Raw genomic sequence first — 101,507 nt, forward strand, 5'->3', positions numbered from 1 at the left:
CATTCATTCCTCTTCCTCCGTCCGGATGGTTTCCTTGGGCAATTACCTGCTATCACTGTGTAACCGAGGAAGGAGAGAGTGGGGTATGTCATGGTTTGACTGATGGAGACGAAGAGAGGGCTAATGGAAAGTAATGGAAAGCTGCAGTAAATACGAGAACTGAGAAGAATAAAGGCTTAGTGTTTTTTTTTTATTCATGGCATGAACTAATCAACCAATCTCAAATTGTTCAATAAGTAAAAGCTTGTAATATTTTACTCTCCCAAATCTCGAAGCATTTGGTGTAAACAGGGTGATTTCCACTGCCCCTCCTGCCTGAGATATTTTGGTGTTAATGGGCTGAGACATCAGTGAGGAATGGGACAGCTCAAACCTATGCAGCTGCTGCTCGCGGCTCTGCTTCTGGGACATCAGCTAGCATTATCACACATTGGTCAAGTTGAAACATGAAGTGCTGCAAGTATACACGTACTATTCTTACATTAGAATTAAAGCTGAGATGCCTGATTTTAAAACAGTGAAAGGAGGAGGGACATTAGCACAGCTTTTCAGATGGAAAAGTGGGGCAGAGGGGACCAACCTTGCATCCCTCCTAAATGGGTTTCTTGTTAGTTTGCAATAGATGAAATTGTGTCTGATTAAAGTAACTCAGATAACAGATATGTTCTGCTTTTACAATATCTTTTTAGTGTCTAATTTATAAAGAGAAAATAGAAAAACAAAATACAGTAGGTTTATAGGTGGTCAAGAATGCCTATAGTTTAAAATTGTTCATGTTGTTGTTGTTGTTGTTGTTGTTGTTGTTGCAAACTGAAAAGGTGCATTTACCACCACTTACTGTAGTTGTATGTTTCCAAAGTATGTGTCTTAAGCAATAAATAAGATAAAAAATTAAAACAAAAAAACTACATCAGTGTGTTCATGTGACATCCATCAGCCAATTATATTTAGTACAGATGGTGGGCAGCCAAAATGCCCAAAAAAATTTAATAAAAATGTGTTATACAACGAGTTCTTAGGTATTGTCACAAAGCAAATCATCAGGTTCAATATGTGTGAATTTATTTTGCGACGTTTCAAGTCCATTGAAATCAAAAGGGAAAAGTGGCTCTTGCCTCTATCTGACGTTGACATGATCCATTTATAGACCACGATTGCAAACTATTCATCTGGAGCAAGTCTGAATTCTATGGAGGAATATACTGTCGGATTACAGATTTGTTGAGCTGATTTTTGGTTAATATATCTGTAGTTACTGGGCCTATCAACATAAAAACAAACCTCTCTGTCACCACATATAAACATATTTTTTAATAGCCTCACCCTCAGCTGGTTCCATTATTCAACTCCAAACACATGATTGTTGTCATTTGAAAGGACTTAAAGACACAAGATTAAAATTGCAGGTTTGTCAAGACCAGGCATGTCCAAACTAGGGCCCGGGGGCCAACTGCGGCCCTCAGACCAATTTTTGTTGGCCCTCCAGCTTCCTGCTATGTTGGCCCAAACAACAAAAACTAGTACTTTTACTGTGAAATTGGGAAAATTCAGACATATCGATGTTATACCAACCTAATATTAATGTTCTAGGTCTAATTAAAGGTGTGGAAGCTCATTGCAATTACGTCAAATGCAAAAATTTCGAATGATTCACTTTGTCATTCAACAAATTCGACATTGTCAAGTTGTTTGTGGCCCTCTGCCACGTTTGAGTTTCAAAATGCGGCCCTTGGTGAAAAAAGTTTGGACACCCCTGGTCTAGACAATCTCAAACAAATAATGATGATGGTCCTGTCTGTCTAAAAATAAACAGCTGCTTAACAACCAATGATACAGGTCAATGGTGGATGTGGATTCTTCCGTATGGTTACATAGTTCTGTGCCCATCATCTGAGATTAGGACATCATCAAATTAAACATGAACACAACCAATTGGAGTAAATTAAACAAATATAGAAATTAGTATTTTTTTCCGTACCAATGCCTATTATAAAGTCTAAATTTCAATTAAGTGAAAGTTTAACCACTGTTGAACCAAATGTTCTTCTAATATCACAAACAGCAATGTCTCCTCCTCCTCCTCCTCCTCCTCCTCCTCCTCCTCCTCCTCCTCCTCCTCCTCCTCCTCCTACTACTGAAACTTCCTATAATCCTTTCCTCCTGCTCTACTGCGTTGTAACAACGAAATTTCCCCTTGTGTGGATATTAAAGGATTTTCTTATCTTATCTACTCCTACTACTCCTACTACTATTCCTACTACTACTATTCCTACTACTACTACTACTACTACTACTACTACTACTACTACTACTACTACTACTACTACTACTACTACTACTACTACTACTACTACGTCCAGAGATAACAACAGATAACAAGAGACAAACACCAACACCAATAGATCTTGGTGCCAATTTTGCTTCCTTACATTATGTAGATGAATTACTGCCAGGCGATTACTTCCAAAGCATGTAGATGTAAAGCACCACTTGGAGAAAAACCCTGCTGTATTGAGACCTCGGTGCCCTGACAAAGTGGCAGTCTGCTCTGGTATAATGACATTTTAAGAACTCGATCTGCATTTCCCATTGAGCCTAATGAGCATTACATCGTCTCCCCTGCAGCCTCAGAGTAGTATCAATGGGAGCGCTGATAGCAGGTAGACTTTGCCCTTCGGATACACAACAGGAAGTCTGGCCAAATCCTGTCACCACCACCACCGCTGCTGTAGAGGTAAGACACATTTCTATTAACAAGGCTCATTCATTGATATCATTTCTTACCAAAGAGACTGTTGAAATTAGAGGGGAATAATTTACACTTTCTACCTTTGTAATGTGAAGTCTAATTACAACTATTATGCAAACGACATCTATCTATCTATCTATCTATCTATCTATAGTTTGGTATGTGTAGATTCTACTTTAAAGGCTGAGCTTTATGTCTCTTATGTGAGAGAAATGGAAAGAAAAAACTGCCTTTGAAGTTACAATGTTCCATACGAATCTCTGGATGCAAGTGGATTCAATGAAACAATAAAACACCTTAATGTGCAGATATTATAATAAAATGTTCCACGAGAAGAAACACATTCAAATATCTATTGATCTGATATCTATTTTTTCTTTCTATTATGACTCGTTATGACTATTATGAATCTTGACTCGTCCTGTTCCATCTACCTTTCCATACACTTCATATTTCTATTACTTGGACCTTTTCTAAATAATATTCATAGTAGTAATCAGATCTAATTTTAGCATACAATCCTACCTTTTCAACGCGACTTCAGGCCACACCGTACAGGAGGGCTGATGGGGTGATACAACCTCCATGCAAATGCACATTCAAACTGAGCATTTGTTTGAACATCTAATGGACTCCTGGAGCCGGCGGTGGATCTATCACACCAGAATCTAATCTATTATGCATTACTGACATTAGAACCAATGTATGGCGTTGAATACCCGTACATATACATTTTATTATTGATGCTTTACTGAACTGTATACACACATAGTAAACACCTTTGACATTAAATGCAGCACCTTATCAAACAAAATCAGCTTTCATTTGAGTAATTAGACCATTACTTTGGTACTTTTAATTATTCATGTTTGGATGGTGATGCCCTAGCCAATATATGACTCCCTTGTCTGCACTAGATTTAAACTAAACGCCACACTATATTGTCTTTGTGTCCTAATAGCCAGTGACTGCTTTTCCTTTGAGATCAATTTTCCACAACCAATTTGGCTATTAAATATACATACAGCTCTGTTAAAGGGGGGCTTAAGTTACGGCAATAATTATGGATGTGTGTCCAGGCCTTGGATTTCAGTGTTCGCGCGATGAATCATTTTGTAATTACGCATTTATTTGTTCCATTGCAGATTTAGCACCGTTGACATAAATGTTGTTGGTAGTCGCCCTGTGCCATGTGACCTTTACATGTCGGCGTGTTTGTATTCTTTCTTGAATACAGGGTTGATGAAAAACGTGCCTAATTTATGAAAATGGAGCAAGCTAATGGAGCCAACCCCCCGCCATACAACTTCCAGGACTATGGGCAGAATAATTACGCTGGCATGAGCTATCAGGTTGGTATAGTTAGCAGAACATTTTAATTTGACGCATAGGAAGGGGGAAGAAGTATACTGGCTGACTAATCGTTCATGTATTCAGTTCCGACGGTGCACAGTGCATGAGTCACGGTGGCTTTGATCAGTAGTGGGAAGTAACAAAAGTAACAATGAACAAAGGTAAAAGCACTGTACCTAAGTAACAGTTTTTTGAATCTGAAATGAACTTACCGCTAAGTTGTTTTTACGGTTCAGTCATTTTACATTTGAAAGTGTCTGTACTTTCTTCTCTTACTACATTTATTAAACTGGACTGAAAAGTATAAAAGGTATACAGACAATACATCCTGCACAGGTTTTTAGTCCCAGCTTTGAGCAAGCAATAATACTTAAAATATAAAATATAATATAAATACAGAAAATTCAATAGGAAAAACATAGAAATTGGTGGATCTGCACAATTCTTTACCCAAATTTTTACATTTAACATGTAAAAGCTTGTCAACATTTGTATGAAATACTTTTGCTTTTCAATACATTTTTAAACAGGTTCTTCAAAACTTTTACTTTAAGTAGATTGTAATTGTAAGTTGTGTGACTTTTACTTTCTTGCACATATATCTACCTATACTTACGTAATAAAGTACATTTTCCACCACTTTGTTGATTATGAGCCTATTATTATAGCTGTGGTTGCTTGTGAGTTATTAGAACTGCAGGATTATAACCCATTGTCCCGCAGTGTGACAGTAACAGTAAAAAAAAGAAAAAAAAAGATGAAGGTTGCAGTTTTGTGCAGAGGAAGTGTTCAGTGCTCCTGCTGCTGGGATAGTCTCACGTTCTGTGGGGCATCCTTGTGTTACTGTGGTTTCCCTCTAGAGACATTGGCTTCTTCCCACATTCCACAAAAGGCATGACATGTGCACAAGCATGTACTGCCGCTTTAGGATGAAGTAGCATATGTAAGTATTAAAAATAATATTTAAACAATTGTTAAAATAAGGCTAAAACAAGGACATGCATTTACTATTATTCCCCACTCTCAATCTTTTAAACTTTTGGCTGAATACGGCTGTCAGTGTCACACCACAGGACATACTAGTCGAGGCAAAATGTAGATAGGGTTGGCTGGTGCTTGTCTCCATGGAGATGCGTTTGCTTTGCTTTCCACAGCATCACATCAAACTTGCCTATCTCCACTGTACAAACACCTGTAATTGAATAAATGCAAGTTTAATGCAATGCTGTGGAACATTCCAGGCCAAGCTATGACAACCTGGCGGCGGAGCGTCCACTAAACAAGTTACACGGTGCCTTTTTAAGCATAGTGCAATTTTCTAAAAAAAATGTCCAACCTTTTTCTACATTGTTATATATCACCCTACATTCTAGTGACTTTCATTTGCAAATGCCTAATATATTTTACAATAAAGACATTATAATTCTATCATGAACCGTGTGAAATTTTGAGATGACAAACAAAATGATTGTTTGACCTTACTGCCTGTTGTTGGAGCAGGTAGGAAAAGGAAACATCTCAGTGGTGTCTGCTCCTGGCTCTTATGACAACACAGTCCATCCAGAGGTCCAAACATCTACTGCAGTGGACTTCACTCCTCCTCCTGACTACTCCTCTGGACAGGAGGACATTGGCTTCAGCGACGGCAACATTCGGAGAGGTAATTCTTAGTCAAATCTCAAACAGAGAGAGAAAATTGTTTTGTTTGCATGGGTTAGAGAGCAGTTACCTCCTCGTTTGCTCTGTTGCCAGGACTGAAAATTGTTCTGAAAATGAAATAGTTCCCTTTGCCTGAGCTGTGCACCTTATCAAACAAAATAAATGATTTGAAGGGAATGCCAGTTGGCTGTGTTTTGAATGGTGAGCTGTCTTCATTCCACTGTTGGCAGCCTGTTTGTTTCAGTTTCACATTTTGTTTCAGGTTTTCTACTGTCATGGTTCTCCTAGTCAAGGTTCACCTTGTGGTAAACCATAACCATCTTTGTTTCTATTCTCAATAGGATTCATTAAGAAAGTGTACTTGATCTTAATGCTACAGCTGCTGGTGACTGTGGGCATCATCTGTAGTTTTCTTTACTGGTAAGTCACAGCAGCAGGACTAATTAGGAACAAATAACATCCAAACTAAACTAAATACTTTGCACTTGTAATGCACTTTTACAGGCTTTAAAAGCCTCTCACAGCCTAAGGACACTATGGCAGAATTTGATCCAAGCAGGAATCAATCCTCTGACCTTTGAGTTTGTGGGCCACTGTGGCCCCTATTGCTTTCTGGACACTCTAAAACGCTTTGACTTTTTTGAACACATTATTCATTTACTCCTCACACATCTGCCTTCTGGCTGGCCAACCAATATGTGCTGCACAATGTGCATGTCACAATTATTTGGTGAGTGGTTGAAGTATTTTTTTAATGACACAACAACAACAACAACAACAACAACAACAACAACAACAACAACAACAACAACAAACCCAGAATTACCACAAGTACCAAGGATGTGGTCTGTATCAAAAAGAACAAGCTGATCTCACAGCAGAACACTTTCGGGCCCCTGCAGCCCCTTTTAACAGTAAACACGTCAGATGGGAAAAGCTACTTGCAAAAATAAAACAGTCTTTTCTTTCCTTGTTATATTTTTCTGGTTGAACGCTTTGATAGCTTTATATGTTTTGTATAATGGATGTGTTCCTGCACCACTACAGTAATTTCCTTTCATAAATTATATTGGTCTCTCCAGTGTACTATGCTTTTCTCTGTTAATATTTAATACAATCATTTCATAAATGTTCTCAGATAAATGGCACCTCTATTGTTTCTTCTCACACCAGGTCAGAGCTGACGATGTGGACAAGGGACAACAGCTGGTTTACTTACACAATGATGTAAGTGTCCATGACTCGAATACAGCCCAAAGGATCTTTCATACTTGAGTATAAGTTGTTTAGCTTTTTTGTGGAATATTTTTTTAACCTGAGGCCAGTTCACTCTACAATTCAGTGTATTATTTTTACCAAAGACAAGACTTTTCATACTTTGTAGTTAACATAAAATCAGGGCATTCTTGAGAGACATATTGATTGATTGAATCTATTTTCAGAAAAATGTGTGAATTTGTTCTAGATTGCCTTCATTTACATGCTCAAGTTTATTGAAATGGAAACAAACAGATATTTTTGAACCTGTTCTACTCTTGTGACCACACCACGCAACAGAAAATCTGCCTAGATCAAGTATTGACACATGTCTATAGATATCAGTGACAGGTGAGTCAAAGCAGGTTTATCAGTAACTCATCAGAGAAACACAATGTGGGCTTTCAATTTCAAGTGAGAGGATTTTAACTTCAGAGTTTTAAGTTGGCGAACCAAAAAATAAATAAAAAGTAGATCGCAAACTCAAATTTATCACCAGACTGAGGCCATTTATTACAAAAATGGTCCGTTACAAATGGGAAACAGGTGCATCAATATTACACTGGTTGAATTCCCAAACGAGCTGTGTGCCTCTTGTTGATGTTTACAGCCTGTTTATTTGCTTATTTACGACTTGCTTTATATTCCGTGTGAAATAGGGCGGCGGTGATGGTGCTTGTTTTGGCCTTGTCCTGCTGCGACAACCTCCGCCGTCAAGTCCCTCTCAATTTCATCGCCCTGAGCTTGTTTGTGAGTGTACAGGCCATAGCAACAGCAGCAGCAGCAGCAGCAGCAGCAGCAGCAGCAGCAGCAGCAGCAGCAGCAGCAGCAGCAGCAGCAGCAGCAGCAGCAGCAGCAGCAGCAGCAGCCAGGCAGCAGCCAGGCAGCAGCCAGGCAGCAGCCAGGCAGCAGCCAGGCAGCAGCCAGGCAGCAGCCAGGCAGCAGCCAGGCAGCAGCCAGGCAGCAGCCAGGCAGCAAATTAAGACCCTCCTCTCTCATCTCCTCTTGTGCATTTCTGTATTTACTGTGAATTTGTCTGTCCGTGTTTCAGACGGTGGCGGAGGGCCTGATGCTGGGATCCGTGGCGGCGTGAGTGTTTGTTTCCATCCCCACCTGACGCATTCTCATTTGCACAATAATAACCACATTTGAGCCATATCAGATCAAATTTTGGAAGCCGGGAATGACGCCGTAGATAAGATGCTATCGTTGTGCGTTGTACCAAATTAAAAAAACAAATGGAGACATGATAATAGGTCGATGGCTACTATTCTACAGCGTGGCAATTAGGTAGACACCGTGCAGAATATAAATGGCTTTTGCGGTGTAAATTGTATCTGCTTGTTTCTTGAATCTATCAGTGTATGCACGGGCCATAAATCCCTTGGCTGTAATGCTGCTGGCTTCAGAAAGTATTAGCCTTTTTCAAAAGTACGGCAGTCTGGCTTTTGATGTAGATTAGAAATATATGCAGCAGCAGCAGCAGCAGCAGCAGGAGCTCACAAGTCAGTAATCTCCTTCCATTGGCAAATAAATGTAAGTTGAGTCTGGAGGGGAATCCACATTAAACTGCTTTCATACAGCTCTTTCCCACCTCTTCTGGGCACTCAAAGTGATTTACAACAAACAAACAGTCGCACAACTCTTCATAAATATGTAGACAGTGAAGGCAAGATGGGTTTAGTGTCTTGCCAAAGGAAACAATGGCTTTATCCACAGTTTGGAGCAGGGATCGATCCAAAGACCTTTGGATAAGTGGATGAACTCTCTCTTCTAGGATTAACAGTGTTCTAAGCTGTGTCATATCCACCACGCTGTATTCTGTCTCTCTCTGATGTGCTGCAGGTGCTTTGAGGCTCAGGCCGTCTTGTGGGCCATGCTGGCGACGGTGCTGGTGTCCTTGGCCTTAAGTCTGTTTGCCTTCCAGTCAAAGGTGAGATCTGTCGCAGCTCTGAGCACCGTTTGCAGGACAGCCACAAGTGAGATTTCATAAAGCGCCTCGACTTTGAGGTGCAGCGAGCGGTAAATGCCCATATACTAAGCTGTGTTTCCTGTGCACTCAGAGGATCTGAGTTAAGCTGGTGGCTGCTGTTTGCTTGGCAGGTATTGGTAAATCTTTAAAAGGCTGTAAATGGAAAGCTGATAACTGCATCACAGGATTTGCGCATTAGGTTTTTGTTTTAAGCTGAGGTAAAGTTTTCACCAGTGATATAAATTAAGTACTTCACACCTATCCAAGTTCATTTTGGGAAGATAATGTTAGAGGGGACAGATGAAAAGGGTTCAATATGTCGGACTGAAGGAAAGTCAATTTTTGCTAAAGATGATAAACATAGAAAATTCCTATAAAATGTTCCATTGATTTTCTAACCAAAAAAAAAGTATAAATAAAAGTGTAATAGTTTGTGACTTATCAGTTTCTGAAACCTTCTAAACTAAGTTATTATAATGAATTTTAAATGTGTTTTTTTGGGGGCCAAAAACCACATTTGGCCGAGTGGAGGGCTCACATGACACGTGGGCAGGCCGCAGTGTCACAAGTTTGTCTGGCTCCCGACAGTTTGCTGCATGTCCTTCCTTAGTCTAATCCCCATTTCATGCTGCACTGTCCTGTCAAATAAAGCCTACAAGCCATATATATATATATATATATATATATATATATATATATATATATATATATATATATATATATATATATATTAATAGTGTTATGTTGGACTGGAAAAAAGTGCTTCATGTACATTAGTCAGGGCCGTAGCCAAGGGGGGTTCGGGGGTTAGAACGAACCGCCCATTTGGGCCGAAAAGGTCCGTCTTGAGGGACCACAGATATTAGCCCCATAGAAATCCTGGCTACGGCCCTGATTAGTTACCACATAGCTGATTAGCCTTTGTTGTGCCTCTTAATATTTGAATTTTTAGTCTCAAATGTATGAGAAATGTACTTCTGGAACCACGGCAGATTGAAAAAATCTATAAGTAAGGTTATGTATCTACTGTCCAAGTACAAGGGCTTGCAAAAGTGTTCGTACCCCTGGATTTTGAGCCACTATATACCACGACAAAGTTACTAGGGTGAAACTGGCCAAAAGGTTAGAGTGTAGCTTTGTGGTTTAGCATCAGAGAAGGACTTGAATGTTTTTGAGGATGAATAGATTTAGTTTACTCCAAATGGATAAAATGGCATGCCGTAATATATGCTGGTGAATGCATAATGGTTAGGATTTTGGCATAACACATAGGCCTTCTTGCCCATACTGTATCTTTTATGATGACATTCCACATTGCTGAGAGAGTCTGAGCTCTCTGATTTAAATGTCACCTAGACACATGACTTGAATGTTAAGCTCATCAGTCCTCCAGTGATTCTCCGATCGTGGCTGCCATACGTTTGGTGTTCATGTGAAAAGGGCAAAGGGGCCACGGGGCCAGCCTCCCAGTCTGTGTGTCAGCGTCTATTTATTATATAAGCCTTTATACTCACTCTCCTTAGTTTGCTCTTATAAGTGGGATGTTAAATTGCAATTACTTAATTAATGCAACATGAAATATTTTCAAATATTTTCTGTCTTTGTCCTTCTCTTTACCAGTGGGACTTCACCATGTTGAATGGAAGCCTGTGGGTGTTATTGTGGACGCTCTTTTCATTTGGTTTGCTTTGTGCAGTCCTCCGATCACAGGTAAATGAAGCAGAGCTAGTGTACGCCTGTGTCTACATGGGAACATTCTAAATGAATGGCAGCATAGAGAAGAAAAGGAGAGAATGTTTACAGCATTTAGTGGTATGTATGATGTCATGACCCATGTGCTAAGCAGACTATAAAGAATGCTCTCAGAATGGGCCCAGGTGTATGTAAAGTGTTCAGCCCTCAGTAGAAAACATACTCTCTGTACTATAGTGAAAAACACCACACACAGAACTGATGGAAGCTCAGAAAAAACCTTTTTAATATACCTCATATGTGCTCTGTTCTCCCAGTACCTCCACATTGTCTATGCTTGCCTGGGGACCTTGGTGTTTTCTTTGGTAAGTACACCATATGCTTTACCTCATTTTGGGCTTAACATGACCTTCTTAAGTGGCCAAGTATTCATCAGGGTGTGAGGGTGAGACATGTGATGAGCCACAGTGGCTGTCAGAGCAGTTAGTGTAAAGAGAGTCACTGATGTGCCGGTGCCCTTTAATTTCTATTATGCCGTGTTTAACAGCAGTGGGCTTCATTTTCACAGCCACCTCGCTGCATGCCGTTGGCATTAGCAGCAATGTTGTGACCCAGCTAGTCAGCTGGTGGAACAAAGTGCCCCAGCACACGGGGCCCAACACACTGTCAGCACAAAGACATCGCTCTCAACAACACAGTTTTAAGCCGAGGGTGTTATCTACAGAGTTGTAGCCAGAAATGAAGGACAGTAGGTCTGCTATTGTGTGTATAGCACTGAGGATATGCTGAGCAGGTTTCACAAGGATGGTTTGGAAAAGATCAAATAGAAGGAACAGTTGATGATTTGGTTTGGATTTACTTTAGTGGAGTGGTAATGAATACATTGGGGGTGGGATGGTGTGTTACACAAGGCCTAGAGCTGGGATTCCCACATATTGACATGGCATGTTATTGCTTATATTATTATATTGTAATATAAGATAAGATATTCCTTTATTGTCCACACATGGGGAAATTCCATTGTTGCAACGCAGGTAGATACAGAGGAAAAGGGCAGATAACTTATAGGAAGTTTAAAAAACACTCTCAATAGAAGAACTATTATAAACAAAAACTCCTATAGACAAAACCTCTCATTTCTTAATAAGGAATGGAGGGGAAAAATAAAGATAAAATAAAATAAAAACAGCTAGCGTAAGACAAGATAATACTACTAATAATGGTCAACACTCTATTTACATCAGTTATATGCGCATGCATGTGACATTATTGCATGTGAGTACAACAGTATTTTAGTATTAGTATATAATATAGATATACTAATATAATTGGACAGTAATAATATTTCTTTTTTTTTTAATGAACCATAAAAAAAACTTTAAGGCAGCAGATTAAGTGGCAAAATAGGGGAGCGACAGGGGGGGTGTCAAGTCCTATGGGGGTCGTATAAGAGTGCGGAGCAAACTATTAAACTTTGCCTTTACTTGCTCCATATCGCCCCTACAATTAATACTATTTTTATATGAAATAGTGGTAGTGTGACTTTGTGACTTCACAGACAGAAGTCACAAAGTGCTTCACAAAAACACAAAACTTATAGTTTGCAATACACAATATACAGTAAAATCAGTCCCTAAAGCTACTGTCATTAAAAGGCCTGACTGAATAAAAAGGTTTTGAGCTGATGCTTAAAAGCAACAACAGAGTCCAGTGACCGTGGGGAGAGTGAAAGATCATTCCAGAGTCTGGGCGCAACGGCCTGGAAGGATCCGTCTCCTCTGGTTCTCAAGCGAGTACGAGGAACCAACAACAGTTTCTGATCTCCCCTGAGCGAGAGGGAGTGTACGGTGTGATCAGATCGCAAGGCTGTGAAAGTCAGCACTAATATTTTAAACTGTATCCAGTAGGAGACCGTTTTGAGAATGGGTGAAATGTGGGCCCTTCTACTCGCTCCAGATTTCTGGGCCAGTTGCAGACGAGAGAGCTGCTTTTTGTTTGGACAGAAAAAGCATCTGTTACTTAAAAAGTTTTCTCTTTTGTCCAGTTGACAGAATTTAAATGTATTTTGCTACAATATCAGAGTAATAATATTGTAACAGCAGACATTTAAGGCTTTATTCTTCCAAGAAAAAAAAAATAAGATCAAAATTGTGAATTCCAAAAACATTTTTAAGAAGTCCTTAAGTACAAATTTGTGAGTGTCATAAATGAGGCCCGTTGTCGATAAAAGTCAGATATCATTGTACACATGAAGCTTGTGTCTGTCTGCAGTACCTGGTGTTTGACACTCAGCTGATCGTGGGTGGGAAACACACAAAGTACGAAGTGTCCCCAGAGGAGTATGTGTTTGCAGCTCTGAACCTGTATCTGGACATCGTGTCCCTGTTTCTGTTGCTGCTGCAGCTCATCGGCCTGTGTCGCTGACACATGTCCCACAGAGACCAGACAGTACAGTCCACAGGAGCACTATACAAGCTTCACTGCTACAGCCAGGCTTTAATGTTTTAAACCACTGTATCTTAGCACACTTTTCAAATAAAATGTATTTCTTTGGTGAAACCTTGTCTTTTTTTAATCCAGATAAATTGTTTGATGTGTTTTGTGTTTCATTCTGAGGCTGAAAGAAAAGTCATTCTTAAAACTCAACACAGTTTATTGGCATCACACATTAACCATTGTTCATATAAAGAGGGAATGTATCAAGTATAGACTATGAAAGTGCAAATCGTATTTCAAGGATTAGTTGTTTTACAATAGAAAATCTGGATGAGTTAGAAAATATATTCTCAAAATAAGTTACCTGGACATTAGAGGTGAAATACAAAATACAGATTGAGAGGTGTATCCACTTCATGCACAGCATACTGTCACACACAAGGCTCAATAACTTACCTGATCACACTTTGGCTAAGTTAGCTCCACTAACATGATTATGGCACACAACTCCAAGACACATGATCACTGCCAATGTTGTCCTAGGTTTGTTGATTTGAATAGAAATAACTTCATTCAGACAGTTGTCTGTAAAACATGGTTAAGTTCTAATTATTCACAATCTTCATTGATAGAATATTTATATTGCAACTATCCTCTGTTTAGTGTCTTCAGGTATAACAAAATACTTCAAAGTCAGTTAAGTGAGTTAATTTCTAAAACAGGATTCTTTGTAGCACTCAAACTAAAATATATATCAAAACGTAGTCTAAAATTGAAGGAGAAGTCATTCACTGTCATTGCACCACTCCTCTGTTCCTTCAATGTTCCTCTACTGAAACAAACAAAAGGTAATGGGTATATATTTGGTTTAAACCATAAATACTGTGTAATTAACACTCTAAAAATGTTCAAATCAAAGGTGATTAAAACAAAGGCACTGTATTTAACTGCAGGTAAATGTCTAACACACATTCAGTTTGCTAACAGAGCTAAACGACGGTGCCTTACTAAGTATAAACACAGGATATTGTTATCTTTACTAGCTACCTATTGTGTCTTTTCCTGCAGAAAATGAAGGCTCCTCAGATGTGTATTTCTCAAGCACTATGTTTTATTGCACACAATATGTGCATTTAGAAAAAGCCCTTGGGCTGGTCCAGGTTCGTGGTCAATTTATTTTTAATTTATCCATTGTGAATCTCAAATCTCAATGTGCATATCTCATATTTACAATAAATGTTTTGCAGTTCTGTTAGACAATGAAGTGAAATATCAAAAGCTGAAATATTGAAGGAAATATGGCTTGAGAGTTTCACATTAACTTTTTACTGAGTGGTTCAGATTTAATTCAATAGGCAGAATTATCTTTTAAAAATCCACTTAGTGACTGCAAATTGTGCTTTTGCTTGTCAATTTTTGGCACCTAGAAAATAGGTAGACCTAAACAGGAAAGGCAATCTGTTCTAACCTGTTCCCAGAAATGCTTTAACTCACAGCTAAACACTAGTGGGGCCTCTATACAGATCCACCCGGTCCTAAAACAAACTATGGGCAATAGCTCCAGTGAAGAGACACAGCGCATTAGGCTACAGTTTCTAGCTAAAAGGTCCTCTGACGCCAACTAACGCAGGAGCCATTTACAACATCTAACCCAATATCTATTGTATGCCACAAAACGCTTTACAAAAGTCTGCTCCTGTTTCCCCAGTGATTGGGCTGAAATCAGTATTGGAAACAAGTGGAGCTGATTCTGAAACTTTTTCATTAGCACAATCAGAGACATCCTCCACGCTGTCAGCATTGGGCACTCTTTGTGGTGTTTGGCTTCTCGAGATCCTCCATCATACCAAGTGCACTTGGTCTTCCCACTCAGAGGAGCTGGTGCTGGGCAGCTGGTCGGACACAGAGTCGCACTGTGGTGTGTCCACGTGGCAGTGCCTCCAGGCCTCAGAGTCTGTGCGCTCTGCGCTGGGCGGCAGTGGGCCGGGGTAAGGCAGGGGCTCCAGCTGCACCAGCTCCAGCTGGTTGGGCCTCTCTGCTACAGCAACAGCACTTTCCTTCTGCTCTGCACCACTCACAGAGACCTCGACCTCTATTTCCTTTTTATTTTCTGGTATGACTAGAACAGGTTTGTCCTGCTCATCCCGAAGGCTTTCTTCTTCATCTTCAGTGTGCAGCGCACACAGGTTTGTATCAGTGTCGGAAGAGGTGGGGGGAACCAGGGTGATACCTTGTGGGTTCATGTCATGGAACCAGGCCATAATGTTTCCCAACAGATTTGTGTTTGCAGCTAAAGCAGAGGATGAGGACGGCTCCTGGCTGCTGCATGTGGTTGAGCCTAAGGTGTCGCTGGAGGAGAACAGGCCTGTGGAGGAGTTATTGCCTCCTGGAGTCATTGGAATGGGGAGGGACGTCCTGTACGTCATGTGGCCTGTGGTAGAGTAGTGACCACTGATGGACAGTCTGGACAGACTGTCTCCCAGCTCCAGCAGCTCAGAGCTACTCAGAGAGGCCCGGGTCATTGCCTCCATACCTGCCGGGCTCTGCTCCAAATGAGGGGGCAGTGAGGTGCCGATGGCCCCCAATGACGCATCATGAGGGTCATCTGAAGCCACGCCCCCTGCCATCCCTGAATCCTGGAGTGACAGCTGAATGGCCAATAGAATGTTTGGGTCATCATCATCCAAAGAGCCGAGACCCTGGAATAATGGATTCAAAACACACACATTAGATAATGATATTGAGTTTACTTAACGCAGTCCTAATCTTTTAAATCAAAACTATGAGCTCACCATTAAATGTCTGTGTACACCAAAGTCATGTCCATCTTTATAAAAGAACAAACACAAATCATCACAGGTAATAGACAGTAAACACACGTCTTCCTATCACTTTTATAATTATAAACTCAACTAATAATGGTCATTTTCTACGAATCCAAAAATGAACAAACATGAACGAAGGTAGTATTGGAAGATAAACTAATGCTGTAGTGTTATTCTAAAAGGGTTTGATGCTTCATATCAAATGTTTTTACATATTGATCCATCTGTTTGAATAAGAGAAATAGTCTACCTAAAGTGCCATCAGTGGTGTCATCTGGGTCTGCGGTGTCACTGCGCAGACTGGACATGTCGCCTCTCCTCCGCTGCCTGTGTCTCCGTCTGTACTGGAACTCTGCATATTCCTGAGAGGAGAAAGTTACTTTGCATTTTAGTGTTGACGAGCTGATTCCCATTTGAGATTTTTGACATATTGTCAGTGAGTGGAGTGTGAATGATAAAGAAGTAATAAAAGAGACTTTCAAAGCAGGCCTAAATTAGTTTCAAAAGTGGACATTTGCATGAAGCATATTAAAATACTATTCATTACACTTTATCATGAAAATCTCCCTATTGTAAATTGGTATTTAGATGATGATGATGATGATTGACAGCCAGGAAAGTATCATAACACAAATATCCAATTATTTAGAGATGAGTTAGTGATAGCCACAGTGACACTGTGATCTAGTTTCAAACTGATTAAGTAATACATCATCAAGCTATAATTTATTCACCCCGGCCTGCAGCCTAACAACCCAAACTGTACTTTCTCCTGTTTCCCCAAGTCCAAAAATGACTTAATATAAATAACGAACAACCAATGGGCACCACAGACTAAAATTGTGGCCCACTCATCTGTAGCTGCACCTATAGGCTAAGATGAAACCCATTAACAAGTGCCACCCAGACAAACAATCATATTTCTCTTTCTCTGTGTCACCAGTCAATTCAAATCCAACATATTGTAACATCACGGAATAAAAAACTCAACACAAAATATAAGTCCCAATGAAAGACCTCAGTACCTCTGGAGATGCAAATCCTAAATATTCCCAGTCCCATGTGCCGCCAGCAAAACTGAAAATTGACAAAATGAGACCGGTTTAAGAGACAATTGAGACAATTGTTGAGAACACAAATCTTCATATATGACTTAACATTTTACCTGCGCCTGGGAGCCTCAGGTGAGTCACTGGGTGCCACTCCTCTGGCCACAGAGGCCAAGAACTCCTGCCTCTTCTGCTGAATCAGACAGGCTGCACGGATGATCTTATGGCGGGGGGTCCTCAGATACGGCCGATTTACTTTCTGTGCAAGGTCCTCTGTTACCATCTCTAAATCGGTCTACAAACAAAGAAGCATTTAGCAGCTAGTAACAGATTTAAGATAGCAAACTGAATGATAGCAAAGCATAAGAAAGCCTGAACCTGCATAAGCTCGTAGATCTCCTTCTTTGTGCTTTTGGGCTCAAGGAAGAACCCGTAAGGATAAGAGCACTTCAGGATGCGCCGAGTCTTTAGTAGTTCTAAAACAGCGTCTTCAATGAAAGTAGTGTCTGGTGGGCTTCCTCCTCCTGCAAGAAGTAAAGCAAAGAGAAATGTAATAATTATAGACATGGGTTAATTTTTTTTTTTTTTTTTTTATTTGTTGTTTCACAGATTTTCCTTGGCAATTTTAAAAGGGGAGGACGTAATAAAAAAAATATTTTATTTTCCCATTATCAAATCACATTTCTACCATCCAAAAGTCAGAGTTGAATTTAAAAACATTTTTTATTCTAAATCATTTCTAAATCTAAATTCTAAATCTAAAATTTCTTGGATTCTTAGAATATAGGCCCTACTTCCACCTCTCTACATTATCTACATAATTATAGTTATCAATGCAAGACATTGAAAATAACTCTTATTATACCGCGGTGTACAAAAATACCTTCAATGTCATAAACTAACTGTTTAATGGAAGGTGGAACTCACTGAGATCAGACAGAAAGTAGTCCCAGACTAACAGCTTCTCAGAAAATGAATCATCCTGTGACCAGTCGCTTTGATATACATTATTGAGTCTTGACAGGAACAAAAAGTGTGCAATGAATGAAAATGTCTTATTGAGCTTAAATTTGGCCACAGTGATTTGATCCAACGGCGTAGTAATCTTGACACGCCCGAGTCGTGGACACGCAGCTCAGATCAACTCATCGGGACAAGTACCGGCCTTACAATGCGATCAGAAGAGAACGTGTGACTCCAGTGCTACTTAAATGGCAGCGACAAAATGATTCTGATATAATCAGTCAAGACGCGTATTCTTCATTTCCTCTTTAGAACACAACAAGTTCAATGAATGGGAGCGCCAGCCAAAGCCACGCCCACCCCGCGATCTACCGGTTGATCTCATGTATCTATGGTCGATCTAGGAAGGCGTGAATTGCAAGAGTTTTAAAGCTCTGACGTTCGGACAAACTCGGGGTCGTGCAGAAATGGTAGGAGGTCGGAGATGTTGGTGCAGAATACAATTTTTATTTTTAGGTTTTGGCCAAAAACACGAAAAAATTTATTATTTAATTTTTTTTAGAATCTGTTTTTGACGTCGGCGGGCTCGCGAAACAACTTATTAAAAAACTCTCGCCTTAACTGAAACATAACTTAACAACTTGTCATTGTAATGAAAATTCCCTAGTGTATTGTAGTACATACAGTGACTGCTGTGATATAACTGGATATTACTCTCTTTATATGACCAGACATGAGAACATTGCTTTCTATGGCACGTTTTTGGGGCTTTTGTATTGAACCTTAACCAAAATAAACTTGCATGTCTTAACCCACTAGAAGGTGTTCAATCAGGTCAAAACTAAAAACAGATCTAAAAGCATATTAACTATCTGGCATTTTGGTTATGCCATTTGAACACCTTCATGGAATCCCTTGTGCAGCATTTTCTCAAAGCCTAACATCAAAGTAGAGTGAGATGTGTTGAAAAGTGTAATAGAGACTGACAGTGTTACGCTGGGCTCATACTCACTTCCACTCAGAGCTCTGCTGAGCTGCTCCATCTTCTCTTTGGCGGTTTTCAACAGGCGTTGCTCCAGCTAATGTAAGAAGACAGAAGCTTTTAGGACTTCTTGTTAAGTAAAAACGTCTGAACAAATACTTTGGAGAATATAAAGCTTAAGATAAATTATTCTTTACTGAGAAGAAAGAAGATACCGTATTTTTCGGACTAAAAGTAGTACCTTTTTTCATAGTTTTGGCCGGGGTGCGACTTATACTTATATTTTTACTTGTATGCTTCTACTTATACTCGGGTGCGACTTCTATGTGATATTATTTGTTATTTTCACACTTTCACGCAACCGCATTTCATACTCCAGTGTAAATTATACGCGTTTTTTTCTTCTCTATTATGCATTTTTTGGCTGGTGCAACTCATACTCCGGTGCGACTTATAATACAGAAAATACGGTGTATCCACAATGACATTCATCAAACAAACTGTTCTTACACAACCTGTAAATCTGAACTGGATAAATGTGACCGAGGCAGATACAAATGTAGAATGATAAACAGGCAGTACCCGATAGCTGTGCTCATGGTTCTTGAAACGTGTATAGTAGTGCATAAAGCGATCAAGTTCCTGAAAATTCTCATGTTTTTTCTCCGCCTGCAAAATAATGTTTAAAAATGAGCAAACTGCGAATATAGAGGATTGTTGTTTATATAATTTTGGATTACTGTATTGTTAAAATAATGCAGTATTTTGTAGTTTAAATGTTACCTCTTCGGTCATCTCCTTCGACTGCTCCTCCACCTGCTGGATGACTTCGTAACGAGTGCATCGATAGTAACCTCCAGTGGATGAGCTGTGTTTTTTCCACTCTTCCAGGCAGATCCAACAGAAATCATACTTGCACTACAGGGAAAGATGTTACATAGCAAATATCTATACGAATTCTAAAAGGATATACAAAGGCGAAACATTTACAGTTACAGTGATAATACTCTAGCTTTACAAGTTTATTTGCAGGGCCAAAAGTTGCAGTTGTATTTAAATTGACTTATAATGTCAGTATAATCACAAATCTGTGCTAACCTAATAAAAAACATTGAAACGCTACATTATAAGCATTAGCAATCTACGGTTGACACAAGCCCACAATATATTATTACAAGATCCCCCTTGGTTGTCTTGGAAACTCTGCCATGACTTTTGTTACATGACACTTCAACAAATCAATACAAAGGAAACAAGTGCGGATGGGAGACAAGTGGCTGACAGATAAACAAAAAGAAAGTGTTTGTATTGGACAGATGTAATAGAAGTGAGGAGACTACGGAGAGGGGAGAAAAGTGGAAGCACATAGACAAAGAAATGTTTCTAGGCAACACACAATCTTGAGTTTCTAAACAAGAGCAGTAATGCCACATCTTTCCAGGTAATGACAAGTCAAGAGATTCAGTGGCCTTTGTGAACTAATCTTCATCTCCTCTCAGCCTCCTCGGCTCAGACATCTGCAGACAGACAGCAGCCGCAGGGCCAGCACACAGCACACTGCTCATTTTGCCACTCCAACCAAAGCCATTTTGGAGCACACTATTACTATGAAATGACATAGGTTGAAGTAAGCAGCAGTAAGCCAAATAAGTAAAAAAGTATTTGTTGAACATACTAAGTACTTAGTAACAGTTAGGCCATAACATCTGATTTATGATTAAGAGTTTATGTAAACGGACAAACACAACAGTAAAATATAGCCGCAAGCGGCAATGATCGGCCCTCGCCACGCCGCCGCCACACCGCCGCCACGCCGCAAGAGGAGGGGGCGCTAACGCGCCCCAATTGTCCTTTTATTACGCCTACTGCTGAATCTGTGACGCTGTCACATCTTCTCCCCTTTGTTTTACCATCATTTTGATGGGGATGCTAAAATTGAGTTTTGTGTCAAATTTCAGATATTTTCGCAAAACTAAACATTTAACCTCCATATAAAATCTGTAGGGGGCGCTGTGGCGCCAAATTAATTCATTTCACTTCAAGTAGGTTTAGGGCAAAGAGTTTAACAACTGATTCTAATTTGATGCAATTCGGACTTTATCTGTGCAAACGGCAGAAATGTTAAATTTGGGAGATTTCTGAAATTCTAGCTAAAGTTTGAGGCTTCGCCGCACAGAGACCGTGACAGGTATCAATGTAATTTGAATAACTTTTGATGTCCCACTCCTCAGTAGCATTTTCACCAAATTTCAGCTTTTTAGAGCCAACGCCCTGGGAGGAGTTCGTAAAAGTACGACGTTTGAAAAAACTCCCGAGTCATGCTTAGTCATTTTTGAAGCAATATGGCCGACATTTGGTTGGGCGGACGGCGTTGCCGTAATAATATTTTTTACTTCTCTTGTCACCATCTACCTCTGCTCCAAATTTCATGATTCTACGATCAGATTTTTTTTGGGTCATTTCCTATCTCTCAATGCATTTTTGGTACATTTGGGGGCGCTGACGCGCCAATTTTTTTATTTTAGAAAAGGGAAATAGCCATAATGTAGAGAGGCACGATTTTTAGAGGTGTGCAAATTTTTGCGACTTTTCGTCAATGTTCACTGGGTGAAAAATAGGGGGGTTGGTCCCGAGAATAAGAAGAAGAAGAAGAAGAAGAAGAAGAAGAAGATTAAAGCCGCAAGCGGCATCCAACGGCCCTCACGGGCCGCCGGCCTTCCGACTCTGCGCTTTCGACTTGATAAAGATGGCGCCCTTATTGTGTGTTGAATTAGAAAAGAACTTGACAGACGGCGACACAATTGACATGGCCAATCCAGTGCAAATCAACACAAGTGTCAGTCAAATTTGCTGCGCCGCCGCACAGAGACCGTAGCACTTGGAGTAAAAATATGGATAACTTTTGATGCCGCGCTTGTGTAGATGATATTTCCCAAAGTAAAGCTTGATCGAGCTATTGCCCACGGAGGAGTTTGTTAAAGTGTGAAGCGTAAATGTGAACATTTCAAGGATTTGGCGTTTTTCCCATTTGTGACAGTATATTTGCAGCTCCACGGCACAGAGACCGTACCACTTAAAATCAAAATATGAATAACTTTTGATGCCCCGTTTGTGTAGATGATTTCCCCAAATATGAACTTGATCGAGCTATCGCCCTGGGAGGAGTTCGTTAAAGTGTGAAGCGTAAAAATGTGGTCATTTTAGAGATTTCGCTGTTTTCCCATTTCTGACATATATTTGCGGGTCCGCCACAAAGAGACCGTAGCACTTAGAATCAAAATATGGATACGTTTTGATGCCCCGCTTGTGTAGATGATATTCTCCAAATATGAACTTGATCGGACAATCGCCCTAGGAGGAGTTCATTAAAGTGTGAAGCGTAAAAATGTGGTGATTTGAGCGATTTTGCGATTTTCCCATAAGGATAACATGGGATGTTTCTGTCATCGCTACGGTTACGCCGTACAAAATATGGCTTTGGCTCTCATACTTGTATGATCAGGATGGCAAATTAGAATTTTGTTCAAAATATCATGTCATTTGGAAAAACTCTATTGTTTATAGGCCACTCTGAAGGCCAAATAGTCAGAATTCTGGGAAACGTTTGCGGCTCCGTCGCACAGAGACCGTAAAAGTAATCCTTCAAATTTGGATAACTTTAGATGCCCCACTTGTCTAGAGGACGTACACCGATTTTGAGGTTGGTGGGCAAAACGCACTAGGAGGAGTTCGTTAAAGTGTGAAACATAAAAATGTGGTAATTTGAGAGATTTTGCGGTTTTCCCATAGGGATAACATGGGAGGTTTCTGTCATCGCTACGACTACGCCGTAAAAATTAAGGCATTTGTCTCATTGGGTTTTTTGATCGGTATGGCCAAATAGAATTTTGGGTAAAGTTTAGAACATTTTGGTAAAACTAATTTTTGACCTTCAATGTTAATTCAAAGGTCACTCTGTAGGGGGCGCTATCAGGCCCATTTCAATTTTGTCATCATAAACTGGTCCAAACTGGATAGTTTAACAACTGATTCAAATTTGGTCCAAATCGGACTCGTTTTGATCAAATTGGAGCAATTTTTAGATTAGCATCCCAAAATAAGTTGTCCAATTTTGTGGCTGCGCCGCACGTAGACCGTAAAAGGTATCCCAAAAATTTGGATAACTTTAGATGCCCCACTTGTCCAGAGGACGTACGCCGATTTTGAAGTTGTTGGGCAAAACGCCCTAGGAGGAGTTCGTCAAAGTTTGACGTGAACAAAATGGCTAACTCAGCTTTTTTTCATTTTCAAAGGAAGATGGCGGGCATAGGGTAAGTCTGGGGGCGTGGCCACAATAATATTTTGTTTTTGTCCTGACGAGAGGAATGTGTGTTCCGAATTTCGTAGCTCTACGACAAAGTTGACCTCGGGGCGTCTCCCATAGGCGCAATGTATTTTGACTTTTGTCGGTGGCGCTGTCGCGCCATTTTTTAACGAAAAAAAAAATGGCCCAGAAAAAACAAAATTTTTCGCCGATTCTGAATTTTGGGCAAAGTTTGGTGAGTTTTTGAGCATGTTCAGGGGGGCAAATTAGAGTTCAAAGCGATGAAGAAGAAGAAAAATAATAATAAATATAGCCGCAAGCGGCAATGATCGGCCCTCGCCACGCCGCCGCCACACCGCCGCCACGCCGCAAGAGGAGGGGGCGCTAACGCGCCCCAATTGTCCTTTTATCACGCCTACTGCTGAATCTGTGACGCTGTCACATGTTCTCCCCTTTGTTTTACCATCAAAAAGCAATTTTATTTTGATTTCTTGAATGAAAATGTGGATAACTTTTGATGGTCCTGAAGATGAGTCTCACCAAATTTCAGGTTAATAGGGCTGACGCCCTGGGAGGAGTTTGTGAAAGTCTAAAGTGTAAACATGTTCTGGCCCCATTGGAATAACATGGGAGGTTTCGGTCATCGTTACGGCAACGCCATAACAATTATGACATGGGTCTCATTGACTTTTTTGATGGGGATGCTAAAATTGAGTTGTGTGTCAAATTTCATATAATTTCGCAAAACTAAACATTTAACCTCCATATAAAATCTGTAGGGGGCGCTGTGGCGCCAAATGAATTTATTTCACTTCAAGTAGGTTTAGGGCAAAGAGTTTAACAACTGATTCTAATTTGACGCAATTCGGACTTTATCTGCGCAAACGGCAGAAATTTTAAATATGGGAGATTTCTGAAATTTTAGTTACAGTTTGCGGCTTCGCCGCACAGAGACCGTGAGAGGTATCAATGTAATTTGGATAACTTTTGATGTCCCACTCCTCAGTAGCATTTTCACCAAATTTCAGCTTTTTAGGGCCAACGCCCTGGGAGGAGTTCGTAAAAGTACGACGTTTGGAAAGACTCCGAAGTCATGATTAGCCATTTTTGAAGCAATATGGCCGACATTTGGTTCGGGGGACGGCGTTGCCGTAATAATATTTTTTACTTCTCTTGTCACCATCTACCTCTGCGCCAAATTTCATGATTCTACGATCAGATTTTTTTTGGGTCATTTCCCATCTCTCAATGCATTTTTGGTACATTTGGTGGCGCTGACGCGCCAATTTTTTTTATTTTAGAAAAGGGAAATAGCCAGAATGTAGAGAGGCACGATTTTTAGAGGTGTGCAAATTTTTGTGACTTTTCGTCAATGTTCACTGGGTGAAAAATAGGGGGGTTGGTCCGGAGAAGAAGAAGAAGAAGAAGAAGAAGAAGAAGAAGAAAGAAAGAAAGAAAGAATAATATTCCGATGCGAAAACAATGTTTCCCATTTTTCAAATATCATAAACTATACATTTTCGGAAAGCGCTCGCGCTTTCCTACCTCATGGTGTGGGTCCCTGGTCACTGACGGGTACTTTCGATAATTTTGAGTGGGCTCCGCCCACTTTGTGTTTTTGGCCCTCTATACAGTAATAATGTTCAATTTTTGCATTACATGCTTATATGCACGGAACATGCAAGAGATGGGGAACGTATTCGTGAGCTACTTAGCGCAAATGAGTGCTTTATATGGGGATGACGACCGCTTCGCGGTCGTCATCCCAATGTAAAGTGCTCGTTTAGTGCGAACTTTTGCACGGGCTTCGCCCGTTTACAACGGTAATGTTCCATTTTCCTACAACTAATTAGTATGCACGGGGCGTGCATGAGTGGAGGAGTGCGTTAGTGAGTGTTTGGAAGTGGGCGAGCGCTTCGCGCTCGATTTCGTGCGCACTACGTGCGCACTTTCGCAGCCGTGCTTCGCACGGCCTTACGAGATTAATAGGCCTCTCGCCAGCTTGTGGCGCTCGGGCCTAAATATAGCCGCAAGCGGCAATGATCGGCCCTCGCCACACCGCCGCCACGCCGCAAGAGGAGGGGGCGCTAACGCGCCCCAATTGTCCTTTCATTACGCCTACTGCTGAATCTGTGACGCTGTCACATCTTCTCCCCTTTGTTTTACCATCAAAAAGCTATTTTATTTTGAATTCTTGGCAAAATGTGCGGCTTTGCCGCACAGACACCGTAACTCTTTGAATGAAAATGTGGATAACTTTTGATGGTCCTGAAGATGAGTCTCACCAAATTTCAGGTTAATATGTCTAACGCCCTGGGAGGAGTTTGTGAAAGTCTAAAGTGTAAACATGTTCTGGCGATTTCCCCATTGGAATAACATGAAAGGTTTCGGTCATCGTTACGGCAACGCCATAACAATTATGACATGGGTCTCATTGACTTTTTTGATGCGGTTGCCAAAATTGAGTTGTGTGTCAAATTTCATATAATTTCGCAAAACTAAACATTTAACCTCCATATAAAATCTGTAGGGGGCGCTGTGGCGCCAAATGAATTTATTTCACTTCAAGTAGGTTTAGGGCAAAGAGTTTAACAACTGATTCTAATTTGACGCAATTCGGACTTTATCTGCGCAAACGGCAGAAATTTTAAATAAGGGAGATTTCTGAAATTCTAGCTACAGTTTGCGGCTTTGCCGCACAGAGACCGTGACAGGTATCAATGTAATTTGGATAACTTTTGATGTCCCACTCCTCAGTAAAATTTTCACCAAATTTCAGCTTTTTAGAGCCAACGCCCTGGGAGGAGTTCGTAAAAGTACGACGTTTGGAAAAACTCCGAAGTCATGTTTAGCCATTTTTGAACCAATATGGCCGACATTTGGTTGGGTGGACGGCGTTGCCGTAATAATATTTTTTACTTCTCTTGTCACCATCTACCTCGGCGCCAAATTTCATGATTCTACGATCAGATTTTTTTTGGGTCATTTCCCATCTCTCAATGCATTTTTGGTACATTTGGGGGCGCTGACGCGCCAGTTTTTTTTGTTTTAGAAAAGGGAAATAGCCAGAATGTAGAGAGGCACGATTTTTAGAGGTGTGAACATTTTTGTGACTTTTCGTCAATGTTCACTGGGTGAAAAATAGGGGGGTTGGTCCCGAGAAGAAGAAAGAATAATATTCCGATGCGAAAACAATGTTTCCCATTTTTCAAATATCATAAACTATACATTTTCGGAAAGCGCTCGCGCTTTCCTACCTCATGGTGTGGGTCCCTGGTCACTGACGGGTACTTTCGTTAATTTTGAGTGGGCTCCGCCCACTTTGTGTTTTTGGCCCTCTATACAGTAATAATGTTCAATTTTTGCATTACATGTTTATATGCACGGAACATGCAAGAGATGGGGAACGTATTCGTGAGCTACTTAGCGCAAATGAGTGCTTTATATGGGGATGACGACCGCTTCGCGGTCGTCATCTCAATGTAAAGTGCTCGTTTAGTGCGCACTTTTGCACGGGCTTCGCCCGTTTACAACGGTAATGTTCCATTTTCCTACTACTAATTAGTATGCACGGGGCGTGCATGAGTGGAGGAGTGCGTTAGTGAGTGTTTGGAAGTGGGCGAGCGCTTCGCGCTCGATTTCGTGCGCACTACGTGCGCACTTTCGCAGCCGTGCTTCGCACGGCCTTACGAGATTAATAGGCCTCTCGCCAGCTTGTGGCGCTCGGGCCTAATTAAAGCCGCAAGCGGCATCCAACGGCCCTCGCGGGCCGCCGGCCTTCCGACTCTGCGCTTTCGACTTGATAAAGATGGCGCCCTTATTGTGTGTTGAATTAAAAAAGAACTTGACAGACGGCGACACATTGGACATGGCCAATCCAGTGCAAATCAACACAAGTGTCAGTCAAATTTGCTGCGCCGCCGCACAGAGACCGTACCACTTAAAATCAAAATATGGATAACTTTTGATGCCCCGCTTGTGTAGATGATTTTCCCCAAATATGAGTTTGATCTGACAATCGCCCTAGGAGGAGTTTGTTAAAGTGTGAAGCGTAAAAATGTGGTGATTTGAGCGATTTTCCCGTAAGGATAACATGGGATGTTTCTGTCATCGCTACGGTTACGCCGTACATAATATGACTTTGGCTCTCATACTTTTATGATCAGGATGGCAAATTAGAATTTTGTGCAAAATATCATGTCATTTGGAAAAACTCTATTGTTTATAGGCCACTCTGAAGGCCAAATAGTCAGAATTCTGGGAAACGTTTGCGGCTCCGTCGCACAGAGACCGTAAAAGTTATCCTTAAAATTTGGATAACTTTAGATGCCCCACTTGTCTAGAGGACGTACACCGATTTTGAGGTTGGTGGGCAAAACGCACTAGGAGGAGTTCGTTGAAGTGTAAAACATAAAAATGTGGTAATTTGAGAGATTTTGCGGTTTTCCCATAGGGATAACATGGGAGGTTTCTGTCATCGCTACGACTACGCCGTAAAAATTTAGGCATTTTTGTGATTGGCTTTTGTGATCGGGACGGCAAAATAGAATTTTGGGTAAAGTTTAGACAATTTTGGTAAAACTAATTTTTGACCTTCAATGTTAATTTAAAGGTCACTCTGTAGGGGGCGCTATCGCGGCCATTTCAATTTTGTCATCCTAAACTGGTCCAAACTAGAAAGTTTAACAACTGATTCAAATTTGGTCCTAATCGGACTGGTTTTGATCAAATGGGAGCAATTTTTAGACCTGCAATATTCCAAAATAAGTTGTCCAACTTTGTGGCTGCGCCGCACACAGACCGTAAAAGGTATCTCAAAAAATTGGATAACTTTAGATGCCCCACTTGTCCAGAGGACGTCCGCCGATTTTGAAGTTGGTGGGCAAAACGCCCTAGGAGGAGTTCGTCAAAGTTTGACGTGAACAAAATGGCTAACACAGCGTGTTTTCATTTTCCAAGGAAGATGGCGGCCATAGGGTAAATCTGGGGGCGTGGCCACAATAATATTTTTTTTTTGTCCTCACGAGAGGAATGTGTGTTCCGAATTTCGTAGCTCTACGACAAAGTTGACCTCGGGGCGTCTCCCATAGGCGCAATGTATTTTGACTTTTGTCGGTGGCGCTGTCGCGCCATTTTTAACGGAAAAAAAAATGGCCCAGAAAAAACTAAATTTTTCGCCGATTCTGAATTTTGGGCAAAGTTTGGTGAGTTTTTGAGCATGTTCAGGGGGTCAAATTAGAGTTCAAAGCGATGAAGAACAAGAAAAATTAAAGCCGCAAGCGGCATCCAACGGCCCTCGCGGGCCGCCGGCCTTCCGACTCTGCGCTTTCGACTTGATAAAGATGGCGCCCTTATTGTGTTGAATTAAAAAAGAACTTGACAGACGGAGACACATTGGACATGGCCAATCCAGTGCAAATGAACACAAGTGTCAGTCAAATGTGCTGCTCCGCCGCACAGAGACCGTAGCACTTAGAATATAAATATGGATAACTTTTGATGCCCCGCTTGTGTAGATGATATTTCCCAAAGTAAAGCTTGATCGAGCTATTGCCCACGGAGGAGTTTGTTAAAGTGTGAAGCATAAATTTGAACATTTCATAGATTTAGCGTTTTTCCCATTTGTGACAGTATATTTGCAGCTCCACGGCACAGAGACCGTAGCACTTAGAATCCAAATATGACTAACTTTTGATGCTTCCCTTGTGTAGATGATTTCCCCCAAATATGAACTTGATCGAGCTATCGCCCTAGGAGGAGTTTGTTAAAGTGTGAAGCGTAAAAATGTGGTCATTTTAGAGATTTCGCTGTTTTCCCATTTCTGACATATATTTGCGGGTCCGCCACACAGAGACCGTAGCACTTAGAATAAAAATATGGATAGCTTTTGATGCCCCGCTTGTATAGATGATTTTCCCTAAATATGAGTTTGATCGGACAATCGCCCTAGGAGGAGTTTGTTAAAGTGTGAAGCGTAAAAATGTGGTGATTTGAGGGATTTCGCGATTTTCCCATAAGGATAACATGGGATATTTCTGTCATGGCTACGGTTACGCTGTACAAAATATGACTTTGTCCCTCATACTTTTATGATCAGGATGGCAAATTAGAATTTTGTGCAAAATATCATGTCATTTGGAAAAACTCTATTGTTTATAGGCCACTCTGAAGGCCAAATAGTCAGAATTCTGGGAAACGTTTGAGGCTCCGTCGCACAGAGACCTTAAAAGCTATCCTTAAAATTTGGATAACTTTAGATGCCCCACTTGTCTAGAGGACGTACACCGATTTTGAGGTCGGTGGGCAAAACGCACTAGGAGGAGTTCGTCAAAGTTTGAAACAGAAAAATGTGGATATTCGAGAGATTTAGCGGTTTTCCCATAGGGATAACATGGGAGATTTATGTCATCGCTACGACTACGCCGTAAAAATTAAGGCATTTGTCTGATTGGCTTTTTTGATCGGGACGCCAAAATAGAATTTTGGGTAAAGTTTAGAAAATTTTGGTAAAACAAATTTTTGACCTTCAATGTTAATTTAAAGGTCACTCTGTAGGGGGCGCTATCGCGCCCATTTCAATTTTGTCAGCCTAAACTGGTCCAAACTAGAAAGTTTAACAACTGATTCAAATTTGGTCCTAATCGGACTGGTTTTGATCAAATGGGAGCAATTTTTAGATCTGCAATATTCCAAAATAAGTTGTCCAACTTTGCGGCTGCGCCGCACACAGACCGTAAAAGGTATCTCAAAAAATTGGATAACTTTAGATGCCCCACTTGTCCAGAGAACGTACGCCGATTTTGAAGTTGGTGGGCAAAACGCCCTAGGAGGAGTTCGTCAAAGTTTGACGTGAACAAAATGGCTAACACAGCGTGTTTTCATTTTCAAAGGAAGATGGCGGCCATAGGGTAAGTCTGGGGGCGTGGCCACAATGATTTTTTTTGTTTGTCCTCACGAGAGGAATGCGTGTCCCGAATTTCGTAGCTTTACGTCAAAGTTGACCTCGGGGCGTCTCCCATAGGCGCAATGTATTTTGACTTTTGTCAGTGGCGCTGTCGCGCCATTTTTTAACGAAAAAAAAAATGGCCCAGAAAAAATTAAATTTTTCGCCGATTCTGAATTTTGGGCAAAGTTTGGTGAGTTTTTGAGCATGTTCAGGGGGTCAAATTAGAGTTCAAAGCGATGAAGAACAAGAAAAATTAAAGCCGCAAGCGGCATCCAACGGCCCTCGCGGGCCGCCGGCCTTCCGACTCTGCTCTCTGCATTTTACAGAGATGGCGCTAACGCAATTATCTAAGAACTAAGACAGCGACACATTGGACATGTGGACAACCAGTGCAAATGAACACAAATGTCGGTCAAATATGCAGCTCCAGCGCACAGAGACCGTGACACTTGGAATAAAAATATGGATAACTTTTGATGCTCCGCTTGTGTAGATTATTTTTCCCAAATATGAGCTTGATCGAGCTATTGCCCACAGAGGAGTTCATTAAAGTGTGAAGCATAAATGTGAACATTTCAAGGATTTGGCGTTTTTCCCATTTGTGACAGTATATTTGCAGCTCCACGGCACAGAGACCGTAGCACTTAAAATCAAAATATGGATAACTTTTGATGCCCCATTTGTGTAGATGATTTCCCCAAATATGAGCTTGATCGGGCAATCGGCCTAGGAGGAGTTGGTGAAAGTGTGAAGCGTGAAAATGTGGTCATTTTAGAGATTTCGCTGTTTTCCCATTTCTGACATATATTTGCGGGACCGCCACACAGAGACCGTAGCACTTAGAATCAAAATATGGGTAAGTTTTGATGGCCCGCTTGTGTAGATGATTTTCCCCAAATATGAGCTTGATCGGACAATCGCCCTAGGAGGAGTTTGTTAAAGTGTGAAGTGTAAAAATGTGGTGATTTGAGCGATTCTACGATTTTCCCATAAGGATAACATGGGATGTTTCTGTCAACGCTACGGTTACGCCGTACAAAATATGACTTTGGCTCTCATACTTGTATGATCAGGATGGCAAATTAGAATTTAGTGCAAAATGTCATGTCATTTGGAAAAACTCTATTGTTTATAGGCCACTCTGAAGGCCAAATAGTCAGAATTCTGGGAAACGTTTGCGGCTCCGTCGCACAGAGACCGTAAAAGTTATCCTTAAAATTTGGATAACTTTAGATGCCCCACTTGTCTAGAGGACGTACACCGATTTTGAGGTTGGTGGGCAAAACGCACTAGGAGGAGTTCGTTGAAGTGTAAAACATAAAAATGTGGTAATTTGAGAGATTTGGTGGTTTTCCCATAGGGATAACATGGGAGGTTTCTGTCATCGCTACGACTACGCCGTAAAAATTTAGGCATTTTTGTGATTGGCTTTTGTGATCGGGACGGCAAAATAGAATTTTGGGTAAAGTTTAGACAATTTTGGTAAAACTAATTTTTGACCTTCAATGTTAATTTAAAGGTCACTCTGTAGGGGGCGCTATCGCGGCCATTTCAATTTTGTCAGCCTAAACTGGTCCAAACTAGAAAGTTTAACAACTGATTCAAATTTGGTCCTAATCGGACTGGTTTTGATCAAATGGGAGCAATTTTTAGATCTGCAATATTCCAAAATAAGTTGTCCAACTTTGCGGCTGCGCCGCACACAGACCGTTAAAGGTATCTCAAAAAATTGAATAACTTTAGATGCCCCACTTGTCCAGAGGACGTCCGCCGATTTTGAAGTCGGTGGGCAAAACGCCCTAGGAGGAGTTTGTCAAAGTTTGACGTGAACAAAATGACTAACACAGCGTATTTTCATTTTCAAAGGAAGATGGCGGCCATAGGGTAAGTCTGGGGGCGTGGCCACAATGATTTTTTTTGTTTGTCCTCACGAGAGGAATGCGTGTCCCGAATTTCGTAGCTTTACGTCAAAGTTGACCTCGGGGCGTCTCCCATAGGCGCAATGTATTTTGACTTTTGTCAGTGGCGCTGTCGCGCCATTTTTTAACGAAAAAAAAAATGGCCCAGAAAAAATTAAATTTTTCGCCGATTCTGAATTTTGGGCAAAGTTTGGTGAGTTTTTGAGCATGTTCAGGGGGTCAAATTAGAGTTCAAAGCGATGAAGAACAAGAAAAATTAAAGCCGCAAGCGGCATCCAACGGCCCTCGCGGGCCGCCGGCCTTCCGACTCTGCTCTCTGCATTTTACAGAGATGGCGCTAACGCAATTATCTAAGAACTAAGACAGCGACACATTGGACATGTGGACAACCAGTGCAAATGAACACAAATGTCGGTCAAATATGCAGCTCCAGCGCACAGAGACCGTGACACTTGGAATAAAAATATGGATAACTTTTGATGCTCCGCTTGTGTAGATTATTTTTCCCAAATATGAGCTTGATCGAGCTATTGCCCACAGAGGAGTTCATTAAAGTGTGAAGCATAAATGTGAACATTTCAAGGATTTGGCGTTTTTCCCATTTGTGACAGTATATTTGCAGCTCCACGGCACAGAGACCGTAGCACTTAAAATCAAAATATGGATAACTTTTGATGCCCCATTTGTGTAGATGATTTCCCCAAATATGAGCTTGATCGGGCAATCGGCCTAGGAGGAGTTGGTGAAAGTGTGAAGCGTGAAAATGTGGTCATTTTAGAGATTTCGCTGTTTTCCCATTTCTGACATATATTTGCGGGACCGCCACACAGAGACCGTAGCACTTAGAATCAAAATATGGGTAAGTTTTGATGGCCCGCTTGTGTAGATGATTTTCCCCAAATATGAGCTTGATCGGACAATCGCCCTAGGAGGAGTTTGTTAAAGTGTGAAGTGTAAAAATGTGGTGATTTGAGCGATTCTACGATTTTCCCATAAGGATAACATGGGATGTTTCTGTCAACGCTACGGTTACGCCGTACAAAATATGACTTTGGCTCTCATACTTGTATGATCAGGATGGCAAATTAGAATTTAGTGCAAAATGTCATGTCATTTGGAAAAACTCTATTGTTTATAGGCCACTCTGAAGGCCAAATAGTCAGAATTCTGGGAAACGTTTGCGGCTCCGTCGCACAGAGACCGTAAAAGTTATCCTTAAAATTTGGATAACTTTAGATGCCCCACTTGTCTAGAGGACGTACACCGATTTTGAGGTTGGTGGGCAAAACGCACTAGGAGGAGTTCGTTGAAGTGTAAAACATAAAAATGTGGTAATTTGAGAGATTTGGTGGTTTTCCCATAGGGATAACATGGGAGGTTTCTGTCATCGCTACGACTACGCCGTAAAAATTTAGGCATTTTTGTGATTGGCTTTTGTGATCGGGACGGCAAAATAGAATTTTGGGTAAAGTTTAGACAATTTTGGTAAAACTAATTTTTGACCTTCAATGTTAATTTAAAGGTCACTCTGTAGGGGGCGCTATCGCGGCCATTTCAATTTTGTCAGCCTAAACTGGTCCAAACTAGAAAGTTTAACAACTGATTCAAATTTGGTCCTAATCGGACTGGTTTTGATCAAATGGGAGCAATTTTTAGATCTGCAATATTCCAAAATAAGTTGTCCAACTTTGCGGCTGCGCCGCACACAGACCGTTAAAGGTATCTCAAAAAATTGAATAACTTTAGATGCCCCACTTGTCCAGAGGACGTCCGCCGATTTTGAAGTCGGTGGGCAAAACGCCCTAGGAGGAGTTTGTCAAAGTTTGACGTGAACAAAATGACTAACACAGCGTATTTTCATTTTCAAAGGAAGATGGCGGCCATAGGGTAAGTCTGGGGGCGTGGCCACAATGATTTTTTTTGTTCGTCCTCACGAGAGGAATGCGTGTCCCGAATTTCGTAGCTTTACGCCAAAGTTGACCTCGGGGCGTCTCCCATAGGCGCAATGTATTTTGACTTTTGTCGGTGGCGCTGTCGCGCCATTTTTTTACGAAAAAAAAAATGGCCCAGAAAAAATAAAATTTTTCGCCGATTCTGAATTTTGGGCAAAGTTTGGTGAGTTTTTGAGCATGTTCAGGGGGTCAAATTAGAGATCAAAGCGATGAAGAACAAGAAAAATAATAATAATATTTTTAGCAAAAACAATATAGCCGTTTTCACTATAACAACAAATTATACATCGTTTGAAAGCTCTAAGCCTTCCCGATGCCGCCATGGGGTGGAATCATCATTACGAGCGCTTACGCGCTCGTCACTCCCTATTCCGTCGGGATGCCCCGCCCACTCCCCATAGACTTCCATTGATTTGAGCAGAAACAAGCATGGCCCATGCCTGCGGCATGGATTCTCGCGTACGGGACGATGTCAGGAGGGTTTTTGGAGGAATGCAGCGCTTCGCGCTGCTGTTGTCAACAATTAGTGAATGGGCTACGCCCATTCACTAATTGTTGACTATTTCTGTCATAGCAGGAGTAAGTATGCATGATCCATGCCTTCGGCATGGGCTAGTTCACTGTACTTGCCAGGGGCGACGGGGTACCAAACATGCGGGCTGCGCCCGCATGTTTGGTCAGACAGTTGCAACGCTGCCTTCGGCAGCGTTGCGGGAGCAATAGGCCCTCCGCCCTGCTGGGGCTCGGGCCTAATAATAATAATATTTTTAGCAAAAACAATATAGCCGTTTCCACTATAACAACAAATTATACATCGTTTGAAAGCTCTAAGCCTTCCCCATGCCGTCATGGGGTGGAATCATCATTACGAGCGCTTACGCGCTCGTCACTCCCTATTCCGTCGGGATGCCCCGCCCACTCCCCATAGACTTCCATTGATTTGAGCAAATACAAGCATGGCCCATGCCTGCGGCATGGACTCTCGCGTACAGGACGATGCCAGGAGGGTTTTTGGAGGAATGCAGCGCTTCGCGCTGCTGTTGTCAACAAATTGTTGACTATTTCTGTCATAGCAGGAGTAAGTATGCATGATCCATGCCTTCGGCATGGGCTAGTTCACTGTACTTGCCAGGGGCGACGGGGTACCAAACAGACAGTTGCAACTCTGCCTTCGGCAGCGTTGCGGGAGCAATAGGCCCTCCGCCCTGCTGGGGCTCGGGCCTAATAATAAAAAAAATAATATTTTTAGCAAAAACAATATAGCCGTTTCCACTATAACAACAAATTATACATCGTTTGAAAGCTCTAAGCCTTCCCGATGCCGCCATGGGGTGGAATCATCATTACGAGCGCTTACGAGCTCGTCACTCCCTATTCCGTCGGGATGCCCCGCCCACTCCCCATAGACTTCCATTGATTTGAGCAGATACAAGCATGGCCCATGCCTGCGGCATGGATTCTTGCGTACAGGACGATGCCAGGAGGGTTTTTGGAGGAATGCAGCGCTTCGCGCTGCTGTTGTCAGCAATGAGTGAATGGGCTACGCCCATTCACTCATTGTTTCTGTCATAGCAGGAGTAAGTATGCATGATCCATGCCTTCGGCATGGGCTAGTTCACTGTACTTGCCAGGGCCGACGGGGTACCAAACATGCGGGCTGCGCCCGCATGTTTGGTCAGACAGTTGCGGGAGCAATAGGCCCTCCGCCCTGCTGGGGCTCGGGCCTGATAATAATATTTTTAGCAAAAACAATATAGCCGTTTTCACTATAACAACAAATTATACATCGTTTGAAAGCTCTAAGCCTTCCCCATGCCGCCATGGGGTGGAATCATCATTACGAGCGCTTACACGCTCGTCACTCCCTATTTCGTCGGGATGCCCCGCCCACTCCCCATAGACTTCCATTGATTTGAGCAGAAACAAGCGGCATGGACTCTCGCGTACAGGACGATGCCAGGCGTGATTTTGGAGGAATGCAGCGCTTCGCGCTGCTGTTGTCAACAATGAGTGAATGGGCGTATTTCTGTCATAGCAGGAGTAAGTATGCATGATCCATGCCTTCGGCATGGGCTAGTTCACTGTACTTGCCCACTGTAATGTCTCCACGGCTGCAACCCAGGTTGATGTAAAATATAACCCTGTTCACTGTACTTGCCAGGGGCGACGGGGTCAGACAGTTGCGGGAGCAATAGGCCCTCCGCCCTGCTGGGGCTCGGGCCTAAATATTCCGATGCGAAAACAATGTTTCCCATTTTTCAAATATCATAAACTATACATTTCTCCTCATGGTGTGGGTCCCTGGTCACTGACGGGGTACTTTCGTTAATTTTGAGTGGGCTCCGCCCACTTTGTGTTTTTGGCCCTCTATACAGTAATGTTGTTCAATTTTTGCATTACATGCTTATATGCACGGAACATGCAAGAGATGGGGAACGTATTTGTGAGCTACTTAGGGCAAATGAGTGCTTTATATGGGGATGACGACCGCGAATGTAAAGTGCTCGTTTGGTGCGCACTTTTGCACGGCTTCGCCCGTTTACAACGGTAATGTTCCATTTTCCTACTACTAATTAGTATGCACGGGGCGTGCGTGAGTGAAGGAGTGCGTTAGTGAGTGTTTGGAAGTGGGCGAGCGCTTCGCGCTCGATTTCGTGCGCACTATGTGCGCACTTTCGCAGCCGTGCTTTGCACGGCCTTGCGAGATTAATAGGCCTCTCGCCAGCTTGTGGTGCTCGGGCCTAATAATGCACATTTTGTAATTACATTATTACATGCACACACCTGCTGATAGAATTTCCACATTACCCTTCAGATTTCAATAAAATTCAGTCCCACTTTTTATGAAATATGATTATGATTCAAATGTGCCAACGTTTCAAGTATGGTTATAAATGAATGAACTTTTACCACTTGTGCGTCACTGGATACAAACTCACAAGTCTCATTATAGAGGTCAATCACTTAAATGTCTCCACGGCTGCAACCCAGGTTGATGTAAAATATAACCCTGCTTTGACAGAGTAGATACGGGCTCATCTCGGACGGGGATGAGTCTGTCTACGGGAGAGAAGTGGACCAGCTTGTGTCCTGATGCAGAGGTAACAAACTGGAGCTCAATGCCCAGAAGACAGTGGAGATGATCGTGGACATCTCAGAGGACAAATGTTGCTATGGGAACATTAAAGGCTAACCTAATCTAATCTTTTCTTGGTGCATTTAAAGACTTTTAATGCCAAGGCCAATGCTAATGTCAACAGCCACTATCACATCTTATGTTATACCTCATTTGAAAGCCATAATTACAGAACCACTTCAACAGCAGCTAGCAACAGTACCCGTCAGTGTGAACGGCTACATGCAACTTTGCTCTCAATTATGCTCTCATTCATATATATTACTCATACTACATAATAAAATATATATACAGTACAGACCAAACGTTTGGACACACCTTATCATTCAAAGAGTTTTTTATTTTCATGACTATTAAAATTGTAGATTCGCACTGAGGGCATCAAAACTATGAATTAACACATGTGGAATCATATACTTAAAAAAAGTGTGAAACAACTGAAAATATGTCTTATATTCTAGGTTCTTCAAAGTAGCCACCTTTAGCTTTGATTACTACAGCTTTGCACACTCTTGGCATTCTCTTGATGAGCTTCAAGAGGTAGTCACCTGAAATGGTCTTCCATCAGTCTTGAAGGAGTTCCCAGAGAGCGGTGTGTGTCCAAACTTGTGGTCTATACTCTGTACTTGTATAATTATTATTATAATTTTTAGAGTTACAGACACATTTTAGTTTTAATGTTAAAGTCGCATCAGAACACTAAAACATACCTTGGCACACTGCATGTGGTTGCAGCCCTCGTTCTTCTGAATAGGAGACTTGCAGTTGGCACAGGGTTTGGAGTTACTGAGTAACCAGAGGCAGTTGGCGGCATCCTCGTAAGCTTCACTCACACCAGCCACTTCAGCATAAGGAGAGGAGCACAAATAGAACCTTAATCAGGAACAAATGCAATGTTGGGCTTCAATAGGGTTCATTGCTTATACATTGTTAGTTGTGTCTCCGGTTTTCCATAGAGCACTAAATCAAGTACGTTATTCTCATAGAGCTTGAGACGTGATGTTTGTAGTGCCAGATAACAAGAGTATCAAGTGGAACTCAAATAGAACAAAATATGAATACTACAGTGCGGTTGCTTTTATCACTCAGCTTCTACTCCTAAAAATAAACATGTGTTTTGAGCCAAAGCAATCTAAACCATACAAGGTCTGTTTCTAAAAATGTACAACTTTAAAATGGTTGATTCTGAAAAAGAATAAATCATTAGTACGGATACTTTTAATAACTGTATGTACACATTCAGCTCCTAATCAAAATTTACTAGCATAAAAAAAATAGGAAACCCGGTACATTATCAAACATTAGCATGGCACCGAGTCAGGCTGGCATGTCACAATACAATACAATACAATACAATACAATACAAACTGCAATACATAATTGCAATAAATAGTCAATAGTAGTTCAATATTATAAAACTACTTTTCTCTGTCTATAAATCAATCTGGTATTTGCACAAAATTAATGCACATAAAAATATGGCATAAAAATATGGCTGGGGCTGAAATACAAGCTAACGCTCTTTTGTTTAAACTAATCAGCACCACGTTGGTATTAACAATACTGATACAAACAACAGCTTTCACAGTCCGCAACACATATGTACATATAACACAAAATACCACCAAAGTCCATTTTACTAATATTGCATGTCATAGTGTTAGACAGATCAAGAACTTGGATGAACAGCGCTGCCCTCTTCTGTTCTGGTGGAATTTACATTCACTATTGACAGCAAATATGTGCATCACAATAAACAACACCACAACAAACCGTATTGCCAAATATTGCAAAACTGTATATTGTCCCATAGGGCTAGCTGTTGCAAAGTGCCTCACGATACAATACGTATCTCAATGCAGGCATTTCCCTAAAACAGGGATAGGCATTTGTTTAGATGTATGTTTTATTGTGCTGAATAATAAAATGCATTGGAATTTAATGCCCTTAATATCAGAACACATTGATTTATGAATAACTTGCCCCGCTCACACTGCACCCGGCCCGGCTCCAGCTGATGTGTTGGTGTGGTGTTCTTGCGGTGGATGGCTCACATTAGGACCGGAGCTCTGTGGTACTGTTGCGGTCACAGGCTTTGATAGACGACTTGCAAGACCACGTGCTCAAGTGATAACTAATCATTAATATAGGAAGAAGGCTTTCGGAGGGCACAGCACACTTCCACCAGCACCACTGCACTGCACAAGGTGAAGTTTGAGCTCCTCTCGTACGTATAATTCTACAGAAAGGCTGAGGCTGCACCGAAGCTGCACTGTGTGTAATTTGAGCCTGGTATATTTATTTTTTTTAAAAAGGTAAAAGGGGGAACAATGCATTGTAAATTAAAATTTAAACAAACATAACTATGCTAGATTATAGCTTTAGAGTTATTTCCATCATGAGACCCCCTGGCATGTTGACACAAAGATAAAATACAGCATTTTCTGGACTATAAGTCTTTTTCATAGTTTTGGCCGGGGTGCGACTTATACTCCAGAGCGACATATATGTGATATTATCTGTTATCTTCACACTGGCCACCGCATTTCACATGTTGATTATTTTCACACTGACAACCGCAAGAGGGCCCTTTAGGCTCTAAGCGACGCAGAAGAAGAACAGGCATTTCCTCTACCTCCAGAGTTTGCGGAATTGTTTAGAAGTGACACAGAGGAAGAAGAATTTAGTGGATTTAGTGATTTGGGGTAATACTGATGCTTTGGTAAACTTGTTAGCATGTTCTTTATGCTATAGTTATCTGAATAACTGTTAATATGTTACATTGACATATTTGTTGAGACACTTATGACAGTTTGTTACAGTTCGTTGTCTGTGGGTCATGTATCTAATGGTGTTAAGTTAGCATATTTACACCTATTCATCATGTTCTTTAATCTTAGTTATTATTTTAAATTGCATTTCGAGATTAATGTCCGTTCTTGTTCTTGGATTTTAGCTAGTACATTTCCCCCAAAAATGTGACTTATATATGTTTATTTCTTCTCTATTATGCATTTTCTGGCTGGTGCGACTTATACTTCAGAGCAACTTTTGGTCCAGAAAATACGGTACACACAATATTTACACAATCCATTTACAGCTGAACAGAAACAGGCAAAAAGGATTGATCATGTTAGTACAAACATTCAACAATACATAACTCAGAGTGACGGACAAAGATTAGAACACAATTGATCTGTATTGCACATGGCCCCATATTGCACTGATACCTATTGCACACCCCTACATTGCACTGTTACCCATTCAGGAGATTTGTTTGATAATATTAACATGACATGCGTCTCCCTCAACCATAATTAAATGTTTTTCTTAAAGATAGGAAATCCATTCAATCCCTCACTCAGAGTGGAATATTATTATTATTATTATTATTATTATAATGTGGAGGTGCCAAACGGTGAAAGACCTTGTAGATCAAACAGGCCACTTGAAATCGTTGTTCATACAATTTAAAACAAATTATCTTAAGATGTAGACTTACACTCCTGGGGTTTCATCTCGGAGACTTTCTGCAGCCAGGATGTCCAGATTTCACAGTCGCAGGGCTCATGGGCCTCGCCTTGACACGCCCTAGATTCACAATTGTTGGGGAAAAAACATGACTTATATGGTAGGACAAACATACAAAAGCCTTATTAGTTACTTATTATTACTTACTTATTAGTTCACATCACAACAAATGGGGTTGTATAAAATATTGCGTTGCAAGAACCTAAACTACATTTTCATATCTAGACTATAATCTTAACAGCGTTTGTGTTAAGAAAGTCAAGTTTAGAAATTCTGTTTGTAAGAAATAATTATGTATTTTAATTTCCATGTATTTATTTCTGATATAATACCACTTGTTGCATCTTTAATGATGATTGTGTAAACACACAGGCATTTATCTTTATTGTGCTTCTCAGTAGTTTAAAAACACACATCTGATGCACTGAGGACAATTTGGGAACAAGACTTTGGAGGACTATTGGCGCTAATAAATATTTGTGAATTTGCAAATATCCGACCAATACCGAAACATGAACAAATTCACAGATATCACCAATGTCCTCTGATTTCGCATCAATATGAGTGATGCAGTTATTGTCTTCTTCCAGGATTTTTGACTTGTGCGCGCCCCCCTGGTAGGCAAAAAATATATACAGCAAGGTCTGTTTTAGATGTTATGTTCCAAGATAAAAAGAAAAAGATAAAAGAAAAATGAGAGCACTTATGACCCAAATGTTAAACGCAGCTCCACATTATCCTTTCTTTCACCAGAGCCACAGAAATGATTGGAAGCAAACAAACAATAGGTTTTAACATGTGGACAGTGGAACTCTGAGGACATTGTCTATCTAAAAACAGTGAAGTGGAGCAGAGACGCAGCTTCTTCAGTGTTTTAATAGTTCAGTTTTAGGGGTGTTGTTGACTGTACAATACGATAGAGAGAGAGAGGCTAATGTGAGGCTGTGGCTTCTATTATTCTACCAACACTGAAGTGAATTTGACTGTTAAAACTTTCCGGAAACGTTCTAAAACTTTTACCCAAGCCCCTGATGTGTTTGTCCACAATTGCAATCAGCAATGTAGGGATTGACACTGACCAGCAGAAGAGGTGCCCTTTGCCACAGTCCACGGCGGGGGCCCTGAGGAGGGGGAAGCTGAGCGAGTCTGAGGTAGAACTTCCAGGACCCTGTGTATTCAGCCTCACTGCCCTCTCACAGCCCGCCATCGGACACCATCGAATCGCAGGGTTATTCTCCACAAAGGCCTGATAACAAAGAACAATGTCGAACTGGAACATACTGATGGGAAATTATATGTAAACCAGAAGTAGAAACTAAAGTATTTCAAATAAAAATGAAAGACAATAATAAATGTCAGTACCAATGTATAACAACAACAAAAAATACATGTATTCTAATTGACCAAAGTTTAAACATGCATTTGTGTTGCTCAGTGCTGTCAAATGCAACATTATTTTTCCATTTATATCTGTGTATGCTTTTAAACAATATTGAATACAACCTATTTATTTATTCATTACCTTTATGTCAAACTGGAGATAGCGCCTGTCCATCTCTCTTGACACAACACTCTCGATGACTTCCACAGGCACAAGTTGGTAGCAGGCAAACGCAGGGCAGAAGATATTGTGAGCCTCACCCTCCTGAATCTTCAAATTCAGAAATCTGCAGAGGCATAGTTTTTAAAAATCACAATTGAAATTATCAGAAAGGGTTAAACCTTTAAAACCTACCCTTCCCAGCATGCTCTGCAAAACTCGTGACCACAGGGCATGTCAACGGACTCTTCAAAAACGGAGAAGGAAGACATGCAGATACCGCACTGAAATACAAATGAAAAGGCATTCAATTGTACAAAGGCTAAACTGATCAAAATGTTTGAAAAAAGAGCCAGCACTGAAATTTTTGCATTGGAAAGGGAATTAATGAGCGGAATCATGCAAAATGTGCCCACCCCAATACACGGAGCTCTTGTTATAAAGAAGCCTGGGCCTGACAAAAGAAATAAAGGAGCAAGTGTGCCTCAACAATGTAAGTATTGATTTGAAAAAGAGCAGAATGAGATATATCAAGTGTAACCTTTAAACGGGCCCTTGAGTAGAACACAGTCGACTGGCACAAGACACATCTTTTTAGAGGCTCAATAAGGGCTGCCAGATTCTCGATTTCAAGACAAATGTATTCTATCAGGGGCTAATATCCATTAATAACAGGTCACTAAATAAAATGAAAAAAGTTTTACTGATTAAAATGCTTGCTTTGTAAACTTTTATATTTTCTAAAAACAAGCTAAACAATCCCAGATTGGGATCAACGGTTATTGAAGATCCTGAAAGCAAATATGAATTGTCAAGTCATTTAGCTTTAATAAAAGTTAAGAACCCTGCGACCCCGAAAGGGAACAAGCGGTAAAAAATGGATGGATGGAAAAGTTAAGAAGGAGATGCATCTAATTTACGAGGTATTGTGAACACTGGAACTTAGTTAGTTGAGAAATATGGCCGCAAACCATTGTATTCAATTATTTTTCTGTAGCGTCTTCATTCTTCATTCCATTTAAAATATACAGTATATATGTTCAAGTGTAGTTTGAACAAAGGCATTTGTTCAAACATTTGTAGCTTAGAAAATGACATCTGTAGATACTGTGGCGTTCAGCTGCTTCAGACATATAATGTGAAGTGTGTATTCATACCAGGGCTGCCTCTTCATCTGCAGGCATGAGGCTTATTTGGTCTGGAGAAGTAATAGAAGAGCGAGCGGTCCGTGGCGTGCGGGGAGAGGGCAGCGTGTCCCATGCATTGCAGCCACTAGGGGGCGGGTTGGGCATTTGCACCCCTGAACGTTGACAGCATTCCTCTGCATCTTTCATCCAGGCTTCCAACAGCTTCTCTCTGTCCCAGTCTGTGTATAGAAAGATGACAGGACTATATCAATGGCACAATACAACAATGAATACAATAGTTATGTCTCACTATAGGGTCTGAAACTCTGTACAGAAAAATACACTTTGCTGACTCATCCATCTGCAAAGACCAGGAGCCATCAGGGTTTCTACTTTAGTCCAATCCGACAATGTGCCTTCTTGCGGGCAAACTGCAGGACGTGCAAACTGTGGGTAGTCTATATTGTCTGTTCTTAAAAAAAGAAACATGTAACCCAGTCAACAGAGCAAATAGGCCATTATCAGCCTGCGAAAACTCCTTTGCAGCAATGAAATGCCCTGGTCTCTAAATGGTCTCGTTTAGATAATGAATATTACAATTCTCCTCATTTTCTTTCAATTAAAACTCATCGATACGTTAAATGTGTCTAGAATCTAATAGTTATGACATTTAGATTGTGAGTTTCTGAATATGGTGCATATAACTTCTAGTTTGTGTGTTTGACTGTACCATGAGCTCGCAGTAGAGCCTCTGCGGTGAAGAGAGGGGCCTGGAGCATGTCAGCCGTCTCCACTATCAACATGTCCTTCAGCCTCCGGAGGTCTTGAGGCCGCAAGCCCTCATACAGCTACAGAGCAGAACATATAGACAATTTTATTTAGAGCGCAACTAAAGGATGAGCTAGCAGGTGGCAGTATGAAATGCTTTACAGTATTTTATCTTTTATTATTTATTTGTTTGTTTGTTTATTTGTTTGATATGGACCTAGCAATTCCACCGGATGCATTGTTTTAAGTGTTATAGCACACACTAATCTCCAACACCTGTAGGGGGCTTTAAAGGGTTTAGCCCAGAATGAAAGGTTCTAGAGTAGAGTTACATAAAACAAAAACAGAAACAAGGAACATTTAAAACATTATGTGAGCAGCTCTGGCCCAGGCTTTTTCCCGTATTTTGGATGGGGTATTTTAAAATGTGGACGGGCAGGGATGGACGAGTGCAGGGACAGCCATTTTATTAATAAATCTTAGAAAAAAAGGGAATATTATTATTAAATCGGGCCGGGAAGCATTTGACAATAGTCCGCCATTGTAGTTTACTGTTTACAAGTGAAAATTTGCATGCTGCGCGCTGATTGATCGACGAAATTTGTGTGCTTGGCTCTGATTGGCTGCCAAGCCTTGGTCTGGAGAATACCGAAGCTACTCGTTTTTTCACCTAGTCGGTCCCCGTACCCCCGGACAAAATTATTTGGATTATCGGGGTGTTTTCAAATCCTATCTAAAAGCCAGCTCTGGCCTGACTTTAATTACAGTTTCAGAGTCCTGCTGAAAATGTCAGTCAGCTGTTTTAGTAACGAGGGACGAGAATTCCAGTCTAGTCAAAGTTGTATTCTGGTGACCCAGCCCATGTCCACACCGCTGCGCTCTGCATCAAGAGCTCGCCCTGTATGAGAAACTCTGCGGAGAACCCTCAGCAGAAAGCATTATTGTTTTTATTTCATTCATTTTGCCACTAACTTCTCCATTAATGACCCACACCCCCAAAAACACGCCGTGCACATGCCATATTTAAGCACAAAGCATGGAAGGGAAGCAATGTTAATACATAAGCAACATTATACTAGATTAGTCAGATAATGCTATTTTATCTACAGAAGGGAACCATCACCGGAGTAAGTTTTGGCCTCGGAAAGGGAGGGAAGAAACAAGCAAAATGGGTGCAGCAGGAAACTCATCTAAAAAGCAAACGAGTATCAGGCGAGACAGAGGCAAGTTTCCCGTATCTGCACGGCTCTCGCTTCAAATAGGACACACAGGTTAATATACTGATAGAACAGGTTAAAAAACTGATAGAAAATTCATAAACATCCCCAATCTTTAAGAAAAACCTCAAGTCAATCTCGCACCAACATGTGCAAAAGAGAAGAGCGAGCATGCGTGCGTGGAGCTGTGGCTCGTCTCATCACTCAAAAAACACTTTGAGCATTAACAGTTTTGAGATTTTAGGTGTTTTATGTGTATGTGGAGGAACAGGAGCTCTTCACTGCGCTGCACTGAGGAGCAGCGTCAACACGAACCAATGGTCTAGACCCGTTAAAAGACAAATTGGCTTGTGCAAATGAGGTTTTAAACTTTGGAACTACACAACTCCCACTGAGGCTCTGGTGTTAGCCCTGACGTCTGACTGCTGGACCAGAAAACAGCTGTGAAACACTGTTATTTAAACATTTCAAAAACTGTTGCAAAATGAGGGGTCCTCAGTATACACATTTTGGTTCATATTTGAGCAAGCACATTTGAATCTTCACCAATGGAGTGCCACATTTTCAGATTTAAAGCAGTAACTTGTATGAGTTCAGCATTTCACAGAGTTTGGATAACCTATACAGAACATTTGCCACAGCAAGAGTAGGTCTGTGGAAAATGGGAGGTTTATCCGATTCCGTTTATAGTTTCCGCCCAACTAAACCTCCTAAAATATTTCAGGCATTTTACAAGCTTCAAGTGACACCAATTGAGTGTGTGTGCTCCGATGTCCGTTGGTATTTTGTACCTCTCTTCTGTCGAGGGCTGCGTACTCGGCTTCTATACCCTCCGCCTCGGGGGCCAGAGAGAAGACCATCTGCGACTCCAGGCACAGGGCCAGCTCTGTGTGGCACTGCTTCTCTGCACAGTCACACGGAGTCTCGCGGTTCTCATTCTCAGCAAACAGGTCTGCCTCTTGCTGCACCAGGAACTGAAAAATTCAACACAAAACAGCCATATATGAGGAGATAACACTTTATTGTTTGGTTTTAGATTTATTGCATATTAAGAATAAATATTGTGTACTTATATCTGCGGTAAATAGAGGTGAGCATTGCCCATAATCTGGCGATATGATACATGTCACAATACGATATTTTACGATATATCCTGATACTGCAGCTAAAATATGGAACGGTCTTCCTGAAGATGCGAGACAGGCCTCTCTCTCACTCTGGCAATGTTCAAATCTAAGTTAAAAACCGTTTTGTTTAGCTGTGCATATGACTAAAATGATTGTCTTTGCAAAGACTTAAACTGTTTTGTGATTTCTGTCATGTCTTTGTGATTTTAATGCATTTCACTTCCTGTTGTGTGAAGCATTTTGAATTGCCTTGTGTACGGATTGTGCTCTACAAATAAACTTGCCTTGCCTACTGATGGCAATGATTTTTTTATAAATCTTATTCTATTATTTTTCTTTGACTTTGATATTTAAAAATATTAAAACAAATTATTGGTCTGTATTGATGAGCCATAAAACAAGACACACTATGGATACTATCCAGTATCTATACTGAATGATTGTCTGTGAAAGTATTGATACTGAACGATTGTCTGTGAAAGTATTGATACTGAACAATTGTCTGTGAAACTATTGATACTGAACAATTGTCTGTGAAAGTATTGATACTGAACAATTGTCTGTGAAAGTATTGATACTGAACAATTGTCTGTGAAAGTATTGATACTGAACGATTGTCTGTGAAAGTATTGATACTGAACGATTGTCTGTGAAAGTATTGATACTGAACGATTGTCTGTGAAAGTACTGAGACTGAACGATAGTCTGTGGAAGTACTGAGACTGAACGATAGTCTGTGGAAGTATTGATACTGAACAATTGTCAGTGAAAGTATTGATACTTAAGCCTGTGGTTTGAAGCCTCATGTACTTTATTTATTTAAGGAAAAGTACGGTACGATATAAATAAGACAGATCATATCCTTAATTTCCATCTGCAGAGAAGCAGCTTGACAGAAAGATAAAAACAAACACATACAATTGACACAAATAATGCATATGCATGACATCCTCAAAATATCCTAGTATTGATAGATCCTAGTATTGATAATTGATAGATCCTAGTATTGATACCAGTATCGCGATATTTTTATCTGAATAGTTTTTTTTTACTAACACTCCAAGTGTTGAAAAAGGTTTAATTGTTTTTAGTATATTATTTTTATGTTTGATTTAAACATGCTGCAATATTCCAAATTAGAAGACATATGGAGTACTTAAGGATTTCAATGAGGTTGTCCATTTTTGTCATTCAATTACCATAAAGTTGGACGATTGAGCACTCCTGAATATAAGACCAATCAACTAAATTTACAAAGAATTATAAACAAATTAAAAATGGTTCAATTGCGGGCCGCACCCGTCTCTACGCTGCAGTTGTCCCCGTTGTAACATGAGATATAATACACAGAATGGTTCACGGCAGTGATGCGTGGGTTGTCTTTTGACTCAGGGGTGCCACGGTGCCAGGTTGGGTTGGGGCAGGCCAAGAAATTCTCAATTCATAGCAGGGCGGGTGGCGAGTTATAAAATGTAGCCCACGTATATTGCATGTCCACGCTCCATTTGTATATTTGCATTTAGAGGCATCTAAATTCAGTTCCTCTTTAAACTAATTACTCAGTAAATATAAGCCGGATTGTAATAAAACAGCAGCTTTTTGAAGCTTAACATACAGAGAACACGTCTGAGCCCTACTGTCCCCTCTGTCCTTGATTTGTCTGTGTGAGCTGATTTACATGTGTCTGTCTGTGTCTCCACGTCTGGCTCTGCATCTGCGCTTGTACTTAGTGAGCAAGAGAGGGGGCGCTAGAGCCTGCTAGAGCGCCCCTGGAGGCCGTTAGCCAGTAATAATCTATAAATTAGCCTCATCATCGCATAGGCTGCAGGGTTCAAATTGTTTGAAAAAAGTAGCGGCTTATAGCCTAAATTTTATGGTAAATGAGCAGTGTATCTTACCTCAACGCAAGTCTTCATACCCGAGGCAGCAGCATAGTGCAAACCAGTGTTTTTCTTGTTGTCAGTGGCGTTAACATCAGCCCTTTCGTACTCTCCATGGTCAAGCTTTGCTCCGGACCATGAGAGGATGATCCTCAGACACTCTGCCCGCCGGTACTCATCTTCATGGGGTCGTGTGATGCGCGGCTGTAGGGCCCCTTCTGAAGTCAGGATCTGTGGGCCCATGCACAGAAGGTGCAGAGACGTCTCATTGTGCACATTACGCTTATTGGGATTTCCATCTTTGTTTAGAAGAAAGGACCTAACAAAAATAACAGAAATATTATCTTTTAATATAACAAGCGTGGTCGTTTTCACTGTTTGCATAGCAAAACCAAGATTTGAACATTCATATAATATTCATATTTTTTTTAGAGATTTAGCCAGTGCATATGGCTGATTGAGGTATTGGAGCAGTATTGAAAGATCTGGAATTGATACCCGATCTGTTATATTTCAGGTATTAGCTGGTATTGGTGCATCCCTAGAACAAAATGGGACTTTTAACTTCATTAAGGTGATGAAAGGGCAGCATGTTTCCAGCTGTGGTACAAACCACTTTGTCACTGAAGAAGAACTGAGTGAAGCGAGTTTGGCAATAGAGGTCTTGTGTACTAGTGGAGCACTAGTTACTTGCTCTACACAGAGCAGGTGCTTAGAAGTGTGTCCCTGACTTGCTGTACTCTGCCGGAACAGCCTCATTAGTGTGTCTGCCAGGGCTTACACGCAATACATTTCAGTAATAGCTTTTGTCAGTCTTTTGAATTGAATTCATTTTTACATTACAATTCGACACATTTACTTAGACTTATTAATTTAGCTTATATATTTCTGTGCTGTTTTGACAATAATGATGGTGCTTTATTCTTTTACTGTGGTGACAGTTAAAACATCAGATGCTTAGTCATTACTTTCCAGAAAACCATAGCTCACAGTTGCAGCTGTGCATACAGGGGAGCCTGCTGCAATCCATCCTCTAAGGTGTGGTGAGGTGAAAGCCAGACCCACACATTCTGCAGAGTGTAATCTGTATTCATGGCATTGATTCTGGATGGAGGTGTCTGCATCACGGAAATTTACACTGATCACTTGTGTCTGGGTTCAATTGCTTAGAATTCAGTGCTCATTTATTTAAACACCCCCATTATTTCTGTTGTAACTATTTTTTCCCCATTTGGGCCTCTAAGTAGTAGTAGTAAAAAAAAATATGGTAATAAGCCATACATTTTAACATGCATGGCCAACATAGTGTTAAAAGCTAGCAAGGTTTAGTCAGTGTTTAGAATTCAAGCACTAATTCTGCTTTAAATGACTTCATGGTGAACAGCACCATCTTCAGCCATAACTGCAATATCCATCAACATTGGAATAAGACAACTAATACATTTCAAACAAAATAATAATAATATTAATTATTATTATTAAATAATAATAATAATAAATGACATCAAATATAAGAAAAATCTGCTTATAAATGTAAAAAAGACATATTATGCTGTTTAGCAGCAGATAAAAAGGTCCTGGAGGCAAATTCTTAGAGGCTCAAAGAGGCACGATGCGCTCTGTAGATAAGCTTACAGATGGCTTGTTGAGGGACAGATGGGACTTGCACAGATATAGCCAAAACATGGACAAGTCTACATTGTAGTAATATGTTGATATGTAGTGAGATGTAAATTCATTATTCTTTCAATATAAGACTAACCTTAGTAGTCGCAACATTGCGTGCCGAGCAGCATAGTGCAGTGGAGTGTTGTGCTGGTAGGACTCCCCGTATGTTGAGTTGGGGTCCAGTGCTTCCTTAAACTGTGGGTTGTTCTCATAGTGCTGGCACGCCAACAGCTCGTCCCCGTTGATGAGTGCTTTCCGAAACTTGGTGGCTGTGTTCCCCATGTTTCCTCTGACCGCCGAGTGTAGGCACAGAGCAGGGAAAGAGCCTCTCAAGTGGTCCTCAGCAGCTTGGGTTCAGCAGGGCAGCATGGTGAGTGTCCTAAAAAAAGACAAAAAAACAACATTAAACTGAAAAGACACAGGAATAAAGCACTGAACAGTAGACACATAACAATATCAGAAATGTACCAAGAGAATATACACCACTCCTCGGAAAAAGAGATGCTTTTTTTTTTCAGGATAACAAGGAAAAATGGTGCAACTCTCATTGCTCCAAATAAAGTCTGCATAGACGTCAGTATTGTACCAGGAGATGAGCATCTCTATTCACGTTACAGCAACAATATGGGGCCAACTAGTTTCCCATTGAGAGAAGGACACAACTTCCTCTGTCATCACCAGGAGTTTCCGCTCAGCTCTGCCAACACTGCTCATCCCACTGAGGCCAGGAGGAGATATTCAAGAACATCACACAGCGTGGCACCAACCCACCTCCACCAGAGCCATATGGTCCTGACTGTTGGGAATGTTTCTATGGTCTGTACGTTGCTGCTTGATCAACCTTCTTTTTCAAATATATTGATTCATACAGTAACAGTTAATATGGTCAGAAACATCTGAATTGAAGATAAAGAAAAAACAAAATGTCAGTTCTTACATGTATTTTTAGAAGGTGGTGTAAGGACATCCAAGTAGAATTAACGCTACAACTAAAGACATCAGATAATTCTATATTATCTTTACAGTAACTAGCTGTACTTGACATTTCCCTAATCTGAATACTTTAGAAATTGCATATCTAATTTATGATCAGATTTTTTGCTCTGCATGTAACGTTAAACATAACGGTTAAAAGAATAGGGCCAACTTTGAAATAAAAATGAAACACACAAACTAAACCTTCCTGTAATTTTGTAGACATGCAATCTTTGTCCTCTACAGCAGAACCGCACACATGTTTATATTTTAGTAGTGTTATAACTTAACACACTGTGACAGCCACAACAGACCTCGCCTGTTGACAGATCAGACAAATCAGAACAGAAGTGGAGCGCCTGCCACTGTTTGTCAAACACATATGGGACATGTTTGTCTGTTTATTTGTTTGTTTGTTTGTTTGTTTGTTCATTAAAACATCGTGCAAAGCGGTAACATCACAGTATTAAATCCTTAAAATGTTTTGTGACACATTTACAGGAGCTACAATGACCTCAGACCTTGGTCACGGTGATATCTCGCTAACTGTCAGCTGATTATGTTTTGTTTTCTCGATGTTACTGGGTGAACTACTGTGTGCAGTTAGCTTGTTAGCTTTATGTTACTCATAAACAAACCAAACACGACGCTGTGCATTGGCTAACATAAACATGCACGCTAGCAGAGCTAGCTTGCTAACTGCGTTGTAGCCAACTTGGCTAACCTGGTACACTTGGCAAAGCCAAACTAAACAAATCACTAGACCAATGACTGTCAAATAAACTTACGTGAACAGTGCAGACTATTGATGATTGTCCCGTCCCTGTGAAAAGTCACTGTCACTCAAGGATTCGTATGTTTTTATAAGCAAGTTCTCGCCATATGTGGCCCCAGTGATGTTTTCACGTCTGTGTCCACTCGACTGGCGCACGGGTTGCCAGGTTGACAACATCCTACAAAACACGAGTTTGATCCATGGATCTATAATGTTAGTTTGATTCAACGGAAACAGAGTCAAGAGTATTGTCAGTCATACAGATCCATACGAGGCAAAAAAGAGGCAACATATCACGTATATAACTTTATTGTTGGTGGTAGTTTTTATTAAAGGCCAAACGTAAACTGTTGTTGTAGTAGTTATTGTTGTTGTTGTTGCTGTTGTTGTAGTTGTTGTTGTTGTAGTTGTTGTTGTTGTAGTTGTTTGTTTGTCTAAATTAGTCTTTCACAGTCACTTGTTTCTTCGAGTTTCCTACTACATTGTAATTATGCCTTTTGACCACTTGAGGACGACAAAGTCCACTGAAAGAACAGCTTTTCTGGCCCATTTCGCTTGTTTTAATCGTTTTTAGACACGGGCAAATTATCAAGGTGAGTAATCAAATTTAAAGCCAAAGTAACAAAATTAGGCTTGATTTGAAAATGTATCTTTTGATTGGATAAAACATTTTAACTATTCTTAAGTCTACTGTTCATGTACAGGCACTCTTGTTTGAATGAATTGGAAAGTGAATGTGTGAGGGCTATTTGTGTCAAACAAGCAAACTTCTGATTTAGTTTAATATCAAATGTCTGAACACATTACAATTTAGAACAATATATGATAACATTTAATAAAGAGTGCACAAATGTCTTTTTACAGACTCAATAAATAATTTGTGAGCACAAATGCCTTAACGCTAGACCTTTCAACAAAACAAACAAAAAACACATAGACATAGGCCTATTGCACAGCAAACATATTGAGCACTTAAAAAAGCAGAAACAGATGCACCAGGCCTAAGACATTAAACTATACTGTTAGTGATTACAGCTGCCTTAATTGAAATATTTATGATTAAGAGTTATTTGACAGCAAAATGTATCATATTTTGTCAGTTGAGCACCTTGAAGGGAAGAAATGTGTCACAACAACAAAACACCTGCTGAGCATGTATGTCCAAAAGGCAACAGAGAGTTCAATGTTGCCACAGATTTGAATAATTAAACTTTCTCGAATTGTAGGCATATACCAATTCTATTGAATTGAATTTTTAAACAGTCTCTTGAAGTATAATCAATTATATTTTGTGACTTCAAGAAGCAAAAAGTTAAACCATTCTTATTGTTTTGAGTCTATGGGAAAAATTGACCATGGTGAGCCACCTTATTTTCTTCACATAAGGTGGGAAATGATGGAGCTTATTTGGTTTTGGTAATCAAATCTATTGGTTTGTGTAAAATGAATAGTAGGCAGCCATGTTTTTGGACGTTTCTTTGCCATAGGAACTGTTGTTGATCATAGAGGCCAAATCCTCACACTTAATGTCAGCAGGTGAGTCCTCTGCACGGCCGCTGAGGGACAGCCGTCTCCTCTTGCACACTGTGTATGAATCTGTTTTATCTAAAGAAGAGGTCACTGGTGTGTCGGTCCAGGGCATCACAGCGCTCCCATTTACCTCCTCATCCAGTGGCTTTATTTTGTCTGAGTCTTCAGGAAATGTGGCTGTTGGGCAGGGCCGAGGGGACCAGGGCAGACTGGGGGACACCTTCCTCTGATAAGCCACTCTGGACCCCCAGCCCTGGGCCATGGTGGAGAAGGGTGAGTCACTGTAATAGCTGAGGGCGTGGGATGTTTGCATGGACAAAGACTTGATGCCATAGGGCAACAGAGGGCTGTACTCTCCTTCATATGGGCTCAGGTCTAGCTTGTTGTTGCTGCTGCTGCTGCTGTTGCTTCCTCCTTGCTGCATTGAAGTGACAAACCACCTCTGTGACGCTCCATCATCAGTCTGGGGAGACAGGAGGCTGTTGGTCTGTGGTACAGCTCTTTCACTGTTGTAAAAGCGGTTCTGAGGAAGGTTGTGTACCAACTGGTCTTGGAACAGAGGCTGCATGGCATAGCGTGCCCCCGGTACAATCTGGTGAGCACGAGAAGATTCAGTGGGAGACGGGGTGAGCCGGTCGCTCTCCGCAGCAGTGTACATTCTGGAAAATACACGAGTCAAGTAAAATGTCATGTCCAGGGCTTTTAGATCAGTGGATAAATAATGAATGCATACTCACGAATCATAATTATCTCTGAATCCTTTGGCAAATGGGTTATGATCTATCTTCAATTGTGTGATCTAGAAGAAAATAAGCAGCAAATTAGTAAGATTTCTGGACATGGATTTCAAGGTGTGTGTGTGTGTGTGTGTGTGTGTGTGTGTGTTTTTAAAAACAAATCTATTGTAATAATTAAAGTGGAGTGGACACTCACATCAGTGTTTTGATAGGCAGTAACTGCTATAAACTGTGTCTCTGGGAAAGTAAATGTCTGGGTCTTGTGTTCATTGCTGATATCCTCCACTCCATCCTCAGAGACCTCCACAATGTGCAGCCGCGGCTGGTATTTGTGCAGTGACTGCAACACAATCATCTGGAAATAAAAAAGTAAGAAATGTATAAAACGTATTATTTGTTTTTTTATTTATTATTATTTTGTTTCCCAATTTTAGCAATCTCTCACTAGCCTATGTGTATTAAGTTTAATAGTCTGAACTTTAAAATATTGACATACTTGAGTCGTGCTGTGATTGGTGCCTTTATTGTTGGTCAGTTTGAGTTTACTGAAGGAGATCTCTTGTCTCATCCAGTGGGCTCCTGTGTTTGGTGATTCCGGATGAATATATATTTTATTTCCTTAGAAAAGAAACAATAATAATTTAGCACATATTTGTCTTTTATCAATAAACAGGTAATATTTCATAAGAATAATGTAATTTTTCTAAATGTTGTCCTATAGACATAACCCTTATGATTTAGTTGGGCCAGGACTCTTATACCTTGACTGCTGTTGTCCGCCTTCCCGCACGTGACCCACTTGCCCCCTTGGAATCGCCAGTGGTTGGGGTCCGCGAGAATCACCTCCACAAACACGTTGTAATGTGCAGTTAGGTTCAGTCCAGCCATGTTAAAACTCAAGAACGGAAACATGCGCCTGGGAACACAAAACACAGGCTTAATTGGCACGCATACTCCACGCGCACCGGGCAGAGTTCAGCTGGCGCGGTTTGTACCTGCCCTGTTTGGTGATGATCATCTCCGTGTGGTGCCGGTGGAACTTGAGCCACAGCGGCCGGTTGCACAGGTACACTTGAGCCCGCGTGTGCGCAGTGGACGCGGGTAGGGCCATGTTGCTGGCATAGGACGGGTAGAGGCAGCCAGGACTCTGGCCCAGTTGGTAGGCCGGACTGAAGTGGCCTCGGCCAGTGGAGGAGGGAGAGAATCCCGCAGGAGGCAGCACGGAGCTCAGGTGCAGCGATGACGGGTATCGGGCTGCACTTGAGGCGCTGTAGACGGTGCTGCTCGGGGTATAAGGGAGGAACGAGCACGGGTTGCCCGGCTCGGTGCTCTGTTTGGTGGCTGAAGGTGGGATGTAGTAGCGGTCCACGCCGTGCTCCACAAACCTGTTAATGGTGGCGGCTGACGGCTCTTCTCGCTCCAAGGCCGGAGACTTGCGTTTCTCCTCAGGCGCGTCTTTGGCAGACGAGAAAGGACTGTCTCCGTCACTGCCAAGCATTTTTCTATGTAATAACAATGATAGTATTAACAATTCATATTATTATTAACATTTATTTTACTTTAATTTAACCGGGATAAAAACACAGTGAAATTAAAAATCTATTTTGCAAGTGCGTCCTGGCCAAAGCAGCAGCACAAATCACAACACTAACACACAACATTTTAACATTTTCATAGTGTATCAGTGTAAAATGTTTCCTTGTACCTTGTTGACTTTGTTTCGTGTTCATTTTTAAGTATTTTAAAAAGCGCGAGACCAGCTCTGATATGCATTAACAAAAATGATTCTTTACAATCGCATAAATGTTTCTCATTGTCATAACCACGATTTATGCTCTATAGAATACAGTTTTTACATTTTCAAGAAGGGACCAAATAAAAGAACCTTGACAAAAACAGTATGTGTTAATGAACGGTTTGTTTTTGTCGTTTTGTTGTTTTGGGGGGGTCTGGCACGACAAACCCTGGCCTATAGTCTATATTCTACGTAACATACATTAACAAAAAAATAATAGTAATAATGATACAACTTTACGCACACATTTAGCCCAATTTACGCACGGCAAGAATTTAATCAATTAATTCTGCGTGAATTTAATTAAAAGTGTTCTTGTGCTAATGAGAATGATTATGTTTCAGCTTTTTCAGAAACTTTAAGTATTTAATTTAGCCTTTTGGTTTGTCAAATATGAATTGATAAAAACTCATAATTCGAAAAAAATATTTCAAATCAACCCGAACATTTAATAAGCTATCAGGTTATAGATTGATTGATAAATTCAATCTGTTGTAATAATATAATAATTAATCTGTATTAGCGTATTTCTATTTATTTTTATGCACGTAATACCTTCGGGAAAAAAGCACACATCAAAACCTATTTTCTTCGGTTTGAATAGGTATGACACATAATAATACAAATAAAATAAATAAAATAATAATAATAATGTCACAATATAATTGTTTGTGCCTGAATACAATTATCTATTAAAACCAATTAAACCAATTAATATCAAATCAAACAATATTGGCTACACGTGGCAAATTTAAAAAGTAAAATTACATTGGTTTGTAATTTATTTTGTTTCTTACAAAGCTGAAAAGGAGTAGCCTAACTTACTTGCTTGTTTGTTTTGTTGATGAACTTCCAAAGAGGTTGGCTCTTCTAAATGCTGACGTTCTCGTCCATCTAACTTCATGGATCTTGTGTTTGATCAAGATGATTGAGGCGTGAGTCGTGCGCAAAAAATGATGAACGGCAAGACGCGCACCGCCGCTTTCTGCGCGCTGCTGCCATGACGCACAAGTAACAACCTATTATCAGGTCCTCCTCTGGTCCCCAGGGGAGGGGCCGGGGATCCTCAGCATCACTGGCACAAGGTGCGAGAGCTTAAAGACCACACTGCGTCCTTCAATTCAGGATTGTAACTAATTAACTTACAATTAACGTATGCAATGGTTCATTTAACGTAATCATTATTCATTGTTATTTTAATTGTTTTCTTGTTTATTAAAGTAGGCTACTTTATACTTAAAATTAATCTTCTTGATATGTAGCCTATGGAAATATGGGTGACAGAATGATAAGGTTACAGAGCTTGCAGATGTTTAATTTAATTTTAAAAATATTGGCTATTTGATGTAAGACCGAGTGCTGATCTGATGATTTGTCTCATTCCTTTTACTGATGGTGGTGTGGTGGTAGTCTGTAGTCCTGGATTTTTTTATTACTCAGGCTAAGTACCAGAATCAAAAATGTAATGACATCGGATCACCTTTCCAGGATAGACCCATTGAAAGCCATCCCGTAAACACATCTAACGACTCGCTTCAAAGTTCAACCTTCAAAGACACATGCTGACAGACAAAGTGCCCAATCATCTCCACTCTCTGACACCCATCTTTGCTCTGTCATGTGTTCGGTGTGATCCCTCAATTGTCCAGTGTGTTCCATTGTAGAAAAATTCAGCTGTATCATCTGGAATCTGTTTTTAGAAAAAAATATGTTGCGACTCAGGTTTTATATCCTACTCTGTGTAATCCCTGCCAATCGGGTGAGACCTCCTGATAAAGGGAGTTTTTGGTTTCATGTATTGGTGAAGGGCAATGGTTGAATTAGTGAAATGGCCGACACCCACTCAACATGAAAGAAGACAAATACACAATAAGCTATAAGCTGTCTGAATGCATGGGTCAAGCAAGCCAATACGCTTCCATGGCAAACGTGCCAAACAGCATAGGCTTAGTGAATGTGAATTCCCTCTGCTTTGACTGAGGTGCTCATGTACATAGGCTTTTATCTCACACATTCAGCTTCAACTTTTATCTGTTGTCTTACTCTGGTGTTCTTTCTGCCACTTTGTCCCCTCACTGTGCCTGCTTTTTGACACATCTAAAGGGCTGTTTCTGAATGTACGCCATGCCCCAGGCCACCTCTCCCACTGTGCTCCGGACTGACACACACACACACACACACACACACACACACACACACACACACACACACACACACACATTTAGAGACAAACGAGGGTCAGCAGAAGGGCCTGTTGGTCCCAAGCCACGGCAGGAACTGAGCCCGACGCTGCTGGTGATGTCACGACTGCCACAAGGACTAACTGAGCATTTGATTCGTTGAGTGAGTTCTCAGTATTCTTGGAAAGCCCTATAGAGTACTTGATTTGGACCCATTACAGTTGGATGATGATATAAAGTATATTCTAAGTGTTTTCCCACAATTTATAGAAATTGTTTTCTGCAGTTGCATTGTGTCAACCTTCAATCCATCACATTTAGATCTCAGGTTAAATCCTTTATGACCTAGCATCTCATCCCCCTTTGCTTACAGTCTTGGTCCGATCCTGGGTTAGGGTTATTGTGCAAAGAGAAACAGCAGGAGAGTGGACCATCACATTTGGTGCTCAGTGTGGGGGCAGTCAGGGAGCTGTCATGTTCCAGCTATCCCACCGTGATACACTTCTGCCTCTCTGTAAAGATTTGGTGTTTCCTCATTTACATTTGCAAATGAGATGCTGTTTGGGTGGATTTGTACTCTGTGGCTATCAGGTCTCCTTATCAATGCAGGTAGTGGATAAGCTCTTTAATGTACTTGTTTAAACATTATTGGCCAGTTAGTCTAGATGAGATAAGTTGAAAAGTACACCCTCGTGAATGGGAATGAGACAATTTGCCAAATGGGAGTATAGTGATACAGCCACTTTTTCATAAGATATTGAGATTGAACTTTGAATCAGCGAAGCTCTGATTCAAAATTCACAGAGAAATTCATCTTCTCAAAGTATTTGTCGGCCAAGAACCATGCCTCACCCAAATCACTTTGGTGAGAACTTATTGAAGACCGCCAAAACCAATTAGTCTATGGTGTCAGGATCTGCTGCCCACCAATCTGCTGTGCCCCACTAACACGTCAATCAAATACATTCTCAAAAGATTTTGATTTAATTGCAAGGCATTTAATTACAGAATTACATTTAAAAAAGAAAAAGAAATGAACATGTTTTATAGCATGTAATTGATGATTAAAAGAAAAAAGGAGTTATAAATACTTTCTATTATCTTTAAAAAATCCTCCTTGATTTACTTGACTCAACAGCAAAAATAAACAACTGTTCAAAATAGAAAAATTATAACTATATTGTTTGTAAAATATGGTTTTAACTTTCTATTTCTATGGAATTATGCAGGTGACTTTCACCTCCAAAAGTACATATCACACTTTGTTCAAGGAATTTTATACCATAATTTCCTTGAATTTTTGATGCATAAGATGATCCAACATGGCTGGGATTATACTGGACCAAAATATCAGAACAGTATCGTGGCAGGGCTGTTCTCTTCTCCAGTCAGCTCCAGTGATGTGGAAGGAAATCACACCTGCATTTGTCCGTCTCGAGGCAGCCTGGACTAAATCTGCTGACTGCTGCATCACTTTATGATTAACAATTTAACCACCATCCCCTTTGTTGCTCATTGTTATTCTACAGATGACTCGGATAAGGATAGGACATAGCCATGGCACGTGCGCTTCATTAGATGCATTGATTGATTTATTGTTTTGTATGCCCGTAGTCAGTTTCCCCAAAGGTAATTTACAAGCTCTTTATGGTTCAGAGGTATAAGCCAGAAAGCTAATTAATCAGCTTAGTTTGCATGTTTGGAAGTATAAATAGCCAAGCCGCAACGCAATTTGTCACTCTGAAATTCGTACTTAACGCAGATTAAAAATGAGCCGATAAGAGATAAGGTTATTTCTGAAAATTACATACACATACTTATTTTTGTCATTTCAGTTTGGGTTCTAAAAATTTCCCAACAACAAACTTCTTCATATAGCAGCAACCTTGGAAATGTACCATGAATCCTTTATTTCATTTTATTTTTTCATGTTTTGTTGAAATTATCACACTTTTTTTTAATGTTTTATTTGAGATTTGTATTTTTTGTTTTATGCCAGATGCCCTTTCTTCCTGCACACCTGCTCTTTTACCAAGATTGGCTTGTGGCTCTGTGTCCTTTCACATGTTACAGTGTTAATAAATATATCTCCTATCTAAAAATACCAGTCAAATCTAATTCTGCTGATGCTGTTTTCTATTGAGTGACCCAAATACAGTCCTTTTCTCACTACTTCATATTGCCCACTTGTCCCTGTCTCTCATAATATGACTTAACTTGGTCGTCAGTCTTGCAGCGGCGACGATAGGGCTTCACTTTAATTGGCTTTTTTGGGCTGATATATGAAGGCGAACTGCTGTTTATGGGTTAAGTGCATCTTAATCAGGGCTCTAATCCACTCATTAACACAGAAACATGAGGTGTGGAGAGTGGCGCCGAGAGCTTGATAATTGAGAGGGTGCTGTACACTCCTCCTCCCTCTGCACTGTGAGGATGTGTGCACAGATCCATGAGAACAAACAGAAGGAACCATGTCAAGATCATGTTGTGGAAGTCATTGTCAGAAAGTCAAAAAAATATTTATAAATAGATGAATTTTGTTCACTTTGTTCTAAGGGTTAGTGGGTGTATAGAGCCAGATATACTGTACTAGAGAACTTTGAGCAGAACCTAGTGCAAATATATCAGCTATTTTATTTGATTAATTCAGCTATGGCTCATTACTTGTTTGCCCATCAATGCTAAAATAACACGACAGCTTGAGGTGACTTTCACTGGTTCTTGAGCTTTCTCTTTCGGGTATGAAAAAAAAAGTTATGAAAATTGTGATGCGAGGAAAATCAATCAATAAAATCATAGTCACAATTTTGGGTATTTGAAACCATATATTTAACACGGGAGTGCTGATTGTACAACAGATTGTTATTGTTTCCAGAACACAAGTCTTCCATAGCAGCCGTGCTCCTTCCTGTTGCTCAGCTGCCACTGTCTCACTGAGTTTTTCGCGCTGTATATTTTAGCACCTATCGCAGTGTGAGGCATGTGCTTTCCGAGCCCCCAACCCTCCACCCCTCACGCACACACTTCTAATGCACAGAGCGTCGAATCAATAAGCCTATATTGAATAAACACTGCATTTTTTAGATGGAAGTTCTGATTTGCATCATCCTTTTGTGGTGCATTTTTCACCAATTTTAGTGTCATTTATTTGACATAAACAAACACCTGCTAATCCTCTAACAGCACTGCCAATAGCTCGCAAAGACTTCCATCTGTATTGCAAATAAAACTGGAATAAAAATATTAATATTGGTTAATGGAACCTATCAAAGCAAATAAATCAATAAACATTTAAATGGTGCTTTAGTTTGTGTGAATTCATAGACTAAACCTGCAATGTTTAGCCTGATATAGAGAAGACTAAATATTTCACAAAGAATAATAAGCAAAATACAATGAAAATCTTGGTAAAGTGCATCACGTTGGGGATGATGCCAATGTTGTACAGTGACCATGATACCGGCTCTAGTAGTTTACTGCATTAAGGTGTAAACGATGGTTTTTCAAAAAGAGTGAAGTCTTCAAAACACTGAGGATGGAGGTGTGAAACTTTTACACCCAGATATCACACTTACTACCTCCAGAGGTCAGAGGTCAGAGAGTGCACATCAGGACAAACAATAAAGTTATGGATAAAGATCTGCTCTAAATGAGATTTATTCCGATTTCAGATGAGGAAATTAGAAAGGAATTGTCAATGCATATAAAGTCTATAATGCACTTCATACTGTCAGACTGGACACTACTTTTACATTTCGCTCCAAATGTGAACAGACAAAGCAGTTGCTACATAAGGTTTACTCAAAGATATGAAACTTCTCTTTTATCCATTAAAAAATATCGATCTTTGCCTTTTACGCTTGATGGGTTTTTCCGTCATAATGGAAAATCTCTTCTGCCATTTCTTCCTTAGCCCATTCTTTATTTGTAGTAATTATAGGAGCGGTAAAAGATGTTTTTCTCCTTTCTCTTCTTGTCCTCCTCCCTGCCTATCTTCCCTAGCATGCATTCAGCCGCTCTCACCACTGCATTCTTATTAGGGACATCTCTGAAAGGCACTCCGCAGCATGTGGCGTCCTCCCTGACCATTCGTACGCATCTCGCTTTTTGTTGGCATTAACGAGGCCGAGCAAGCTAGAAGGGTAGCTTTTTCAACAGGTACAAACTTTTCCCTTTTTAGATAATTAAGTGCATTCAGACACTCGATGTAGGCTGAAGGAGGAAGAAAAAAAAACTTGATCAAAAGACAAGATGTTCTTTTCGGTGTTGTTTAGTACAGGGGTCTATACCAAACTCCTATTCAAATGGTACAGACTTCATTTCAGCTGAGGGTTGTCCTACTCGTCTTTTTTGATCAAGATGGACCTAGTAATGAGCTTGGTTATTGTGGAATGGTCAAAGGTTTTGATGGATTAATGAACAGAGAAAAACTACAGAAGTTCTCAATGCTACTCCTTGGCTTATGCTGCCAGAAGCCCCGGGACGCCAGCTTGAAGAAGGCCTCCTCCATACATTGCCATCTCTTCTCTTGTAAGAAGGGGCATAAAGCAGAGCCAAAGGGGAAAAGTAATTTCCTTCTCCTCCCGTCTGCCCATTCTTGTGCTGGGTTCCTTCCCTCTTCTTCCACACTACTTTCATAAAGCTTATAATTATCTTGGTGAGAAGTCCTTGTGTGTGAGCGAATGGGATTTTGTGTCCTCGACTCTCTTCTGCCTCTGCTGTTTCAGAAAAGAGAAAAGTTGCATTAACATTTGAACTTGCCTTAATAAATGCACGCGTTTCCTCTGTGAAAAATAATCTCTATGTCCTTATCAAGTTTTAGTTTCACTAGACAAGATGAGTAGCACATGATATGATAAAAAGCACTCTTTTGTCAAAAAATAAATAAATAGTGTTTAGCTTTACTGGCAAAGTATTATAGCAATATTGAAAGTCAGTGCATCATTGAGCAAAGGCAATAAAATACCCAATTTCCACCAAAATGCTGGTTCGGAGCTGTTTCTGGGCTGGTGCAGGTTCCATGTCATGCCAGCTCAGTTTTCCCATGACATGCAAAGGGTCAACACACTGTGTGTAGATGAAGATTGGGTTTTGACATGAGCAACATTAATATCAGTCTATAGATCATTGAAATTTAACCAACAGTATTATTGGCTGTTGTGGGAATTGAGCAAGTCAATTAAAATGTTGCTGAAAAAAAGAATAAATAGATCTTAATTCATTCTCATATTTAAAGTAATTTTACATAGATGCAGATTTTGGCATGCCTTATACAGACATAAACATGTTACTTACATATATATCTTTGTAAGTAATATCAATGAACCGGCTGATCCACCCTTCAGCCCATGTATGAGAGCCCTGGCAGTGGACAGTGACCCCCTCCTTAGTCCCTCTGACCTCCATCCCCTGCTCTCGGCTGATTAGTCCTAATGTAATTTTAATTAAAAACTGGTGTCAAAGGCTTTAGCCTGCCTGAGAAGTGACTACAGATTGTGGCTCAGTGGCACAGCTCTTCACTTGCTTCAGAGGAAACACATTCTGACATTTCTCAGATTGTGCCAAATCAACCAGGGCCAGTGTCAGGAAAAAAGATCCAAAATGCATATTTCAATAGTTGAGATAATTTAATTAAATAAAAGTAGAAAATGAATTATGAACTCACAAATAGGACTACTTTTTTAAAATGAAGTGTAGGCCTATATGCTAAGGTTACTTGCATCCAACCAAAAATAAAATAAGCCATCATTACTATTGTATAGAAATAGTGTGTTAAACACAATCACCATCATTAGCCAAAATTGTGTTGCCCTTTGTTGCCAGCTTCTTGACTTCTTAACATTGACAGTCACTTCTCAGTGGAGAGCCGCGTTAGGAGCCCCGCGACAGGCCGGAGCAGCAGAGGTCTGCCTGCGTCTGCCTGTAATCCCCTAACCCAGACCATCGGATCGTCTGCTCCCCACCGACCCTGAAGAAGAGTCCTGCCGCTGGGGTTTAAACACTCAAAATCTCATCTCCACACTCCATCTGCCAACTGACAAGGAGCAACCAGAAGCATCGTACTGCTGACTGACTGTGCTGAGAAAGATTGGAGATTTGAGCTTCAATTCTTCAATATAAATAACATCCAACCCTGTACTTTTTAAATATAAATTGAAAATGTTAATACACATTTTAGGACATTTTCAGAGCTTTGACTGTAAATGGGGCTGAGCAAAAGACAGATATGCGCCGAAGCTCTACCATTGAGCAACACAAAATGAGCCATTCTTTTTAACCAATAACCAATAAGATATATATAATCAATAGTGAAGTTGAATATTGAGAAGTCCATTTGTCTTCATTTTGCAAAGAGCCTTAACTGTTCACATATCACATAGCATGAAATAATTCATAATTTTGTTTAATACATTTAGTGTTAAAATGAAGTAGGGAAAACATTTGTACAATTTTGATTGTCAATTTTATTTTATGCCGGCAATTAAAATATCTGGGACTGTTGTATAAAAAATATCTTAAAGTAAAAATAAAATAGTATCTGTCTATTTGGTTGATAATGTTTATTTTATTGAGTTAAGATTTTTTATTATCGTCATTGTTCAGCCTTTTAACTATTGTTGTATTTGTGTTGCCTCTTTACTAAAGGTGGCATGAATGTTGTTTGTTCCTAAGAAGCTGAATAAAAAGTAAAATAAATCGTATTAGTAGGCTATAGCTAATCTGAATTAATTATCGATGGTTACATTAGTTGTACAAAGGTGTCAATGACCCTTTGACATTCTCGGACAGGGGCCTTGTGCGTGGACAGTTGGAGGAGCTGGTGGTGTCCCGGGTCACTGAGGCATGCTCTGAAAGGGTTTAACTCTGCTAACCTCCTTCTGCCAGGTTCAGGCGCCTGCTGCTTGGGTTAGATTGGATCAGAGCTGGAGCCCCGGACTCTGCCATAACTAACAGCACGCGTTCACCTCAGGCAGCAAGAGGGCTCCAGAGAGGGCCAAATGGGCATTCACATAGTAGAGCCTCGGTCTACTTCACCCTGGGACAAAGAGAGAGCATAGATCATATGGTAGATATATTGTTTAGCAAGATATTCAAACTGGTAAAAATGTTCTCAGGGAGAACGTCTTAATAAAAACTAGAGGCACATTATTCTGGTATTATTATGTACTTGTTACTCATTATATACTTTTGTTCAAATCTTAAATATATGCTCTATCTTATTTTGTAAAATAAGGGCCTATGCTGTGGAATATATTTACAACTTTTAAGAAAGGTTTCCCCTGTGTGATTATGTTGTAGTATTTATCTGAGCCAAAGACAGGTGTTGGCCTGTGGTCTGTTTGTGCTCATCTACAAAGGAAGCTGGCAGCCTGAAGGTGACTTGAGAGAGCTGTGAGAACCTGGGGCAGACAGACAGGGGAGCACGGCATCCTCGCACTGACTTCCACTGAGTGGGTGAGTGTGAATTGTGATGGCTGCACATTGTGTGTGTGGTTTGGATGTGAAGGAGGTGTTTGGTGTGGGAGTCTAACAGCAGACCCACTGTATGTCTAGCCTGTGTGGACCTGTCGTCTGACTGAACCGGTGGGCTCTTTTTACCTGGAATCAGACATACTGTACATACTTTAACAGAACACGTAAAAATGGTCAAGGACACCAACTCACCTTACATCTGAAAGGTTTAAAGGTATTTATGAGCCTAGTCTGTATGTGTTTTCATTAGGTTGGTCTAATTCTTCATTAAATAGCTTACATTGCAAATGACAAATAAAACAAACAGGACTTTATTTCTAAATAGACAAAATAATAGACATATTTAACTAACCTAGTTAGGTTGTAATGTTGGAAGATGTAATATCATATTTTCGCACGATATCAGATGCAGGTCCAGAGCAATAACATTCGCGGGCGTTTCTGGGAAATGTAGTCTTTACCGCGTCAAACTGCGTCAGCGGAAGTGTTTTGTTCTGTTATCGAAGAGCTCAGTAGCATGTCTGTAGGTCACAACGAATAAGTAAAACATTTAACGCCGCAATGGAAGCTACTAACCAAGGTAATGTATGTTTATTCTGATGAATAGCTCTTTTGAACGTAGCCGAGCTGTTTGAGTCGCGTGTGATGTACATGTATGATTATAACATGGACGTGTTTTTATATGGTTCATTTGTGTGTTTGCCATGTTTACATCATTAACGGACCAAGCTACGACACCTTTGTGTTTATTTGGTTGAATACATCGTGGACATCTGTTGGTGCTGACTGCGGGTAAACACGGGAAAACACGGGTAATGTGTCTTAAGTGTTCGTGTCGTCTTTTCTCTGCAGCAGAAGAAGTTCAACTTCGGCATGTGGAGGTGGATGTCCTCATCCCGAAAATGATGAGAGAGAAAGCAAGAGAGCTCTGTGATGAGCAGGTGCAAGGTGAGCACACATAAGATAAGATAAGATATTCCTTTATTGTCCCACATGGGGAAATTTCATTGGTGCAACGCAGGTAGATACAGAGGTAGATACAGAAGAACAGATCACTTATAGGAAGTCTGAAAAACACTTTCAGTAGAAGATCTCCTATAAATAAATAAAAACTCCCATAGACAAATAAATAAATAAATAAATACCATTGCATGCATGATGTACACACGGACACATGATGGACACATGATGTACACACGGACACATGATGGACACATGAAGGACACACGGACACATGATGGACACATGATGGACACACGGACACATGATGGACACATGAAGGACACACGGACACATGATGTACACACGGACACATGATGTACACATGATGTACACACGGACACATGATGTACACATGATGGACACACGGACACATGATGTACACATGATGGACACAAGGACACATGATGTACACACGGACACATGAAGGACACATGAAGGACACATGAAGGACACACGATGGTCACACGATGGTCACACGATGGTCACACGATGGACACACGATGGACACACGATGGACACACAGAGACATAATGGACACACTAACACGATGGACACATGATGGACACATGGACACATGATGGTCACACAATGGACACGCGATGGTCACACGATGGACACGCGGAGACATAATGGACACACGGACACATGATGGTCACACAATGGACACACGATGGACACACGGAGACATAATGGACACACGGACACATGATGGGAACATGATGGACACACGGACACATGATGTACACATGATGGACACACGGACACATGATGTACACATGATGGACACACGGACATATGATGGACACATGATGAAGGACAAACGGACACATGATGTACACACGGACACATGATGTACACATGAAGGACACACGGACACATGATGTACACACGGACACATGATGTACACATGATGTACACACAGACACATGATGTACACACGGACACATGAAGGACACATGAAGGACACACGAAGGACACACGATGGACACACGATGGACACACGATGGACACATCATTATGGACACATGATGGACACATGGACACATGATGGTCACACAATGGACACGCGATGGACACACGGAGACATAATGGACACACGGACACATGGTCACACAATGGACACGCGATGGACACGCGATGGACACACAATGGACACACGGAGACATAATGGACACACGGACACATGATGGGAACATGATGGACACACGGACACATGATGGACACATGATGAAGGACAAACGGACACATGATGTACACACGGACACATGATGTACACATGAAGGACACATGAAGGACACACGATGGACACACGATGGTCACACGATGGTCACACGATGGTCACACGATGGTCACACGATGGACACACGATGGACACACGATGGTCACACGCTGGACACATGATGGACACACGATGGACACACAGGCACATGATGGGAACATGATGGACACACGATGGACACACGATGGACACATCATGATGGACACTCGATGGACACGCGATGGACACATGATGGACACACGATGGACACACTGACACATGATGGGAACATGATGGGAACATGATGGGAACATGATGGGAACATGATGGGAACATGATGGACACACGATGGACACATGATGGATACGCGATGGACACATGATGGACACACGGAGACATGATGGGAACATGATGGGAACATGATGGGAACATGATGGACACATGATGGACACATGATGGGAACATGATGGACACATGATAGACACACGATGGACACATGATGGACACACGGACACATGATGGTCACGTGATTGACACACGATGGACACACGATGGTCACGTGATGGACACACGATGGTCACATGATGGTCACATGTTGGACACATGATGGTCACATGTTGGACACATGATGGTTACATGTTGGACACATGATGGTCACATGTTGGACACATGATGGTCACATGTTGGACACATGATGGTCACATGATGGACACATGTTGGACACATGATGGTCACATGTTGGACACATGTTGGACACATGATGGTCACATGTTGGACACACGGATACATGGTCACATGATGGTCACATGATGGTCACATGATGGTCACATGATGGTCACATGATGGTCACATGATGGACACATGATGGTCACATGATGGACACAAGTGATGATTGTTCTATGAGAAGCCTTTCTGTGTCTTTCCCTGCGTTAGTTACACTGCCCTGGACCTTCCAAACAAAGATAAATCATCAACATCGAATTAAGATATTGGTTTGAACTAAATTAAAAATATTCAAATGTATTAGACCTACACGCTCATTTTGTTTATATTTTTTATATGTATTTATTCAATTAGTCTTTTTTGTGAGAACCCTGATCCACCCTCCCTGTGTGAAGGAGAGGTTTCGCAGGTCTTTCCTTCCTGCTGCTGTCAGACTTTATAACAAACACTGTTAGCCCTGAACACGTGTAATACTGATTTAACCATGTGCAATACCGTCATATTCATGTGCAATTACTGTCGTACTCACATGCAATAATGTCACATTCATGTGCATATAACTGATGTAAATAGAGTGTTTGACCATTATTATTAGTATTATATTGTCTTACGCTAGCTGTTTTTATTTTATTTTATCTTTATTTTTCCCCTCCATTCCTTATTAGGAAATGAGAGGTTTTGTCTATAGGAGTTTTTGTTTATAAGAGTTTTGTTTATAAGAGTTCTTCTATTAAGAGTGTTTTTTAAACTTCCTATAAGTTATCTGTCCTTTTCCTCTGTATCTACCTGCGTTGCAACAATGTGTGGACAATAAAGGAATATCTTATCTTCAATACAAAACACATGAACACAAAATATCTAACTGAAATCTCAATAAAACATTCTGTAAATTAACAAATAGATAAACACACACTTGGACTGGGACTTGGATATGGAATAAAATAATGCAAAGCACGAGCACTGGCATTGTGGGTAATCTTTTACAAGTGCTTTAAAGTCATTAAAATCCTTGAGTGTATCTAATTCAAATAGCCTCTGTGTTAATACTTGAATCATAATAAACACAGCACATGTACAGTTAGGTGCAGAAATATTTAAGCAACCCATAAATGACAACTTGATAATAATAATAATTAAAGCCGCAAGCGGCAATGATCGGCCCTCGCCACGCCGCCGCCGCCACGCCGCACGAGGAGGGGGCGCTAACGCGCCCCAATTGTCCTTTTATTACATCTACTGCTGAATCTGTGACGCTGTCACATCTCCCCTTTGTTTTACCATCAAAAAGCAATTTTATTTTGAATTCTTGGCAAAATGTGCGGCTTTGCCGCACAGAGACCGTGACTTTTTGAATAAAAATGTGGATACCTTTTGATGGTTCACCCCTGAAGATGAGTCTCACCAAATTTCAGGTTAATAGGGCTAACGCCCTGGGAGGAGTTTGTGAAAGTATAAAGTGTATACGTGTTCTGGCGGTTTCCCCATTGGAAAAACGTGGGAGGTTTTGGTCATCGCTACGGCAAAACCATAACAATTATGACATGGGTCTCATTGACTTTTTTGATGGGGATGCCAAAATTGAGTTTTGTGTCAAATTTCATATAATTTCGCAAAACTAAACATTTAACCTCCATATAAAATCTGTAGGGGGCGCTGTGGCGCCAAATTAATTTATTTCACTTCAAGTAGGTTTAAGGCAAAGAGTTTAACAACTGATTCTAATTTGACGCAATTTGGACTTTATCTGCGCAAACGGCAGAAATGTTAAATTTGGGAGATTTCTGAAATTCTAGCTAAAGTTTGCGGCTTCGCCGCTCAGAGACCGTGACAGGTATCAATGTAATTTGAATAACTTTTGATGTCCCACTCCTCAGTATCATTTTCACCAAATTTCAGCTTTTTAGAGCCAACGCCCTGGGAGGAGTTCGTAAAAGTACGACGTTTGGAAAAACTCCCGAGTCATGCTTAGCCATTTTTGAACCAATATGGCCGACATTTGGTTGGGCGGACGGCGTTGCCGTAATAATATTTTTTACTTCTCTTGTCACCATCTACCTCTGCGCCAAATTTCATGATTCTACGATCAGATTTTTTTTGGGTCATTTCCTATCTCTCAATGCATTTTTGGTACATTTGGGGGCGCTGACGCGCCAATTTTTTTTATTTTAGAAAAGGGAAATAGCCAGAATGTAGAGAGGCACGATTTTTAGAGGTGTGCAAATTTTTGTGACTTTTCGTCAATGTTCACTGGGTGAAAAATAGGGGGGTTGGTCCCGAGAAGAAAGAAAGAAGAAAGAAAGAAGAAAGAAATATAGCCGCAAGCGGCAATGATCGGCCCTCGCCACGCCGCCGCCACGCCGCCGCCACACCGCCGCCACGCCGCAAGAGGAGGGGGCGCTAACGCGCCCCAATTGTCCTTTTATTACGCCTACTGCTGAATCTGTGACGCTGTCACATCTTCTCCCCTTTGTTTTACCATCAAAAAGCAATTTTATTTTGAATTCTTGGCAAAATGTGCGGCTTTGCCGCACAGACACCGTGACTCTTTGAATGAAAATGTGGATAACTTTTGATGGTCTTGAAGATGAGTCTCACCAAATTTCAGGTTAATAGGGCTGACGCCCTGGGAGGAGTTTGTGAAAGTCTAAAGTGTAAACATGTTCTGGCGATTTCCCCATTGGAATAACATGAAAGGTTTCGGTCATCGTTACGGCAACGCCATAACAATTATGACATGAGTCATTGACTTTTTTGATGGGGATGCTAAAATTGAGTTGTGTGTCAAATTTCATATAATTTCGCAAAACTAAACATTTAACCTCCATATAAAATCTGTAGGGGGCGCTGTGGCGCCAAATGAATTTATTTCACTTCAAGTAGGTTTAAGGCAAAGAGTTTAACAACTGATTCTAATTTGACGCAATTCGGACTTTATCTGCGCAAACGGCAGAAATTTTAAATATGGGAGATTTCTGAAATTCTAGCTACAGTTTGCGGCTTCGCCGCACAGAGACCGTGAGAGGTATCAATGTAATTTGGATAACTTTTGATGTCCCACTCCTCAGTAGCATTTTCACCAAATTTCAGCTTTTTAGGGCCAACGCCCTGCGAGGAGTTCGTAAAAGTACGACGTTTGGAAAAACTCCGAAGTCATGTTTAGCCATTTTTGAAGCAATATGGCCGACATTTGGTTGGGCGGACGGCGTTGCCGTAATAATATTTTTTACTTCTCTTGTCACCATCTACCTCTGCGCCAAATTTCATGATTCTACGATCAGATTTTTTTTGGGTCATTTCCCATCTCTCAATGCATTTTTGGTACATTTGGGGGCGCTGACGCGCCAATTTTTTTAATTTTAGAAAAGGGAAATAGCCAGAATGTAGAGAGGCACGATTTTTAGAGGCGTGCAAATTTTTGTGACTTTTCGTCAATGTTCACTGGGTGAAAAATAGGGGGGTTGGTCCCGAGAAGAAGAAAGAATAATATTCCGATGCGAAAACAATGTTTCCCATTTTTCAAATATCATAAACTATACATTTTCGGAAAGCGCTCGCGCTTTCCTACCTCATGGTGTGGGCCCCTGGTCACTGACGGGTACTTTCGTTAATTTTGAGTGGGCTCCGCCCACTTTGTGTTTTTGGCCCTCTATACAGTAATAATGTTCAATTTTTGCCTTACATGCTTATATGCACGGAACATGCAAGAGATGGGGAACGTATTCGTGAGCTACTTAGCGCAAATGAGTGCTTTACATTTTATATGGGGATGACGACCGCTTCGCGGTCGTCATCCCAATGTAAAGTGCTCGTTTAGTGCGAACTTTTGCACGGGCTTCGCCCGTTTACAACGGTAATGTTCCATTTTCCTACAACTAATTAGTATGCACGGGGCGTGCATGAGTGGAGGAGTGCGTTAGTGAGTGTTTGGAAGTGGGCGAGCGCTTCGCGCTCGATTTTGTGCGCACTACGTGCGCACTTTCGCAGCCGTGCTTCGCACGGCCTTACGAGATTAATAGGCCTCTCGCCAGCTTGTGGCGCTCGGGCCTAATAATATTCCGATGCGAAAACAATGTTTCCCATTTTTCAAATATCATAAACTATACATTTTCGGAAAGCGCTCTAAATGAGCACTTTAAAGTGCTCATTTAGTGCGCACTTTTGCACGGGCTTTGCCTGTTTACAACGGTAATGTTCCATTTTCCTACTACTAATTAGTATGCACGGGGCGTGCATGAGTGGAGGAGTGCGTTAGTGAGTGTTTGGAAGTGGGCGAGCGCTTCACGCTCGATTTCGTGCGCACTTTCGCAGCCGTGCTTCGCACGGCCTTACGAGATTAATAGGCCTCTCGCCAGCTTGTGGCGCTCGGGCCTAATAATAATCTTAAAAATAATAATAATAATAATTAAAGCCGCGGTAGCGGCGATAATGGCTCTTGCCTCCCGCGCGCCCATGTCTTCTGCTGCGTTCTGCGGCATACCAAACGACGCTCAGTAATTCACCTTTGATGATTGCGTAGTCTGCGATTCAAATAGTAGTTTAGTAGTAGTAGACCCGAGACGATGTTCAGGGGGTCAAAAATACCCAAGTTGTGGCAGAAAGAATAAAGTCTAAAGAATAAAGCCAAAAGAATAAAGCCAAAAGAATAATAATTATAATGCTAATGGTAACGCTAAGAGAGTAAATGTCCCATCAAAATAAAAGAGGAAGTGAAGGCATTCATTGCGCCCCTGCTGGCCAATAGTGAAGAATATACAATATCTGTAATGCACTTTTTTCATGGCGTCTCGAGGAGAATATAAACCATGAGTTTCAAACAAATCAGACAATGTTGAGTTTTTCACACAATGGGTAGGGGGCGCTATAGAGTAAATTTGTTACATGGGTATTTATTTCCAATCAGACCATAAAAATGCATTAGTGAGTGAAATATGAGCTCCGTAGATCAATTCCATTAGGCGTGACTTGTCCTAGAAAAAACAGGAAATTAAGCCTTTTTTGAGGGCGTGTTACGCGGAGACCGTAAAAAATATCATTTTTTTAAAATATTCATTAAATGTCTTTAGATGCAGAAGGTGTTGTTTTGAGCTTGATCAGACAAAAAACCTAGGACAAGTACGATTTTGAAGAAAAAAAAAAGTCAAACGTGGCAGTGCCACTTTGATTCAACATGGCTGACTTCCTGTTTACCATAGAGCGATGCTGCCAGGTGTGTTTGACTCGTCAAAGGTCAGAGGTCAAAGGTAGCTCTATCATTGTCCCAAGTCTCATGTGCCTAGGCCAAAGATTAAGCGTTTCATGTTTTTTCTTTTTTGAACTAGTTGGCACTGTTGCGATGGGCGTTCTCGCAACCTCCATTTTATTGGAGTTCGGGCCGAGCCGATCGCGGCTATGTCCCCATGTGTGACCTATGTCCCCATGTGTGACCTATGTCCCCATGTGTGACCTATGACCCCATGTGTGACCTATGACCCCATGTGTGACCTATGACCCCATGTGTGACATTCATCAATGTTAGGGGGTCAAAAATGCCCGAGTTGTGGCAAAATGACCATGAAAGAATAATAATAAAAAGAAGAAATAAGAAACCTGGCAAGAACAAAGACTCGTCACATTCCATTCCATGGAATGGCTCGAGCCAATAATAATTTGCTACATTACAAGCACTACTGCCAAAATGTTGCTACACATTAAAAACTTCTTCAAACACTTTTCAGCAGTTTTCAGCACAATTTTAGTCACATTTTACATCATTCACATATGACATTTTGTAAAACTGAATTTAGTCCTGTTAAACTGCAATCCACGTTTTTTTATCCCCCACGGCCAATCAGTAGAGAGCGAGGAGCAGATGCATCACTGAGTCCCGTGCATCAGCTAAACACCTAAGAATTTAAATGTAATGAAGTACAATAATTACATTTATTACATGTAATACATTACAATTACACTAAAAAGCTTCTGAAAAAAGTCAAATTGCAGTAATGTGAGTAGTTGTAATAGTTGCAATCAAGTTAAAAAATATAAAATAAAAATTATAAATGTATCTCGCGTACGTACTGATAACACATAATAAAGATGAAACGAGTATTTTGCGTGTGCCTAACGGCATCTGTTTTCAAAAAGTATGTAGGAAATTGATGCATATGAAAGCTGTGAATCTGGCCTCGTGTGCTGCTGTGGTCTCTGTGTTCCTGGACGTGAGGCTGAGCGCTTGCTCCTGCACCCAGACATGATGCACGTACAGACGGTGGCTGTGTGAGGACGGAAACCCCCTCGAATCACTACTTTTTCATCCCACTCATTTTCACACCACATCCCCTGACCTCCGTACGATTACCTGTGTGTGGGACGGCCGTATACAAACACAATTTCCTGTGTGAACGTCTATATCGTTACATATTCTGGTTGAATGCCATTTGTTCCGTCGTAGAATTGTGGCTTCACCTGAAATTTTTGATGTTTTCAAAAAATAAACATTTACTGGGGGAAAAAACATCTAGATTTTTTATTTCTTTTTTGTACTTTTTTAACTGGCTTGACAATGTTTTAATTTATTGTATTAATATTCTGTTTTACATTGTCCTAATGAGGTTCAGATGGTACGATGTGTAAATCTTAAGCATGCACCTGCTGTGATCAGTTCCTAAAGCCCGGTCGCTTAAAATTCAGAGCCTCTTTATATATACATTGTCCTATCCTTCTGCTTTTTTGTGTGTGTGATCTGAAAGCCGCCCCTCAGCAGCCTTGCACCAGGGGACAGGCGTTCGCTGATTAGATTAGTCGCACTGTTCTGCTCCTCTAAATTGGTTTTGCGCTCGTTTTTTTTGTATCCACATTTGCATCCTGATGAAAGTGTCTGTGTGATGACAATACAGATCCCACTGATAAAGCCAATTAAGAAGTCAGTGGCTCAGAGGGGACGAAGGCAGTGCTTTTAATCAGAGCCTTGAGAAAGGGCGTGCTAAAAAGGTGAAGACTCAAACTCTTCAACACCTTGTTTACAGTAAGAAACGTGCACTCTCACTCTGGATCACAGTGCGAGTCAGAGCTCCCAAGTCGCTGAAGCGCCCTCGAGGATCGTCTCGAGCGACATCCAGGCTTTTATTTGATTAATTTCTGTTTATTGTACTTAAATGATCTACACAATCAAATGTAAATATGAAATCAGTTCTTGTGTCCTTTTTTCCAGCTTTCACCCATTGCTGTAAAGACTCTGGTTTCTTTATGGTGTTCAAATGTCGGGAGGAAAATGCGTCCTTAAAAGATTGTCTCACAAAACAGTACGTATTTATTTGAGCAATTATAAGCTAATAATGTGTTTTTAATATCAATAATTTGCTTTGTTTTACTACAACAGCTATCAAGACCCTGTCTTTTTTGAAGAGTGCAAGAAGGAGTATATCCAGGAGAAGTTGGAATTTCAACGAACTGGGATCCCAAGCAAACAGAGGAAACAAAAATTACCAGCGAGCATGTGATGAGTTTATGTTAAGAGTTCACACCTTCAGTGTAGAGCTCGCAGAGAAGGTATTGTGTGATTTACGGCAGCAAAACTTGATTAGTCAGCTATTCTAGTCATTACAAATAAAACTAAATAGATTGGGGCAAATGGGGCTCCATTTACTTTGCTCAAAGTGTGACAAACACAAACCTTTACGTGCATCTGAATAATACATTCAACAGTGTGTCGTTTTTGGAAAAGAAGACACACAACTATGACGCAACTATGTTTGTCTCATCAGGTGTAATGGACAGATGTATAAACAAGTAAAATGTGTACTTTAATATAAATATTTGAAAAAACAATAAACTTTAAATATTCAGTTCAGTTTTGAATCTTTGCAATTTTTCCTAGTTCCCTCACATAGTTAAGAACCCCAACCTTGTACAACTCCCTGAAGTCAGACTGTTCACTGCTTCCTGGTTTAGTCCTTCCACATACACAGGTCAAACCCATTCTAAAAGGTAAAAAGGCAAAAAAATGGTAAACTTAAGTCGATTTCTATGAGTCATTTAATTTATTGTATTTACAAACAGTCCGAAGTGCAGTAAATTTAAAATATAATTCCATATCTACTATACATTGCATTTGGTTTGCAAATTGTTTACAGAAGTATGAAACTACTGCTGTAAATAAATAAAAAAAAAACAATCTTAGAAAGACCAGTTCCCTCACAAAAACATCTCAACATCATGGGTCTTTGTGCTTTATGCACAGTCATGAGTCAACACTGCGTTACATACACGGTGCAGCCAGTATCACAGGCAGCTCTGAAAACCTCCAGAAATTACTTCAGCATCACATTAAAAAGGAAAACGGTGGTTTGGAGTGCAAAACTGCATTTTGGCAGAGTACTAAAGCCCACCATATATATTTATACAATATACACATTCCTCTGCAATCGATCTTTGATAGTATGCTAAATGTATCATATTTTACATCAGCACAAAGCACACTTTACACATCTTCTATTTTAAAATGTTCACAAACTAAAAATCATGTTCATCATTGGGAGTGCAAGGAAAATGTGTTCTGTAATTGTCTTTGTCATTTGGAAAACCACACATGACGGTCAATGTCCGGTGTAAGCTAGGTGTTTGAGCAGTTGAGATAAACGTGATCGTACACATTATTATAGTTCCTTCGTCACTACTCTCACATTTGGGGATGACAGTTGATTGAATAAAAACAAGGTTATATATTGTAATCTACAGTTATTGTCTGTTGTGAAAATTAGTTCCCTCTTCGATGATTGTGAATTTATTGACATAGAATTATGCATTACATGGGTTTTTCCATTAAAGAGAATAAAGACAGCAGTTTAACATTACTCTGATCAGCTGAAGTGGCAAAGCCCTGCAACGACTGTGGCCCACATATGAACACACAATACTCTGATGCTAAATGCATGGACAAACCTATAGTATGCATGCTTTACAGATGTATGCATACATAGAGAAGATTGACAGATACAGACACCAATTCTGCTTAAGGGCATTAGGACATGTTCCTCTGCCAAAAGAGTCCATAAATAAAGAGCACAGAGGAGCTAAATTAAGCATAATACACAGACAAAGTCATTACCTCAAAAAGGCCACTTTTGGCCCCGTTGATCCCAACCAGTAGGTCCAGTCAGTTCCAGCCCAAAGAGGTGTTTTGTCAGTTTAAGGCAGGTAAGGTGGTAACTGGCAGGATTAAGAGTTTCTTATCCTTTCATACAAATCTTCCCTTCAAGGTGCGGACATGCGTTTGAGTGAGGGGTCCGCTCAGTAGGGCTTAGCCCACTCTGTGTTGGGTGGGCTCTTGGGACTGCAGTGTCCCATTGAAGACGATGAGTTGGAGTTGGAGTGTCCCTCCCAGAACAGAGCGTCACTGGGTTTGGGGGGGCTGGGGAATGACCTGGAGCTGTCGTCCAGAGAGGCCTGGTTCAGAGGGGGAGGGGGCAGCACCACAGAGCAGGAGTCTGTGCCCAGCAGAGCCTCTCCTGTGCAGTACTGGGACGGCCACGGCCCGTTGTACCAACAGTCCTCTTTCAGGCTGTCTGCTAGAGCCCCTGAGGACAGCGCCGCAGGCGAGCGACTCGAGCAGGAGGGGAGCGGAGGGGTGCATGGGGGCTGAGACAGCGATGCCCTTGAAACTTGGTTGTTGTTCTTTTCCACATCATCCAGACACTGCACTGGGACTTTGGAATTGACTAGGGAGATGAGGAAGTATATAAGAAGAGAGATCAGTGATGTTTTCATTACAGCTTTGAGTTACTGAAATGGTTTCAACTGGGGAGAAGTGGTTTATCTACAGAAATGAAGAACTGTCAGTGTGGCGTAAACTATTTTTTCAGACTTTTTTTTGTTAAAACAAGAGTATTATACTAAAACTAGAAACATTTCACATTAAAACAAGAACAATTTCTTGTTTTAACAACTTTATTTTCTCATTTTAACGACTATTTACAACATATTTCAGTCATATTGTTGCAGGGGAAAAGCCACAGGTCCTTTACTTAGTGCTTGTGTTCAGTGACACACGTACATCCAGAGTGCGTTGTCTCAGTGTTGGTGCTGCATCTCGTAGTTAGCCACATTCCTCTGGTTCACAATCTGCGGGACAAACCCCCTGTTGTCAGTGTCACTCAAGTGCGTGCATTACGACATCTTGAATTCATTATCAGACGCAGAACCAACAAAGAGTCGCAAGGCGCTCCTGTTCTGAGGCGCAGTGGCACGTCTAAAAGATGACCCTTGTGTTGAGTGTCACTAAACACAAGCAAATGTAAAAGCACCTAGCAGATCGCTCTCCCGCTTGAGTGACATGCCCTTTATAAAACTTGATATTAGCGAAACATGTTCATGTTAAAAGTCGTTAAAACGTGAAACTTTTCGTTATAACATGAACATGTTTTAATTTAATACTTTCTTGTATCAACGAAAAAGCCTGAAAACAATGTTTACGGCACACTGGCAGTTCAACATTTCCTCATTTATCTAATATGGGTGTCGAGAGATTACATGTCAGGGAGTATTTTACATGCAGTTACATGACAATAGGTTATTTCCTTGATTTTACATGTTAATTATAGAAACAGCTGAACTTGTACCATGGTTTCATAGCCTTTAAAGTTACAACCTAAGTCTTCATGCAACTATTGTACCATAAAAACTATTCACTATTTGAATATGACATCTTGTATTTTGGGCAGCATTCAAACTTATTCAGAGAAAACTCAGTTGAACAAATCCAATCAAAGAAACCTCTGAGCAGAAGATAAGCCTTTCGTCTCCATAATTTCCATGCAAAAACAAATGTCCTAATCTCACATACACCATTGCTTTGCTATCAAATAATCATTTGGAGCAAATAATAAAGTTTAAATGACAGTATCTTCTTCAGTACCTCTCTTCCTCCACACATCATCTATCCATCCATCCCTGCCCGCTACTCTTCCAGGAGAGGGTCTCCTGAGTCTAGGATTTGAATAAAAGTGATTCCAAAGCAGGAACATTAGAAGAATACAAATGCACAATATGAGTGAACAGAAGCCCCCCTCTGCCCCTCCCAACTTCACTCTCAACTGTTTTTCTTCTCTCGCTCTATCTGCCTCATCTAAGTTACAGGATTAGCCTCTTATTCAGAGGAATAAATAGATTTATTTTCTTGCCATATTTCATACTAATTTTCACCTCCTGGTCTGCTCCTCTGACACACCGAGGGAACTGACAACAATGGTAATATGTCCTTGAATATATCCTCTCTGAACGATGGCAGAACAGCCGCTTTCTTGACATCTTTTGTCAAAGTGTTTGAATACTTTGATAATATCTGCTGTCTTATCACACCTCAACACAAACTGTCAAAAAGCATACTCAAGAACAGTGACTTCTTTAGTTATTTCAAATGAAACATGTTGCTCAGATTTTTTATAAGCTTGTTTTTCTGCAACAAAAAAACTGACATTACACCAACCAAGTATTAGTTACATGACTTGCTTTTTCAAATAAAAGATAACTATAATATGACTTAAGTTAAAGGTTTATTATCAATAATCTGGATGTTTCAGTATAGTTATTATACAGTAGTTATATAGAGTTGTGGGACAGTGAAGAGGGAAATAGGGCAATTAATTGAATCCCACAAGACAAGTTGTAGTTGCATCCATTCTAATGCATATATTAGGTTAAAAAAATCGAATATATGCATTTATAATAAATTTACATTTAATGAAGAAAAGAAAAAGTTAGATAGATTTTAAAATGTACAGTATTTACAGCAAAATAAAAAGACAGTATTTTATAACATTCTTATGTAAGTTTGAGATGAATCCTACAAGGCAGCATGCAGTACTGATGTTTTCCTCACCTTGTCTTAGTTTTCGTATCAATCCATTTTGGTGCTTTAACTCCGAGTGTAGATGGGAGACTTCACAGCGCAAAGCTTCATACGTCTGTATGGCATTCTCTCTGCACACACAGATTTGGATACAATTATGCATTGGTTTAAGTAGCATGTGTGTGTAATTAGCACCATCTCAGCCAGATTTAAACTGTTATTTTCTTTAAATGGAGATCGGTCGATTGATTGGTTGGTGGATTATATTTTGTAAATTTCATCAATTGAAATTCCTGCAACATTTAATTTTGTTTTGGAGAAGAAGATTTTTTTTTTTATAAATAATATTAAGTTGGAGTTCTTTCATGCAATTAAGCAATATCACAATTAGGACAACAAAAATAAATGCAATTTATGTTGTTGTATTGAAAATACCACAACAACCATTTCCAAATTTCCAAATGGTTGCAATTTAGACTGCTGGCCTGGATCTCTATCATGATTAAAATGAGCTTATTGCTCAGCCCCAATCACAATATAATAAACCATATATTGTAAGCCGGTTACTGTATATATTGTTTAATGAGATGCAGTGTGATGCACAGACCCATTTAGATGTGAGGGGGGTTTGAATACATTTGGAAAAACTATTATGTGCTAATGCAAACACTGTTTTCTGAAGAAATCCAAACCATCACACACAAAAGGCCCTACATCTCGTCATCACTTTGAATTAAACAGAAAATAAGTCTTTACCTATAATGATAAGGTAAATACTTCTCGGCAATGAGAATTTAACACTGCACAAAAATAGCTTATTAAAAAAAATATATAAGCATTTGCGGAAGGTGTAAGAGTAATTATTCAAGGAGTATTTCCATTGAAACATGAATACATCAATTATATTTGTTCTGATCAAAGTTTCTGTAGCTCATATTGGATACAGACACTGCTTGAAGCTGCACCATCCTCTGGTGGACAAAACAAACAACTACACTAAACAGTCTTGTATCCTTGATCTTAACAAAGCATAAATAACTATTTACTATGTTTACCACTAGTTGTGTCAGGGATGTCAACATTGTCTTTTTCAGATAAACACAAACTTGGAGTGGTCTAAGACTATGGAAAAAAAAATACTAAAATGTACAGCTAATGTATGCAAAAATTTGGTCATACGAAGCAGGTTCACATCTCGCTTTGTCAACCCCAGATATTCTCAATAAATCTGTGCATGTGCAGAACAGGGGGAGGTTAGCGCATTATGAGGAACTGTCAATCATAATCGATATCAATCAATCAATAGTATGCGAGGAAATAAGCGATAAATATAAGACAAAGGAAACGCAAGCGCTGCGTTCGTGGGAAATATTCAGTTGGCGACCAATCACAAGGAGTTACGCCATGGAGAAAGTTTAGTTGATTCATTGATAAAAAAGACTAAAGCACAAATGTGCTAAAGTCATGAATAACATGATCCAGCACCAGGGACTGAATAAATGGCACTAATGTGTGTGTCAAGCAGCGCGTAAAATGTGCAGCACTTTACATTTTAGTGTATAATTCTGTACATATTTTATGTATTTAATGTAATACAGTACGATTCAATAATGGGCATATTCTATCTAGGAATCAAAGTGTAGCCTATTTAAATATTATCCTCCTCTTTAGAGGATAATATAAGCATCAATATAAGAAGTATGTGCCGTTGCTTATGCATTTCGTTTCCTCATTTCTCCCCGCTTCTCTCTCACACTAGCAACTTGCTCGGCTGGATTCTTGTCACCGATTGATCAAAGTGTCATCTTCTTATCTTATTCATCTTTATCTTACTACCTGGTCCGGAGCAGGTTATCAGTTCAGAGCATGTTGCCAGGGAGATCTGCCCCTTTAGAAAGTGATCCAGCTTCATAGTCTATGGTCTAAATTTTGGCCAATTTGAGCACTGCCCTGATTTGTATTACTTATTTTATAGTATTTGCTGTACAGAAATGGTATCACACAGATCATTGTTTTTACAACTTGACAACTGAAAGACACAAACAAGGTCCGACCTCTGAGGATTAAAGGAACGCTGCATAAAAACATTACCTGGCATTAAACTTTAAACCACAGATTTGGTCCATGTCAGGTCCGTTAGGCTCAGGGGGGTCTTCCTAAAAAAATGAATAAAACGACAACAATTTTACAATTTAATATAAACATTCTTCATCCAGTAGTTCTGTCACACAAGAGGACTCACCCCACTCTTCTCCAGTAGTCTGCTATTCTCCAGTGTCACTTTTTCCAGCTCTTCCTGCAGTTTATGGATCTTGATCTCCGTGCTGACCCTGTCCACCTGCCAGTAGTCCTGCGGGCTGTTCAAGCTTTTCATCACTGGAGACATACAAATGATTTTCATTGATTTAGTTTGTATTTCAACAGTTAAGAAAAAACATTTCCAGTGTTAAAAAAAATCTTGATCTAAACTACAGTATTGGTCTATCTTGTTTCTTACAATTATAATTTGTTGTATTATAATAACATATGTTGATATTCATGCAGATGTGGCCTGTACCTTGACTTGTCTCCATCTCCGTCTTCAGCTGCAGCAGTTCCAGCTCTTTGGCCTGTAGCTGCTCCGTCAGTGTCCGCTCACTCTCACTCTTCTCCTTTTTCTGACAGAAATCACAGGAACAGGTCAGAGCCAACATTCCTTCAAGCACACACAAGCTGAATAATATTTGTAGAGACATATTTGGTAATAGTAATATAAACAAAATACTACGTACACTGGTTTCATACAGCTATACCATAGGTAATTGTAATACGTAGATGACAGAAGTTTCAAGCAGATGGAGGGCAGCTGGAATATTATGAATTATATAACTAAACACAATGTAATCAATTGGGTAATCTGGCTCTCATCATCGTGTGTCATCATCACATTCTAAAACATGAAAACCACTGATATATCTGACGTTTCATAAAGTTCACAATATAAGTAAACATTTAGGTACCAGTTTGTTGAGTTCCAACTGCAGATCCTCCTTCTCGATATAGATACCTCTGTAGGCACTGAAGGCCTTGTTCACATACTGAGGACCCTCTGGAGGAAGTGCATCTGGTCTAAAAAGCTGCACATACAAAATAAATCCATTTCAGATGTTGGAGCTACATAAGTATAACATGATAATTACCGTGATCACAGTAAGACAAATGTATAAAACAATTTGCATGTTCTGATTTGCACTTTGATCTCGGTTCAGACCAAGGTCTGGTTCTGTGTAGATGAATGTGACACTTCTGTACCAGTGTCCAGGAAGTGATTTAAACATGCACGGAGGAACAAATACAAGGAAAGAGAGTGAGAGAGTTGCTCAAACTCTCACTCTTGTATATTGAGCCACTTTATCACCATGGCAGCAGCTGAAGCCGGTTCTGAGCTCTGGCTTTCCTCAAGAATCAAATTAGTTACCCTAACCCTGAATATAGGAATGAGTGACAATAGAGTACTTACTAAAATGGTATCTCATCTTGAGTAGATTAACTTCAATCCAATGATATTTGTTCTTATAAGCAAAACATTCTCTGCATTAATGTGAGCTCTTATTGTCATGATAAACAATAGAGTCAGCTCTAGGTAAAATTGAGCTGATCTTGTTTTAGGAACATGATGTGAAACTAGAAGTTCAAACTTCTGGACCTTGGTATGGACTGACTCTTTTTTTTATTATTTCAATATTTTCCAATCACAGTATAATATATATTTTGGCAGAGCTTGGTAGGCTGTTTTCAGAGTTATTTCTCATTGTTTTTCAGCTTTGACAGTAGGTCACTTAAATTTGATTCTAGCTCACTTTTCAAATCTTTTATAGACTATCACATTGTATTCTTGTCTAGAGTGCCTAATCTATTAAATGTGTACCTTATCCTCAAGCTGCTTTACTCTCTTCCTCAGCAGTGTATTCTCCCTCTCTGTGTCTCGGAGCCTTTTCTTGATGTCCTCGTAGGCTGTGACCAGAGCAAAGTGAGAAGCGACAGATTCATCTCCAGCACACACGGACACCGGACTCTCTCCAGCCGCAGTGGAGGCCGTCTCACATTTAAGGATGCATATGTCATCATCCACAGTCAGGGGCTCCATATCGGCGGAAGCCTACAGTGTGTAGCAGGTAGAAAACATGCAGAGGAGAGTTATGACAAAATATAACTGAGCGATTCTTTTTTCATTACGTAGGTCTTTATGGGGGCAGGGGTAGGCTACAGGAAACAGCATAATGATATGTGTCATTACAATGAAATGCAAGTTATGTTGACATATTTTGTTGCCTTGTTCATCACCCCTAAACAATAAATATTTGAATAGGATATTTTACCACACCAAAAATACACGGAAGAAACAACAGACTAATGAAAAATATGACCTCTGATCAGTTAAATGAAAGTGAAGGAATACAAAGCGATCATTTAGGTTCGTTTTCATGTCAAACCAGTTGAGCCAATTGTCCATAATGCAACAAACAGTGATAATAATATAATATATGATTTCATCCAAAATGTGTTTCTATTACTAGGCTATTGTTAAAAATTACTGTTCGCTTCCGTATTCTTTGTTTACAAAATGATGCATCTTAACTAAAAACAGCGTGTGGACTGTAGATTCGTCAAATTTATGTTGAATAGTTGAAGTATTTTGTGGTTGTTTTGGTGTTAGCGCTTAGCTAGCGTTTAGCTTTCACTGTTTGTGACCCAGTAACTAGAGCAATAACATTGAGGGTTTCGGTCTGATACAAACCGTGTTGGATGCCGTTGTTTCTTATCACACCAAGGACCTAAATAAATTAACGGCTATTCATCGAGAAAATACGAGTGTTTTGTGGAGGAAAACCAAAGCGACAGCCTGATCTCCGCTGGTGTCCGCGCTGACAGGTGACGATGTGAGGAAACAAAAACTTCCGGGAGTCCTTCAGCTGCACACGGAGTTTCACAATAAAAGCGTCCTACATCCGATCCGCCACTACATGCTTTATCTATTTAGTATTTTTATAAACACGAGGTAATTCGTGTTTTTCAAGCCCTCTCTGAAAAATAGCTAAAAATATATATGAAAAAATAAAAATAAAAATTAACGAATAATTTGAATAAAAGGCGCCACATTATTTGCGTCAAACCTCAGTGCACCGCCGTCACCAGAAGTTACATTTTTGAGTTTGTCATATATCGTAAGTTGGATTAGAATGACATTTATGAAATATTTCTATAGTGTTCTTCATGTATTGTTTACGTTGTCTTAAGTGTAAAGAGTTATCATCAGGCCTCCTGCTCAACTATGGAGAAGAAAACTAATCCTGGATGTGCTGAAGATTTGAGAACTTCCACACGAGAACGTGAGACTATTTATTATTAGTTAACAGTTTTTTGTCACTTTTGACTTTTCCTACACGTAGTTTTAGATCATTGCGATGATTAAAATGACTGAGCACGTATGTCTTTGCAGTTTTAACCAATGCTCAGGCCCTGCTGGCGGAAATACAAGAGATGATTGAGCACTGCAGTTTTGCACCCTGCAGTTCCTCTAGCACTCAGCGATCTCATAAAAAGGTAGGACCAGAGGCATGTTTACTTTATAAGTTAATTATACAGGATTGGTGGTTTTCAGAGTCCAACATGTGAAGATGCCATGACTATTTCAACTTAGCCCCATCTGTATGAAATATGATTGGGATACAGAATGTTGTGATGTCATCCCTCACCTATTTAATTCAACTAGTTATCCAAATAAATGTGAGTTCCATTAGAAAATATATTTGGTTTTATTCGTATATGGGTTTACTCTCAGAATTATATGTCATGGGTGTCATGAATGGGTGGAGGGGGGTAAATACTGTATCACTGATCCCTGTCACGTAACAAAATAATATGCCCACTGCTGATATGCACTGGCTTTTTCTGAGATTATCTTTCAAATATAAAATAAAATAAACATATTATTACAATGTTCTGCCAAAGTTACTCAGATAGATATTATAGTATTTTATGCTGGTCAAAACCTCTTAATGCACTCACATGCCCATCATCCTCTCTTACCGAGGATTCATGTTAACAGTGATGGATATAAACTAAAGTATGACCTTGTCATTGTTGGCTGTGCCCAGGCATGCCGAGCGCAGCACTGTTCGATGTGTATGTAATGTTGATGTTGTGACAGGAGCAGTGTGTACGTGCCGCCACCATCCGGGAGGACGGAGGGACCTTGGTCATAGATGGTTTCAGATTTGAGGATGCTGCAAGCAGAGAAGACCTGGGGAGGCAGAGCACAACCAGGCAAAACAACTCATGACTGATGGACACCTCTGAGCTCTGTCAGACAATGTCAGCAGGGTCAATGGACTGGCTGAGATAGCGGTGGAGAAAGATGGCTTACAAATGATGTAGGTCGCGTGTATCAAATTAAAATCTTGTGTGCAGTGTGCATTCTGAACATAAAAAACACACATTTGGCCATTACATAAAAATGCAACGATTTGACAAAATGTGCAATCACTATTAGCAGTTAAAGGAGCACATGTTTTTTTGTGGCGTACTATAAACCAGTTAACACTTGTTATAAAATGAATACCAAGAAGTATTTTGTGAGTAAATTATTTGATTAGCTATAATAAAATGTTTTTTTGTTTTTTTTAAAGATGTGTGAAAGCCTTAAAACCACTTTATGAGTTCAAGTTTTTGAGTCAGCTGCTTGGTAGATAAACAAATAAGAAGTGTCAGGAGATTAACAAGTGTCAGAGCATGAATGTAACCAATTAACAAACTCCCAATTAAAATGTCTGTGGAATGATTAAACCCAGAAGTTTACCGAGCATTTACATACTAAACAGACTGACATAATGTATGTAAATTAGGTCTTTATTATGCGTGTGTTAGTCCAGCGCCCAAAATAAGTGCTTATTTTGGAGCACTCTCAGCGTGTTTGCAGGCACTAGCACTGTGGCAACATATTATAGAAATAATGGTCACTTTAAACATCTAATTAACTTGCCTGTAAGCTGTTATAGACAATCAAATGCAAAAAGTGAACTGTGGTGCATTTTTAAGAATTCAAATCAGAACCAATGATCACCCTGAGAGTAAAAGAATGTGACTAAAGAGGCTTGAAAATAAAAATAATACGTTTGCGCTGTTCAGATGTAATTATATGAATGCGCCATCAAACAACCTTGTAAATTGCAATTTTGTTAAACTAAATTATCGGAATGATGACAGGAGGGGCTGATTGACCATAATGTTTTTCATGTCTTGTCAATTACAAGATGACAAGATTTAACGCGTGAAAATATGTCAATGGAAAACTATTGCACCAAAACAGAAAATGACAGAAAACTACCAACGGTGTTTTTTTCTAATACCTCTTCTTGATACAAGCATCTGCTGCTCATAATGTAAACGTAGAATGATGAAAGTGCAACTAATGGCATGGTCATGTTTCTCATTCACCACTAGAGGGTACTGTTTCCTTATCAGTTGGGAACGTGTGCCTTTAGTTCCCATTTGACTCACTGCTCAAGGATAGAAGAAATACTCTACTTCTCATTTTAATAAAGATATTGTTGCTTTCGAATATTTTTTTTTCGTCTGAAAGTACTTGGCAAAGTTGCTTAAGGAACCGTTTTACATTAGTAGGTGTACTTATTATACCTAATCTTAACTAATGCTAACATGAGAACCACTACTAATTATGCACTACTACCAGTTTTACCCTCTATTTTTCATGTCAAATACAAGCCAAACGAAATTGGAAAGCTGAGTCCAAGCCCCAAACGCCCTCAAAAGGGAGCATCTTAATTTTACAGTAAAAAAAACAACAAATGGAAGCGAATATAGTCATTTTGGCAAGACTCTGTTATTCATGGTGTAAAATAAATTGTTAACGTAATATAACCCTGACATTTGAAATTGTGGCATCCCTTCTTCCAACACTCCATAATTACCATGCCCCTTCTATTGCTGCCTCTTTAGTTATTACCACAATTATATTTCCTTTGCTCTGAAAAATGTAAGTATTTCAGTGGTATTAGATTTTGAATTAGTGCACAATCATTTCTGTCTTTGGTGTTAATATTCACCTTTATCACCTTTAAAGTATGTGTTGGCCGACATAAGTGTGTACACCTACTGTCCTTTTGCAATATAACATTCCATCAAGTACCACTGCATTGCTGCAGTTAAAGTTAAGATCAATGATGCTAGTGCCACGGTCATACATCACACTGCTGTCTCGGAGTTGTTTCACCCGGCTGAACTAAACTGCACCAGACCACATTATACCTAGACTGTACATAACCTCCATTCCCTCTTCCATTATAAAGAGTAGGACAGGCAGACTACCAGGGTTTTGGAAAGCTGATTCCAGTGTCTCAAATGACATTGTCTGAGTTTGTTTGTTGGTACAATTATAAAAATGTTCCAAAATGATGTGCGTCTGCAGTTTATAGATTCACGATAAACCCTGAAACTCTGCCATGTAATCAAGTGCTGGCCTTCCTTAGCAAGCGCAGAGGTCAGGCGTATCCAAGGCCGTTGTACATACGTTGGTACATCAGAGGACATCCCTGTGGACCAAATGAGTTGAGCTGAGTGGGGCATCCAAGGCTCTGCCTTTGTTTTTGCTGAGCCAATTAGAGCAAGATCGTATCTGCAGTGAAAGGAGAACAATGGTACACTCAGTGTGTGTGTGTGTGTGTGTGTGTGTGTGTGTGTGTGAACATTTGCATAATCTTTGAGTGTGGGGTGTGCTGGAGGCTAGTTAGTCATTAAAAGCCTGACTAGTTCTGCTACACTATATTTAAATGTATGTTGTTTAGTTAGAAGCAATTGGTAAGTGCGTTGGAAGCAAATTATAATAGAGAGCACATGGCTTTATTAGTTATGATTTAGTTAAACCACAAAGACACATTCACAGAGACCCATCAGGTGTGTATATTTGAAAGTCATTGGCTTAATGCATCAAGGCATAGTGATGGGTGATATTCCCCCAAAATCAATAAAATAGTATAGAAAAACAAAACAATGACAGAACTGAACCAGAGAGAGTACAAGAAAAGAAGAGCAGCTAAAGACACCCAAAGATGTAAACATCAAATTTGTCCATTTAGAATTGTTTTGCGAATGTGATTTTTGTGTGTGTTTGTTTGTTTGTTTGTTTGTTTGTTTGTTTGTTCAGTAAGCTCTTTTGTTCAGACTTTTCTGTGATTGGTGAAATCCATTTTTCACACAGAATATGACAGAGACTGACCAGTTGGAGGAACAAGTGGGGAGGCCAGAGGAAATGTTGCTGTGTCCTTAGGCAAGACACTCCACCCACATTGTCTAGTAAAACACTATAATATATGCAATAATAATAATAATAATAATAATAATAATAATAATAATAATAATAATAATAATAATAATGATAATAAAGCGCAGAATAATGATTTAACAGTTTTGCCAAAATAGCATATAGTCAGCCTTTTTAAAGCTGGGGTATTTTGAAACCGTGGAAAAAGGATGTTGCTATTTAAACGGTTACCTGCAATTTACGTTGTTGTTAGCTCTCACTAAGGGATACAGCAGTTAGGGGTTAGGTTTTAGGGTTCAGGCATGTCCGCAACTTCAGAATGTGTAGAAAGTGTTATATCGAGGCATATCATGTGCTCATAAAAATGTTTTATAAATAGATGCATACAGTCACAAAGTCCTTTTACAAATTCTCTGTGGGGGAGAAATAAATGTATGTATTTACAACAACAAAAATAGGGCAATCCAACTGCCCTATTCAACCCTACCTTATTCAACCCTGCCTACTTTTCCTTCTTTTCGGCCCTTTCGTTGTAATCGCACTTCCGGTCCGGTGTGAACTCTGTTGGTTTAAATGCAGAATGAGGGAAAAGTCTTGCTGCTAAAATATGCTTTTCACCTTATTCCGGAAGCCTGTCTGGGCGCCACCATTACAACTAATCCTTCTTCAAGTTGTATTAGTTAACATAGGCTTGTTGGTGCACATGAACATTGGATATCTTACACAAATCAATCTACCGGTACTTTTTAGCATATTTTAGCAGTGTGACTTTTCCCTCGTTCTCCATTTAAACCAAAAGAGTTTACGCTGGACCGGAAGTGCGATTACAACGGCAGTGCTGACCAGATGGATAAAAAGGGAAAAGGAGTCAATAAAGTGTATTGATTTGTGTAAAATATCCAACGTTCAAGTGACATAGCGGCATAATGCACTGAATTCCTGGGCGGCCTGAAAGCAGCTTTTTAGTCTGTGTAGAACTTATTTCCTCTCGAGGTCGGCCGCCCTATGTTAACTAAAACAACTAGAAGAAGGATTACGTGGCGTATGGTGAATACAAGACAATGTGTTTGCAAAGTCACTGCTGCTGAGTTTTTCATTTGAGGCCAAGTTTTGTGAAAGTTTTTGAAAGAATGAGTGGTCACATGGTTTAGTGTAGCCTCCTCTCCATAGGGTTTGGAGGTCATTAACCTCTACCGACTGCTGTCTATTGTTGGGCATATTTTTCTTCTGATGGAGTCTAAAAGGGAAATGTATGATCGCCTTAGCTCTCTGTGCTTGCTTGTGTTTCATATAGCTACCACCACCCCTGTCAGGACCAGCCGGTTCCACCATATGGACACATTTATCATCTATCTCTCTATTCATTAAGACTGCCCTTGCTGGCTACAGAAGCACTGCAGGGGGCCACAACCTCTGCCACTGCACTATGGACTACCGGCTGCAATATATTCTGACTGAGGCATAAATTATACCAGTGCAGAATCAATTAATGCTCCTATTCGTTTTTATATATATCAAGTAGTTCTGCATGCATTCTTTGTGTAACTGCTGTTGTAACATTGTTTGAAAATCAAATTAATTGGCATGAATTATTTGATTTTATTTATACAAAGAAAATACTGAGAAATTCTGACAGCATAAAGCAAACAGAACAGAATATCTCGATAAAATGGCAAAAAAAACAATCAATAAACAAACAAACAAACACATTTGTAAAAACACACACAATATGAACTAAAATCATTAAGAGAACTGCCCCCCTGCATAATCTTTTATAAATGCATTGAATTCATTAATCCAGAAGTGAGAGAAAAGTAGCCTGGATTAACTGTATTCTACATTTAAGAGAAAAACATTTTTTTATTTCTGAAGAAGAATCTGGCTTTAATATTATTTGTCAGTTCTTGTACGTGTTTGTTGAAGGAGAGTTTATCATCGATCCAGATGCCCAAGTATTTGTAATAGGGCACATTACCACAAGCGTAACAATAGATAACTAGAGCGCCTTTTGGAGAACTTTTTCTTTTCCTTGAATTCATTAACAATTTTAAATTAACACAATTTTGTTGGATGGAATGAAATTTCACTTGAATATTTTGAATCACTCGTGACGCAGAAGGTGCCCTAGCATATAGAATCTCATCATCTGCATACAAGCGGATGCCACTATATTTTAGATTGGGGCCAATTTATATAACTTGTAAATAGAAATGGTCCAAGGACTGACCCTTGAGGAACCCCTTTGTTAAGATAAGAAAATTCTGATTGAAAGCCATCAACTTGAGCTCTATATGTGAGGTAATCTGAAAACCGCTTTTTAATATTTATATCAACCCCAATAGCATGAATACATGGATCTACCGAATCACAAATCAACAAAAACAGCAGCACATTCTTCATGATTGTCCAATGCAATTTGATGATTTATCCATGTGCCTAGAAGACACACATCCTAGAACAGGACCAAAATGTATGGAGATAAGTTTTAGTGTGAGTTTAGAGAATGCAAAGGTTTGGTTGAAGTGAGATATAAGTAATTTATCGTGTAACTCATCATTTGAATCAGAATCAGAAAAGGTTTGTTGTCATTACCAATGAACAGAATTCACAAACATAGAAACTTGATGATGATTCGGTGCAACATAAAACAATGAACAATGAGAAAACAACTAGATAAAGTAAAAAAGAACAACAATTTAAATCTGCTATAGGATAAAAATAAAAAATAGGCTTACTATGTACACAAAATTTACAGATGACAAGATGTGTCTAGCTATTCCGCAAACTCCAATAATTGCATGTAATTAATTTAACACGTGACATAGACTAAATGGATGCCTGAATAATATGCTTTTGTTTTTTACTGTAATTTATTTTTTGTGCTCTTTGTTCTAATGCTCCCTAGTGCATTGACACTTTCATTAACTCATTGTGACAACTCTTGGCAAGGAAGACGTCTAAGAGTTAATCATGATAATATTTACTTGCAAGGAAAAGCCCACGAGACATGATTTCAGTTAGTACATCTTGTGCTTATTCAAGTCCCACGTTAGACTCTGGTCTGGAGTTAGTTCTCTTTGTTCTACCCTCTCCACTGTCAGCAGGAAGGAGCTGGATTGTGGGTCCAGCTGTTGTTTTAAAGCATCCCCGTTGGCCATTGACACATCAAAAGGAAAGTATGACTTAACTGGCCTCTGTAGATCGCAGTGGGCTGTTGGTGCTTGTCATTTTATCTGAGGAAACTATCTTTACATCTTTCTCCCACTTCTTCTATATCACTTTTGATTTTCTGTCCGTTCGTCCTGTCCGTCTCGCGGCGTGTCTTTGTGATGGGCTGACAGTGTGACAGTGCCGCGGAGACGTCTTCAGTCTTGTGGGGGGGTGGGGGGTTGTCAGGCGAGTGAGATGTCGGTCTTGGCACTGCTGATTGCTGCCTGTGTGGGTGTTTTGTCCACGTCTGTGAATTTCAATTGTGAGTTGAATGCTTTTGTTTGGGTAATGCATGTTGATATAAAATGTTATGGTTATAGAAGATTTATTGGGGTGTCATATCTTGTCACCGGCCATTTATTTCTTTTATAGTGTTCTCATTTCTGTACTTTATTTTCTTCCAATTTTCAAATAGTTGCAATAAATATTCTATTAGCGTCATTTGTTTGTGGTTCAAGCTTATTGCCTTTGAAACTTTTCAAAGAAGCCCCCCCATTTTCCTTTCTTTGTCGTGTTTTTAACCTTTCTAGATATTACTTATGGCATTTTAAGCAGCACAAAGCTAGCATTACTAATGAAGACAGCAGTGGATTTGACAGCCTATAAACAAAACACCGTCTTATTTTTATAATGCGGATTTCAGTTGGCACAGCTGCCGGAATAAATGACTCCTAAGAGCAGCTGAAGTGTTTTATGTCTTGCAAAAGCAGTCTTAGTTTTTGCGACTTCATTGTTGCATTATATATCTACTTCTCTCCATAACTGGATTGCTTCACATTCTTGCAATCAGTGTCTATAGCTTGTAAGTGACGTTGAATTGTTTAACTAAAATGTAGAAGAGTTTTACTTTTGTATTTTTGTTATATAGCTGGCAAATTTTATTTTAATTTTTATTGTTTATATAATTTAATTCCAGAAGTTGTAAGTCATTTGATTCAGAAACAGTGAATGCAAGACCAGGGCACGTGCATTGCAAAAGGCCCCGGTTTAACTGCAATGGAATCAAACCCGTCTTGTGAAAACTAAAGCCAATGTGTGGTATTGTAAATACAGTATCTTGTACTGTGCTGCACGTTGTAGTTTTGTTGTAATGTCTTTGTGTCTCAGTTTGTTTGCCTTTGTCTGTTTTATGTTTGAGATCAGGTGCATCTCCTGTGTCCACATTTCACCGGTTGCTTTGTTCTGTCCCTTTTAAATAAACTAATAATAATGATAATGTTACGCTAGGTTGCTATTCAATTAATTACATTGGCCTATATTGTGATCCGCAAATCCATTATTAAAATACTCAATTAAAACACGTGTTATCCGTCAAGAGAACAAAAACACAATGTTTAATAGACATTTTTTAATCTAGAAAAGATGGCATTTGACCTACAAGTCATCCAAATTTCATGAGGAAATAAAAAGTGCACTGTCAGAAGCCAAAGGAGCTTTAATAATACCGAGTGGATATATTTGAAAAGAGACTTGTGCTGAATATAGATTTCCACATAATAATCTTCTGGAAGGCGGCGGTGTGGTCGAAGCGGTCCTAGTGGTACCTGTTCAATAAAACATCTGGCTGAAAAAAGTAATGTTATAGCATATGAGAGAACAATGTGTGACTGGAAAGGTATAGCAGGTCATAGATTCAGGTCGTGCGGCTCTATAGTAGGTGACTGTGACTGAGGTGGGTGGAGTATCAAGTAGGTGTGGTATGAGAGAACCACTACCTGACCAGAAATGACAGTGAGCACATAAATAAGTCAAGACATATTTTGTTCGTACAATAACTCTTTTTTTTAACTTTTGGATGTGTGTGTAATGATTTTTGAAAGGTGTACTGCTTAACTTTTCTGGTGGGGAGAATCACAGACGTTCATACACATAGATACATAAACTGTTGCTCAGACTCGATCACTTGGCTAGCTGCTGCTACCCGGATTTACGTCAAATTGAATGTTCCTTCACCTACAAATGAATGGTGAGGCAAATCCTCATATTAGCACTTCCGGTCCAGTGCAAACTAACTTACTAAAAGTAAGTAAATCAAAGTTTGATTGTGATATATATGTAATTTATCTGCTCTCCTCACCAGTAACATCTAAAAAGAGCATGTTTAGTGGTCACTGAACGCAACGAGATGCACACAAGATCATAAATCTTAATTTAAAGTCAATTTTTTAGCTTAGATTTTAACATTGTCAGAGTAGAGGCCTGTCTCACATCTTCAGGAAGACTGTTCCAGATTTTAAATTGCATAAAACTGAAATGCATATTCCCCATGTTTAGCCCTGACTCTGGCACCAGCAGGAGGCCGGTCCCTGAGGTCCTCAGAGTCTGAGATGGTTCATATGGCACTAACATGTCTGAGATGTACTTTGGTGCTAGGCCATGGAGAGACTTGTACACAAGCAGAGCTGCTTTAAAGTCTATTCTCTGAGCCACAGGGAGCCAGTGCAGAGACCTGAGAACAGGACTAATGTGATTGTACTTCCTGGTTCTAGTCAGGACCCGAGCAGCAGCGTTCTGGATGTACTGCAGCTGTTTTACAGCTCGTTTGGAGAGGCCAGTGAGCAGAACGTTACAGTAGTCTAATCTACTGGAGACAAACGCATGGATAAGTCTCTCTAAATCTGGTTTTGACACTATATTTTTGATTTTGGCAATGTTTTTTAGATGGTAAAACGCTGCTGATGTTATTGATTTGATGTGGCTGTCCAAATTTGGGAAATCTGGGGGTAGTCCATTACTACCCCCAGATTTCTAACTTGGTTTGTAGGTTTTAGAGCGAGACTCTGGAGGCTTTCTCTTTGTTTCTGTGGGCCAAAAACAATTATTTCAGTCTTGTCTGTTCAGCTGGAGAAAGTTGTTTTGCATCCACAAACTGATCTGTTGGATGCAGTGACAGAGTGAATCCACTGGTCCATAGTCACCTGCCGATAGTGAAACATAGATCTGAGTGTCGTCTGCATAATTGTGATAGGACACATTTTCACTGCGTATCAACTGACCCAACGGCAGCATGTAGAGGTTGAACAGAAGGGGACCCAGGACTGACCCTTGGGGCACTCCACAGGTCAGGGTCATGTGGTCTGAGACACAGTTACCAATTTCAACAAAGTACTTCCTGTCTTCCAGATTGGACCTTAACCAGTTTAGGGCAGTGCCAGTGATGCCCACCCAGTCCTCTAGTCTCTGTAAGAGGATCCCATGATCGACAGTGTCGAAAGCAGCACTCAGATCTAACAGAATTAAGACTGAGGCTTTGCCCATGTCAGTGTTCAGGCGGATGTCATTTGTCACCTTGACAAGAGCAGTCTCAGTGCAGTGATGAGGTCTAAAACCTGACTAAAAAACATCAAATGAGTTGTTTATTAAGAGGAAATATGTGAGCTGTTGGTAAACAACCTTCTCAAGGACTTTGCCCCAAAATGGCAGATTAGAGATGGGCCGGTAATGACTCAGTACTGTGGCATCAAGACTGCTCTTCTTTAGGAGAGGCTTTATGACCGCAGTTTTCAAAGACATTGGGAAAGTTCCAGATTGAAGCGACATGTTGACTATGTGAGTGAATGGAGCTAACAAACTGTTCAGCACAGACTTTAGAAATCTGGTGGGTAACACATCGAGGCAGCATGTAGATGAACTCAGACTGGTGATGATCTCATGGACAGTTTTGTCAGTTACAGGTGCAAAGTGAGTTAGCTCTAAGTGTCTTGGTGGTTTTAGGGTATTTTTTTGCATTGTGGGATTTATAGCATTTCTAATGCCCTGAACTTTGTCATGCAAACTCATTACACTTGGATGTGGAAATGAGTTCTAACGGCAGCTGAGCTGGAGGGTTAGTTAATCTGTTTACTGTGGCAAACAGGACACGCGAGTTGTTACTGCAGCTTCCAATTATTTCAGAGAAATATGATGAGATGGAGACTGTTTTAGCTCCATTTTAAAGGATACATACTCAAATGATGAAAACACCCCAAAGGACAACCTGCGGGTAATTATTTCATCTCTAAAGGCAGCACAGACTCCACCCCCTTTTTTGTTTTCTCGTGTTTCAGATTCAAACTTAAAGTTGGGTGGAGCAGATTCTATCAGAACTACATTTCCTCATTTCATTAAGATAAAACTTATGCTGCAGTCACACACAGTTTCACACAGCAATCCCCATTATGTCAGGATCATTTGTACCAGATTTCATAACGCTGTCATAAATATAGTGTGTACGCGGTCTCATCATATGAACTATTTTACCATCACAGTCTCTACAGTATATGACACAAAGAGTTGTACTTCAGACGTGTTACACCAGAGACAAGACCACATGAAATGTAAATACATACAAATTAGTGCACGTTTCACAAAATAATAGACAAAATAAAGATTATGTATCAATAAATAACAAGTGATTGAAATGAAAAAGAATCAGGCGATTGAACATCGCTAATGTTGCTTAAAATGTGTGTCATATCTCACAAATTTAAGTCATATTGGAAAAATTACTTCATTATTAAGTATAAAATGTTGGAATAAAATATCATAATCTGTCACAAACAGTGCAAAATCTTTGGTTGGAGGTAATTTTCTGCTGGATGACAACATCTCACATGTAAAAAAAAAAAAGATGCAACATTCTAATTTCACCCAGATCATATTTTATATATCAACATCAACTGTACCAAGTTTGAAGCAAATTCATAAAGGTTAAGTTGCATTATGATCCAAAGACTTTCTATGGACAAAATAATGAGAATTCTATACATAAAGTGAGATACAGAGCACATCTTGGTCTTAAATTGAAGCTAACACATTGAAGACGTTTTCTATATACATATGGAAAGAAATGCCATGCCGTGGTGTCGGAATGTAACTTTTTGTATGTGGTCGGTAAAAGCGCTTTATATAGAGGCAGACAGCACTCGGTAAAAACACATTTACTTCAATACATTACAGCCCCTTTAACTAATTCATTTCTCAAAAGAGATACACATTGGACTATCAGGATTAATGCACTCTCCACACGATTGTTCTATTCCAAGATGAAATTCCTTGTGGCATTTTGATGTTGTTGTATTAGACCAGTACAAGGGAACAAGAAAAAAAAAAAAAAATAGCCTAAAATATCCAGTTTAGTTCAGCCCAATATCACATAGCCCATTCCTGCTCACCTCCGAACTTTGATCATTTTGGGAAAAAGAGGAGCTTGTTACAGCAGAGAAAACCTGTGTGGCTCTGAAAATGATATAGCAATCACATTTATGCTCATGTGGTCTGGAATAAAACGCACACAAGCACAGTCCTCATTTTTGTATCAGTGGAATTACCCTGTGGATACCTGATACTTCACACACACCCTTCGCACCGCCACTCAAAGGCACATCAAAGTAACAGAAGGTTATTTTTTCTGCACACTTTTGGTCAGAGGCTTGTTGTTCTGTCGCAGGCGTGCTTCCAGATCTCAGCTTTCATGACATATCAATCTAATGTGAAATAATAAGAACGATTGTTAAGCGCAGTATGTGAGACAGTTTGTCCCAGTCACTAATCGGGCTGGGTATTGCCTCGCGATACAATATGTATCCCGATACAGGGTCCATGATATGATAGGCATCTCGAGCTCGATACGATACATGTCCCGATACATAAATATCTCTTAAATCTAGAGTTAAAATACATTTTGATTGTGTAGAATAACAGAATGCGGTGAAATTGCAGGTCCACAAAGCCCTTAATATCAGAATATAGTTGTCTTATGAATTACCTTTTCAACGCATCTCTGTTTTGCCAAGAACTCCATCATGATATATTGCCGTATCAATATTTTAAGTACAGGCCTACAGGTAGTTACTAACAATTTATTGAAACGTTTTCTCAACATTAATCAGACAAGCGGTAGAAGATGAAAGAATGAGCTTTCTGAAAAAGAATGCACTATATTATATTATATCCTTGTTTTGTACTTTGAGATATTTATTAAATAGGAATATTTCACTAGCAAGGACCACAACCCCAGCGACGATGCAAAGTGTTTATTGGCAGGCGAGAAACATGAACAACACAACTGTACAGAAGCTGATGCCGTTTTGGGGCTTCTGGCGATGAGGGCTGTAGGCTCCCGGGCCTCGATACCCCCATCAAGGAGATACAATAATTACAACAATTAAAAGAGGGTGGGAGGGAGGGGCATGACATCATGAACACAGGTGTATGTGACCTGGATGCTTAAATAATGTAGCCGCAGGAAGGGGCGTGAAAGGGGTGTGGTCCTGCTCTTGAACTTGAGATAACAAACTTATCTTCATGTAAAACCTGGGTGTGTGGGTTTTATGTATATATATATTTGCAACATAATGCCCATTCTTTAATCATAATCCAACAAAGACTTGAATTTGTTTTATTTACAGATAGAGTGCAGTGACTTTTTATGCTCTATACCTTGAGAGAACTGTGAACCTGAAGCCCTGCAGTTAGTGGTGGACCCCAACTATATTCCCTATTTAATTCCATGAATTAAATCCATCGTATTCATATACCAAGGCTAATGAGACCAGTTTAAATTCACCTTTTGATTATGATATTTCGACCATGTATTTCTGCTCTCGTTTCACTGCATGTCATTAACTGCCCTGGGCACGATGCTGTGCTATATGTTTTCTATATGTGGTGGTTGCTAATCAAAGCCAGCCTCCTCATCCTCCTACCAGCTCTCCTGCTGGTACCCCCCACACACTAAGGACTGGAGTATGTTATTTTCCAGCCCTAGCTAATTGTCTCCGGGGCTCACTTCCCTCTCTCCCTTCGCTGGCTGCGGTTGGACTTTGCTCAGCTACACAGAGCAGCCGCGGGAAGGCCCTAATGAAGAGTTATGAGTAACTGGATGCCTCTTGGCCATGGAGAGAAAAGGAGAAAGTGGAGCGAGATAGTAGGAGGAGAGGAATATGATGCAGTGAAGCAGAGATAGTGAGATAGAGATGGACGCTGGTTAAAGAGAGGCCATCGGACACCACTGCAGTGAAGAGCTCCGCAGTGAGCAGTACTGCAACACACTGCACTGACTGTGCTGCAAACCTTTATGTCTTTGAGGTGAGGAGAAAAGACCCAAAGTTGATTTTGAAGAATCTACGACTTCTCGTGAATGGGATTACTTTATCATAATTTGTCTTTTCATTTTCATATGGTACATTTTGTCCAGTGTGTCATGATTAAAGGACAAAATTGCAAATATGGTTTCGATATCCCCTAAATTGAACTAGTTCTCCTCCTGAGTGGGTCCAGCTCCACTGTCCCCCTCTCGTCCGTCTGTCCGTCTGTAGGAGTCAGATCTCCCCTTCACTGTGGAACTCCTCCAGGTTTCTACTTTTTCCCAAGGAGGTTTTTTGTAGTTTTTCCTGGCTGAGAAGGAGGGTCCAAGGATAGAGGACCCTGGAACATCGTCCCTCGCCACCACAGACATTGCTTGATTTGTTTTTCACTGTCGCCCTCAGAGGCAACCGTTGTTGTGATTTTGGGTGTTACAAAAATAAATCGAATTAAATAAACATTGGGTGAAGCGCTCAGTTCCCATCAGCAGTAGATCTGCTGCTCCTCCACATGGCCATCCTGTTCTTGATGCCTCCACTTTCTGAAGTCCTGGGGAGGAAATGCTGGATCTAATATTGCTTGAAACACTTTAAACACTGGGTTTAGGGAAATCTGTGCATCTCTACAACATGGCCCTAGGGCAGGGGTGGGCAAACTACGGCCCGAGGGCCACATTTGGCCCGTTTGTCTTTATAATCAGGCCAGCCAAACATGTAATATTATAATTTTTTTGCCCTGAGGCATCTGTCTGCACTTGTATCCTTAATACATATGACGTGAAGTGAATTAAATAATACATTATATTGCCTATATTTGACAGAAAAGAGATATTTTATTTGATAGTTGTTTTTTTTTCCACACCAATGATCGCGGGCCAGCCCTCCGCTACTTGCCTGGATATGGCCCTCGGAGGAAAATAATTGCCCACCCCTGCCCTAGACAGAAAACGGGATTGTTTTTTGTATTTTATATGCAGAAGTTCTCACTCATTGATTCTGCAGTAGTCTGCAGTGTTTCTATTATTAACCTTTATTTAACCAGGTATGAACCCATTGAGGTCGAGACCTCTTTTTTTGTTTTTTTTCAGGGATGACCTGGTGCAAAGGGAAAAACACAACAGCACACAAATCACACACAAAAAAGATTTACACAATTAAGAGACATTTAAGAACAATTAAAAAACAAAATAAAGAGTTTACAAAGCACAGGCATTTCTCTAGGTTTCTCAGTGCTCTGTGTTATTTTTTATTGTGGGCTATGTTTGTTTAGATGCAAATGACCATGTGTTTCTCTGATTGGCTAATCTGTCTGTCACTCACACCCATCTGAACACAGTGGTCAAGAGATTCCACGTAATCCTTCTTCTTCTAAGTCGGTCTAATCCCTCATTCGTCCAGGCGTGTTCCATAGTAGAAAAAGCTTCAGTTGTAGTTATCTGGACTCAGTTAGAAAAAATAGACATTTCGACTCTCATCCAAGAGTCATTGTCAATAAAAGAATTTAGATCGAGAACTCCGATATTAATACTGTTCTGTGGTAAGACCCGCCCATTGGGCGGAGCCTTCCTGAAGTAGAACGAGTTGTTTGTTT

At 40.2% G+C, this 101,507-nt stretch overlaps 5 protein-coding genes across 7 annotated transcripts; 2 read left to right on the forward strand and 3 right to left on the reverse strand.

Moving 5' to 3' along the window:
- The first annotated feature begins 2,692 nt into the window (after positions 1-2,692).
- LOC140373822 (protein lifeguard 1) lies at positions 2,693-13,216 on the forward strand. Its single transcript, XM_072460499.1, has 11 exons — positions 2,693-2,734; positions 3,987-4,101; positions 5,603-5,762; positions 6,103-6,181; positions 6,935-6,988; positions 7,678-7,768; positions 8,070-8,107; positions 8,864-8,951; positions 10,611-10,700; positions 11,000-11,047; positions 12,954-13,216. The coding sequence occupies exons 2-11, from the start codon at positions 4,012-4,014 to the stop codon at positions 13,104-13,106; spliced, it is 891 nt and encodes a 296-aa protein (XP_072316600.1). The 5' UTR covers positions 2,693-2,734; positions 3,987-4,011; the 3' UTR covers positions 13,107-13,216.
- A 98-nt stretch (positions 13,217-13,314) lies between these two features.
- On the reverse strand, positions 13,315-51,952 carry LOC140374420 (ankyrin repeat and IBR domain-containing protein 1-like). 2 transcript variants are annotated; one of them, XM_072461310.1, is made up of 20 exons: positions 51,815-51,952; positions 50,146-50,430; positions 48,402-48,702; positions 46,168-46,350; positions 44,122-44,239; positions 43,422-43,630; positions 42,460-42,548; positions 42,247-42,391; positions 41,804-41,970; positions 40,696-40,784; positions 37,904-38,034; positions 19,721-19,855; positions 19,520-19,606; positions 18,968-19,034; positions 17,371-17,516; positions 17,109-17,287; positions 16,969-17,020; positions 16,194-16,305; positions 15,911-15,945; positions 13,315-15,817 (listed from the first exon to the last, which is right to left on the reverse strand). In XM_072461310.1, exons 2-20 carry the CDS (start codon positions 50,331-50,333, stop codon positions 14,960-14,962), a joined length of 3,291 nt encoding a protein of 1,096 aa, XP_072317411.1. In that variant the 5' UTR covers positions 50,334-50,430; positions 51,815-51,952; the 3' UTR covers positions 13,315-14,959. The 2 variants fall into 2 exon arrangements, with proteins under 2 accessions (XP_072317411.1, XP_072317409.1); XM_072461308.1 differs by lacking the exon at positions 51,815-51,952 and adding an exon at positions 50,520-50,542.
- A 1,138-nt stretch (positions 51,953-53,090) lies between these two features.
- On the reverse strand, positions 53,091-56,843 carry LOC140374392 (eomesodermin-like). Its single transcript, XM_072461273.1, has 7 exons — positions 56,689-56,843; positions 55,064-55,570; positions 54,830-54,984; positions 54,565-54,686; positions 54,265-54,423; positions 54,069-54,130; positions 53,091-53,990 (listed from the first exon to the last, which is right to left on the reverse strand). Exons 2-7 carry the CDS (start codon positions 55,564-55,566, stop codon positions 53,228-53,230), a joined length of 1,764 nt encoding a protein of 587 aa, XP_072317374.1. The 5' UTR covers positions 55,567-55,570; positions 56,689-56,843; the 3' UTR covers positions 53,091-53,227.
- A 9,123-nt stretch (positions 56,844-65,966) lies between these two features.
- On the forward strand, positions 65,967-76,252 carry cmc1 (C-x(9)-C motif containing 1). 2 transcript variants are annotated; one of them, XM_072460403.1, is made up of 4 exons: positions 65,967-66,096; positions 66,372-66,464; positions 75,689-75,779; positions 75,857-76,252. In XM_072460403.1, exons 1-4 carry the CDS (start codon positions 66,078-66,080, stop codon positions 75,975-75,977), a joined length of 324 nt encoding a protein of 107 aa, XP_072316504.1. In that variant the 5' UTR covers positions 65,967-66,077; the 3' UTR covers positions 75,978-76,252. The 2 variants fall into 2 exon arrangements, with proteins under 2 accessions (XP_072316504.1, XP_072316503.1); XM_072460402.1 differs by having other exon boundaries at positions 65,972-66,096; positions 66,369-66,464; positions 75,857-76,242.
- A 242-nt stretch (positions 76,253-76,494) lies between these two features.
- On the reverse strand, positions 76,495-84,501 carry azi2 (5-azacytidine induced 2). Its single transcript, XM_072460360.1, has 7 exons — positions 84,231-84,501; positions 83,323-83,439; positions 82,881-82,980; positions 82,566-82,699; positions 82,415-82,479; positions 80,354-80,454; positions 76,495-78,194 (listed from the first exon to the last, which is right to left on the reverse strand). Exons 1-7 carry the CDS (start codon positions 84,447-84,449, stop codon positions 77,767-77,769), a joined length of 1,164 nt encoding a protein of 387 aa, XP_072316461.1. The 5' UTR covers positions 84,450-84,501; the 3' UTR covers positions 76,495-77,766.
- Between the last annotated feature and the right edge of the window lie 17,006 nt (positions 84,502-101,507).

Source organism: Eucyclogobius newberryi, unplaced genomic scaffold (genome assembly GCF_026437365.1).
Source record: "Eucyclogobius newberryi isolate DKJ021-1_F unplaced genomic scaffold, fEucNew1.0.hap1 SCAF_3, whole genome shotgun sequence".
Lineage (NCBI taxonomy): Eukaryota > Metazoa > Chordata > Actinopteri > Gobiiformes > Gobiidae > Eucyclogobius > Eucyclogobius newberryi.

Bases quoted from the DNA above. Each gene is read 5' to 3' on its own strand.
- azi2 (XM_072460360.1), bottom strand. From the start codon at position 84,449: ATGGAGCCCCTGACTGTGGATGATGACATATGCATCCTTAAATGTGAG. The intron at 83,440-84,230 runs GTACACATTTAA...TTGTATGTGCAG, and splicing joins TAAAGCAGCTTGAGGATAAG to CTTTTTAGACCAGATGCACT. The intron at 80,455-82,414 runs GTAATGTTTTTA...CTGTGTGTGCAG, and splicing joins GGTTTAAAGTTTAATGCCAG to AGAGAATGCCATACAGACGT.
- cmc1 (XM_072460402.1), top strand. The intron at 66,465-75,688 runs GTGAGCACACAT...CCTTTTTTCCAG, and splicing joins CTGTGATGAGCAGGTGCAAG to CTTTCACCCATTGCTGTAAA. The intron at 75,780-75,856 runs GTACGTATTTAT...TTACTACAACAG, and splicing joins AAAGATTGTCTCACAAAACA to CTATCAAGACCCTGTCTTTT.
- LOC140374420 (XM_072461310.1), bottom strand. From the start codon at position 50,333: ATGGGGAACACAGCCACCAAGTTTCGGAAAGCACTCATCAACGGGGAC. The intron at 42,549-43,421 runs GTATGAATACAC...TTTGTATTTCAG, and splicing joins CAGATGAAGAGGCAGCCCTG to TGCGGTATCTGCATGTCTTC. The intron at 19,035-19,519 runs GTACTGCCTGTT...TTCTTACATTAG, and splicing joins ACCATGAGCACAGCTATCGG to CTGGAGCAACGCCTGTTGAA.
- LOC140374392 (XM_072461273.1), bottom strand. From the start codon at position 55,566: ATGCTTGGCAGTGACGGAGACAGTCCTTTCTCGTCTGCCAAAGACGCG. The intron at 54,687-54,829 runs GTATAAGAGTCC...TTCTTTTCTAAG, and splicing joins GGCGGACAACAGCAGTCAAG to GAAATAAAATATATATTCAT. The intron at 54,131-54,264 runs GTGAGTGTCCAC...ATTTTCTTCTAG, and splicing joins CTGCCTATCAAAACACTGAT to ATCACACAATTGAAGATAGA.
- LOC140373822 (XM_072460499.1), top strand. From the start codon at position 4,012: ATGAAAATGGAGCAAGCTAATGGAGCCAACCCCCCGCCATACAACTTC. The intron at 4,102-5,602 runs GTTGGTATAGTT...TTGTTGGAGCAG, and splicing joins ACGCTGGCATGAGCTATCAG to GTAGGAAAAGGAAACATCTC. The intron at 10,701-10,999 runs GTAAATGAAGCA...CTGTTCTCCCAG, and splicing joins GTGCAGTCCTCCGATCACAG to TACCTCCACATTGTCTATGC.